This window comes from Vidua chalybeata, chromosome 1, assembly GCF_026979565.1.
Source record: "Vidua chalybeata isolate OUT-0048 chromosome 1, bVidCha1 merged haplotype, whole genome shotgun sequence".
NCBI classification, from domain to species: domain Eukaryota; kingdom Metazoa; phylum Chordata; class Aves; order Passeriformes; family Viduidae; genus Vidua; species Vidua chalybeata.
This window is the reverse complement of record NC_071530.1, coordinates 48,166,752-48,310,930: the sequence shown is the minus strand read 5'-3', so window position 1 is coordinate 48,310,930 and position 144,179 is coordinate 48,166,752. Positions and strand designations below refer to the sequence as shown.

General features: G+C 39.1%; 1 protein-coding gene across 2 annotated transcripts; it reads left to right on the top strand.

The window, feature by feature from the left end:
- The first annotated feature begins 48,943 nt into the window (after nt 1-48,943).
- STAC (SH3 and cysteine rich domain) lies at nt 48,944-117,982 on the top strand. 2 transcript variants are annotated; one of them, XM_053955931.1, is made up of 11 exons: nt 48,944-49,060; nt 72,400-72,676; nt 92,377-92,477; nt 94,603-94,684; nt 96,125-96,240; nt 100,542-100,623; nt 104,811-104,875; nt 105,780-105,868; nt 109,451-109,502; nt 109,628-109,765; nt 117,884-117,982. In XM_053955931.1, exons 1-11 carry the CDS (start codon nt 48,944-48,946, stop codon nt 117,980-117,982), a joined length of 1,218 nt encoding a protein of 405 aa, XP_053811906.1. The 2 variants fall into 2 exon arrangements, with proteins under 2 accessions (XP_053811906.1, XP_053811914.1); XM_053955939.1 differs by lacking the exons at nt 92,377-92,477; nt 94,603-94,684.
- Nucleotides 117,983-144,179: the final 26,197 nt, after the last annotated feature.

The window sequence follows — 144,179 nt, the reverse complement described above, 5'->3', positions numbered from 1 at the left end:
CTAAAGGTAGACTGAGTTAAAACACTGAAGATGAAAACAGAACTGTTCTAATCAAACCAGAGGAAACTTAATACACTTTTTCTGTTCTTTCATTCATCATTCTTGTTAATTCAAATTGAGTGTAGCCCAAATATCCTAAACCTTTAATGTAAATAAATTAATTAATTGATAAAAGGCTCTACTTTACATTGGCCTTTGAGTTTCAAGAGAGAAGATAAAACACATACTCCAGGTTTTTCACTATGTAGAAACCCCTTTTGTTCTAAGAGCCAAGCTTTTTGCAAACTAAGTATATCTGCAAGCTGGACCACTGAAGATGATTTGGAAATAAAGGATCTTGCCAACCATTTTGTTGCAGAGCAGAAGAGGGAAAGGGTGTTAATGAACATTTTCCTTCTCTGATATGGATTAAATATCTGTAGACATATTGAAGATGAGCAGTTGAAGTTGCAGTACAATACCCATTAGGAATTTTCAAAATTAATTTGCATCTTTAAGTAGCTAAATGCCTTTCTAAAAAGTGTAAGTTCTCCATTTCTTATATTATTTTGATTGCTCTACAATAAGACAGTCTTTCTTCAGAGCTGAAGCAAGAAGCTTAGAGTGCCATAACACCAGTTTTCATTAGGTACTAGAATGACCAGCGCCTGACCCTGTGGAACATGGCACTTTGTCAGTGGAACTTCAGCCTATCATTAAAGTTGTTCTCCCTTGCAATTCAGCAGGACAGATAACTGTTCTCTCAGAGACTTGTGCCATGGAAGCCACTGTTAATGCCTGTTTAGCCTACTCTCCTGAAGGACATTCCAGTAGAAGCATGCAGCCATTTTGTGCCCTTGGCTCTTGGAAACTGTAGGTACCTTCACCAAGGACAAAGTTCATTTCTATTTAAACCAGAGACCAGAAATATCAGCATGGATTTCTTTTGCTCTCTTTTTAACTCTACCCTCTATGGGATTTACTGAATGATTTCAGCGGGTCACTGGAATGTGGCCTTTTCTCCTAAGGCATCTGTGACATCCATAGTAAATGCTGGCTTAGAAGCTTTGTAGTTTCCCTCATTTCCACCATTCCACAGACTGGATACAGCATAGCAAATTATTCCCAGGTGGAGATAAGCATAAAACTTTAGGAAGACCAAGGAATTTACATAAATATATTCTGTGACTCTGTAGTGTAGCACCCAGTTTGCATTAGCTTTGCAGTTGTCCTACATTACCAATAAGTAAGGCTTTCTAAAAGAGAGGCCTTGTAAAATCATGTCTCAGGCCTATTGCTCCAGCTAAGTAAGAAAAGGACTATGAGAAAGAGACTCAGCTGAGTTAGGGGTAGAAAAACATGTTACACAACCATTGTGTGTTCACATTGTGGTGGATGATGGTTGGTTGAATTCTGTTTGTTAGGATTTAAAAGTATGTAACTGATAACCAGCTAATGGCTTAAAAAGGACAGGTTTTTTGAATAAAGGGGCTCTCCTTTGCACTCACTTAGGGACCCTGTGTCACTTCGGACCCTCACCTCACAGTCCTGTAGTGCTCCAGTACTCTAAAATGTCATCAGTAATCAGTAAGTGGCATTCAGGCTTCTACACAATTGTAAAGCTGCAATACAAAGCATATTTCTTGGAAAAGGAGGGCCAAATATGCCTTTACAGTCACACTGTTGATCAGTCTCTTCTTTCCTGTCAGAGTGCATTTTCCTAGAATATGTCTAGGAAAACAGTCCCTGAAGCAAAGATTCAGCTAGATCTTTGGCAATGCTCAGAAGCTGATCCTTAGGGAGGTATGGTTGATGAGCAGAAACATATCATGCTGTTTCTCTCAAAGATTCTCTAAGCTTTCAAATAATCTGGGGCTCTGCCACAAAGCTGTTTGCTTTTTTAGTGAAGATGGTATCTTTTTAATTGCTTCAAATTGGTTCCAGTTTCATAAATCTGCTCAATCAAGCCTTGAGACTGTGCCAGCTTTCATTCAGTACCTACAATATGATGCAGCAAGAAATGTCATTTATGTGATATGAGGAAATAATTTTTTTTTTGTCTTCTGCCTGATGCCTGTTAGTATTACTCAGTGTCTCTGCTTCTGAGAACACTTGATGGTCATTCACATTTTCTCTTCCAGTCCATCTCATTTGGCCAGAAGAGCTTTGTGGCAGTCTCTTCCTTCCCTACCTCTGCCCACGTCCCTGCAGTGATCTCTCAGGTTGAATGTTCATCATAAATGTACACAGCTTCAGAAAAATAGTAATGTTTAGTCCTGTAAGTAAAATACTCACTCTGACACAATACTTTTTTATCAGGCAGAATGTTCATCATAAATGTATACAGAGTGTAGACGTTTAAGAGCGTTAATTAGGAAAGGTGGCTTGAGACCCCTAATTCATCATCACTTTCTTAAATTTTCACATCTTCCGTTCTGTGTTTGTCATCTAATGTCACATATGTGTGACAGAGTGTCACTTTGCGTGATCATCACTGTACAAAACAAGCCTCTATCCTTCACTGTTCATATTTCATAAACTGAATCATATGTCTCCCAAGGTTTTCTCCATAGTCTTACTCTTTGGACTGTTTTGGTAATGAAGTTGGGTCATAGCATTTTATCAGAGTGACTGGTGTTGTATGGTTTATGACTGGAAGGAGGGAAATACACCAAAATAAAGAGAGAATTCAGACAAAATACCTCGAGCAGGGGGAGGAGGGCATGTTGATTCCTTGTCCATTTATAGATGAGCTCTGTCTCCCATGCAGGAGCTGTGGAATAGTTCCTTTATCAAAAGGAGAGCAACATCCATTATCATTGCATTAGGGGAGAGATAGGGTACCTTTCTGACTGTCCCCTATGGTTTATGGTCCTGCTGAGTTTGAGTGTACAGAGAAACTCCTCAGGTAATGAATTTTGCAATTAGCCAATTGTTGTCATTCTAGAGACCTCCTGTTCCTTTACAAATCTTACTTTTAAGGGAAATAATTTGGCAGCAAAGAAGAGGGGGAAGAGAGTGAGAAGGGACAAAGAGTCACATTATTGCATGGCCAAACAAAGACTGAATAACTTGTTAGTTGTAGATATTTTCTTTTTCCAGTTAATTTTCTTTCTGACACTATTCTGCCAGAACATTTTCATTTATATTGCAGTATACCTAACAGAGAGATCTCATGGACAGGGAGCGTGCTGCTAGGACCAGAGAGCTGATACACTGCTAATAGGTAGTATGTCAAGAAGAGGATCTCAGTAGTATTGTGTTAAAATCATTACAGGTTTGTGGGAGGGAAAGGCAGGAGTGAGAAAGAGATTAAGCAAAAGATATCACCACCACATGGATCCCTGCAATGTCTTGCTAGTCCTTCTTCATCCTGGTCTTCTTATTGTTGGGGGTGCCAGAGTTGTTATTCTGGAGGTATAAATTTTATACAGTCTAAGTCCCAGGTATCTACTTCCATATTTTTTTTGTTAGAGTTCCTTTGCAATGCCACATTCTTTCTCCAAATTCCCTTCAGCATGGAGTGTAGAAGCTTTAAGGAAGACAGACATATTTCATAAGGTTTTGCATTCTTTAATTGGCTGGATCGCCACTATGCAATCAGTAGTATCTTTCTTCCTGAGATAAAGACTGAGATAAAAGGCAAGAAAAGCTCTTGCTCTGATATCTCAATAAAGAGTTCCTAAAATATAGAGAAATACCCTCAGCAGTAGAATTCCATTCCTTCCTTCATTTTATGTTTCCCACTTTTAATTAATAAGTCTCTGTGCAACCCAATGTCACTTTGACATTGACCAAGACTGTACAGTGGGTTTGAACCAGATTACCTCCAAAGGTTCCTTTCAATATAAATAATTCTGGTATTCTAAAAACAACAAAAATATTCTATTATTCTAAAAACAAATAAACAAAACTCAACCCAAATGGCCTAGTCTTAATCCTGTGTAGTAGAGTAAAGCAGATACTTATTCCTCTTTTTGCTTTATGTTACTATGAAAAATTAATGCTAAGCCTAAAATTCTGCATAACTAGAGTGTTTCCAAGGACTGAGAACCAGATGTGAATCACAGAATCATAGAATAATCTGAGTTGGCAGTGACTCATAAGGATTATTGAGTCTGATGCCTGGCCCTGCACAGGACACCCCAAGAGTCTGCCCACAAGCATGTGCCCAGGAACATTGTCCAAATGGTTCTTGGACTCTGTCAGTCTTGGTGCTGTGACCACTTCCCTGGGAAGCTTGTTCCAGTGCCCAACCACCCTTTGGTGAAGAACCTTTTTCTAATATCCAACCCAAACAACCCCTGACACAACTTCAGGCCATTCCCTCTGGTCCTGTTGCTGTTTACCACGGAGCAGAGATCAGCACCCTCCCCTCCTCTTCCCCTCACAAGGAAGTTGCAGACTGCAATGAGGTGTCTCTTCAGTCTCCTCTTCTCCAGGCTCAACAGATCAAGTGACCTCAGTCACTCCTCATACGGCTTCCCCTCCAGACTCTTCACCACCTCTGTTGCCCCACTCTGGGAGCTCTATGATAGTTTAATATCTTTCTTGTATTATGGTGCCAAAAACTGCACTCAATATTCAAGGTAAGGCTGCACCAGTGACTCTACAAAACAACCTAAATCCGGAGGTTAGGGTCTCTTGAAATCTGGTATTGTCATGTTGTATCTCATCAAGGACAAGATTCTAGGAATAATAGATTGTTTATAACATATAAAATCTGTTTATCCTAGCTCCTCATGAGATTCCCATATTGTGCAAAGGGTTGGCAAGCAAACAGGCAACTTGAATTGCAAGTCTGCTATGTCTTCTCAATGACCCTTTTTGTGAGCTGATATGAGTGTCAGAGGAAGAGGTAAATCTATATCTGTATCTTTCAGTGTGGGGGGCCTGAATCACAAGCAGACTTTTGAGTACATTTCTCTAGAGTGTACTATTAGTTTATCTGACAGATGGAGAGCTGCTAGATTAAAACCCTGGGGATGTTCCAGTGGATATAATTAGATTTAATGGGCCGTGATAAAGACAAAGGAAATATGGGGAAAATACTGGGAAAGACTTATTCTTTATTTAGTACTTTGTGGCCTCCTAGAGAACTTCAAACTTACTTTGGTACTTGAAGAAACTACAAGACAGAGAGGTGAGGACTGAAGCAGAATGACAGCAAATCATTGAGAAATATCCAAGTTAGGAAGGTGGGTGCAAAGTACACATAATGAATTACAACTGTCTTGGTTGAGTCACTCTTTTATTGGCTACTAGGAAGAAGTGGGACTTTAGAGGTGTTCAAAATCATGCTCAGAAGTATTTGAAGTCAGTCCTCCAAATGACTCCAGGGTATCATCTGCCTAACACTTCCCAGATTACTTAATCATACTTCTGCATCAGCCTCTTACCTGAAATGAGTAATGCAGCAACAGAGGAACAGCATTAAAAATTAAAGTGATTCTTAACCAGACTGTAGTTTGAAGCACATGAAAATGCAAGTGTTCATCAAGCTTTTTAATGGCTGTCTTCATTACCAATTTGACCACTGTGTCTTCTGCTTGCTTCTCAGCAGAATAGGTGCATCATCACTATGCACCCTATGTACTTTTTTATAATAATCCTAGAAATTCCTGGTATGTTTTCCTTACTTTTGTTTCCTGCAGAGATTAGGCAGCACAGTGTACTTCTGGTGTCTACTCTATTGCTTTGAAATCAATTTTTGAAAATATTTTAAAAACTAAACATCTGGAGTAAGTAGCAGAAGAAAAGAGAGGAATGGGGAGAAGCAGAACTTAAATGTGTTTCTGACACCATAAATTACTTACCTACAATTCTCCATTGCTAGGACCTGCTGCCCTCATTTCAGAAGGCAAATGTAAGAATGCACTCTGCAAGAACAATAGTACTTAAATCCACTTTGCAGAAAGGTGACTGAATGTGTGAGATGAAGCTAAATATAGCCAGAGCCTCTGCATGTACAGTTTTTTCTTTTTACCTTACCACAGAAAATCTAATCTGGGAGTGAATAGACCAGTGCTTTTTGTTTCTAATTCCTTACTTTACTTTCCTGTAATGTATACTTATTCTTCTGAAAGTTTGTCTGAACTTCTCTTCTGCTTGTGATACTCATGGTGATGGATGATGACAAAACCATATAAAATATTGCCCAAACTTTTTAATACATAGTACATCAACTATCATCTAGGGTTTATATGTTCTAAAGTCATTGTTCTTTATTTAAACATAATGTGAAATCATAGCTTTTTGAAAGCTACAAAATACTACCCACGCCTTTTTCAATATCGAAGATGTAGTATGAGTCACTGTTTCATTAATTCAGCCAGTGACAGCTGCATTCATGCAGCCTTAAAGCAGGCAGAGCAATGTTATGCAGCCCTAGAAAAAAGCACATTGTGAGAAGAATGACAAAGCCTCTACAGAGTGACCAGTCAGCTGCCTTGGAGGGCTTTGTTTAGGAAGACAAGTATCATTGAAGGAGAGGACTTGCTCAGCTTTGCTATTGCAGCCAGTTGATTTGGTGGAGTAATCAGAGTCTGAAAAAGAATTACAAAAATGAAGGTGTAGGGATATGCTCTGTTTAAATCCACTTTGCCTTGAAAGTTGTTGTAGCACAACACTTTCCCAGAACCATTTGTCTTTCATTTCAGTCATTGCTACTGATAAGAGTGGACATGGCTACACTACAAAGACATCTGGAAAATAAGGAAAAGCAGGTACTGCTTTTTGTTCCTTTGTAATTTGATGAGCCAGTCCTGCTGACAAGCAGGTAGTGCTTGAGCATGTTGTTCTGTCTCACACTCTCCTCCTGCGGTAACCAAGATGCTTAAAAATATTAACTTTAGACTCAGAGAAATTAATTCATCGCATGTGAAAACTCTGGGACTAAGATTGATGAGACTGAGGAAGAAGAGATCAAGTGTATCTCTATACATGGGACTCTGAGGCAGCTGCAGATATATCCCAAATGTGTAGTCTTGAGCAAGTGTGAGGGCTTCAGTCTACTTAAAGTCTCAGCACACAAGAACAGTGAAAATATCCTGTGTTACTGACCAGGCCCCCAAAAGGGAGAATTGAAGAGCAGGGATGCAGATGTAACCTTTGCCAGCAGGCCAGGGGAACAGGCTGCTCAAAGCCCACCATGACTCTCTGTGCTGACTCTCTGTAGGGGTGGTCAGGAAACACAGGATTAAACCTGAATTACCTTCAGCAAATGCAGCTGTCACAAACCTTTCACCAATGCAGGACATGGGAAGCCACAACTGTGGCTATCCTGGACCATGCCACACATCCATTTCTCTAAACAACCCTTCTAGAAAATGAGGGTCACCTGGGAAAGACTTTTCCTGGGGAAGAGGTACCAGCAAGTGTTTGAGAGAGGGAAACTTTGGATAGCACAGGGAACCAGCTGTACAACAATTTATTTTCTTGTTTAATTTTTATTTTTTTAATTTGTTTAATTAAGGAAGGGGGTGAAGGGAAGGTATGTGTTGTGACCCATCAGTATGGGCCATGATGTTTGTTGTAAATTCTTATCAGTCTGAGCAAAGACTCCAGACCACAGGTCAGGAAATTCCTGTGCCTTATTGTACAGTTGCCTTAACTGTGGCAACCAGCCCACTATTTAGACTCAAAAGGTATTGGCTAACAAGCCCTCAAGTTCGTACAATAGACCTCCACAAGTGGTTGGTAACAAGTCCTTAATTCTGTAAAGTACCTTTCAATAAGCTCTCAGCTCCTCACAATAAATTTCTCAAAGATGCTGGCTCAGAAGCAGAAACACTCTTCCACAAGCTTCCTAGTTCCACAATAAACTTTAGTACAGAGTATGGAGTAGAATATGAGAGCTGTGCTTTGCCCAGACAAAGCAATGGAGGAGAAAAATAAACATGGAGAAGAGAGAGAGAACAGAGAATATAGTCTATAGTCCATAGATCCCATGTTGCTCCTGCTGAGTTAATAATGGCTAAAATTCCCTGGAATGTGCATGTGTTATTTATACCCAAGATTTTTTAAACCCCACAAACTGACATATTTGGCTTCTTTAAGGATGATTCTGCTGAAAACACAGATTGTGCGATACAAAGATTTGCCTGATTGAATTTATGAATATCAAGTGTAGGAAAATCTGCTTTGCTCAGAATTTTTTAATAAATCAGCATATGTTATTTTGTCACAGACTTTCATTTGAGAAAAGGAAATTGCTCTTAAACTGTTAGCATGGAGGGCATATATATATGGATATCTGTTTGAGAGGGATTTTCTCTTCTTGTATGAATTTTCTTTTGGCAATATCTAGGCTTATCTCTTTGGGGTTTCTATTTCTACTACAGAGAATTCAGAGAGAATATAATTCTATTATAGCTGACTGTATTATACCTTTCTTGTCAACTTTTTTTTTAGTGAAACAAATGGCTGTAGTTAAGCTTGTTTCATTTTATTCTTTTTTTAAAAGAATATGAATGTCAGCTGCTCTTATACTAAGTATTCACCTACTGGTTTTAAGATTGTGTGGCCAACCAACATTAAGAAGTACTCCAGATGAACTTTCCCAAATGTCCTAACATAGATTAACTCTGATGTCTAAGATTTTTTTTTTTCCACCAAGGAATTTGTGCTAATTGTTTGCATCTCTTTTGCTGGCTAAACCCATATCTGTCAGTTGTATACCTCAGAGACCTGCTGCCTGAGCTCTCCATGTAGCTGCTTTTTGGTCTCTTCCAAATCTAAGTTCTTACAGGCCTGCTGACTCTGTCATGTATTCTGATGAGGATATATATATCTGAAAAGGATATATTTGCAAAGTCCTATGACACAAGAATTATATTACAGAATTATATTGATGATATGTGGCACACAGCATTGCTTGTATAGACTGGCAGACTCTCACAAAGCTGCATATGGACCAGGCCTGGATTAAATGTGTTTTCTTCTTCCAGCAGTTTTTGCAGAGCTTTTCTATAAATCTTTCCTCCTCTTTTCTCACCCCCCAAAAGTTCTGAATTTTTTCACTCCACAAATATTCCTTTCCATCTCCACTTTCCTCCCCTCCCCAACTCCCAGTGCTGTGGATGGCGCTGAAATTATCTCTGCTATTTTTACTTGATAACTTGAATCTGCAGTACATAGCACCTTATTTGACAAAACATCACATTTGTGCACAAGTATCCAGTGACACCAACAGGGATCTGCAAACGGTGTTTGCTTACTAATGTTTCTATTAATTGCTAAAATCTTTCCCATTACTTTCTCCCAACACCCATGGGTGTTCTCCCAACACCCATGGTATTTGTTGAGAAAAAAATCTTCTAAAGTCTGAAACTCGGAAGTAATCCCCTAATAATTTTACTGCTGGCTTTTTGTGCCAGTTTTAAATGGAGGACAAAGGAAAAAAATAGAGAAGACTTGCAGGTCAAGGTAGCAGCCTAACTTTAGACCTCAGTCACTTTATTTTCCTCTTTTTAGTTAGGTGTAGAAAGTTCTGAGTTTTGGCTCATGTGCAATTTGATGGGTCCTTTTTATGATGCAGCTTTGTCATTCAGAAGGTCTTGCACCCCCTACTCTTCTCAGCTTTAACTTAGGTACTGCTGAATTAAACCAGCAGCCCAGGAAGAGGTTGCATTGCTCCATTCCTGGCTCAGAGAAGAGGTGTAAGAGAGAGAAATTTTAGAAAGATATGTCATGGCCAGTCCTGGCTCCCAGAGGATTCAAAGCTGCTCCTTGTTTGTATTAATTCATGCTGTAGAGACACAGACTCAACTGATCTTCGTGCAGTCACAGATGTGATGAAATCCTCTGCAACACTGAGCCTGATGCAGGTCCCAGTGAGAGGAGCAGAGGGAGTCTCTGATACAGGTTTCCTTTGCTCCTAGTGTTTTCCCTGCAAGCTGTTTCTTCAATGCGTACTGATCTCTTCTGAAAATGTATTCTACCTCAGCAACACGCTTTGAATCCAGAACAAAAACTGGAATATTTTTTGCATTTTGATTGAATGATAAGAAATTGAGAACTAGGTCCAAATAGCCCTGATTTTTTAGGGGCTTGTCTACAGAAGCTGAGCCATGTGCAATGGCTTTAATGTCAAAAGTCTTTTCAATTTCCAGACTTCCCTGCAGCCTGTTGATTAATTCATGGGGAAATAAATGAAAGTAAAAACACAATAAACCTGTTGAGTTTTTAATAAGTATTCAAATGAGAAAGGCAGAGCATCCAAAATCTTGTGCTTGGCATTCCAACAATCCATCTCCTGACTCACAATGACAAAATCCAGCCCTAATAAAGTACTGCCAAACAATTAGAGTAATCTCATGAAGATTAAACTGTTCTTCCCCCTGAAAAACACTGCATTTATCCATTTATCTCATCAAGGATTCTTACCACTTTAAAAGTTAAAAGGCAAAAGCTTCACCTCTCTCACTGGTGGAAAATAACATTGAAAGCAACATATGCAGTTGTGTTGCCAAAGGCTCACCTGCATTCACTGCATTGCTAGTTGCACTGAGCTGGACACAAGGAATTATGTCAGTGTGGCTTCCAACAGAGAATTTTAAATATTGTGGAAGGACTGAAATGACAGCAACTATAACAAAAAGAGTTTGTTCTTTTCTAGCAAGAGTTTTAATTCAGAAATATATTTTGTGGCCATTTTATCTAAAACACTCCCTGTCTTCTTTTCACAACATTTTAACTTGCTTTGTGGTGAAAAACATTATTTTTTAAAAGGTAGAACATGAGCACTAAAATGCTTCAGTAACTTTCAGGAGTGAATATGAACTCTGAGAGTATGTCCCTTTACTCAGCCAACTGCTGATACTTCTCCCTTTTCTTTCTTGGATGCTGTAACACAAAGTCTGCACTTATGGGGATTTCACCACTGGTTTTTGCTGCACTTTGGTAGTAAGTTGCAGCAAAATGCTGGACTTGATCTCTGCTACTGAATCTACAGATAGTTGGAGCGAGACATCAAATCTTGTCTTCAGCTTATTTGCTTATGAAAGGAAGAAAATCAACCCAAATACTGTTCAGAGTGGTGAAGAACCACTTTTGATCTGGTAGCAGCTGTTCCAAAACAAGAGCTTGTTCATGCTAGATGCAGAAAGATGCCTCAGCTGAGGATATGTTGTGGTGCAATATGTGGTGTAAACCCCAGGAAGTAAGGAGAAAAGTCTAGAATTGAAAATCCATGTGGTTTACATAGGCTGCTCTGATCTAGAACTCTTTAATGCAATTGACATGTAAATGAGAATTCAGCTGTACACTGCAAAGCTTTTGAATTATTTAAAATAAAAAGGTAGCCTTAAAATTAACATTAGTGTTTCTGTGTCTCATAGTATTGGATTTTTACAAGAGGCTTACCCTATTGTTCAAATGCTCTTAAAAATTTAGTAAAGAGCACATGAATCACACGGCAGATAATATTGTACTAAAATTCTTATTAACTTTTATTTAATTCTTTGAACCTATACATTGAACAACAGTCAAGTGTTTGAACATTTGTCAGCTGGGAGAAAGGCCTAGGTGCAAACAGAGGGATAAAATTTCTATTTTTTTAATATGATTTCAAGTATGTATAGTTCCCTCCTTATCCCATTTGGCCTATCATGCTGGTCCTTTCTTGGTTTGTTACTAAAACTTGAATTAGCCCATAGGGACAATTTCTTGAAGTTTTCAAAATGGAAATGAATGATGCACACAGGGCAATGTTGTCCCTAGATGCCCTGGTAGATATGTATCTTCTTTCTGGAGATGAGATGTGAAATGTTGCTTGACACAATGAGTGTGTGTATGTGTTTGTGTCTGTGTACACTGTAAAGAAGGAGAAATTATCATCCATCTTCCATAAGGAAATTTGAGATTTTTGAACAGGCTTTAGTTATAATAGTTGCAAAAGGAACCCAAACAAACAAACAAATGAACAAATAAACAAACACATTCCCTGAATTGGTGATTTGTTATGGTTCTTAATACTGATTTTTTAATTTTAATAAATACAAAGAATTTTACAGAAAAAGACTGAAATGTCCTATGAGAAAGATATTCATTAGAAAAATTAATGACATGACAAATACTTGAAACAAACATGTTTATGTTTGCAACCATTCATTGTTTGTCAATTCAGATGCATCCTTTTCTTAGATGGTCTCATTTCCTTACAGTACTCAAGGTATACAAACAATTAGCATTTTGCAAAGGCTTTTAGACCTTTTGGTTACATACTGAGTTAGAGGCTGGTTTGTTTTCAGGGCTACTATGCTGCTATCTTTACATGAAGAAATATGGTTATTTTTAAGTCAGAAGTGGGACCCTCTAAGGAAAATAGTTCAATATTTTTCACCATATGCATAGTTAAAACGTGCTCTAGCCTTTGATTTTCAAGATGTAGCAATGCTAATTCTCAAGTACCAAGTCTGTGGAAGAGCCATGGCTGATAATCAACATGGTTTTGCATAATGCCGAGGAACTATAAGATCAGCTATCTTGGGTATTCCTCTGGGCTGAGCTACCCTGAAATCTCTTTCCCTCAGTTTTATTCCAGGTATGAGAGAGGTGGTCCTTTCTCTTACATGTCATCTTCTCTGACCTTTCTGCAAGTTTGGCTCCCACAAGAAACTTTAATGAGAAAACTCTTACTGTAGCTGTGGTGAAAACATCAAGTGTTTCACTGTTGTTATACTTGTCTGTGAAGATGGATGTCCATAAAAGCTGACCCTTTAATTGCTCTTATGCTTCCCTTAAGCTAAGTAAAGTTAATAAATGAAGGATGTTGACAATTTTCCTTCCAAATTTGCTCTCCATAGAAGCAGAAATTTTTAGAAGTTCCTATTTCTGGGTTCACTATTTCAGTGCATTCTTACAGCAGCTTCAAGAAGAAGCTCATAAAAATAGAGTTTTATGATTTTAAAGTTTGCACCTCCTTCTTTTTTTAATCTTAACCACTTCTGCTAATTGCTGGAAGTAATTATTTTAAAGAGAACTCATGTCTTGTGTTCGATCCTTTAATGATGATGTAATAATGTTGTAACATCATTATGGATGACAATGACAATTTAGAAAGAACAGTTTTTATGTCTCCTCTGTGTATTTGGTACTTTTTTCAATATTCTGCTACTCTTATACTCATTCTTTATCAGTCTGCGCTAGCTGCAGCAACCCTGCACCAGAGCCTCAGTGTTTGAGAACTTGTGAATTCACCCATCTTAAATATAAACTGTTTTAAAATGTTCACAGTAAGATTTTCAAAAGAACTTTTTATTCACCTCTATAAATAAGGGCTATGCTTCTAGGCTGATTCAGTATCTACCATGATGAGTTCTTCTGAAAAGCTTGCCATCTTTTCTGGCATCTAAATGAACACTAAAACGTTGAAGACATTCATCTCCAGTTATATCTGCTAAAATCTGTCCAATTTAGGTAATCAATTTAGCAAAGTATCATAAATAATTAGTCAAATCTACATGTGTTTCACTTCAGTATTGAAATGAAAACAGGAAAACTTTTTAACTGAGAGAAGATTCATGGCTGACTTCTGTTCAAAAAGAGTATCTCCCAGAGGCAGATGTTAATGAGTTAATGTGGGACCTAGCTGAAGGAGTTAACAGCAAGTTGTCACCAACAATCTCCTATGGTATAATCTCATACTTCTTCATCATTGTTGCTATAAGAGGTATACTTATTAGCTTTTGTCTTTTGCCATTTTTAATTATATAGGATGCTGTTGAATAGCTGTGAAATATGTGGAAAGCTCAGATTTCAAATGCTTTAAGCACTGTGTAAAAGAGGTTGTTGCAGTTGTTATTTTAGGTGTAGGAAGAGATTTCATAATCAAAAGGCATTACTTATATTTCAGGTGGCTGGAATCTCAAGGTATGGTTTAGGCTCACCTTATTTTGTATGTTATATAAATAGTTAGAAAGATTTTTTTTTTTCCCCTGGACTTAGGATAAAAATGGAAGTCAGATGAAGGCAATTTTAGAGATGCAAAGAAATACTTGGATGATGATGAGTGCATTTAACATATCTGTGGTCTAATAGTCAAGAATAGTTGTGAATATGTAGGAAACAGGAGAGGAATAGACACTAATAGATGCCTTTTTGTAACCTTTGAAGTAAGAGTTTTAGGGAAATCAGTGGATGTGGATAAGAATGTAATATTGCAGTTGTTAATAGGTTGCTCTTCCCCAACCCTCAGATGTACAATAGCTGAAAGCACACAGTAAGATCATTTTCATATTTACCAGGGGAGCTGTGAAAAACAGCAATGCAGGCTAAGTTAAATCTTTTCTTTTGTATAAAATTTAAGATAAAGGCTTGTGCAGGCATAAGCTGGGAAAGAGCTGACTGAAAATAGGAGGACTGGAACTATATATTTCCAGTTGTCACAAGACAAACCATAAGGGAGTATCACAAAGACAGAGAAGATGACAAAGTAAAATAAATGAGCTAGGAAAAAAAATAAAGGCATTATTTGGGGATTCTCATTAGGAACATATCAAGATTGTGCTCCTCTGGGCAAATGATAAGGGTATTTGAACTGCGAGCTTAACTGATCATGATTTTGGGGCTTTGTTCTGGCAGCAAGAGTTTTATTTCCTAACAGTCTATTACTCCAAGTAGAGTTAATTTGAAGTAGAATAAAGGTGTATCTGTACCCTATAATAAAACTTTGCTTTTAGTTTATTATTTTCTAAAAATAAGCTCTCTTGCTTACACACAAAATTTTCAGTTCAGCCCACTTAGAAAAAATGTCATGGAAACTAGGTAGCTGCTAGGTCATCTTGATAATAAACCTCATATCTCAGTAGACTTGAAACTTCAGCAAAATCTCATTAGCATGCATTTATATTCCACATTTTGTCAGAAAACAATGATTTCCAGTATACAGATGCCCATTCAAAGCTCATTTGTTATAGTTTCTCCAGTGCATATATTGTTATTAACATGCAAGAACAAACTGCAGTGTTTAACAGTGGCACTTACTGTGAGCAGTAAGAGTTTGAGAGACAATTAAAGTAGTTACATAAGGTACTATGTGTGACCCTAGGGAAGAGTATCTCAGGATAAGGTTTGGGGATATATCAGCTACATCAGGACAATTACTTAAAAAAAATCGTCTTCTCCTTGACTGCTATGGTTTATTCTAAATTGATGGCATAAGCCTGAATTATTTTTGTTTTTCTATTATTTTACACCATTATTTAAGTAAGCTGTGCAGTCTGATTTTTATTTCAGTTTTACCATTAAAGTATCTGATGCATAATAGATTTTTAATCTGTAAACTATTTTAAATAATGAAATCAGTCTCCAGGTACATTCTTCCCTCTTTCTTTAGTTTCCCACCACAACTTCTCCTCTCCAGTTGTTTGGTGGTTTGGGTTTTTTGTTTTTTGTTTGTTCTTTAATGACATGAGCCAGTTTCTCTGGCATGACCCAAATATCCTCTGTCAACAAATACAAAAGCAACAGAGGAGTTGCTGACAGCTCTGTGATTCTCTTCCTGGCTAGAGACTGACCTTGCCAGAGCATAGAACAACTTCAAGATTTTTTGTCCAAAATTTGCATAAAAAAATTTGACAGAGATGCAGGGATGGGTAGGGTGTTCCTCTTATATCCATCTGCCCATGCTCAACATATTCAAAGTCCAGACACATAGTAAATCAGTCCCAAAGGACCTATACAATCAAACCACCAAACCCTGGGAAAATCAGGAGAAATATTCTTATAATGTCTTTTTCAGTCACTGCCTTATGGACACTTTATGTTTTGTGGATTTCTTTAACATTTTTGGCAACATTTCTTTGGGTTTTTTAAGTCTCTAAGCTACATTGTAAATGACTAGCGAAATGGCTGTCTTTGGGATGTGTCTTGGTTTAGTCATTAAGAGAAATGGCATTTCTTAATAGTTTATTCAATAATCAATTAATTATATCTTCCTGCAAGTGCTAGAATTCATTCCTTCTACCCTTTATCATTTAAATATATTAATTTCTGGTAACTTTTTGAGCCACTTATTTAGTGAGACACCACAACTTGATGACAAGCATTGAATGGTGGTTTTTCATGTATTGAGGCTATCAGGAGGTGCAGTCCAATGGCTAAAGGGATAGTACAGAAATTAAACACAAATTCCACTTTCCAGAAACTCTCTTTGAGATTTTGAACAAGTCTTCTCACCGTTTTCTCACCCACACCCAAGGTAAAAAAAAAAAAAAAAAAAAATGGGGGATTTAATTGCTCTCTTCTTTCAATTTATGTCAAGTGCAATTTTGATGTATGGTTATTTATAAAGAGTGAGATTTTTGTTGACTTGGGTATCTAGCTGTAGACCATCGAGAGCAGTAGGTTTTAGAAAAGCTGAATGTCCAAGCTTTTTACAAAGTGTTGCAAATTAAGTGTGAAAAATGGCTCATTTCTTATTTTTTTCCAAGTCTGAGCTGGTTCTGTGAAGTCTATTAAAGAGTAATTGCAAAGTATCATTATTTACATACTCAGACTGGCTTTGTACAGACTATTTGTATTATATCCATATATCCATGAGCCAGGCTCATGTCTGGCTTATATTACCTTTAATAGAAAGACATAGGTCCTCAGGATGTAGAAATGGAAACCCCTACATTATGCTTAATACATGTATTTTAGAGTCATTATGTTATACAATGAAATTGCATAGCATATAAGACCTCAAGCAGCGAAGTGATTTCTCAGGAGTATTGTTAGAAAATGGCACTGGTTTAATGTCGGGTATAGAGGAGATATGGTGCTTCACAGAACCTCCCAGTTCAGTGTTTTGCTAACAGTCCCCCAGCAACCCTAGCTTTGGGATTCTGTCTCCTAAATGCCCTATCTTAATTGGATTGTGCTTTGGGTAATTAGTTTTCCTAATGCAATATAGTCAGTTCTCTCTGAAATTTTCTTTTGATGCCTAGGGACACATCATGTCAAAACCTGATGAGTTTTCTAAGCTTATGTATGTAAAAGATGATTTATAGTCAAGCTTACTCCTCCTCTATACCAACATAGTGAAGAAAGGAAGGACTAGAACTATAATCCTTTCGACATCCTCAGCAGAAATCTAAACTTATTCCTCTGCCATTATACGATTAATGTCTTGCAATAGTATGAACCAGGGACAATTATCCAGCTTCACTGAATATGGCAAGTGTTTTCCATTTCTATCTTTCATTTTTGCTGGCGAATCATCAACATGTGTACTTGGGATTGGATGTATCAGCCATGTGCACTGATGGCCAAATAGTAGCAGGAGTAGAAAAGGAGAAAAAAAAACTAAATTAGTTTACACCCCAAAAAATTTGTACTTTTGACTTGACCAAATTCATTTTTCAAACCTGTTTATTTTGCTGAGCTGCTAAGAAAAGCAAAATGAGATTTAAATCTTTTGTTTGATGCTTCTTGGAGTGACATTTTCCAAACTGATAACACCTCACATTAAATATATTTTGTTGTGACTAACATTTTGAAAACAATTAACTTTGATGAAATTTGAGATTATTTTTTAATGTCTTTGCTTGCTGTAGATCTTTCTATACCCCCTAAAAGGTTGGAAAGGTCTAATAAATTAAAACAGAACTGAAGCGTTGAGTCCAACCCTTGAATATGTTAAATTGCTTTAGATTATTTCAGTTGCAGCTTATTTTATTATACTCCTTGAGTATTTATCTAACTTTAAAAAAATACACAAAGGTTAATAAGGTATTTCTCTACATGACATCTGATGATATTCAAATAAACACTCAAAGGTTTCCTATCTCAGAAAAGTATACAATATTTTGTCAGTTGGTGAAAGTGGTAAAATCAGAATAGTTTTGAGGTAGAAATTCTCAAAAGTCATTCAATTTAGGAATGTTTCAGCTGTTCCAATTAAAATTCTCAAAGGATGATTCCTTTGAAATCACATAATACTTTGGGGTAACTTATCACAGTACATTTTCCTCATCAGTGTGAATTTAAAAAAAAGGAAAAAAACCCTTTGAATTTCTGGTCTTTCAGCATCTCCCTCCAAACAGATCATTCTTCCCATGGCATGCATCTCCTACAATCCCATCCCATACTTTGTTTTCATGGATCAGAAGCTAGATGGATGCCTGCAGGGGCCATTGCACAAGAATAGCCTGAAGGTGTGCTGCACTTAGGACTAATGCCAGACTGAGATGCTCCATTCCTCACTTTCTCTTCCTACACATATGTGTTTGTGAAGATTTTGGGGGCCACAATGTAAACCAGATTAAAAACAAGGCTCCACTACAAAGTCTTAGCTAGCCCAATGACTCAGGTTAGAGTGCAACCTCCAAGTGGAGGTGGAGGACAGAAACAGGCAGATGTGGAATATCGTCTATCATTTTTGCTATAGAAGAGAAAGTACAGTATAACCTTACCCTGAAAGAATTACACTTCTAGGAAAAGCAGCACCAAATGGAAAAAAAAATCAGACCTTGCACTCATTTTTCTCAAGTCTATGCTGTAGTATGAGGAACAGCATAATGTTGTATCAAACATGATAGGTGCTTAATACTTCTTGATGAACTGGATAAACTGAAATATTCTTAGTTGAACAGGCACAAACCTCAATAGTTTATTTTCTGAATGTAAAACAAGGTTTTTTCATATCAGAAAATCTTTGGTTACCCTCCTTCTAAAATTCCTGTCAATAATTTATTCAAGTCAAAATTTCCCCACTGGTTCTTATTAAATAATATAAATGCAAAATATAATAGATACATTAAATGAAGGATTTAATGTTTGTGTTGTCTTTGCCAGATGCAGAGAATGTACTCCATTTTAAGAGCAGAGATGGTGCTACAACTCATAATACCCCTAAAATGGGAATGAACTAAAATGAACTCATTTCAGCATTGTTTGTAGCAGGCAGAAAATAACAAGCCTCAAGTCAGTCAAAATGTTTATTTTTCTCAATGTTTTCTTTCTCATGTCACATTGAGGAAAAGGCTGACAAAGAAGAAAAGATCAGTTGTTTCTTCACTTGTGCACAACATATAACATTGAGTCTGAAAAGCAAAAACCCAAGCAGCACGTTTCCTGAAACTGGGAAAATGAGACCTCTGTATTTAAAAGAGCCCATGAAAAGGGAATATTAAAACATTTTCTCATTTGATTTGCATACCACATTGCTGCAGCTGTAGCTCAGCTATATCAGGCAGAGTCTGGGGTGAATGTGATGCAGAAAAGGAAGGCTTAGCAGTTAGGCTGTGGCTATTTGACTAGTGAGGGACTGGTGCTCTGGCTGTGACCCACATGCCCAGCTCACATTTCTGTGGAAAGCACAGCAAAGGGATGGAAGACAAGAAAAATATCTTCTTATCTGAAGTTAAAATGCCACCAGGTTGAGTTCTCAGCTTTGGGAAGTGACTCACACAGTTTATCTGCAAGTTTCTACCCTCAGCTTGCATTCTACACAGAAGCAGGGCAAACCCTTGGCACCCTCTTCATGCAGTATGTGGAGGTATGCTGGGGATTTTAAGGCAATCTTCCTTATCTTCATAGCACACAACAAGGTTTCCCAGCTCTATGTGGGTACTTTAAGTTGGCATTTTTGTCGTGGGTGGTGTTCTCCCACATATTTTGCATTCATTGGCTCTCCTACTTATCGATATTTTCTCATGCAGATTTCAAAGGTGAGGCAGCCTGGGAATGGGACAATTAGTCTGAGAGGCTGATGAGATGTTTTGTTTAACTTGTTTCATTCAAGTAGCCAATACAGTTCTTGACACATTTGTACAGCATTAAAAGATTGTTACACAGCAAGCAAGAAACCCATTATAATTTTCACCTTCATTCTGTAGGAAAAAATATGGGTTTGGAACATAGGTCTAACTGATCCTTTGTACCCTGTGTAGTGGTAAAGAAGGGGTGACCATTTTGCTTTGCAAAAATCTTCTGTCTTTATTGAGGGCCAAAGTTCAATATCAAAGCTCTCTCCCTGGGTACAAAAAGGGAGAGATCTCCCCAGGCAGCTTTTCAATTCTTAAGCAACAAATAAATTGCCAGATTTTGGTCAGAGCTAAAAGAACCAAAGTCAAGTTTGACACCAAAGATGAAGCACATAAAGAGTGCACTTAAACCCTTGGCTGGAAATATTACTGGTTATTATAACTCGTATTAATAACAATTAACTGAATTAATTAAAACGTTGGCATTTACAGCATTTTAGGCTTAGGGGAAAGAAAGAGCTTTTCTTCTTATTTCCTAGCACTTAAAGATTTGCTCAAAAAACTTGGAAAAAACTATGAACACCTTAACGTCCTAAATTAATAAGGGCTCTGAGAGGATTACACTTACATTTACACTTTGGTGTAAACCCATTCAGCCCTCTCACTACCAGCACTGTGACCTTTTTAATTACAGGCACAGTATGTTTTATAAATATTAGTTTACAGCCTCCTGCATGACAGCAAGGGGAAAATATTGAAAGAAATGTTAATAATTACAGTTCAATGATCTGCATTTTAATTGAGATTTTTACCAAATAATTTCATAGGAAGACAGGAATGTTCCAATAAAACTGATTCATGGTTAGGCATTTAGGGTTTAAATTGTCCTACCTTGTTATATTTGGACCTATAAGGACATGGAGACAGGGACATCAAAATATTTCTAAGTGTTAGGGATTTTTTTCCTCACTTCTATTTGCAATATTCTAGAAAAACACATCTTATTTTCTTATGTCTGCCTACTTCTGAACAGTCAAAGCGCATACAGTGTTTTGAAGAAGCACTTTAATTAAAGTTGATAGTGGGGTCTCAAACATACTTGCAAAACACTTGACTCTGCTGCTGTTATTCTCTGAGATGCCATCTCTGTAATTCCATTTTGCTGAAAAACCACACTTTCTTTATTTTGCATTTGCCTACTTATCCAGTTTCTGCCCTATTTTCTCAGCAAATGCTTACTTGACAGATATTGTTACTTACGAAACAGAGAGTTAACAATGAGATAGTAGAGCTGACAGAACTTCTTCCAAGATAATTTCTGCTGGTAGAAGAGCTCCCGTGTTTGCTAAGCAAGCAGAATTGGACCAAGATGTCTAATGGGCTGTGATACTACTACTGAATCCTTATTTGGAGCTGTAGCAAACTCCTCTCTGCTGTCCCTGTAGTCCAATGGATAAACACAGTCCCAGTAATGCTAAACTTAATGCTTAACTCCAATAAATTGTGTTGGAGGACAATTTCTCAGAGCTTTTTTTTTTGCTGTATTTCCTAGGCCAACAAAGTGTTGACAGAAAGATTCTGGCTACCAATCCTCTGCTTCTCTTATCTCTAGTATCTGAGGTACCATTAGCCAATCTTAACCAAACCTGCCAGAAACATAGAACTTCTTTTCATGCCAACAAGCTGTGTGAGAGAGGAACGCTCAAGATTGTGTCACTCTGTTAGAGGTGGTGAGTTTGCTCTCTGTTACCACATTTAACTCACTTCAGATGCAGATTGGCTAGAAATCAGGTCTCAATAGGTGAGGTATGACAAAGCAATTACCAGTCCATTTTTTGCTTGCCTTTATTGCAACTTTTTTTTTGTGTGTGTTCATATTTCAGATTAAACTCAGAGTAAAATACCAGATGAATGCAGCTCACTGCTTTCAAAGAAGTCGTCTAGTAATTCTTGTTTCCCTACTTCTGTGTTCAGAGTTCTCAGCTTAAATGTGTTTATTTTCTTTGTGATTTTTCCTTGCTGCCAACTGCTTAGGCACTTAACAATTCCTACAAACACATGTTTTGTGATTGTTCATTTGCTACAGGTATGGGACTTTTTTTTCTTAGTATAGACATAGTAAATCCAAATTTCTTGGCAAATGCACCAAATAAAAATGCAGTTCTACCTTCATGTATAAAACCATTCAAATACATCTTCCTGGGTATGGTCCTTTTCCAGATGTGCAAAGGGATTGCTACCCTTTTGGATTGAAAAGATCACAACTGGGACCAGACACACTGAGAATGCATTGGAAATTGTGCTTCAGTCTGGTTCTTGTAGAGATAAGGTTGTAATGTTGCAACTTTTTATGTTCTACTTTCACTTTTCCCAGAAACCTTTTTAATCTCTCGCCTTCAATATCCAGCCTTGCCTTTTCTCTTGTGAGCTCTCATCCATTTAAATTAGTAATCTTGGTCTACAGAGGCGTAAACAGAAAACCAGAGTATTGTCCTTTCTGGACATGGAGATCTGCAATTTGTGAATATTCGCTGATTTCTGCCAAGCCTTCCTTATAGAAGACTCTTTATTTGAGTGCAAACTTGAGTTTCCAGCATGTATTCTTCCAATGAAATGTTAGATTTGGAAGAACCACCTGAGTCACATGAAGTACATGATGAGCAGAAATATCATGTTCATTTTACTTCAGGTATTTTTCCAGCTGTGTGCATGTGTAAAAATAGGTTATGTACATACACTATGCATAAAAGTCATCCATAAATAACCTTCTCATTTGGTTAAGAAAGAACCCTCATATAACACATCTCTCTCTTTTGCACATAGCTTTTGTAATCCATGCCTTGGATATTATCCTATATCCGATTTGAATGAGTATACTTCAAGTTAAATATCTCTTTGCCTAGATCACCTTCCTCTTTTTTTGTAAGAAAAGTTTTCTCTTCCAGGCATGATGTATAGCTGTCTCAAGTTATATTGTAGCTGAGAGTCTCTGGCTTTCACTTCCTGTGATTACCTTTTTATACTTGTGTTCAGAGAGCATATTCCATGCTTTGTTGTATGCTAAGCAGCCAGTCTGGTCAAAAACATGAAATCATCAAACAAACTGGTACTTAAAACCAGGAAAATAAATGTTGCACTTAATTATCTGTACTCTCATTTAACCCTAGGTGATACTCTCTTAGGTTCTGATTGATACTTCCAGCAAGTGTGTATGCACCCCAGGAAACAATTAGTGGAGAGTAATACTGCACTCTTCTCCAGAATGAAAACACAGTCTCATCACTGCAAAATAATACTACTTATTATTGGTGTTCCATCTTGGCTGATAATAGGAATGTTCAGTTGCATTAGATAAATATCAATATGTCATGAAGGTTCTAAAATTGAGTACCTTAGAAAGGCATTTTTCAAATGCCATAATAATAATTTTTTGTCTTTCTTTACATCAAATTACTGATCAATAGTGGGAAAAAAGATAATGGCATAAAGTTAATATCACTGTGGTATCCTAAAGATAATTCGTGTTTGATCAAATTTATATGTCACAAGTTGAACTGTTCTTCCTGTACTAAAATCAGCAGCAGAATTTCCAGTGGGACTGGGGCAAAGCAGCTGAGTCACTTACTGAAATCTGTAATTTTTAGGAAAAAAAAAGAGAACTCAGACTGTGATACTGTCCCATGACTAAATATAGGGGAAAACTAAGCCTTTCTGTCTTTTTTGTATGATTACAGCATGGTGAAATTCTCAGAGGATGAAAAGACAGATCTGAATGTGATATTTCCTGAGAGAAGGATATTAGTTTTATTAATCTAAATATAGAGAGTGGACAGACTGCATGAGAGTCACAAACTCGTAAACTCAGTGTGAGAGAATTATAATCACCAGAAGTATAAAACTGCTATTTGTGTAACATCAAAAGAGTCCTGACCCATGCCTGAAAGAAAGAAGACAGAAAGAAAGAAACCAGAAAGAATCAATTTTCAGAAAGTCACATTATTCACTGACAGGAGCTCCTAATGTAGGCAGAAGGATGTGCCCTGCAATGTGAGAATGGATTTCCTGCACAGAAAGTAGATATGTATAAAAAATGAGATTATGAGAAAATGCAACTTTTTGAGAATCCAAGATTCAAAAGATTAGCTGCAGAAACTGAATCTAAACAAAAACCACTCCGCTCCAAAACTGATTTTATACAGAGAGCCAGATTGTATTCCAGAGCCTTTCAAACTTCTTTTCTCACTTGACATGTTTGCTTATTACCAGGAAACATAGAGCAAATTCATCTTATTTTATTTTTCTTCCTCTTCAGGGCAAGAATTAGTCTTCATGAAGTTTTGTTTTTTTATGCTGATTCCTGCATCTCCTTAGCTGGTATTGGCTCACACTCAGAGTTATAGTAAAGCTCAGGTAGGTTATTTGAGAAGAGTTTTGTAGGGAGGCATTGTCCTTTTGATTGCAAAGCGGCCTGTAAAGAAAATACTGTAACTTTACACAGCTTCTTCCCAGGGGTAAAAAAACTTATCAAGAAGGCCCTAAAATCAAGTTATGAGGGTGAGAAACTCCCTTTCAGTCTAGAGAGAGGGTGCTTACTTCACAAGCTGGTGCTCTTCCCTTTTCTGCTACCAATAGCTGCCAATAGAAGAGAAATCTTCTATTGACAAGACAGAGAGACCAGGACTACTCCTACACTTACTGCTGTCCCCATTCATTTTTTCATACTGTGGGGAATTGGGTAAGAAGCTTGTCCCTTTTGTTAAATGCAGAATTTGTCTGCCTGAGGCTGAGTGGAGTGATGTTGCATTGAACATACTCCACTGCACTGATCCATTGCGCCCAGGGAGGGCTGTTGAGTTGTACCCCTTTGAAATAAAAGGTTTGTTCCCTCTCTACTGACAGGGCTTTTTCCATCTCTACTGACAGGGCTTTTTTTCCAAGTCCAACAGCATGGATCATTAGTGGGTTTTGTGTGAGCTGCTAGTTAGGGAACAGCTAAAGGGAATTATTTGCCTTGAGGAAAACACAATTAAAAATCCTTTCCAATCAAAAAGCCATATCTCTTTTCTAACACTCTTTATTTTTTTAAAACTTCAGTCACAAAACAAAAAAAAAAGTTGAAAATATAATGGGTAAATAATGGGGAGGGTGAAGAAAGTTATTCGGTGGCCTTAATGAGTCATATCACTGCTTTGTTTACCACCTTTTTCAGTTTATTATTGGCAGACAAATGGACACAGGAGAATTGCCTCACACTGGCTTGTAGCAGAGCTCTAGGTTCAGCTGCTTATGATCCCTCAGCCAGTCATCTCCTCTGCCTTTGGATAACTGACTCCTCAGGATGCTATTGCAATGCTTGGATATTTGACCATTTCCAAAAATAATTCCTTGTGAATGTCCCCGAGTTTGTAAATGAATCATTTCAAACTATGAATCACTGAGATGTCCTACAAAGGGAAAACAATAGCCCCAGTCATAGTTAAATTTATGGCTTAAAAGCTATAAACCCAAGGCTTGTAGAAACAGAATTCTAATTTGGCTAAATACTCCAAACCCAAGATGGAGAATGAGGCAAAAGCTGCCTCTGAGCAGCTTCTCTTCAAGCAGCTGAATCTGAGGCTGTGGTTTGGGGTGCTGAGCTGCAAAGCTCTCCTGTGCTGTTCCCAGGAAATGCAAGCCTTCAGCCTTCTCTGCCACTCAGGGTTTAGCAGAACAAAGATGGGACACTCAATTCTCCTGGGAAGCATTCAGATCTTCTTTAATTCCCAGCAGATGCAATCAGCACTGCCACTGATGACCATGACCGGGGTGTGTATTTCAGGCATGGTCTCATGTGGTATCTTCTGCTTGGATTGTCTGCTATATCTGCAGCATGCAAGTTGCCATAATTAGGGAAAATGAGAAATTGCCTCTCCAAAACAATATTCTTTTGCACTGCCTCCATGAGTTGGTAATATCAACCACAATCTAGTCAGTTTTAATGAGATTGTTTTCACCTTTAGACAGACAAATAAAATAAAATAGCTCTCCTGGCTACAGAAACTACTATGATTTACATCAAAAAAGCTCAATAGGCCCCAAGACTGTGGTAGAACATTTGAATTTCTGCTACACACCATTGTTCTTCATCTTCATCTGTGAGTTTTCAGGTAAAGTAAAATGTCATCCTATTTAATTATCTGTTTATATGTATACGTGTTTTTCTCAGGAGAAACACATTATAGTGTACCTGCCATAGAGCTCAGAGCCAGGACATAAAGTTTTATAATCCTTTTATCCTCTCTTCTTTAAATCCCCCAAAAAATATTCTTACAAATTACTTCTCTATGTGTGTTTTCCTAATTGTTTTTCCTCCTCTCCCAGCCATAGTTGGACTATCTACCATGTTCCTAATTTTTTCATTAACCAGCTCCATTTTTCTACATTGTTTTTCAATAGGTTGTTTTTCAATCTTTTCCAGCAGTGCACTTTTGTAAATGTAAATATTTATTCTTCTTAAAATGTCCCTAACTGACATCACCACATGTTTAAAGTGCACAGAATGCTAAGTGTGGGCATTTGTCTGTAAACATATTTTATAAATACATTACTGTGTGTGGAGAAATGGGATTTCTCTTCCGTGATTACACATTTTTCATATATGCTATGATATGATTACATTTAGAGGGACCCCGAGGGTCCAGTGTGTTAATTCCTAGGGGGTGCTAGTGAATGTGCAATCAGAAAAGACCAAACCTTTTATTATACTTCATAAAAATGGTTATTGAAAAACATATTATTTAGTTGTCTGTGCAATTACTACTTGATTGAATGGCAGATATGATTTTATCTATCTTTAAGTAAATATTAGGGGATCTAGAAAGTAACCTATGAAATGAGGTTGGGACTGCTGAACTGTTTGAGATAAAACTGGATGGAATATTAGATTAAAGCAAAACTTTTCAGTCACATTGTTCACTACCTGGAAAATCAATTTTTGCATGACCTAAACAATCTCCCAGTGGGGAACTAAGTTCAGGAAAAAATAATTCCTTCAGGAAAAATGAGGCTCTTATAATATTATTTTTCATATTTCTTGCAGCATTTTCAAAGTGAAAACATTTTCTTTTCAAATCCTCATTTTAGATAATGGTAAACAAAATTAAAATTTAAGAAAGAGATACCAGCACTAATAGAAAAGTGCAGCTTTCAGTTCTAAAACAAAAATGGTTATGCTTTTTTTTTTAATCTAGTGATGAGTTGGAGGAAGAAAGCACCTTATGCAAACTACATTTTATTTGCTGCTGGCTAATTTATGGTTTCAGTCACTAGCCCAAAATAATCAATTATTTCTGAAGTTTCATCTTTCCAAGAGCTATGATGAAAAATAGCTCAACATATTTAAGACTTACATTAATTATTCCTACAACTATGGACTTCTGTGTTCAGTGTTCATAGAGAATTTGGAAAATAGCAAGAAGAAAGTTTAATGTCTTACTTTTAAGTATGGAATTAGAAGAATGTGTCTAAGAAACTTGTGAAATGACCTATTTTTACTAGACACAGAGAACTTGTCAAAATTTTCCAAAATTAAAAAAAAAAAGAAACAAAAAAACGAAACCCTCCCCTGCAAAAAAACAAAACAAAAAAAAAAAACCCGCACCCATCCCAAACCCAAAATATTGCAAGACCTTCAGAGAAATATTCAAAAGGCCTCATCCTGCTACAACTGATTCCTAAGTTTCCCAACTATCAAGATTCTTCCACCTTGGATGAACTTGTTACATTTAAGCAAAAACAATCTCCTCCTGTCTACCTCTTCCAAGAAAAATCAGCTGTAGGGAAAAATATAAAGTGGTAGGTTGTTTTATGTTGGGGTTTTTTGGCAGGAAGTTCAGGTTAATTATTCTATGTGTTTTATCTCATTCCTCAGGAAAAGAGAAGCCATTTTAGAAAATGTTCTTGATTCTTGGTTCTGAAGTGATAAAATAATGCTATAATAGGAAGTCTGTTTCTTTAATCTTCTTTTCATGTTTTTCTCTAAATATATTGTTTTGGCTACTGAAGAGAGAGAAAAAAATCAATAACAGGAGTTCATCATATAATTTCCTTGTCAACCTATTCAGAAATCAGCTGTCAGATTAAAAACAAAAGAAACTAACCAAACAAAACCAAAGAAAGCAACAACAAAAACACAAACAAACAAACTCCAACCAACCAACATTAAAAAATCCATATGCTGTTATATGCTGGCACCAGGAAAAAAAAAAAAAAGGAACATGCAAAGAGTTTTTCTGGGACTTGGCTGTTTATAATCTTGTGGCTGTGAATCTGTACAAGTGAAAATTGCTTTGACATTTCATGGTAGTGATGATGTCTACATAGCCCTGTGAAGACATCCCCAGCAGCAAGTTCAAGGTCAAAGGCCCCACCTATCTGCCTGCTGTGAAATTCTGGGAATGTCATGCAAGCACATCACCTGGCATGCTGGGAGTCCACAGAGAGCATTTTTGGTGCACCTGCCCCTGTTGTGCTGGCAATAGAAGCCAGTGAGACCAGCATGGCTGAAGACAGATGTGAAAGTCCCCTTCCCATTCTTGTGGGTCCCTTCCAACACAGATTATTCCATGATTTATGATACTCCTCCCTCCTAGGGCCGTGCGCTCCTAGAGCACAGCCATGAGGCACCGACCATGTCCCTTGACCATCCTTTGCCTTACTGGGCAACCCTGAGGCTGTGGCAACACCAGCCTTTCTGCTAGAGCTGTGCCTTTTGCAGGCACCTTTCCTACTGCCTTCACGTCAGAAGGAACATGTCACATCCACATGGGATGCCTGAACCTTGCCTTTCTCATCTCATAGGCAGACACCAAACCACAGAGCTGTAATAGTTTCAAACAGTTTTACTTCTGGCAAAGAACTACAGAAACGTTTAATCATTATGGTCTTCCCTGATATGCAAGCAGCCTCTCTTTGCATAAACTGTTTTTGGGTTTTTTTATCCTTTTATTGGTTTAATGACAGATTAATTAGTTTTTAAAGTGCTTGTATCTCTTGCCTGCTTTAGTGGTTCTTTAGATGTTTGTGAATCTAATCTGAGCACAAGTTAGGTGGTCCTCATATTCCAGGCCAGATTCTGCAAATTAGTTTAATTCACAGTAAGTATTTAGGCACCAGGCTAAGAGGCCGGATTTTTAAAAGACCTCATGAAGCTGGACTGTGTAGATGCTTAAAAATCCACCATGAATGTAGAGCAGTAGGATGTTGAAAGTTCTCTAGTTTTCAAAACAGCATACAGAAAAAAAGTCATTTGTCTTGGAAGAAAAAATCATCCTATATTTGCAGACACTAATTCCTGGAAATGGCACTGCAAATACTCCTGGATTGATTGTTCAATATATTGGGTGAAAACCCAATTCTTCCTATCACTAATAGAGAATTGCAAGTCTTGTGTATTCTGCCAGGAGAGAAAATTCATCTACCTTTGTTATCAAGTTTTCTAGATTTTACTTTTCAGAATTTGAGTAAAACTTGTTTTTTCAATCCAGAACAATATTCAGGCAAGTGCATTTTCACTTCTTGTTTAATTGGAGGCCAGCATGTCTGATTGGATCTGTTTGACGGCTTTTTCAATTCCTTGACGTTACAGTGATTAGTGATGTCTTTTATTTGTAAGTAAAGGCACAGCCAGCTTTTTTCCAGGCCTTGTTATTCTATTATAAAGCTACATCATGGAGTAAGTTCCTATTGGTAATGAGCAGCAATCAATACTGTTGTGTAACCAAGTCACCCCTCTCGGCTTCCTGTGTTTTCATTTAGTCTTCAAAGTCCCCTTTTCTCTGCAAATATTCTGCTTTGTGCTAAGTAGTTGCTGGTGCTCAGTGGATACAGAAACAGTGAGGCTGGCCTACAAGGTGGTGTGGATCTCTAACTCATCCTTGTAAGGGCAGGGCTTTAGCATAAGCCATGCCCAAGGTACTGGATTAAGTTTGTACTTGGGATCATAGGCCAAAAGGGTCCCAGAAGTAGGCTACATGGGCAAGGAAAACTGTGCAAGTACTGATGCTGTCTGGAGATAATGACTCACTTCTTTCCAAGCATGATGCATCACAGTCTAATGTGGTTTGCAGCACTTCCTGAGAGACCCGTGTGTATTATGCCAGCCTTAAGATAAAAAGTGAGAGAGTGGTTCCTGGTTCAATTCCACTTACAGAGGGGAAGGTTTCAGTTGTGTATTGAGGAAATGTATTATTTCCACAAAGTGGTAGCATTTAGAAAAGGTCTCCACCAAACATCTAAAATGTCCTGTATGCAGCTGGGAAAGAATGAGGACTGGAGAAATGGAGATGAAATGTAGAAAATTGAATTATCAGATTTAAGAACAGAACTGAGCACCATTTTTTCCCCCTTTTCAGCAAATTAAAGAGATAATTTTGAAATCCCTAATTCCTTTCCATCTTTCTGCTTCTACTTGTAAGAATCATTTTGTATTACGTGCCCTGTTAGAAACTCTGTTCTGTTTCTTTGTAGTCTCTGGCACATTCAGGACCCCTGCCATTCATTCTTATAGGTGACATTAACAGTTTGTCAGGAATGCCTCTGTAGTGACATCCTCACGGAGACACTGTAAGAAGTCTGCTACTCAGGAGACAATTATCAAGCAGTGCGAACAGCACAGAAGGCAAGCATTTCAAATAGGAGTCAAAGCTGTAGTGAAGCATTTGCATCAAGCTAAAATAGGCCAGGTAGACTAGAGCTGAAACAATAGCATGGTGCAGATACATGCTGAGTAGATGTAGCATTGTTATTTTATCATAATATCTTCCACACTTCATAGAGTAGTCTAAAAAAAAAAAGCATGAGCTACTCAACACTACCATTCTCTACTATCTCATGGCAGATTGACACCCTGCACCGGCTCAGGGCTCCCCAGGTATCATCCAGGTCCACATAATAGAAAGCCACTCAGAATGAGCATTCTATATGCTCACATTCTATATACTCACTATCTTTCTGACTTCAATAAGGTGTTTGGTTTTTTTCAAAATTGATTTTAAAGTTACACTGTTTTCTTTCTGTCTCCTTTTTGTTTTTAACCCAAACTATTAGCTATAGGATTTTTGTCCAGAGTACCCAGCAAGTTAGCAGAGGTAAAACATGCCGTGCTTCAGCTGAAATTAATAAGAGGACTTTTCATAACTACAGGCATCCTGGCATGCACTTGGGAGCCTGTGAACTGGGTGGTGGCTTTTAAGCCAGAGCCCTGGTGTCTAATTCCTCACAGGCAGTGGGAGAGCAAGCTTTTAATCTCCATCAGAAACACTCTCCTTGTCCTGTGTGTGGACCTGTTGTGTGGGTGGTGAAAGGGGAAGAAAGCCCTGTCACTTCTCCAGACTTCTTGTAAGATTTCTTCTTTCCCTTCATGATGGTAACAGTGAAAGAATAATGAAAGAATGACCTAAAATATAGGGATTTCTCTTGTCTTACCTCCCTAACTGGCTGGTTGCAGGAAGGAAAACTGTGCAATTAGAGATGTCAGAAAGGTAGATGAGGTGTTTTTTCTTCTTTTAGTTGTTAGTATAGAGGCATAATAGCACTTGAGCTGTTATCTTTCTGACTGATATTAGCCCTGGGGAGAAAGACTTGTACAGTCTTACTGTAATGTGTGTATACGTTGTTTTGATTGTGTGGCAAAGGAAGAAAAAAAAAATATATACCTACATTTACCACCTTTAACCCTACTGACCATATATAAGGAGATCCTAGCATTTGAGAGCAATTGAACTTTCCTGGTCATACTCTAAATATATGAGAGTAGTAGTTGCTTCTAAGATTCCCATTCTTAAATGTTCCAGCAGTACCTGAAATTACTCAAAGTTCAGTGTAAATGTTATGTGCTGTCTGCTCTATGTTGATATTAAGGTGGCATGTTTCCCAGTAGCAAAGTAAATAATTAGTACATGAGAAATAGTTATTTCTGTTAATAAACAGCCTACTGTGCCAGTTTGCCCAGCATAAATATATTTGATCTGTATGCCTAGGCAGTACAAATAGTCCAAGGGATGATGGCCTCAAAAATTCTAATAATACAGATAGGGTAAGGGTGGTTGCTAAGTGGCTGGAAATCTGGAACCTTGGAGGAAGAGATAATTCTGTAGTTGTGCTTCTACCTCAAATTCACCAATGATCAATTAGCTGTAGGGGATTCTCTCCCTCTGGACATACTGCCAGATCAATAACACTCAAAGGCTCTGAAGAGCAGCAGGCAGGGCATGGTCTCATATGCCCTGCCATGAGAGTGGAGTTTCCTATCCATTCTAGTAAGGATGACTGCAGTAATGTCTGTCTCAAGTTCTTCTTCCAGCCAGACAACATAATCCAGTGAACCCATCTGTGTAAACTGGTACAGACCAGCTTGTCACATAGCAAAAGGTAATCTAGTTTGGCAGAGGAGGTTATGCAGCCCACTTAGAAAAAGTTTCCAAGTAAAACCTGTACTACAGCTCAGTTTGGCTGAACAGTTCTTTTCTAACCCTCTTTCAACCTCCTCGAGAAGAGATGAGGGTCTGGCTTTTCATACAGGTGTCACTGAGAGGAGGGGATGGGAGACTGAAGCCTGCCTGCCTGACAGGCCACCAATCAGGCCACTCACTCCATGGGAGTGCAAGGAGGGAGAGCTGACTGTCAAGAGTAGGATGATGATCCCTTTTAAATTAATTTACAGTGGTCCAGATAGGATTAACAAAGCTGTTTCAGCCCCTGAACTACTTGCTACGTAATGATGAAAGGAACAAAAGCACCAGAAAATTTAAAGATCACCCAGAGTCCGAAGAGGCATCCTCACTAAGCTGGCATGTGCCCAAATATGACATGAGGAGGGAGGAAGAGTATTATGGGATAGCAGTGATGTTCAAAAGAAATACATTAATTAAGATGACTCCTTTCCTAATAAGAATAATAGGGGAGAATTTCCTTTTACTTGAAGATGCAGCTTTCCAGATTCTGTAACACACTCTTAATGGTTGCACTAGATGATCTTAGAGGTCTTTTCCAAGCTAGAAAATTCTGTTATTCTTAGACTCTTTCCATCCATCTGTCATATGGTTATCAAATGAAATGGTAGCTGGTTTGAGCTTGAAAGTGAAGACTTCTTTACCTTAGAAGTACTATTTCTCACTCCTCTTTGTCATTATTTGAATCACTGCAACATGTGAAATTGCTAACCTTAGCTCTCCTCCTCCTAATTAGGCAACAGCATTAAAACTCTTTATTAATGGCACCCCTCCTGGGTGGCTGCAGATATATATACTTTCACGGAGTAATTGCTATCTGGCCCTCATTTTAATTGGAGTCCGTGGAGGGCCTGTGGAATTCCGCTGCCTTCATCTCCCACTGGCTCATTGTGCCTGTGACACAAATTTAGAAACGGGAACTACTTTCCAGATATGGATCTGAAAGAAAATGTAAGTGAGGGGCAAAAACTAACAATAGTTAGTAGATAAGATGTAAGAGGAATTAGATTGGAGGAAAACAAAGTCTTTCACTTTGGTTCCTTCTTTTACTGGGAGAAAAAAATTTGTGAAAAAATTTCTGGCATTTCTGTTTTCTGTCTTTTGTCTAACATGGTGCAGCTTGTAACTAGGTTAACTGATCCTGAAGGAACTTAAAGACCATTTAAAACAAAGCTTAAATAAAACCTATTTTGCAAATATGACCCACAGCTTTCTAGGTCCTTGGAGCTCAGGCAAGGAATGTAACCCAAATATGAAAGGAGCTGCCTCTTCCAATACAGACTTTGTCAACTTTAGTTCCAGAAAAAATGTTTCAGCTTTATTGAAAGTTCATATTTTGTTGGAAATGGACCCTTTTAAAGGCACTGAAAGAAACTATTTGGCTGAATAAAACATTTCTGTCAGAGGAACTCCAAAAAAACAACAGGTTGGAAGAAAAACGCGTGTTCATGCTTGATTACACAGACTATAGTCAGGAGGGTTTTATGCATAGAGACAATGCTTGGTTTTATGATTTGAGTTTTTGAGATATGTGCTTTAGCTAAGTATTTCAAATTAAATGAATCGTAGTAAAATGGTAATTGTATTGTTCTTATATGTCTTCAGAGTTAATATGTTCTAAGATGAGCTAATATGTATCCACCAAGGTATTGTTTCAGGCAGTAACTGCAGACACTTCTACTCTGTATAGGGTTCCAATTAATGTTTTCTAAATTATAGTCATAATCATAAGGACTGGAAACTATAATTTTTCAAAAAAATGTGCAGATACAATGGCATGAAAAGAAATTCTGTCTCATTTCAACATTTTAAAATTAAGTTTTGTTAAATTCTTTTTGTATCAACACAGAAATAACTTCATAAAACTGCAGGTATATAATTACCTCTTTTGGAGGTTTCTTTTTTTTTTCAACATCTCACAGTTTTGACAGTTTTCAATTAATTCCACTAGAACTCAATATACATCCTTCATTCTTCTTAATCTTTTTTATCTGTAAGTGTAGGTACTGGAGCAGAGCTTTACCACAATTTAAAAATGCCCCAGTGCCACACACACAGAAATAGACAGGGCTCTGCGCCTGAATGTCGGTCCATAGTAATTGTGGTGCTAGTGTTTTGTTTCTTGTCTCTGACAAAAGGCTGATTACTGTTGCCATCTCTGTGCACAGTTGGGTCTTTCTAGAGAGGTCTGTAGCTCCTCATCACAACTATCCAATTAGGCTGATTGGTTTACAGTGCTGAGCCAGGTGTGCTTGGCTTAGTGTCCTTATTTCTAACTGCTTTTTTGTGTGTTAAATGAACCTTTGCTCAGGCCCTTTGTGAGCCACTCTGCCAGCTTGAAGCAAAAAATGCATGACCAGTGTAATGCTGAAGAAATAAAAGCTATCCTGCTTACATGCTGTGGGTGAACTATGCCACAAATACACTGAGATCTTAGTTTTTAAGTTGTGGCTACATTGAGAGAAAAAAATAGCCATGGAGTTCAAAGACTAAGGATTTGGACAGACATTCACAAAACAGGGATCTAAACACAGAGATTAGTGCACGCTGATTAAACTCATTTTCCACTTAAAGGTAGTTTGGTGATCCCAGATTGCTTTAAATTTGTTTTGTATAAGGTATAAGCAAAAAGCCCACTGTACTTGTTTCAGGGGCTATGAGCCTACAGCTGATATAGTTTCAGGCTGCAATTCTTGCAATCCTTTCATAACTCAGTGATCCCATTCAACTCTCCTCCAGGGCCTCAGAAACTCAGCTTCCAGTGTTACATAAGAAATAGATTTTTCTAGTAGAAGTATCATGAAAACATATGAGGAGGTTGATGATGGGTTATACTGGAGCAAGAAGAAGGATGAGACAAGGCTGTGCCTGGAGCGAGCTGCCTGACTTCTGTGTTGCAAGACCAAGAGAGAAAGAGAGAGGCTGCATGGTGTGAAGCAGAGTTCAGGCACTGGTTCATCTTTTACATCCAAAACTTAGAGATGTTTAGATTAATAAGATTTATTCAATCCATAGTGGTGACCCAGGAGCTAATTCTCTGTTGGCTGTAATTTTTGTTATCAAAATAATTATTTCAGCACACCATGCCTAGAAAAGCATTTGCAGTGCATATATATATACATATATATATATATATATACATATATATATATACATATGTATGTATCAAATTGGATTTTGAACTCTCCTAAATGTGCAACTGCTCTATTCTCAGAGCAACCAACGCTCTTGCATTATAGCCTTCAAGTTATCCATTGACTTTGACAAGCAGTCACAGGAATGCTGTGCTATTTAATATGGGCAAATGTTCCTTTTTGTTGAACCTTGTAATGAAAATGTCTCTAAATATCTCTAAACCTAAAACTATCAAGTGCTCTACTGGGTTCAAGTTCTGCAACAGTTAAGTAACAGTTAATGTCAAGTGCATCAAAATTTGCAGAAATCATTCCTCTAAAGCAGATGAACCACCTGACAGATTTACATCAAAATCAGAGACACTTTTTGCAGTTTCATTTGATTGCGTGTGAGAGTGTTTCATAATCTGATGTTCTGCTGTGCAAATTTAGAGTGCTGCCATTAGCTTTGAAAGCACTGCTGTAAATCCACCATCCATGTATCTGACTCAGCAAAACTAAACCCCACATTCCTTTTCAGAAACTGAGTTCTTATTATCCTGCTCTTTTACCTTTGTTTCCTTTGTTTGTTCCTAAGAGATCAAAAAAAAAAAAAATCAATTTTTGTCATTTTGGAGGAGAAGGAAGATGTTACAGCTGCAGCGCTGTGCAACATTTGATCCATTTTCCATTTCAAATATACATTGGTATGTACATCTGACATCCACAAAGAATTTTGCATTCAGAATTAAAAGCTCATTTGCACACAGTATACATAATACATTACCTCCTTTTACAGAAAGACCACTGCTCATGAGTAGTTGTCTAGAAAAGGTCTTACTTCAGACACATGACAGATAAGAAATCAAAGTGTTTCCTCAAGCACACTCCTTCCTCTTTTCATGCACCCACATGGCTTGGACCAAGCTGTAGTAAGTCACAGGTTTGAAAGGCTTTGTCCATGTCATAAATGTTAAACACTGGAAAGATTTGTCTGAAGAGATGAGATAAATTGTGCACAAGTATTGCAGTCAAAGGCCAAGGTAGAGTGTGGGTGGGAGAGGGCAGTTTGCACTGGTGTAAGAGTGAGAGAGTTAGGAGCTATGTTTGGTGTCTCAGTAAGTGTTATAGGTATTAGTCTTCATGCCTGCATGGCTTAAGGCATTACAGCTGAAAAGCTGGGTTTAGAGAAGGCTCAACAGTCTTTGATAGGATACTTTACACTGTTGAATTAGAATATCAAGGAATAAAAGACCACCTCTTTCTTTTCAGTTTGAATAACAGACCTTCATGCTGGCTTAAAGCTGAAACAGCCAATGAGCCTATGGTGCATAGGTGTTCACTTTTAATGAATAGGAAGCAGTTTTTCCTCTCACCTCCATCAGCTAATCACTGACCAAACCCAAGCTTTCTCCTAAACACATTTTGAAATCTGCCTGCAGTCTGTTCCTGAGTCCACATGGTGTGAACACAGGCACACAGGTTCTATCAAACACATTGATAGACAAATGACTCTGTAACTCCATGCTTTCCTTCCTCACCTGGGGAAAATACTCAAGCAGCAGTTCAGATGGATATGCTCACATGCCTTTAGAAAATGTCCCCCAAGAAGGCTTACAGCTCATGGATTTCTTCCAGATCTCCAGTGAGTCATTAACAAAGGCCAGGACACTGGCCATGCTCTTGCTGAGCAGCAATTTACCTCCTCCACACTGAAAAAACTTATCCAGCTAGTTACAATGCTACCTAAACTGGCAACCATACTTCTTCACATTGGCCAATTCCAATAGGGATTATAGTGTTGTAGTGTAATCTGAGTGAAAAAATAGTCGGTTAAATTTTTTTGAGAGATCTGGCAAACCATTTGTTAAATAAGGCCCCCAGTAGCAAAGCTACAGTTGTGGGGAATATATAAAACATTTACACGTCCAGGACAGATAGTGGAATATGAGCTGATAACTAAGGTGACTAATTAAAGCACAAAACCTTTGCTTCCTGAATTAACATATAACATTTGAATGGAATTAATAGGAACCCCTGAGGCTGAAATAGGGACATGGCTTTTAAACTGTGCTGAAATGCATTGAAATAGTTACACTTCTTTGTAAAATAGACTGTACAGGAAAATACAGAAAATAGGAATGTGTGTGCTAAAAACAGAGGCTGTCCTTTCTCCATTGGAATGTCTGACAGCTAAAACAAATTGGTTTGGCTTTGTCATTTAAAACAGTGACTGATATTTTGTCAAGTTGTTCCCTTGTGGATAGATTAATACTAAATGAGAGCAATGATTCCATTAATTTGTGTCTCATCTGTGGTCCCAGGTGATGTAGTTAATATAGTTTCCATAATGTCAAGTTAATACTTGTTCCTCCTTTTGGTGAATTCTTTTACAAACTTGCCCTCAGCTTGTATTATACCCTCTGCTAGTAGAGGAGTTGAACGCGGGAACAGACACTTTAGGCTTGAGCTAAAAAAATTTATAGGATCTAAAGAAATAAAACTTCCACATAGGTCTTCAAAAGCAAGTTGGATTATGGCTCTCCTCTTTCCAGTGGAGGGCCAACCCAATGCCTGGATATTTCACAGAGTTTTACCTCTTCTTCTATTATTTTTTTTTTTCCATTTTCTGTGTGAAAAGCACAGTCCCACATCTTCACTAAATAGGAGGACGAGGTATTTCAGCTGGAGACAGTGGGACAAAGTTGCCAAATGTAAACGTGCTGTTGACATGGACAGTGCTTCCCAAGAGGCCTGGTGCTCGGCTCAGGAAGCCTCTAGGAGGAAGATGGGAAGAAGTAATACTCATCATCAGAATATCTAATTCATTTCATGAAACAAGCTGGATGTCTATTCAGAGAAATAAGTGCTTTCAGGAATTTCACCTAAACTTTAATTTCTGTTTTAAATATTAATCACAATTTATGACCTTTACTATTCAACAGAGCAGTTATTTGCATTCTTCTACCCCTTTGAGAATTTTTGAGTGATCTTCTCAGAGATAAAATGAACACTGATGTAAAACTGTTACATAAAATAAATTTGTATGTTTCAGGAAATGCTTCTCTCACAATGATGGAAAGCAAAAAGTATTCAGCATAATTTGGTACAATCAGATGGTACAAAAAGCACTGGAAAGAAGTAAGCACTTGAAAGTGATAAATCCAAGGATTTTTTTTTCTGTTTTTTCATTCCACTTGAAAAAAACCCACAACATAATTAAAGCATTATCAGAATTTATGTTGATTTCTCTGGCTAACATTTCAATGAGTTAAAACTTCAGGGATGTTTGGCTGTATTCCAGGTTTTTTTTTTCAGTTCTGTGCTCTTTTAGGAATTTTAATTTTTCTTGGATAATTAGATCTCTGACATTAGACGCATATAATTAACAGGGAAAATGGCTTGCATGCTGGCTATAATAGCACTGTCTGATCTGTTTGCCAGATAACTGTTATGACCTGGTTTTTTGGAATAATTTTATTCCCACATATAGCAGCAGACATGCCTAACTGGAACCAATTCAATTTGTTTGAAAGGATGAAATCCTGGGACCTTTTACTGATTTCAATGGTCCCAGGCTTTCACATGCATACTCAACATTTACCTTTAAGATAATACTTTTTCAACTTTTTTTTTTTTTTTTGATAGTTGAATCTGAATTACTCCCCCATATCAATAGAATAATAGGACTGAAACTTCATATGCAAAGCTGTATTGCTCAGAGACGTTGCTTAGAATTGTCACAGAAGCTTTTACTGTAATTTTCAAAATGTGCCTCTCTGGGTGGGAGGGAGATGTGTTCTCTTTAAACTAAAATATTAGCTTTATCTGTCTGTTGTTAACCAAAGTTCAGGACTTGAGTGTCATTCATGTCTTTTGCAAAATTGTCCCCAAGACTTTTTTAATAGCCTATTTACCAACTGCTAAATAAACACCACCTGACAATAAAGGACTGGAAAAAAATTATTTCAGTTGCTTGTTACCATCTCTTTTATGCTACTTCCAACATACTTTTTGTATTTGGTTTTGGTTCACTAAAATAAAACTTTCACTGCTCATGTTTTAAGGAGTAAAAAATATGGCTGTGAGGTGAGTGGAGCCAGCACCATATTACTTTTTATTTTTGCTTCTGAGCATGGGTCCAGGCAGAATTTTTAGGTGACTACTACTACTACTACTACTACTACTACTACTACTACTACTACTAATAATAATAATAATAATAATAAAATAATAACAGCCTGAAAAATAGGTTGAAAGTGTTTTGGACCAAAGTGGTGTTAGGATTTTCAGCTGAGTGCTTGATTATGGTCCTGCTTTTTGGTCAAGGCCACAGGAAGCAGGTTTCACATCTGTGGCATAAGAGAAAGGTCCATTAAGCATTTTTGAAAAATCCCAGGATGATTTGAGAACAGTGTATTACAGTTCATGGAGAAATGGCTGTTAAGACATCTTCCAAGCATCCTTACAATTCCACTGGGTGCACTAGATTAAAAAATAGATCATAGAGAATTCAAGACCTTTACCAACTCTGCAGTTAAAGCATATAATTCACATTACCATATATACTTTGCTTTCCTGTGTGGAAGATAAAAACAGATTCCTACACAAAGCTCACATTAGAGGGTCAACAAATACAGAGCAGAATTTTTTTTCTAAATCAGATAATCCTCTACACTACTTTTGATGTATGGAGTTCCTAGTGCAGTGATTTTTTTCCCTATCTCTCCTGAGCATAATTCCTTATCTTTCAATATGTCTACAATACATGAAACCACTACTGTGCTAAGTATGCAGCATGTGAACATATGTTGAAGTGTGTGTATATATAGTTACTGTTTAAATTCCACTTTTTTATTTCAATGTCTTTGCTTAAGCTATCATGTTTGAAACAACACTGTGCTTTTTCTAGAAAGAAAAATGGTTTTATATTTCTTCCTCCAATTTCTAGTAGTCAGTGCAGAACAGCAATCTGTTTATCATAACAAACTGAGAGGAGGGGAGCAGCAAAGGGAAATTTTTTGGTGATATAATTTTTGAACGCAATCATTTTATTGCACAAGTTAGATTTACTGTGCCACTGGGATTGAATAGACACATATCTGGTTTTTAAAATATCTATTTTTTCTGCAATATTTAAGATCAGACAGAATTCCCAACTATCTGCTAGTTTCTGTACAAGCTCAAATTAGAACAATACCTAGCTTGAAGAGCTCACAATTTACATACAAATTTTCTATGTTTGCAGAAGTTCATATTGGAGGACTGATCATATCCCTTTGTGAAGACGCCCTCCTCTCTATCCCAGTTTGATTGCTAGAACTTTACTTTTTATATTTTCCTGTGAATCAAAGTCTTTTTCTGACAGAAGTTATCTTTTCCTAATGTCTCATCTCTTGAATGTTGAAGGTGGACTTCAGAGTCAGCTGGATTTCCTTGTATCTGGCATTCCAGGGGAATGCCCTAGTTTGAAACAATCCCTTACATTAGGAGATGATGGGTATCTCTTCTGCTATAAACTTCTGCTTTCTTTAATTTTTGGTCTACTGTGTTTACATATGTCAAACCACCAGCACTCAGTTCTGTTTGTTCTGCTTTTGGCTAAATTACAACCACGCTGATGCTCATTGCTCAGTATCCTTTTCTTTCCTCATGGTCCAGGTAAAGAGGCTAATAAGACACAAAAGTGTTATGGACTACAAAATGAAAATAGAATTTTGAAATTATAGAGATGTATTACCTAAATCATTATTCATGTAACTTTAGCTGTCTCAGTTATCTTAACAAAATCATTTTGACCAATTATATGGCTAAATCTCCAACATACTTCAGTACCCAGCTTATTCAGACTTATTCAAAGTCTGAAATCATAGACTTCAGTGATTAGGCATGTGAATTTGAGATACCCCTTTCCATGGAAACAGCAGGAAAGATCCAGCTCCTACTGTGTCCGGTGTGCAGTCCCATTCTGCCTGAAGAATACAGACAGATTCTGAGACATCAGAATGACAATTACTGAGTGGTTTTACAGCAGGTGATATGACTAACAAACATAAGGAAACCTTGAGTGATTCTTTCTTGATTCCAATAAAAAAATTAGTTATGAATGAGGAAGGTAAAGGCACTCATACTTTGGACAATTTCCCCCTCATTTTTCTTTTATTTCTCCTCTTTTATGACATTTGCACTCCTAAAATCTTTAATATCTTTGCTAGTAAAATCATTTGCTCTTGTAGCTGAGCTTGACCCCTTTGAATAATAAGAGGCTGTGATCTGTAACTCTCAAAAGCAGTAAGTCCAGGATGCTCTGTGTTGAGATTTCAAATGGACGTCAGTCATCACAGATAAAACAACTGTATGAAATGAAGCACAATAAAAGTAGGTGTTACTTCTATGAAGAAACCAGGTTTTAAAGGCTCTCAACTACAATGTTAGTGGTTTAAATACTGCTTGTATTCTTAATAGTAAGATCTGATTTTTTTCTATGTAAATTGACCTGAATACTATAAAATGGTATATTTCATAGGCTCATAGGATTATAATAATCTTGTTTTTATTAAGAAGACAAACTTACCTTACAATTATCATTTTTCTCTGAGCTCTAAGACTTTTTATTGTTTCAAAACAATACAAAGCATTATAGATAACCGCTTGCAGTGTTTTTAAAGTTTACTTTTTGTTCAATTAAAATTTTATTTTCATTTCTATTTTGAATAGGTAAATATGTGGAGAGCTAACAACCCAGCTACCATCAATATCTTTTAAATTTTACATCTTATCAAGGAATAAACCAAATATATTTCGTCTTCAAGATATTCACTTTTTCATCCAATTTATAAAGGGCTGAACAATTACTTTCTTGATTCTTGTTTGAGAGCTGTGATAGATCTTTATACTAAATTACATAATTGTAGGCAACCCTCATCATACACACTTCTATTCCAGTTGACACATGCACTAATCTGATAGAGTGAAATATAAATCTTGATAATAATTTCTTCTATTTCTACAAAGCTTTTAATTCTTTAATGTCCAAAGGCATTTAAAAGATTTGCTGTGCACTTCTGAGTTCTACAAACGCTGTAGAAAAGCCCCCTTTCCTGAACAAAGTCATTAGAACAATGAGAAATCTTTTTTTTCTTCCAAAGCAAAATACATTAGTATAGCAGTTGCAGGTTTGCAGTCAACAGTGAGGTTCATTTTGCATTCAGCATGCATGTTTGAGCCTAAATATTACAGTGACAATCATGCTGTAACTACCTAAGGCAGGAAATACTGTGCATGCACAGCCTATTAAAAATTGGTGCATACCCATAAGATATCTTAAAAAAAAAAGCAAACCATATATATGGAACACATCCTTGTGTTCACCACTGGTTATGCTGGGAATGTTTGCCAGATCTTATTTTGGATTCTATTTACAGTCTAAGCAAAACATTGCTCTCAATGCATTTTCACTGACATTAGTTAAGAAATAGCTCATGATGACGGTATTCAATACCAGAGTAAATGGAAAGAACAGGAACCTGAAACAAATCCAGTAAAGCTCTGCAAGCTGTAATACCCAGCTCATGCCTGGAAAAGCTAACAACCAGACAAAGGAATTTAAGGAGCAATTTGGGTCAAGAAAGGTCGAGGAAAGAAAGAAGTGATTGAAGCCCCCTTCTATCAAAAATCTTTCTAAAAAAAAAAGACTGATATCCAGCACGGTTACCCTGTTGGTCCTTTCTCCCACCATATCCTGGAAAATGCTGAGGATAAAAGGGACACAGACCTGGCTGAGATGATATGATTATGTCAGGCCATTCTAACTGCTACTGAGAGTCACCAGGAAGAGTCTTAATGACTATCCAAGGAAGTAGAAGTGAAGCAGAGTCTCAAAAGAGAAGAGATTATGTTATTTATCATAATTCTATTATCTCTTAATTTTTTTTTTTTTTTTTTTTTTTTGTGGCATGGATACCCTAAAAGGATCTAGTACATGGCTAAATCAGCACTTCAGCAACCTATTGAACTGTTTCAGGTCATTCCTGTTACAGTCATATTGGACCAAATCAGTAAATGGCTATTAAAAGGCAGGAATTTCTAGGAGCATCTGTGAGTTGCAGGAAATGTTGCTACTGATTCTTCTTTTTATATCGCATTCCTATAAAAAGCAAGAAGGAATCTTATTGCCAGCAGAGATGTAAAATCAGGTCGGGACTGTCACTGGTTATTTAAAGGTATTGCCATGCTTTTTGTAAGACTGAACATATTACATGCTGTATCTTGGCTAAATTCCATCTTTTATAATTACATCCTCTTCTCCCCTTCTCAAACATTTCTCGCTGTCACAAGAGGATGCAGCACTCTTTTTCCTGGTCTAGATACCTGTGTAGCAGTGTTTCAATCTCATCATGACTTCCCTAAAAGATATATTCAAGTTGCCCAAGATGCAGTGTGATCTCTCCATCACTCCCTGTGGCATTGTTGTGGATGGAGAGAAAGAAGGTTTTGAAATTAATACTCAGGCAGAGGTTCCAGGAGTTTTTTCCCGCTTGAGTATAAGCACAAATCTGTTGGTTTGGCTTCTTTCACAGTTACTCATTTGCTACACTCCCTGGAGCAGTGGGAGGCTTAATACTTTACCTCTAAAAAATACTTTGAGATTATTTAGTCAAAATGCAGGACACCAGTGTTCCATTAGTACCAGGAATGCTTTCAGAACATTGACCAGCTTTTGCTTCCAGCTTGATGAGTTGATGGTTGTAGCCCTCAGATGGCATTTAGATAAGCAGAATCCACAGGGATTTGTTAGTATGTTAGCTGCTCAATGAACAATGCCAAGATTGTATAGTAAGCAAACAAGGGGCCGGTGATTATTGTTAAAAATGGGACCACACTCCCGGTACTAAAAGTGATTTCAGTATTTATTATAATAAAAAGAAAGGCCTCAGCAAGGGGACTTGTGAGCCAAGCAGGTGCATTCCCATCGAGGATGCTGCAGTGCCAGCGCTGGGTCTTCCTGAGCAGGGATGTCCCCAATGTTCCAGGTGGAGCAGCACAAATTCACTGGGTCAGATGCCCTTTTTATCCTGTGTTCGGTCTCTATGGATTGGTTTCTTTTTGGATCCTTTCATTTGCATGAAGGTTTAAAGTGCTTGATTGGCCCATTACAGTTCTGTTCAGCCTGGGGGGTGATACACTTTTACTTAGGTGTAATACGGTACGTTGAGTACCGTATTTCTTATAAATACTCTTTTAACCCCTTTACAATAGAATAACTAAGCCAACAGAACATACTTAACAATTATCGACTATTTTACAACAGTTTCTAACCTATTTTTAACAATTATAAACAAAACCCCCAGCCACATGATACTATTTTAATCTTGTTTTCTCTGTGGGTACAATGTCTGCTGCAGAGAAGCCTGTGACTTGGAAACACAGAAAGATACTCTGAGCAATGGTCCTTGCAGTCTAGTAGCCAGCTGTGGGTGAAGAAGATGTTTGAGAGAAGAGTCCAGTGAAGATATCAACCAGCATATCTGGCCAAAAACACCATGCAAAAAGTAAAATTCTCATCACAGATGGCACAAGGTATTCTGTTGTCAGTTTCCTCAATGACATCTATTTGACATAGAAACAGAACTATTTCTCACCTGGAATGCTCACAAATTGGCCTGAGGGACTTAGGGTGAGGCTGGTCAAGTTTCACTAGAAGTGCTACTACGTCAACATTTTTTTTTTTGTGTCTGATAGTTTCTGTGGCTCTCCGTCTGCATCCTCTTGGAAGTTGGACTCCATGGACTTGATTCTGCTTTAGAACAATCCAGACTGCAGTAACCAGACTGATTCCTCACTGCTTTGTAAACTTCTAGAGAGTGGTACATAGTAATTTAAATCATGCCATCTACAAGTAATATAATCTCTATGAGCTCTCTTAGATCCTCTTTGTTCAGAAGCATGGGATGGTTCATACACCAAGTTCTGAATACTGACAATTATATCTCCCTCTTTCCTTTTTCCTTGTTATTTTTTCTCTACTAACATGGGAGTCTAAACAAAAATAAAAGATTTGGTAAGTATTGATTTCTTATCACTCCTTTAGTGAAATACAGCACTGTGCATGTATATCATTGGCAGACAGGTGCTCAAATATTTCATAGGAATGTCTGTACCAAAAAGAAAAAAAAGGGAGAAAAAAACCATGTCATGGGCCAGATCCCACCAGCTTAATCTTGCCACTGTGGAGGTCTCCAGCAGGTAAGACTTGGCAGCACAGCAAGTGTGTATTTATATTTTCCAGGAGTCAGGAGCCTCGGGGATGCTCTTATCAGCTGGCTTCAGCCAGAGCTTAGGAAGAACTACTGCCCAGTGCGGAGGGCTGTGCCACACCACATCCTGTCACCTTTGTGTATGGGACCAGAGAGTGGGAGTGAAGGAGGGCAGACAAGACATGGCACCCATGCAGCCAACATCAGACTGCGGCACCCATGCAGCCAGCATCAGACCACCAGCAGAAGAATGCTTGGCAGGGACTCCAGGCAATACACAACAGCCTTTGCACAGCCAAACAACTTCAGCTGGGAGGGTGAGAATTGGTGCTCATGTTTTATTCATCCAAATTGCTTTTCCCCACTCCAGAAATCTACACTCCTCTCTACACTACAGAAGCTGTTCAATTTCCTCTTGTTTAGCACTGTGCTGCAGTGCTCCCATTTCCTCTGAGCACCTTCACGTAGAGTCTGATCAGCAGTAATCACAAGTCCATCTTCTCAGGAGTGAAGCATGAGTGAGAGATGTAAGTTCCTCTAGCTTGATCAGTCTGTTTTGCTATACTATATATTAGATCTTCAATAGCCAGCTCCCATGGAAGGAAATAAAAATGTAACAAATCCAGTTACTTTTCCTTTTTGCTTTTTTGGTAAAATTTTATGTTTGACTCATCTTTCCCAAGCTAATTGTCAAGAAACTGACAAATCCATCGTGGTTGACAAGTAAGTAATTGGGGGAAGAGAAGGAGTGTAGCAGGTGTTAGTACTAATTTGGTAAAACAATTAAAGGGTGGTATGATAGTCACTTAGTCATGACGTTACAAGCTCTTCATACAAAATGTGTGCAAGATTTTACAACACTTCAAGAATTAACTATTAACCAGCCACTCCACATCCATTTCAAAGGTAACTTCCAAGTTCACCATAAGAGGTTTTTGAACCTCTTAAGAGGAAAGAGACAATCACAACACTTGTGGGGAACCAGGCAGAATTTAGTTTTATGATTCTCACCTGTCAGGTTGCTGGGCACACAGAAGAGTCCTTGCAGTGGGCAGACCCCATGTGCTGGCTATGGTTTGGCTGTTCTAGGCTGGATCGTCAGAGAAGGATGCTACTGCCAGAGCTGGAGCATTCAATTGCTGTTGTCCTGCCAAGATCTCTGTTGCCCACAGCTGCCCTAATTCTCCAAAACTGTGGCTCTAATGAGTCACTGCTCATTGCTAAGAGGATGATTTTACAGCAAAGCCCAATTCTTACTTGCTGAGTGAAGAAATTACCTTTGCACCTGGAGAATTTCTCCACCACTGAAGGGAATGGTCTAAGACACTGCTGCATTTCAGAAAGCAAGCCCTTGGAAATAAATTCTTCTGCTTACCTGCCAAATCTGGGCCTCTGAGCTCTGTATTTCCTTGCTTAAATCTCAGTTGTTACTGCCACTGCCTCAAGAGCAAACAGTGTTCTCGTTTTGATCCCTGTAATTGTGTTAGTGTCTACAGGCCAAATAATAGGTTCTACTGGCAGACCCTTAAGACACACTTTTGCTCTGAAGTAGCTCTGAAATAGCATTGCAGCATTTCATCTTTATTGTCTGCTAAGGACAATATTTTATATGCTCTGTTTCAAAAACATAAATATCTTTTCCCCATCTAAGTTCTATTCCTGATGATTCACTGGGGATTCAAAGAGAGGCTGAATTATTTCCTGGCTTCTGCATAGTTATTAAGAATACAGAGGCTGCAGGGCAATTTCTGCTCTGGCTTTCATCTGTATAACCCATACTATCTTGTAAACTTGCTTTCACTTTCATACACTGATTATTTGAGGTGAAGGGGGCCTGCAAGGCATCTCCAAGTAGCAATTGTGTTTCTAAGAGATGGGGCCAGAGGGAAGTCTGGTGTCCTCTCCCAGAGCTAAAAGGTACTAAAGATCATCTCTGACTTAGATCTGATCAAATCACCTCCAAACACCTGTATAGATCCACTAAACAACTATTCTTTTTCTTCTTACTTTCCAGGATGTAGCTATTGCTATTAGAAACATATTTGGGTTGCTTTTTTCTGTTTTCTTTAAATGAAAGAAATCATCTCTACCAGCCATATGGAGTGGCACCCGCTCAGCAAGGCATATCTGGTGGGAAGCACATCCATTCAGCCTTTCTCAATAGAGACCTCAATGCAGCAGGGAAGAGAGCTGACAAGCACCTTTGCAGCAGATTTAAATCAGAGGCAAAACCTCAAGCATTATAAAGCAATCTGAGGCAGACAGCAAAGTCACACTGACCTTCTGCCAGCAGTACAGCAGACCCAAGTGTGACTTCAGGGGTTGCATCCTCAGGAATGACGGCACTGGGGAAGCCAACAGGCTCTTCCCAATGGCTGCCTCTGCTCTGCTGCTGACTGATGGAGTGTTATCACTATGACAACCTACAGGTATAGTATGTGCATAACAGTGGGAGCTCCAGATGACCCAGATTGCGTGTGCATGGCTCAGAGCTAGGCTTCCCTGTCTGGGAGCGGAGCAAGGAACACGTGGATCCACAGGTAACGCTCCCCTGACTCTGTCTTGTCATTTGCTAGCAAGTTTGGGATGTGGGCAAGGTGGAATCCTTAGAGACACTGAGTAGCTAGAATTTTAAATAATCTTCTCTGAGACAAGGAAAAAGAGTCTTTTTCTAGAGCCTTTTTCCAGGCTTCCTTTTCTTCAGTAAAAGACATGAAAGAATATAAGGGTATCCTTCAACTCTGTCTTTGCCAGTCTGTTAAAAGGTAAAATGCTTCCAAATGTCATATTCACTGCCTGCCTTTTTTTTTTTTTTTTGTGTGTGTGTGTGTGTGTGTGTGTGTGAATGCACACGTTACTTTCTTTCACTACTATGACAGCACATGCTCCTCCAGAGCTATTCACAGCATTAGAAATACAACTCCTCCCTCCAGCACCGTGTGTGTGTGTGTGTGTGTGTTTGTATGTGTGTGTGTGTGTGTCTCTGTATGTGTGTGTCTGTGTCTGTGTCTTTGTGTGTGTGCTTGTGTGCGTGGCTTGGGCTTGCTGCTTCAGCTCACTCCCCTCTGATTGTGGGGCTGACGGTCACGACGCTGTTCCACACCTCCAGGCTTCATATGGAGGGGAGGAGTATCGTGGAAAAGCAGGCACACAACTGACCTACAGAACCATCGATAACTTACTCCCTCGCAGCACAATCGCACAGCAAAGGGGAGGGAGGAAGGAGGGGAAGGAGGAGGAGAAGGGGGAAAAAAAGAAAATCCAGAGAATTCTAGTCTGGCAAATATAGTGAAACCAAGCGGTCGGAGTTCACTTGCTCTAGAAGAGCAGAGAAGAAAGAGGACGTTAAATGAAAAAAAGCAAGAACGATCTGTAGCTTTTTTTTCCCCTGATAGTAGCAGTGTTTTAGAGGTAAAATGATTCCTCCGAGCAGCACGGCTGAAGTCAGCGTGGACAGTGTGGAGAAAGAGAATGAAGTGGAGAGCACAGAGCAGCCCCCATCTCCAGCATCAACTACCAGCCAGGAATCAAAGGTACTCAGAGAATGAGATTTTTTTTTTCCTCTTTCTTTGTTTTGAAAAGAAATGTATTGCTTTGATTTTCATTTGGAGCCCTGTGCCAGGATCAGCGGCAGAGTGCAATGAGCCACCTCTGACTGCGGTGCCTGCTCCGACACTCCTGCTTATGAATTCTCTCTGTCACCTCAGGAGCCTGAGCTGGGGAAATACCTGCCTTCTGAGATGTTTGGGTTTGTGGATTTTTGCCTGTGTTTTCTTCTCCTTGTTATAGTAACAGCCTGGAGTAGTGACAGGGCTCAGGGAGGGGATCGCTGTCAGTGGACATTGTTAGCTATTTTCACACCAAGTATCAGATCACTTAAAGGGTTTTTGTTGGAAAAAATTGTTTTCCTCAAAGGTTCAGAGAAAATAATTTTGTCTGGGGGCTTGGGGTATTTCACCCGGCTTTACTTCTCTGGCAGACTCACCAGTGAACTTTCACTGTTTAATGAGTCTGTTAAAACGAGGATAAGTCACAGCTTTACCACAACAAACCTTATGTACACCACACAGAAAAGGATTTTTGTTTTCACAGCCTTTTTTCTGTTTGTGAGTTTTTCAGTGTGGTTCAACTTATGTTACTGAAAATCAACTTTCAGCTCAAATGGCATGACCTCTGAATTTTTAATTGACTTGCATGTGAAAAGTTTTTCTGACTGCCAGGGTGTTACTTGGAAGACAGAGAGGTAAAAGGTAAAGTAGTAACCTTACACAATGAAAGTTCCTTACAGCTGACTTGGATAATATGCTTTTATTGATCCTCTGTTACTTATGACTGATACCATGATAGCACCTGACAGATCTTTCTGTGAACTTCATAGTGATGCTGTGTAAACATGTAAAAATAGGGAGGTTCTTGTCACTAGGAGCTTACAGGTGGGTAAAGCCTCAGGAGGTGTAAGCAAAACAGCTGCTTATCAGGGAAGGTCTTGTGCTGGCCTGAGTTTAAAGGCAGTGGCTGCCTGAGTCTAATATAGAAAGACTGCTACATTATTCTGCAGTTACAGCTTTCCACTTTCTGGAGAGTGAGCTCAAATTATCTGTCTGTGTGGGTAGAGTTTTGATGCGGGCTTTGGGCTTCTTTATTTATGTATTTATTTAGAAGCTATACTCCAAGGAGGAGAGCTGAGGTATTCCCTGTGTAATACAACCTGTTTAAAAGAGAAGAGCTTTTCCAGTAATAATAGCATACAATATTCACTACACACATTTAGCTCTACTGAAGTCTCCCTGGTTCATGGAAAATGAAAAGTAAATGGATTATTGGTATAAGCCCAGGCTCTAAAAAGACATGGTACCTACATCCCACCCCCCTGAGTCCACTTCTCTGGAATTACTGAAGTGTTATATGGGCAGTGGAAAGCTTTGCCCATAGTGAGGTCCCAAAAGTACCTGCAGCCTTCACCGCACTGCCAGCACCAGCTGCTCAAGAGTTCTGGGCTGTGCATGGGGCCTGGTGGGCTTTGTGCTCCCCATGATCCCAGCTGTGATCCTCACCCTGTGCCAGAATGGCCAAGGAGCTCCATGTGCCACTTGATAACAATGGTGCTTGAGGGACTTTCCCACTGGGTCATGGAATGCTGTTCCCAAAAGAGACTGGCATGGATCCAAAACTCAGAGAAAGTGAAGAGCTGCTCAGAGGGTTCCCTTTTGCTGTTTGTGCACCCATGTGCTTCCAAGGATGACATCAGGAATTAGGCACATCTGGCCAGAGAACAAATAGGCTGCAAACTAGTTTATAATCAAACATTATCTTCATCAATTTTTTTCAGTCTTTTGAGCATTTGAAGCAATACACTGGAATAGACAAAAGCTATGACCATGCAGCTGATGCCATTACTTGGATAGAGATATTCTTAGTAAACAAATAATCTGTGTATTCACATTTTAGAGCTGCAAATATAATCAGATAGCATGATGTATTGTCATTTCAATAGATAGAGTCAAAAGAGACTTCTGATCACTGGGGTAATAAGCTTTCTTTTTCTGGTCCAAGGAAGCAGTAGGATGGAAAAAATTCTGTGATTTCATAAAAATATTGTTTATGGAGGCTTTTTTATTTTCTAAGATTATTTCTAAGGTACTTCAGAAACTAGAGTCTGACAGAAGCATAGGTCAGTGCTTTTATCCTATGGTGTCCCATGCTGAGGGAGCTAGCCTGTCATTCACAGAAAACTAAACTTTCTTCAGGTACTCTCTGCTGCCCACATTAACAAGTTCATGTGTGCTGCATTTACTGCAAAACTCTTTGTGCAGTATCTAATTAGCCCACAACTTTTTTCTGTGTCAAAACACTTCAAACTTGACAATTTTTTTTCTGTGGCAAAACACTCCATTTATTATGACTCCAAATATGCAAACAGAACCAACATGGATAATAACAACCTTCAAAATGCCTATGAAAACACTTCAGCAGAAAAGCAATTTTGAAAAGAATAATGCAGAACTAATAGCTGCAAACTTCCTTCCTGTCCACTGTAATCAGACATTGGTGACACATAATCCCTGCTCATATTAAAGTCCAGAAATTAGTTTTATCTCGCACCCTCCAGAGCATACTTAGAAGATGACAGGGAGCAGGTACTGCAACTTCTGAGTAGCATTGAGTTTGAGAGGCAGAACTTCAGGCTGCTACCAAGTAGCTGAAATTTGGAAGGATGACTCTCATGTGTTAGTCACACACCTCTGTTGCAGGAAAGCAGCTCACTCTTAAACACATGCTAAAGCCTCCCACCACCTTTTCCTGTGGATTAGAAGCATAGTTGCAGGTGAGCACACCCTGGCTGTTGAAAGAGCCATACTGTGGTACTATAGGTATATAATACTGTGCTAAAAACACTAAAGTCTGAGTGACTAAGAATCTTGCAAAAATAATAATTAATTTATTAAACTAATTTATTGGCTCTTGAAAACATTTACTTCACACCTCAGTATGACTTGAGCGGATACTTTAAAGTTTACCAGGAGAATGACTTTAGGAGGGTAGCACACAAATACATGCAACTGCTAAATTTCTTACATTCATGTAGTTGTAGTTATGGCTCCCACCTGTTCGGGACATTTACATCAGGTTTCCAAGAGGGCAAATTACTAGTTTGCCAAAGTCTTTTGTAAATTTACAACTCAGCAAGGGAGGGAGTCATTAGTTAATGAATCCTGAGGGAAAATTTATTCTGGGTGGTAGCAATTAAAGACACACTGCACATTTATTTAACCACTAACTTAGCAATATAAGCAGAAATCTAGTGGCAGTAGGGATCATATTTCTGATGTCTTTTATCTAAATGTACCTTGGAATTTAGTAAAGAAAACTAAAAATTGAATGAATATGTGTCCAAAGAAAGGAATCCTACACATGGCATGAGTTCTTTATATTTTGGTGTAGCTAGCATATCATTCTGCTAACTTTATTCTTGTTTTATCTTACTGACTTTTGTATATGAAGAGGAAAGAGCCCATTTCTGCTCATTTCTTTAGTTATGAATCAAATTGTTATCACTCTTCTGTGAGCAATGGCTGAGCTATTCCTAGGCAATGGGGTCATCTTTGAAAATTGCTTTAGCATTTTTAAGTTTTAGGGGACACCTGAGCATCTACAATGTTTGAGCTAGTGCCACTTGGGTAGATTAACACTGCTGATCTTCAAGCTATTAGAGTTCTGTGTCAATATGTTAAAAGTCTTTCAGGCTTTCTCATATACCTCAGAAGGGGTATCAAGTCCTGCCCGTACCATTGCAGGCAATCTGTCATGTGAAAGTTACTTATTTGAAAATATTGATGGATTTATGTGAAGACCAATTTTTTCCCCCATAGTTTTCCCATTTCCATCTACTTTATTTGATAAAATACAGCTATAATTGTGTTGTACTGTAACCACACCTCTTTGGAAGGATTCAAAATTATCCACTGAACCACAAATTCATGGGTCAAAGAAATTGCTCGCACTCAGGTCAGCTCGGTAATTTGAGCAGCTAAAAAAATTGAAGAAAAAATGATAAATTAGATCTCCAAATACATATGGTATCTGGACTATGTATTGCAAAAAATGAATGAGTCAGTGTAAGTGTGACACTTTCACACATTGACTACCTTAGAGGACAATATTCAGGGAAATGCAGACCATTATCTTCAAATTCAAGTATGGCAATTCAGGAGATGCAACAGTTGCTCCAACATAAGCTAACCTGATAAGTAGTACATAAAATGGAATTTGAAAAGAGTAGGAAGCAAATAAAAGGATTAAGCATTGAAGTTCAAGATGTGAACTTCATTTATGAATAACCCCACATTGATCATGAAGTCTGAACTTACACACCTGTCCTGCTGGATCAATAGAGCAATATTGTTTACTTGAAGTTCAAAACCAGGTGTTAATGTTGGATTTTGAACTAACATGAATAGCTTGAAACTCTTTGGGTTGTGTGGGATTTAAATCACATAGAACTTGTGCTATGCTGTTAAGCAGAGATCTTCCCCACTTAAAGAGTTAATACTTTATGAGGCTCCATAGATGGTTACTCATCAATATTTTAAAAGGGCAGGGAGTATGGTGTGCAGTTAGTATTTCACCCCCCACACCAGTGATAAATATCCAGCATGTAAACTACTGCTGTAGTCTTCAAAGGAATACCAAACAGCTTAAAAACATCCCACAAAAGGGGAAGAAAGAACAGTTTTCTTTCTCAGTGTTACTTCCATGCCTCTGTATCAAATGGTGAGTACATGCTGTGAAGGTAAGACTAAGGGAAAGAAATAAGTTTTTTTACATGTTTTGCAACAAATTATGTAAAGGAAAGTTTAATTAAAGCAGGAAAGAAATATTCTAACCTACCAATGTTTCCTCAGCAGACTAATTCTTTTGTTTGCACTTATTTTGACATTTCTTTCTTACTCTTGTTCTGATTGAAACTCTCTGGTATTGTTTTTACTGTGATATATATGTCAGATAAGTTTCTAGGCACTTTGAGATATCTAAGACAAAATAGAAATGTGATCAGTTCATTCTCTTCTATTCACACTTTCAATGGTGCCAAAATGGAGAAGACATCTATTACATTTCTACAACTAAAAATGACTCGACTCGTGTGGTAAAAAAAAAGAAAAAAAATTTTTAAATAGTGCAAATTTTCACTGAAACAAAACAAATCATTTACACAGCTGGAAGAGAGTTCAGTCCACTGTCTCAGTCTCTTCCACTGTATTCTTCTTCATAAATGAATTCTGTTGAATTCAGCTTTTACCACTACTTTTAAAAAGCTCTGCCAACACCTGTATGGTCTAATAATGGCTAAGGGATGTCCTCTATGCTTCATCCTCTTCTAATTCCAGTATCCATTTTTTTTTCCAGCTTTTGTGGCAGTGTAATTTTAATAATATTGCTTTAGCTTAAACATCTCCTTTCCATTCTTGGTGCAGGTTTCCGTCACATAATAGACTTTCATATCTCTTACCAGCCTTTAATTTTTTTATACTAAATAATCTGGACTGGCAGAAAATAAACTCTCCATTCTTCATCTCATTCTGGTAGCAGAGCAGTGCCCCCATTTCAGTATTGACTAATCTTTCTTGAAAAAGAGTGACTGAGTTTGTGAATGGTATTCTCTATGAGAGTACAGTACCATTAATTCCCAGAAACCTTGCTTCTAACATTTATGTCTCTTAGACACCCCTTGGTGGAACAGAGGTCTCCATTCTATTTTTCTGGAATTTCCAGGGGATCCAGCCAGGATACATTTATCTGTCCTCATCTGCAGGGGTTTGAATCAGGTCGCAGGCACAGAAGTTTGCATTTCCAGAGCTGAACTTCATCACATTTCCCTGACTCTATCCCTCAAGATCCAGGCCTCCTCATATGTGACAATGCCTCCCATCTCATTTTAAAGAAACTTCCCCACCTGACTATCCAGGAGCCACTCTGGCAAGTCCCTCTCAGACCACCCAAGCTGGGACCAAGGCCGCTTCCCAGCTTCACATCCCACACTCACACAGTCACACCAGGCTTCCTTACTCACTTGACCCCAGATTTCCTATAGCACAGTCTCAGATGTTTCGATCCTTAAAACAATTTAATCACGGTGCAATAGCAAAATAACAGCTTGAGGCAGTTGCCTCCCAGGAAGGCCTGGGGGTTTACACCTGTACAGGTAAGTGTGGGAAAGTCTGGAGTCCTCGGCTCTTGCTGTGTGTCCGAGTGTCTGGTCACCAGGCTATGCCACAGGTCCCCATACCCTTTGTTATGCAAAGGATCATCAGTTCACAGTCTTGCCTGGGGTCCTGCCACCCAGAGCTCGGTCTGCAGCTGCACACAGAGCTGTCTGTGCTAAATGTATTCCTCAGCAATGCCAGAGGGAAATGGCCTTATGACCTGCGTAATCTTTGCAAAAAATCCAGTCATAAAACTAGAGAGAGCAATACTGACCTTAAAACTATGTCAGTGTTGTTCTTTGAAGAACTCCACCAATGACCAATCCTCAACCTCTCCTTTCAACAGTATTCATCTCCCACTGAACTTTCCATAAAACTTATTCACAACTTTCCTTCTTTTCTATCTTTGCTAATAGATTCCCTTTCAGCAGTGTATTCAATAATTTAAATGAAATCCAAGTAGACACAGTCTACCTTTGACCTAATACATTTTCTAGAAAATTGTCTAGAAAATTGTTCATTTTATTCATAACAACTAATCTAGGAGGATTTCTCTTTTTTATTGTTTCATTTTGATTCGGTTTTGTCGAATTCTGTTGAGTTCAGATCTACAAATCTTTATTTGCTGGGATCACATTTTCTGCCTCTCAACAGAGACCTCCGTTTCACTTTACATCATTTCTGTCTTGATAAAGCTTGTTAAGGAAACTTGCTTCTAGACTTTCAAAGTAAAATTTTATAACAGAGTTTAACTAGTTTCTTTTCTCCCTTTCACCTCAACAGACACATTAAACTGCTGTTTTAATGTCATGCCATAAATTTCTGTGATCTCTTTCCCATTGTTCCAGTTGTTTTTCCTCAGGATCATGGTTCTGGGAAGAATGTAAGCTGAAGTGTTTGCTGAAGGTCCAAACCAGCCTTTTATCCTGTCCTTACTGTACCACAGCCTTTTTCTTTCCCCAGCCCAAATCTGTCCATTGACATCTCCTAAAATATATTTTCAAAGGACTCACCCAATTAATATCCTTTGACCTAAGGAACTGTGCTTAAAATGTCCAGTTTTACTTCCACAGCATTTGTTTTACTTTTTTCCTTTCTCTTGTTCCCCTCCCCACCTTCTTTGTAAACTCTTTTCTTAGTCCAAATTTCCTTTTTGAGGTAACTATTTTCATGCAGTTTTCCAAGAGCACACATTCACACAGTCTTTTTATTTATCTTCATTTCATAGCATTAGTATTAGTATTAACAGCTTTGGAGAAATTATGAGTCTCTTACACATCCAAGCACATTCAAGATAGCTCTGCTGCTTTCCAGATGACTGCTGAGACATTTAAACTTTCCTACAGTTACTAGTTAGGGTCCTTCTGTGTCACACTCCAAAGAGTGATACGATCTAAAATATGCCTCTAAGTGTCTGAGAGTGCTGAAGGCCTGGAATTTCTTCAGGGTAATGGAGCACATCAATTTTGGATTTTTGAAATCCAAAACATGGCTTAGAGGTTCATTTTTCCTGTGCACTTTATTTAATTTCAATTCAAGTAAGTCATAACCACTTGATAGAAAACTGTAATTCTTTGTATGACAAGGATTTCTCCTACTGCCTAGGAGCCATTGCTGCATACTCCTGATGGGTATAAGATTGCATATTTGATACATTTATACTCATGTTTGTCAAGCAGAGGACTAGGCTTTCAGATGTGAGCGTGAGTTGAATATTCTTAACACGGTACTCAGTCCTGCACAACTTCCAGTTGCATAGGCAAGCAGTCATTCAGTGTTAAATAAGCACTTCCCAGGAAAGTGCTGAAGCATAAGCAAACTTTGCATGTCCATTAGCAAAGAGGACCAGCTGTGAAAATGACAAATCTATGTGTGAGTGACTTTAAAAATTTGAGTTTGTTTTCCTTTGACATATGCCTCTGTTGGAGGAAACTCCCTTTGATTCAGTAGACCAATTGAGAGAGTAAATGCTCCTTGTCAGGGAATTTAACTCAGGAACTCTGTAAAATAGATTTACAATGGATGTCTAAAGAACAAATTTCTTGTGTCTCTGACATCAGCAGTTAAATGTGACAAATGCCTTGCCCATCTTGTTATTTATTAAAATAAAATGAGTTTCATGTCTGTAGTCTCACATTACTAGAGGTTCATGGAATTTTTCTCCCTGACAGGTCAGCATGTCTTAGCTGATCTGTTTTTAAGTGATGAGAGTAGTTTGCTAAGTACTGTCAAATGAAAGTGTTTCTGTTTAGGGGCTGCAGTGGTGTTAAAAATACCATAGCATGAATAATTGTGAGACAGAGGTATTTCCCAGCCACAGGAGGCTGCAAGTTCAATATGGGATTGCAGTCCTTTAGGTGAGTAACAGCAACAACTTTAATGCTTTTCTTTTTTTGTAGACATAATGTGCTCCATCTCTGAGTGCCATTTAAAAGCTTTATTAAAATGCCACACATGCACTGCTTTATTAATAAAGATCATTTTAGCAGTCTAGTATTCTGAATAGAAAAGGAAAATGAAGTTGACCTACAGTAACTGATGATGAGGCTTAACTAAGAAAGGAGAAAAATTACTATAAACTGGTGTTCACAGAGCTATTAAAATCTGCATTTAGAATATTTTTTCACTTTTTCATCAGAGTAAGACAAAGAAATGTATGCTTTGGAGGCACAGCTACAGGCAAGAGAGCAAAGTCAACCTGACAGACTTATAGCAAATACTGTTAAATATGATCTTACAGACAAATGGCCATTACCTCAGTATTCAACTTTTTTTTTCTTTTTTTTTTTTTTCTTTTCAAAAATTGCTCATTCATAGCTCATTCATCATGTTTTGTCAAACAAGGGTCAGACTTCTGGTGTGATGCAAACAAGTCACCTTCTAAAATGTCATTTATATAGGTATACTATTCATATTTGATTTGCCAGTGTTTTCTGGCAGTGCTGGTTTAATTGCTGTGGTTCCCAGAATCAAAATATCTTAAGATTGAAATGAGAGTCTAAAAGCCCTGACCCAGCCACTCTTGCCTTTGTGCATACAGTGAGAAATGGCCTTGGACTGGGCATCTCTATGCTCACAAGTAAACAAAACATTAAGCATGGTAAACTTATCAGTGTCCCTGACTGCTGTGCAGTTAAATTGAGAATTGTTGTATCTCATAGTGTACTTATTTATATTATTTATAAGTGATATTAGATAATTTCTCACTTATGTTCACACATTATCTTTTAATTTAAATTATTTAATTAAGGAATAATTTACAAGTAAACATAAGGTGACTTGTAATGATTTGCCAAATATTTCTGATAATGAGCATTCCAGTGAAATGCATGCTTAAAAAAAAACAAAAAAAACAAAAAACAAAAAAAAAAAAAAAAAAAAAAAAAAAAAAAAAACAAAAAAAAAAAAAAAAAACCACTGCTTATTTTTCAATGTCAAAACATCTGGTCCTGAGGATTTGTTCAGTTTCTTAATTGTGTAAACTTTTGCTAAGGAGCTTTCCCTGATTGCAATCGAAATTTCCAGACAAAAAAGGAGGGAAAAAAAGCATCCTAGGTTACATTGTACAGCTTCACCTGTAATTAGAGACCAACTATAGGCAGGTAAGTTAGTAGTTCAGTCCCCCTCTGTTATAAGTGGAACGCAGACCAAAATTGTTTTATCAAACATGACTTAGAGGAAAAGCATGCTTTGTGTGATCTAAATTAGCCCCTCTGAGCAGAAATCTTTTTTCCATTGACCAGAGGAGGCAGCTACAGCTGAGTTAAAAGCTCAAATTTAAGTAAGGTGAACACCACTGAGATTCTGTCAGAGTGAGGTCTTGAACCTTGCCTACAAAGACTGGTCAGCTGTCTGTTCCCCTGCATGGCTAGTCTGTCTGACTTTCTTCTCTCCTGCCCACAGGTCTCTCAAAGACATGCTGAAAAGCTGCAGTTGTTTTTGTTTTAGGGGTTTTTTTTTTTGTTTGTTTGGTTGGTTTTTTTATGTCAACAAAATAATTTTTGTCTTTATGCCAACGAAATCATTTTTTTTTATGTGGAGCAAAATCATTCAAACTTTGAAAATTTTTGCTAAGCAAAACTGTTGTTTGCAGACAGTCCTATAATGGAAAGTTATACACCGATGAGAAAAAGTGAGAAAAGTGTGAGTCTATCCAGGCTTCAGAATGTGAGGTGCTGCTGTTAAGCTGTAGTCCCAAGATGAATCATGTACCTGTTTCACAAAGTATAGGCACGCATGAGTCTTTGGCAGGTTCACAGCAGTTAGATCTACCTAGATCTGTAGCTGGTTATAATGACAAATGGATTTCATCCTCCTGACCATTGAAGTTCCAGGGAAACAGTTAACTTTTGTGCTACCTCACCCACTCACACTCTGCCTTTCAAGGTTTCTCTGTTCCTCTTCTCACACTAATGCTTTAAACAATGACCAGGCTCTCTGATACAATGAGTCTTTACAGGAAAGGCTTCCATGTTTCCAGGCTTAGCCAAGTTTAGAGATTTCTGTTAAGAAAATGGGCGGTGGTTCTTCTGTTAGGGAAAATGACCTTTCATAAACACTGTGTGGCTGCTGACACTCATGACATAGGTACGCTTGGAAAAAAAGCAAACCCCACAGTTTGTACTTTCCCTTTCACTTATACTCAAGCTGTACTTGTATTATTCACAGAGGAGTGCCTTCAGCTGCATTTAATTTCCTCATTTTACGGTTTTACATGGCCTGTTCCTCATGTGTGGATACCTATTTATCCCTTGATGTAACCTCATCATGTCTTTGTATGTCCATGCAGGAAACTATACACAAATTTAAAACCTGAACAAAGAAATAATACAAATCATTCCTTATGGAGAAGAAATAAAGCCCTTTTCCTTGTTTTCCCATCTTGTCCCCTCCTTTTGGGGTAGGTAGCTGAGGACCAGGGCTACTCAAAACAGCCCTTTTCAAATGCACTGCTGCTGAAGGTCTTTTGAGCTCCTGCCTTCCCCAGAAGCTTAATTCCCACAGACTTCCTCAGGCTGAAATTCTGCCCTTCAACAGCACTGGCTTTTTTAGCAGTACCTGCCTGGCATCCAAGAAAAATGCTGTGGACATCTTCCTTAGAGATTATGAATGCCAACAGCTGTAATAGACCTACCCAAATCCTGCTAGAATGTAGACAAATTAAAAACATTTTGTAAAGGTCCAAAAAAAATGACAGTCAAACATTAAATGAAAAATCTTAACAGAGTGATTTTCCTCAGAGGAGAATGCAACTATGACAAGATGCTGGCCATAAGAAGTAGCCACTCAGTCTGGTCAAAAAAGCATCAGTTCTTTTTTAAACAAGATGAGAAAGGTCACCTATTTTTTTTCTGGCATTGTAGGGAACACACTGTAATAAATACAATATTCCTGAAGTAGCAATAGAGGTAATGTCATTTTATCTTTACTACCAGCTGCTGAATTCTAGAAAGAAAAAAATCTCCTTTCCATGAGTTAATATCTCTCCAGTACAGTCCTACACATAGACTCTGCTGCATATAAAAAAAAAGCAATTGATGGGAGAAAATTGATATAAATTTTCAGAATTTAGCACTGCACTTGCTCTTTAGTTCAGCAGTAGACATTAACTGTATTTCTGCTGTAATATTTCATATGCCTTATAAGTCAGCGTTACTCAGCTAATATCAAGAATTCAGGAATTGCACCTACTCTAACAGTAGAATAGATGAGAAAAAAGGAAAGCACTTAATGGAAAAACCCCGCACTTTCATAGGACTCATATTCACATTCTTTAAAACTCTTTCTATTATCTTGACTTTCCTTTCTTCTTCCTTCTGTGTCCCTGCTTTCCTGCCTGCCTGAGTCCCTCATGCAGCCCCATGCAATATGCTGTTCCTTTTGAAGTTACAGATATTATTTTTGTCAGACAAGGCTTTACAGTTTTACTGGTTCAAGATCCCTGACTTTCCTATCAAAGCAGTAACTCTTATTAAATTAAATAATTGGTAACTTATGTCAATGACAACAGCTCTTTTCTCTTACAACAGCAAAATTAGGAAGCTTCATTTATTAGGTGAGCACAACATTGTGTGTTCACCTAACAAAGTATTACAAGCTTTTTTTTCCAAAACATTATTACAATTATTAGAAGTTCATGTGCAAGATTTCATTAGCAACAGTTTAACTTTAGAGAGTTTTGAGGAACTTTAAAAAAAGTCTTAATAGAAAAAAAAAAATGCAGTTCTTTGGAAAGATTTATAGTCTTTAATTCTCTACCTTTCTACATATTATATCCTGTATGTAACTATCTTTTTACATGAAGCCCTCTATCTCAGTATGAAACCACATTTTTACAGTTCAGTCATTATAATCTTGAAATTTTGACAGAGGTAATTTGAGAAGGAAAACTGTGCAGCTGGTGAGGATAAAAATAAAATGGTTTTGTTTTGCAGGGTTGATCTTGAAACAGTAGCTGGCTGAAGATATGTTCAGCAGCTTGGAGGTTTAGGAAAAAAAATATAAAAGAAATGGATTAGCCTGAGCAAAAGGAGTCAAAGATAGATCATAAATCTCATACTTAACAACTCCTGCTAATTAACATCTCCAAATATACGTGTTTACATTGTCAACTTTTTGAAGCAGTGTTTAGGCCTTCAAATGTCTCCATGAAGTGCCAAGTAACTGTGTGTCATCTGTATGACAGTATCATCACCAAGTTAAACAGATTTTCCATGTGGAGGATTGGCCTATTCTTTATGTAGGACATTGAATGCAGTTTTTGCTTGGCATGACTAAAAAATCATAACAAAAAGACAAAAGACAGAGTTAGATGGAAATTTTCTGTCACAGTAACAGATTCATTGGAAACTGGTACTACAAGCATAATTTTCCCAAATTTTTTTTAAATGCTTTTTGAAAATTAGAGATCTACTAGAGTAGATTTGTTTAAAGGGATAATAAATGCATACTTTATTGCACTTTGAGAAGAATTTTAATGGAAAATGTTCCAGATCTGCACTGGATCTGAAAATAAGCATATCTTTGTCATGGTGGACAGTAAGATAACTGGATACAGAACAAATGACAAGGAAAATGTTATCAAGGTAGAAAAAGTTTAGTTGACACAGCATTTGTTATGTATGTGGTAGCTGCTATAGGACTTAAGAACTGAAAATACGAGACAAAGGACACCCTGTGGGTACCCAGGTAAAGCATGAAGAAGCCCAGAGGATTAATTAGCTTTGCTCCTCAAGTGCTATCAGCTCTGCCCCCAGATCCAGGACTTCATGCCAGAGTGGTTTCAGGGCAGCAGTGTGCACCAGGATGGTGTGACCATATGGATCCTGTTAGACTTGTGGAGTCTGAACTCGCACTGCCGGGATGGCCAAATGCCCTGGCTTCCTGAGGGGCTGGCAAGAAGCAGTGTTCACATGATGAGACATTGTTAGTCTTCAGGAGGGGCAAAGGGAAGATAGAAGGCAGCAAATTTGCTACCAGATTGCAAAACTATGCTTAAGAAGAGGAAGGGAACCATGAAAAAGAAAAATTGGAAGGAAACCAACAAACACTGCTAATATTCTGTAAGGTGTAAGTTTCTATGCCATCTCTCACTGAGAAGGGTTTGAAATGGAAACATGAAAACAAGTTGTAAAATTTGGATCTGAATCCCTATTTGTGAACAGGCAGCAAAGAAAGGAGTGAAGAAACCTGTGGGATTGTATAAGACAAAATATTGTCCTGTGGGCTTCTATTAAGCCAATAGATATTGGGTGAAATACAGCACCCAAATTCTGGCATTGTGTTCTAGCTCTTTCTTTAACTGAAAACCAAAGTAATATAATCTCAAAGTTAAAGCACAGAAGCTAGGCAAGAATTGGACAGAATATATTCACACAAAGTATGAATTGATACAAGTGTCTAGGAAGGACAGAAGAAGCAGAAGCATAATGTCACCTGGATCTATCTGTATTTGGTTGTGGAGCAGCACAGTTTAGAAAAGCAGTTTAAGAAAAAGAGGAGGGAGTTGAAAAGTTAGATAAAGTCAGCCAGGTAGCAGAATGTCAAATGTGGCCAGGTGGTTTTTCATGCTGCATGCAGAAATCCTTTAGTTTTAATGCACAGTATAAAACAATTAAAAAAAAGTATTATTTCAAAACATACAAACAACAAAAAAAACCCTCCAATAACCCATCCAAACCCCGAGCCTTTACTCAGGGTACATGCTCACTGAAGTCAGTGGGAGTTAGTGGTAAGCAAAGACCTTTAAGATTTGGCCCAATGACAATTATTTTGTTGTAGAGCTGAGCACTTACATGTTTTCATTGCAAAGCAATTTTAACAGTGTAAGTTTTGAGCCCCAGAAGTAAGAGTGGAAACACTGACAGAGTATTAACTATAACAACTCCCAGCAGATCTCAGACTTCTTTTTGTTTTAAGATGACACAAATGTGATAATTCAGTATGTGGGTTGTGGTGTTCATGCTAATTTGCCCTCAGTTAGTATCAGCCTCTCTGCAAGTTGTATTTCCATATTTGCTTCACGGGATAAACTACCATTTAAAGTATTATAAAACAGCTCTGTTAATGAAAAATAAAAGAAAAAAAAGGAAATAAAATGGATAAAACATAGTAGTGGAAAATATTGCTGTACGTAGCCCAGCATTTTTTAGCAGAACACTGTTGTGCTTTCGGTTTTTTTTTTTTTTTGAGGTCCAAGGGTGTCATACTGAGGCATAAGATCAACAGGGGAAATGCACATTTCATAAGGTACAGACATGACATACAGTCAAGGATGATTAATCTTACATTCACAATCACATTTGCTCCAGATTATTCATGAGAAGGAAAAGAAACAAAACTCAGGTCCTATTACTATCAACCTGCACGACTCTCAGCAGGTAGTCACCAGCGTAGCTTCATTCACCTCAGCGGGGCTGCCTGGATTTACATCTCTCTGAAACCCAGCCTTTTAATCTCAAAATTTCATTGTGCCACATCCACCACAGCAAAGATTAATAAATGACTGAATTAGGAGTTACCAAAGGGGAATCAGTGTTCCATTTAAGAGCTGAAATGGAAAAGAGCTGTCCAAAAAGAGATGCAAAATATGGGATTCCCAGGAGGGACCTCAGAGATAACAGTCCAAATGCCTTCTACATCCAGAGGCAAGAGATAACAACATCCTGATAGAGAAAAAGTATGGAGATGACTGGCTGCTTAGCAACCAGGTGCCTGAGGTGGACCCCAAAGTAAAAAACAAGACGTTGTAAACATCTACCTGTCTTGAAATTGAAAGTACAGGCTGATTTTTTTTTTTTTAATGGAAGGACTATTCCTAACCATCTCTTGCTTTCTTTATGAACTTTTATTTTGGTTTCAGGAGGGAAAATCTGAGACATTTCTATTGTCAGACTATGAAAGGGAGCTACATAAAGGTCTGCACCAGACACCTTTCTTACCTGAATTATAAAAGATGTCCTGCAGCTGATGCCACCCATGTGGAAACAGTTATTTAGCAGCCGGGAGAATAGAATCCTGGATACAGATACAGGATTTGTAGTCTTTGCTCCTGAGAGAAGCAGCCTGTCTTTTGTTAGATGAGGCAGCAGGGGAGATCAAAGAGACAAAATATTTAGCAACCCTGATATTTGATAATGACTGAAGGGCTCTTCAGTCTGATTTGCAAAATGTTTTGTTTTATGCACATGTTGACAAAGGAGAGATAACTGATGATCAGTGAGCTCAACACGGTGAACTCAGTAGATCTTTTTTTGGGACTGTTAATCTGATTTTTGTCAATTGGATTACAAACTTTGGAAAGCTACAGTACAGATTCTCTGAAAGATACTGTGACTTGCTACCTTGAAATACTGCAAATTTGAGAAAGATTCTCTGCTAGAAGCAGGCTGAATGCAAACTATGGTTTAGGGTTATTACAAGCATTTTCCCCACGAAAAATAAACTTGAATCAAACCTGTTACGAAATTTGAAGAAATACTTATAGACACTAGACCTCATTAAGATAATGTAATATGTACTCTTTTCTTTCTAGATTACTCTTTCTAATATGGCTTGGTTAAAAGAAATCAAAGGAATACATCAAAATAGAGCTGTTCAAAAACATGAAAGCAAAAATTATGTTAGATATAAAATATGAGAGCCTTGCATTTTTCTTCACTTTCATTCATACAAGTATTTATTTTGCATATGCTTCCTCCTTTTTATAAACTATTTTAAACTTTTAAAATGGCTGTGAATCTTTTGAAGTTACAATAAAAATATAATTTAGCAGGGAAGGTAACGTGAGCTCAGGGTATGTCACAATTATAGAAAATCTAATAGAGTGTCTACCCTTTTTATGCCTTAGGACTAACTAGACAGTTCTGAACATACTAGAGAGAGAAAAGGATTTCCCTGAGAATTGATGTCAATTGATGCACTTAATAAATTGTGTTTCCTCAAATCTATCCCTCACTGGACTGCATTACTTTATTCTGTCATATGTGATGCTGAATTTTGAAGATATATAAAGGAATTCAGATCACATAGGAGACTTTTCATATTTTCAGGCCTTAAAACTTCATGTACTTTATTCACGTTTACCTCACATATTTGCCAGTCCTGGTTCCTTGAAGAATTAGGTGGTGACACACATTGAAATGTAGGATAAGTTCAAATCAAGTGTAGGAGCAATTGTTGAGCACCGGGTGAATATTTAGCTTGGTTTAAACCAAACCAGAGTCATAGAGAATGAACAGCTCTGCTAAGCAAACTGCCTGTTTGGCTTCATGTGCAGGCTGACCTCTTGGTAATTCTGAGGTCTGCTAACTAGAGATGCAAATGCACAGCTGGCAAGGATGTAGTACATCAGGAGAGGGCTGAGGACATGGGATTCACAGAGACGTTTGTGGGGATAGTGACACCTGGGCATCCCTTCAAATTTCATGCTTTCAAACTCTGAGGCTCTTTCAAGGATTTTTGCTGCTACGCTCTGTCATGTCAATCAGAGCATTTCATTGTAATTTAGGATTCTATGTGTGAAACAAAATCACAGAAAGAACCCTGCCTAGAAAGGTTTGTATTCTAAAGAGGTCTGAGAATCCATGAGTGGATTTAAAAAATAATATAAGATGGGGAGGAGAATCTGAGGACAATGATCAGAGCTGAGAGAGCCAGAGTAGCTGAAGGTGCCTAATGAATCACTAATAATATTATTGGTAGGTATTATGGAAAATGTCTCCTCTCTGACTATTTCAGGACAATATTCAAGCAGAAAGTTTGACTTATTTACTTTTTACATCACTAACATGTTTGTTCTAACAACAGCTAAGCAATCTGTTTGGGAAAATACACAAATATAATACGTAGCAGTTTCTGCAATAATGAACACTCCCTCTTTGTCTGTAGTGGATTAAAAGGATACAGCTTCCAAGAGAGCTGGCTAGAGCAAACACATCTGCATGACAGGGCCAGATTCTCAGACTGTATAAATCATCTACAATTGAAATCAGTTTACCTAATTGTACTAGCAGAGTATTTTGACTATTTATTTTTTAGAAAGATGGTAGAAAAGAAATCAGTTTGCTTACAAGTTTTATCATAGGTGCTTTGCCAATAAACAATACAACCCCTTAAGTATTAGAAATATCCTTTTATCTTGTTAATGTTATAAGACATGGTACTCCTCTCATCAGCAGGCAAACACACATATTGTTTATGAAATTGCATACTGCCTTTAGGCATGTTATAATCTTATTTTTGCTCATTAAAATGTCAAGGCAGAGCATTTTCAATTCAAAATCTGTAAAAAATCCACTCTTGTCTGTCCTTAAAAATCACTTGCTTTTGTATCTCTCAGTTTTAAGAAAATCATTAGCCTTCGTGCTCACAAAAAGTAAGCACTAACCATCCTGTTTGAGCTGGTTCCCTGTTGGCTCTAGATCAGCACAGCTAGCTGGAGCCCAGAAATGCCGCCAGGGTAGCTTACACCCTGGTAACATCCAGTCCTTCAACAATGCAAGTAAACAACTGAAGTATGTTCTGAGAGTTGCTAATACAAATTGAATGTTCCTTGACCCAGAAAATGGACTGTACTCAGTAGAGGAGATGCCATTCATCAAGGCTTTGTTCTCTCCCTTATTTGAACTACTTCTGCTCTGAGTCCCTTTGGTAATAGCCCCTGTACCTGACATTCTTTCTAGCAAATTTACACAACATCATCTGAGCCATGTGTGTTAAAGTCATTCTTTTATAACAATGTGAGAGTCAAATAATTTGGAAATTTACTTGAAGAAGCTGCAAGGAAGAAAAAATGGTTCCTTACAGAAGGTGGATGTTTATCTCACAGCAGAGTGAAATCTGTTGACAGAGCATTTTTAGTCTGCATACTAAACAAAATAGCTACATTTTATAAGGCTTGCAGGATTCAAACTGGCTTGATGGCTCATTCCAGCTCTGTTTATACCCTGAATTACTTGCAATGAATCTAATGATACTCTTACACCAGTGTAAAGAAAGGGATAGAGAACAGCAAGCAATTTTTTTTTTTTTTTTTTTCTTATTGCTAGTCCAGTAGCAATATAGCAAACAGCTGATGTCTGAAAATAAGGGCTTGGTTATATGGTGAGTCAGTGAATTAGGGTTGATAAGTGGGACTTATTTATTCATTTCTCCTGGAAAATAGTTGAGTGGAAATGTACAAAACAATCTCGCCATTGGCCCCACACTCCCCAGGAGCCTCTGCTGCTGGCAGGGATGGCTAGCAGTGACCTAGAGGGCAACAAGACCAAGGCTGTTGGGAAATCACCTGAAGTGTTCACGCTGGGCACTCAGCAGCCCCTGCTTCATTCTTCCCATCCACTTCTACTGAGCTGACTGCTAATGTAGGCAAGCTGGAGAATCAAGGGGAAAATTGTTCCTAGATATCAGGGAGCACTTAGGAGCCTGAATAAAGTACTCTGAAGGGTGGATGCATATCTTTGTAATTGCAAAGCTAGGGATTATGAAACAGCTCAAATCACATCTTTCTGATTTTCGTGGGAACTTCTTAAATGAAAATTGTAGAAAAGCATTGGGTGGTTCCAACAATTACATCAAATAAAGTCCTAGTGAGGGCAGGTGCAATTCCCATTCACAGCAAAAGCAGTGACACGTAGCTAACACTAGCAATGAATTTGAATAGCTGTTCTTCTGCTACCTTCTGTTTTCTGCTTACAGCAGCTAAAGAGTTGTAGTATAGGGGAATTAGGAATGGAGGAGTGCTGGTAACAGAGCTTCCTGATCCCTCGAAGCTTGAACATTCAGTAACTTGGAGGAAAATTGAGATTGTGCTGCAAGATACAGAAAAAAAGATTAATCAAGCTCTGAGGTTGAGCTATTACACTTATCTCTGCCTTGCCTGTGGGGTTAGTATGTGCAGTCACTGAGAATCTGTGTGACTGATAAACAGCTTTTAACTAGAAACAAAGATTTTTCCCTTACTCTAGTTTCAAATCACAGGAACATCCTGGCTTTAATATCAAGGGCTCATGTTTCTGAAGTGTCAACATTGTGAAGTCTCATGATGCTACCACAAGTCTAGAAAACCTCCTGTGCTATTGGGAATGTTATTTTTATTTAAATGAAAGCTAAATTGTAGCCTTGCTCACAACGGAGAAAATATGAAAGTCTTAGGAGATTTATTTCAAAAATGTTTCTTAAAGCCTTCTTGTACTTGGTTTAGGGGTTGTTTCAGTCTCAATACATGATTTTTCACTGAAGAGTTGAATTATTGAGTGTAGAACAACCCTAGCTGCAGGGTTTTTTCACAAAGTTCTGTAATGTTTCTTTGTAAGGTTTAACTTTGGACTCATTCACTCTGCAGAAATAAAGTGTAAATAATAAAATTTGCATACGTTCCTCTCTATTGAAATATTTGATTTCCACCTCAGGCGAATGTTTTAGCATCTGTGGCATCCCAAGTGCTTTAATTCAGTTTACAGCACACCAAAATCAGACGTATATTACATTACATATTACCTGTATTTAATTACATTTGAAATCTGGCAGTAAAAGAATGAGGATAATCCACAGCAAATTTCAAAATGAGGAGATGGTGATATTTAAGTAAGGGAAGTAATGCTTACTCGACTGCAGTCTAATAATTACTTAAGCTTTTATGGTTTTATAGTTTATACAATATGTACAACAACCAGCCCTTGCCCTTCCTTGGGCCAGCTTTTCCTGAGTAAACAATCACATACCATTGCCCCATTTCAAATTCTCTCATGAGCCTAATATGAGAAAGGAAAGTTGGATCTGATCTTAAAACCTGATGCCAATCTTCTATGGCCCTATATATTCTCTCTTACGCATGAAGGGCATAAAACCTGCTGATCTGAGAGGTATTTTTAACAGTAGAACTCTGTAATTAGCTGTACAAAATGCTAAATTTTGCCAATATTCTTCATTTTCTCCAAGTCACTTCTCTACACATATAACCTATTTGGGATGTAATAGTCCCAGATTCCCACTGGTGTTTTAGGTATGCAACGGAAGCCAAACATGTAGGTGTCTTCCAGTCTGAATGTAAATGGGCATGAAATCTGTATTTTGGCTAATGAAAAGAATGCCCATCTTGTCTGGGAGTTATTTAACTACATGAACCCAGGATGGTTCTCAGTGAATTTCAGAAAGGGCTATCAGCTTGTGCAGAGGTGCCTCCCAAATATGTGAAGGGAACTTTCTCAACTCGTTCCTGGGTATGTGTCCTCTGAACATTCTGGGAGGAAACACGCAGAATATACACAGTTTCATGCCCTTTAGTGTTTTTCCATAAGTTTGGGCAAGTGTAGCCTAAATGCTGGACTATTCTTTTTTTGAAAACTTGACTTTTCTGCTTGGGGGAGGAAAAGCTGCTGGTAGATGCCTCGACCAGTAAATGGCTGTGCACAAGAGAATGGGATAAGGATAGTAAATGCAAAGCTTCTTAAAATGTACTGCATACATTATCCAAACTAGCAGGACTGTTGTTTCATGATAAAACAAATACTGTATTGCACAGCTTAGGTTTCCTTCTCTGGCAGGAACAGTGCTTTGAAATTTAATTAGCTTCACGTGGCACTGTAGAAATGGATGGCAAATCTATAATGGATGCCATTTCAGTCACCTTGTGGTGTTGTAATTCTCTGTGTTTTGCTACACTAATTAGGTCTGACTTCAGTGAGAAATGTTTCAGGAGCAAGGAGGTGAATTATTGCAGAGTTCCTGGCTGTCACTGGGGAGATGAAGTAATCTCAGAACTGACTAACCTCAATGACTTCAAGAGCCTGTAACTTAACATCCAAGAGGAAGAGGGAAGATCTCACATTCTGATGGTGCAGTTTACAGTGAGTTTTAGGCTCAATCAGTCCGTGGCTTAGGCTTCAGCTGAAAGAGCATCAGAAACCATAAACTGCACTTACCTTATAGTTGGCATTTAATTACTTAATTGCTCTTATCTTCACATTCCCCTAGAGACTGAAAGTTTTTTGCAAATAGATCTTTCCTTCCTTTGTAGGCTCATCCACTGAACCCAGAGTGAGTTATGGGTGGAGAGAGGTGCATGTGGGATGGGCCCCAGGTTCTGATGCCTCCCTACTCCCAAAGCCATTGTGAAGGAGCAGATCAGGAAGTAGAATGCAGTTTGCTTCCATGTAGCAAACCCAAACACTGTTAACTGGAGCCAACAGCAGCTCCTTGTCCATTTATTTGACTCTGGGATTTTAGTGTGAAACACTGGGTAGAGAGCTGGTGTCTCCCTCTCCAGGAACAAGCTGCTTGCTTCTGAAGGTGGAAGAGAGGCTTTCTCCAGATTTTCTTGACTCTCCTCTCCAAGTGTGCTGTCAGCAACATCATAAAGAAAATGGATGGATAAAGAACAGAATCTAGGGAGAGCAAGTATTCTGAGGCCGCTAAGTCAGTGTGACGTACCAGTTCTATGCTTTTTTTGGGAAAGCATGTAAACTCCCTCCCTTTATATTAGTGTGAATTATGATTCCAAATAATCATTGCTTCTAACATAAACAGTTTCTAATATAAACTATTCCTTCTGGTTACAACAGACAGCCTGAGCGGCATGGAAAATTTCAGTTGTTACATCATGGTCACCCAGAGAATAGCAGTGGTGATTGAAATTATTTTGCAGTGGTTTGAATAATGCTGAGTGAAAGGTGATACAGAATTATTGCACTTCACAGAGAGCAAACACAAAGTAGACTCAGAGCTAGCTTTCCTTTTACCTGGCCTCTCCTTGTGGGATCTTGGAGCAGACAAACCCACAAATTCATGTGGCTAATTTCTTAATAATTTCAGTGACTCATCCAGAACCCTTCTCAGCGTTATACAAAATTGGGGAAGAGAATGAAAAATGAGAGGATGGCTGATATAGCACAAGAGCATTTACAGATAAATAGTTTGAGTTAACAACTCTAATTTAGTAATGCCTTATTGTGGTGCTTGATAGTCTGACAATCAACACACAATACAACATACAATAACTTATATGAATGTGTGTTAACTAGTATTAAATTAAAGCATTAACTATCAATTGGCCAGCTAATTACACTCTTGCTGCTGTTAAGATTTCTGTCCTTAAAAAAATTAATAAAAGTAGAATTTCTTAGTCAAAGCTAATCAAATGCATATAATCTAAAATATATATCATATAAAATGCATATAATCTTTGTTTCTGCCAAAGTCAAGACATTTAAGTATGTCAAATATATTTACTGAATTCACTGTTCTGTACCACCATTTAACAGCTATTCCTGTAATAGCTTTACATACTGATTAAATACTCTTAGGGGATGAATAATGCTCTAAGTTCCCTCGTACTTGAATACAAAGGGTGTATTCTCCCATGCCTACAATTTTCAGCAATACTTCTTTGCTGTTGTACCTGCAAATAAAGACCAAAAGAAGCATTCATTAGGACTATCAAGTTTATTGTCCATCAGAAAACATATGTAGGGTAGGTTGTTTTCTGATTGGGGTCTGTTTTCTTTGCTCAGAAATTACTGGTTAAATTTTAAAGTCAGTTTTATTGTTCAGGTGGTTTAAGGTCTGACAGTAGCTCCCAGGTTCGTTTGGCAACAACACACCCCAAAACCAGGAGCCTTGAATTGCTTTTAGAGTAGGAAAAATAGTAATTATAACTGTTTTATTTTTTGCAGCTGCAGAAACTGAAACGATCCCTCTCCTTCAAGACTAAAAGCTTGCGGAGTAAAAGTGCAGACAATTTCTTCCAGAGGACTAATAGTGATGTGAAACTGCAAGTAGATTTGATGCCTGAGGTGAGCACAAGCACTGGGCAGCTCCCCAACTCAGAGAGCCAGGCATCTTCACCTACCAGAGCCCAACAGCTGCCAGAAAACAGCAAGACTCACATCTTCCAGGAACACGTCTTCAAAAAACCAACCTTCTGTGATGTCTGCAACCATATGATTGTTGGTAAGAAACATTTTATTTAAAATCTCATCGTGTGTCCATGCTAGAACTTGCAGGATGACCTTTCTCTAACTTCTGTGATCCCAGATGTCTCCTTGAGAATATTCATGTGGAGAGGTTCTGGATTTATGTCATATCTGCTGCAGGCTAACAGAAGTTCTACATTTGTTGATAGATGTCTTGCCTTGTAGACACATACTGTTATCACAAATTACAGGTGAGGGATTCAGTTGGAATCAAATTCTTCTGTCATTCAGGTTATACTAAGCACCAAGTTGTATGCTACACTAGAAGCAACAGAAATCCATATTGTAAATGTGTCCACTATTCTCACTCTTTTCCACAGCAGTAATTTTAACTTTTTTCCTCCTTTCAGTCTATTACCTCAGACCCTGCATCGCCCCCAGTTCTCTTTCACTGTGGTGACCATACCTACCTCCCCCAGCTGCCCCACATGTCACTTAAGGGACAAGAAGTAGCATCTGCTGGGTGGTAGGCTCTTAACTGCTTGTGTGGGTGTGGGTGTTGGCTGTCTAGGATGAATATTTTGGGAGACCAGGTCAAAAAACAGATATAGCAGCCAAATTTACACTGCAGACTTTCTTGGGATTCTTCTAATGGATCCCTCCTATGCACAAAACCTCACACTGTATTTATACCTTTGAAAGTTTGGCCTGTCTACTTTCTGGACCTGTCTTTGAGTATGTAAGTTCTGGCCAGGGACTGACTGACAGACAGGAGATAATTTTGTTATTGTCTCTAGAGTGCATAAAAAACCTCCCTGCCGAGCCCTGCTTGTAAGGTAATTTTCAGTGCAGTGTGAAGACCTAAAAAGCCAGCCTTCATGCAGGTCATCCATGGGGCTGTGCAAGGAAAGGTCAAGAGAGAAGTGCAAGTGCCTGGAGCTGTAGAACCTGCATGGCCACCACAGTGGGAAGCTGCAAGAGTTGCTATTCAGAAATCTGATCCTGGAAATTCACATCCTTGTGACTAGTGTTGTGTACATGATTTGGTTTTCCTGCTTACTTGCCATCTACTTGTCCCAGCACAGTAGAGCAGGAGTAAATTCAGTGGCAATTTACCTATGTGAAAGTGAGTGACACAATTTCCAAGCTTTTAGGCAGGACAAGGAACTAAACATGCTAATGATTTAGCTTCATGTAGAAGTCTTTGAGTACAGGTACAGGTCTTTGAGTACAAAATATTGTCTGCAATTTGTATAACTTACTGTCAGAAACTTATGTCCCTTGGCATGGAAGTCACTGCCTTTTAGGTAACAGTATGGTAAAGTTCTTGAAAGATGCTGATAGGACTGATCAACATTTTTCAAATGAGGGTGCTCAGTGTTCCCCACTTCTGTGAGGAATTTGTAGTCTTTGGAAAAGGCAGCTGTCTACAGAACATTAAAATTGATGCAAGACAATCTTGCTTCCATAAATTAACTTATATTCTCACTTCACCACAGCTGTACTGAATCCAAGGAAACTAAGGAATTTTAATCACTTTTTTTTTTGTGTCACTTTCCAGTCTTTTAAGATTTTTTTCTACTTCAAGTGATAAAATAAATGGAAGAGAGAAGCAGTATCAGGGAATATAAGCAATATCAGTATCAGGGAAGTTCAGAATTTGACAGGAAGTCTGGAAAAGTAGTTAATTGAAGTAACTTTATATATGGGAAAAGGCCCAGAATTTGTCTCCTTCAGTAATGTGGATGGATGTTCTATCAAAGCTTATTTTCACAAATATATACTGCAAATATAAGTTCCTTGAATTTCTGGCAGCTTCTTGTGAAGTTGTATGGAGATAAATATCATCACAAATCTGCATGACTCAGCAGTAGTGTTTCAAAATACTGCTGCTCATGACAGATTATTGCTGGCAGCAAACTTTGCAGAGAGTAAATCCAGTTCATAAACACTCCTGCCCTTCTCCTTTGCTGGGCAATCTGTGTCCGCCTGGAATAGGAAAGTCCTGAAGCACAGCTCTAAGCTTCAAAACATCAGCTTTAACCTCCTGTGCTCTCTGAATTTTTTTCTGTTCTCTCTGCTGAGGGCTTTGTTTTTCTGTTTTGTATCTTAGCCACTTCATTAGCTAAAGAAGCCTTTTATAATTGCTGAAGAAGCTAATGTGACCTATTTTGTTTGGTAGCAGTCTGAGTCAGGTGAATTGCTCTGACCTCCTCCAGCTCATCTTTGCTTGGAGGTAAGGCAGAGAAGATGTTGAGAGTTTTATCTTAAGATGCCTTAGAGTATTGATGCCCTGATTTTCATAGAAAAACATCTTCTCTATTCCTGCCATCTTCTCTCTTTGTTCCTTACTGCAGTCATGCCTGGTTTTATATTGTATTTTAAGCAGTGTGGTAGATCTCAATGTTAACTGTTTGCCGTTCAATTAATCCATATAGGTTGTGCAACTGTGGGTTATAGGAATTGAGAAGCAAAACAGGCAGCTTTCAGGAAACCCTGTCAAGCCTGCTCCCAAAGACAGACTGAAAAAGCCTCATTTATGTTCAGGGACTCTGACTACTTGAAACATGGAGCCGATTTGTTCTCTCTGTTTGCATTTTTTCACAGGCAGTGACATTTAAGAGTAATGAGTCTATGACTTTAAATTCCTCATTGATGAGAATAAAGGCAAAGACAGATACATGTTTTGAAGGCTGGAGGAAAGATTCCAGGAAAATTGTGTCTTGACTTTAGATGGTTTCAATTTTGCCACCAAGAATGATTCCAGGTTCACCTTAAATGGCACTCTGATCTATGAACTAAGCAGCTCTGGTACATGGCAGCGTAATGAACAGTGCACAGCATAAATGTGCAGTGACTGCTTCAGTTTCACTCATGTGGCAGAATCCATCTGTAGCTTCAGAGTGAGCAGGACACATGAAGCAGAGGCAGCAAGTTCCCTGTGCTGCTCTTTTCACAGCAAAATTAAAGAACTTGAAACATCACCTTACTAGAAAAAAATATGTGCATCATCTCTCTTTGATCCCTTGGCACTACAAGCCAAATATTGCCTTTGAGATGCAATGTAATCAGTATATATATATATCAGTAAATTTACTCTTTCAAATGTTTTTTCATGCATCCCAGAGAACAATGCAACATATTCAAAAGAAAATCTATTTATTGATGTGATTTCAAAAAAGAAAATAAGTATTAATAGTGTGCTTCATAACGCACTTTAAAGGCAGGAGTTGGAGTGTTCCTATTAATTGTGCTAGACTGGGACTCAAGCTCCACCTCAGTAAACAGAAGAAAAATTTGATACAGAAGCAGTAATTTTCTGTCAAATGAAATAATGGAGGAAATTTCACATTTGAGGGAGCTTTGAAGAGTGCATGCAGAATCCATTTTACATTAATGGGGCCTTCTTACAGCATCTAATTCTCCAATAAAACCATCATTTCTAATAATGAATTCCACAGTAATAATTCACATAATTTCAGAGCAAATCAATAGTGTGTTGGAGCAGACTCTGCACTCCTTTCTCCCACTCACTGTTTTATCGCTGTGAGTGCCTGGCATTAGTTGGTTTAGGACGGGGTTTCAGCTCCACAGAGGGCTACATATTTTCCTAAACATATCCACCTTTGAACATCCTCTCACAGTATGTCTCTTAGAAAACCATTAATTTGCGAGTTTTAGTAGTAGTATTTATTACTATTTTAATATCTAACCCCTGCAAGGGAAAATTTTGAAAATCAAAGTGTCTTGTGGAATGTATTACTAGATCATCATTTAGGAGACACTGGTTTTATGGGGTTTTTATTTTACGTCACAGTGAAAACAAAACCAAGTCAGATACCTCCAAGTTTGCATTGTGTTATCTACCATTGACTGTGATTAGCAAGAATGTGGTAAGCTTTGGCAATGGCAGATTAAGGGAGGCAAAACTGTTGCACCAGCAAAAATAGATACTGTTAAATTAATGTTGCATCAGATTATGGTCTTAAACTGTACTGATCAGAATCAAGTTCTTGCTTTTCTTTAATCTCTGGTGTGTCATCAGTCATCTCTATGACAATTCACTCTTGAAAAAAACATGATGTCAGTACTCTATAGTTGTAAAACATTGTGTATTTTTTAAGAAAAACCTTCATCTGTAGAATTCTCAACATTTTATTCATTTGCAGATCATTTCCTGTCCTGATTCACATGGAAAAAAATGTTTTTTCCACATATTCCAAGCATATCACATGCAATAAATGCATTCTAATCTAAGTAAAATATAAGTAATGCAGCAAAAAAAAAAAAAGGCACTTTGCTCTTAAAAATATATTACTTTAAAGTCAATCTTTCAAAGCTGTGTTTTAAAGAAATATATCCTTGTTTATATTGTATATTTCTTTGTGTTTTCTAAGTGTATGTAACTGTTTCACTCCATTCTTCTTAACTATGGCACAGATTTTTAATCACACACCTGGGGGTTTTTTTGGCATACCTGTTAAAGCATGTTTGCCTGGAACAGACTTGCAGGAAGACCAGAAAAAATTGTGGTCTGCAAGGTCCAGTAATAGTCAAAACCAGGTCCTTCTGGGTCATGCCACCCCTGGTAGCTGACATATATGCATTTAGAGGTGTTCTCAGGGCAACTGGGTTTCTGGTTTGGATGCAGATTCTCTGGACCTTTGGAGCTCTGGAAGTAAATAACTCAGTACCTGTCTTCTCAGGGAACTAACCAGACTGCAGTTAGAAAAACCTGTGGAAAACATATAAAGAAGTAAAAAAGATACTGCCAAAATATGGCAGTAGCATAGCTTCCTTTCAGTCTATTAATCAATAGTGCTTAAGCAGTGAAATTGTGTTATCCCTTCAGAATTGACTCACTCCTACCACCGTCTGTTCTGGTTTAGCCAGTCATTCTGCAGTTTCAGACAGCCAAAAAAGTACCATGAATAATTCTTTCTCACTTCATCTTTTAAAAGAAGCCTGTATTTCTTTATTTCACTGTGCAGTTGTGGCCGCTAGAACTTTCAACCACTTTTATCCCCAAAGTTGTATTGTAAAATCCTCCAGAAAGTTAGGGTCAAAGTCAATAAATTGGCCAAGCTTTTCAAATACAGAAATAAGGGGAAGAAAGAGGTCTAAATTGAAGCTATGGTTCCCTTTTTCTGTTAGATCCTGCATTTGAACTCCTCCTCTTAGACTATCAGTAACTGGGACTAATAAGTACTGGAAAAACTCCATGGTGAGAGGAAGTGTTTATATAACTGTAATTTATGTGGATGTTTATTAAATATAGAAAAATTTCACAGGAACTATGACAAAGTGCTTTCTGCCTCCAGTCTGATCAGCTCTCTCCTAAAAAATATGCTTGACTTTTTTTAAGCTTGCTGCCTCATTTCATGAAGTAGGCATTCTGGTTTGGTCCAAACCTGCCTATATCCAGTGTTATCCAGGTAGACAAGGTACAGTTAATGGTCACAGATTGATCACCACTTTTTGGCAGCAAGACAAAGTAGAAGTACTCCTGGAAGCATGACTGTAACTGGCTTTTTCCAAGGCTATGGTAGTTTGGAAGACCCTTTGGACAGAGATCTTGGAAAAACAAAACCAAAACAAGGTATTTTTATTTATCTTGCAGGATGAAGGAAAAATTAGTGTTATTAATTCAGTCCTGCCCTCCGCTCTTCCTAGTCTCTCTAGCATCTCCCAACACAGATGACCTTGAGGGAAGAGATTTGCGTTGCCATTTCATCAGAACAGAGTTGTCCCCTGTAGAGAAGGGTAAAGAGCTTCCAGCAAGGGGGACATACCCCTGGAGCAGGGGTTGTGTAGTCACAGCCAAGCCTTTCCACATCTATTCTCCAAAGACACTATTACTACTACAGTATAAATTTGTTTTGTTTATTATTAAGAGTTTCCCTATTGAAAGAAACTTTCAAAAGCAGCTGAATCCTTTTTTTTTTTTTTTTTCATTTGTGAGGAAAAATCATAAAATCATGCCTGACCAATCTGATAACCTTCTATGATGGCATGACTGGCTGGGTAGATGAGGGGAGAGTGATGGATATTGACTACCTTGACTTCAGCAAGGCTTTTGACACTGTCTCACATAACGTCCTTGTAGGCAAAGTCAGGAAGTGTTGGATGAGTAGACGTTAATATGATTTGAGAACGGGTTGAATGGTGGAGACAGAGAGTCCAGTTGGAAGTTCATTGCTAGTGATGTTCCCCAGGGGTTGGGACCACGTCCAGGTCTTGTGCAACACATTCATCCATGACCTGGATGAAGAGAGAGATGCATCCTCAGCAAATACACTGACATTACAAAACCGGGAGGAGTGGCCAATACCCCAGAGTCCTGTGCTGGCATCCACTAAGATCTGAGCAGCCTAGAGAGTTGTATGGAGGGGAAGTTCCAGAAATTCAACTGAGGCAAATGAAGGGTCCTTCACCTGGGGAGGAATAATCCCAGGCACCAATGCAGGCTGGGAGCTGACCTGCTGGAAAACAGTTCTGCGGGTCCCACTGGACAACAAGCTGTCCAAGAGCCAGCAGTGTCCTTTGACCAAGAAGGCCAATGATATCCTGGAGTGCATTAAGAAGAACTTTGCCAGCAAGCTGAGGGAGGTGATCCTGCCCTTCTACTCAGCCCTGGTGAGGCTTCATCTGGAGTGCTGTGTCCAGTTTTGGGCTCCCTGGGCAGGTCCAGTGGACAGCTGCAAAGATGATTGGGGGCCTAGAGCACCTCACTTAGAGGACAGGATAAGGTCAGCCTAGAGTAAAGACAAGTGAGAGAGGATCTCACCAATATCTGTAAGTACCTGAAGTGGGGGTTGCAAGAGGATGAAGCCAGGCTCAGCAGTGCCCTGGGAGAGGACAAGGGACAACAGGCACAAACTGAAACAGGAAGATCCATCTGAAAATGAGGAAGAACTTATTTACTGTGAGAGTTATAGAGCACTGGACCAGGCTGTCCAGAGAAGATGTGGGGTTTCATGTTACAGAGATATTCAAGGCCCACCTGGCCATTATCCTGTGCAACCTGCTCTAATAGAACCTGATTCAGCAGGGCATTGGACTAGAGGATCTCCAAATGTCATTTCCAAGCCCAGTCACTCTGTGATTCATTGAAAAAGGGCCATTGTGTAACCTTTTCAATAACTGGTACCAGGTGCCATCCCATATATTACTAAATGATCTACAATCCCTCTCTCTACCTCCTCCTTCCCTCCACTAAATTTACTCCTGGATTTAGGACACTTCATTTCAGTTGACAACAATGAATGGTTCTGGGCACCCAAATCTTCTGGCACTTTTGAGAGACAATGTGAGTGAGAATTGCTTAAATCATCTCTCTCTGCTGTGCTAAGGTTTGGGGCAAACAAAAGCATTGTATTTTTTTAACACACATCTACTAAAAATTGGTGTAAAATAATCATTTTACCCTAATAGATTGAAATTGAACCTGACTTATCCTACAATCTCTTTCTTGAGTTAATAAGCCTCCGTAAGCATAGACCTTCCCACTTCTGAGTGGAGCCCTGTAAGAAGGGCCAAACAAAAGCCCTCTGGAAATATGAAACACTAATTTACCCAAACTGTTCAGTATGCATTTAACTGTTAGTTATAGTCCAGTCAGGTATAGGTAATATCATCTGGACTCTCCAAAATTTCCCAACAGTGGATATTTTGTCAGTTAAAATAAATAAAGTGGGAATAAACAGAAGTAAAGATGTAGGAACACATATAGTATGTGCAGTATAGATGTGGTCCATCTACTTCTACTCCTATTTTTTTATAAACATGGCAAAAATATCCAATTCATGCAGTCCCATATTTGTAGAAAAGCTACAGGGAGCCACACGTTATCTCTGCATCAAATCATTACTTTTCTTTGTTAACAGAGAGTTAAACATGCTTTGAAGCAAATATTGAAAAGAAAATATTTAGTTTGTTTATCCTCTGGGAGGGCTTCGTCCTCTGAGATGAGACAAGAATGTTATCAGTAAATTGGATAATCAGGAACTGCTTAGCTGAGAAAAGAGGGGGGAAATAGATTTTAAATTCTAATTTGTCCTTGAACAGCATCAGACATGTTTCACATTTGTTAGTAGATAATTTTCAAGCTCACTTTAATTTGGGGGAAATTGCTATTAATATGAAACTGCAGTTAATCCTCAGTCAAAAGAGACTTCAAAAAATGTTGACCAACATTTGCTGTTTAATTAGATGGAAAACAATAAGCATTTCTAGAATGTCTACAATTAATATTTTAATATTATGTTAGCCATGGTGATTTTTAACCACAAAATACATTAAAACCACCAAAGACCCTATTCAGTAGTGAGTAGGCTCCTGGTACCATTGCTCCTGATATCAGCTCTAGTGAAGAATATAATGGGAAGCTCAAGGTTTTTTAAAGGCCAAGAGATGAAGCAGAATGCAAGTGGGGGTTTTATGTCCTGCAATGTACTTTTCCAGAGCTCACATGGGATATTGGGTGTTTACAGATAAGCAAATTAAGTGCATCTTCTTTCAAGCTGACCTTCTTGTAAAAACATTATTTTTCTCTTTAGAGTCCTTATCTACCAGAGTGTGACTGTTATGTGGATAATTACAATGCTGAATAGCTGACAAAAGCATTATCCAGAAGCAAAATTATTAGCAGCTTTACCTTACTCTGAGTTGCAGAAATCTTGAAATGAGGCACTTAACAGAAATGCTTCTGCAAGAAATAGCACACTGCCATCATGTAGAGTAAAATGCCTACCCACATTTGCTTGTTGCTGTCCTTAATATAGAAGGATGTCTCAGAGAGCAGTGATCCTTGCTGGTCACATGGATCATTGCATGTCTTTCTGCTTTGGTAATAGCAATGCAAGTTACCACAACTTCACCAATGCTCTTCTCTGAACTGCTGAAATTTTATTTTTCCAGGTATACACAATACAGAGCTGTTTTCCCCTTTGACAAAAGTTTATCTTGAACACTGAAGGATGCTTTTAATTCTGAAGACATGCTCAGTTAAAAATGGCGGGTAGTTGAAAATTGTGATTTCATTGTAATTTCCTTTATAACACGCAGGGGGTTATCTGTGTCCATCATTTGACAGAAGTTTTTCTTACTCATTTAATAGTAATTGGTGCTACATGGAAGTGTAGCTGTAGGTGTGCTTTAGGCCAGTACTGCTATGTGCCAAGTAATGAATTCTCGAAGTTATAACATCTTCTTTACAGAGGCGAGATGTTGTCTGTCTTGCAGTGTTTATTACACTGTAAAAAATTCCAAGGTGGAGAGCATCTGGGTATCAGGTTTTATTGAAGAAACAATGACATTACAGATTTTACTCTATTTTTTCTTACACTAATTTCCTCCCTCCCCACCAGCCTTTCATCCCCAAGTCTCCTCTTCCCTGCATGAAGGGGTCACTACTAGTGACATTAAGACAGAAAGTCATTTTTTATTCCTGCTGTGATGCTGCCTGCATCTGTGCATCTGTGCTGCTTGCAACTGTACCATCTCAGGCACAGTTCTTGGGCATCCCCTGGCATTGATGTCCATCACTGAATGTCCATCGCTGATGTACAACTTTGATGTCCAGGGCTTCATCTTCAGGATCTTCCTGCATTTCCCAGATCCCTTCCCAGGCCAGGATCTTCACCTTTGGCTGTGGTAGGTACATTCTGTTCTTTTTCAGGATTTTTCATAGAGGAGCACAGAGGAAAGAAAGAGAAAATTTCTATTTCTGCTCCTTGTTTTTTCCATGTGGAATGTGTTTGGAGAATTGTTTACCTGGGGAGATTGCTTGGTTGGATTCTAGTGAGGATTGTTTGAGCCTGATGGCCAATCCAATCCACCTGTGTCTGGACTCGAGCAAGACAGTCACAAGTTGGGAGTTAGTTAGATATGGTAGTTAGAAACAATAGGTATGTAGTTTTAGTATCTCCTTTAAATAGTATATTAATGTATTATAGTTATAGTTATAATAAAGAAATCATTCAATCTTCTGAACTGGAGTCAGACATCATCATTTCTTCCCACCAGGTTCACCTGCATTTACAATATCTGGCCCCCTTCTTATTTCTGAGAGCACTTCTTTCTTTCAGGAACTCATCTCTTGGCACCAAATCTTCTTTCTGGATACTAAGCTCACAGTTCCTCCAGTCTAAATAATGTATGTGCATAAGAGCAGCACACGATCAGCCTTTTAACTAGTGCTCTGGTCTCCTGTCTCTTTATTAATTGGAGGATTTGGGATACACTGCTTTTGTTTAATCAGAGTGTTATCAACATTTACAGCAGCTAATAGTGGTTGCAGCTTGCCAGTAGCAGCCTCTTGTCTGAGAGTTCAGGGGTTCAGTTTCATACATTCACCCATGCACTTACACAGCAGTTACCTGCTGCCTGTTCCTGTTCACTATTTCAGCTGTTTCTTGCCTGTGACAGCTCCTAAATCTTAATGTCTGTATAGACATTCAGCTCTGTGCCAGTACCTTCTTACACATTGATCTGCCATTTGCTGGACTTTTGTTAGATGTTATAGCTTCGTACACTGTACAGCTCTACAACAGACAGATAGTACCTTCCAAGCCTCTTAATGCTCTTGTGGGTTTCCCTACCCCTGATAGTGGTAGCACAGTTATGGTCAATGTTAATTAAGGTTTTTTTTGGACAACAAACCACGTAGCCATGCTGGTCCAAACCATGTGTCTAGATGAGAAAATCTATGGCTTGTGTTGACTTGGCTTGTTCCTACTGGAATCCAGGGTGAATTCAGGTAATGCAAATACTGTCTAAATATGGGCAGTTTATAAGTAATGCATTGAATTATTCATGTTGATTGACAAAATTTTAAAAAGCAGATTTTTGATTATTTTGATTAATGATTTAAATATTTAGAAATAGAGTGAAATTTCAGCTTAATGTTCCCATTTTTTTCACTGTCCAGATTGACCCTTGGGTAGGTAATGTTCCCTTTGCTTTGCTGAGCTATGTAAACTTCTGTACAATCACTTGACAACAGTTTTTCTTATTCATTTAATTAGTAATTGGTGCCATATGGAAGTGTATCTGTAGGTGTGTTTTAGGCAAGTACTGCTATGTGTCAAGTAATGAATTCTTTCAGGTAATAACAGTGAAGGCTGAGATTGCCTCTTTGACAGCTGTAAATGAAGCGTTTTTACTGCCCAACCTGTGTGATTTCACTGAAATCAGCAACTATTTCTGAAAAAAATTACAACACTCCACCCCCCCTCACTCCCCCGCAACCTGCACTTGGTGTGAAAGGTTTCATTTGAATGTTTTTCCATTGCTTGGAAATCAGGAAGAATTCACAGAAAACAAGAACAGATATTGGAAGGGGCTGCTCAGGCAAGTGGTGGAGTCACTGCTCCTGGAAGTGTTTAAGGAAACACTGGATGTAGCTTTCAGTGCCATGGTCTGATTGATGTGGTGGTGTTAGGTCATAGGTTGGATCTATGATCTCAGAGATCTTTCCCAAACTAGTTGATTCTGTGATTGTACATTTCCCACATGGAAAAGAAACTGAAACACATTTTGCTATAAAATGTGGTTGTAAAATTCTGGAAGGTAGACTAAATGTAGAAATAACTAAATATAGAAATCCGTCTAAATGTAGAAATAACTTCCCTGAAAACTGATCCCACCAAAGTGGTGTAACTACCCAGTTACTTATGGGGGTGCCCTGAATTCCCTTTAGTCCAAGCAAATCATGCTGTCAATTACACCTGTAGCTTCTCTTGAGATTCTCCTTATCTATGTGTGATCCAAGGGAAGAAATAGCTTTGGAAGAGAAATCTGTGTGTGCAGCCAAATCCTGACTAAGCACTAGATTTTAGCCACATATAGTTATCTTCTGCTGCTCCATTTCCCATCTCCATCACTAGCTACTGTAAAATGGAAAAAGGAGGGAGGAAGAGGAATTGTTGTCCTGGTAAGTCACACTTCAGCACTTTGCATGCAAGACCCATTGCTGCAGGCACTGACAGTCAGTTTGTGCTAACAGAGATGTTTTCCAGCTCCTCTGTAATAGTACAAGGCCCTTGGAAGATAAAGATTTTGGAACATGTGAGCAGCCTTACAAAATTCAACTGCTTTTTCAATGTATTTCAAAACACAGGAAAAAAAGGGGCTGCAACTGATGACTTTTCATTTCAAAACATGTAAGAACACAGGTGCAAATAACCTGAGCCTGTCAAAATGGAGATCTTGTTTGAAATCTGACTTTCATTATCTTCACCTTAGGAAGAGTTACTTAAGATGCTATGTTTACTAATACTACTGAGACCAAGATCAGCCATTCATCTCTGCTTGTCCTCATTTGAAACAACACATTAAGCTTAATTTCTCCATGTTCCCTTGTCCTGTTTATTTCTGTCACCATCACCTCACACAGTCAAGTTTATGCCTATCCTCTCGGAAATGTTTTCCTTTTCAAGGACCTATAAGCACAAGTTCATCAATCTTGAAAATTATCTGGAAAAGTAGGTATCAATAAATCAGTGCCAGTTTGTTCAGAGCACAGAACGTTAGACATGATTTAGCATGTTTAGTGTTTAGGGGATGGGGACTTTTTCTTTCCATAATAGCTGTTGTTTTATTTACCATGGTGTTCCAGCATCCTAATTAACATTTAGATGATCAAAAACCTGAGATGATATTTTAAGAAGTGCGGAGGAGGATATTTCCTTTCAGGGATAGACTTTTATAGCAAAGCTGCTGAATATGTGAAAAGCGCATTTTGCAAAAAATTCTTACGGCCAAATTTTTAAAAGGCTTTATTTTAGCAGGGATATTTTTCATCTCTATAACCGTCTTACAGAAAAACCTGCCTATTACTGCCTCATTTTTTTCTCAGCATGTCATTTCTAAAGAAAACTATGTCACTAGGAAGTCAATTCTAATTTTATGCACTGTTTTGTAGCCTGCCTACATGCAAGGCAACTTTCCTTGCTATTTAAACATTGGATATTGTTATGGAGAAACTGGGGTAGGCACTCAAATGGACCCACACCTCTCAGTGACATATAATCTAAAATTCATTCATTTGAAAGGATAGGTACCATGATTGGATATCAAGTCCTACTCTACCGAACATAAATATACAAGCTCCAGCTTCTCTCCACACCCTGTTTGGTTTAGAGTGGCACAAGAAAAACTCAGGACACTTCAGGCAATCAAGGCATCAGATCAAGACCTAGCAGCTTTCTCCTAGGTTTTCCTCCTCTCATGTGGCTGGACATCCCTGTACAATGTGCCTCGTCCCAAGAAATTATAAATTTAACACACCCAAAGCTCTGTACGTTTTGAACTGGCAGATTTAACTGTAAAAAAATCCAACCCACAACTTAATAAAGAAAAAAATGTCATTACTAAAGAGTAACTGTGTCCATCAATTTGAATTTTCCATCAGGTAACAGGCAGCAACGAGATCCAGTGTTCAGCCCTCTAGGGTGGCTGGGGAAATCTGTGTTCAGGCTTTGATCTGTGGCTCACCTGATGAACAGCTGAGAATCTACACCTCTGTACTCTTCAAAATATCAGCTGAGGAAAGTGATGGGGCAGCATCAGTTAAAAAAAATAATCAGAAGGATGCCAGGCATTAGGACATTCCCAAGGTGGCAGGAGGCACTCGGGGAGGCTGGAGGCTTGAGGAAGCATGAGAAAAGGACTTCCCAGCTCATTCTTACAAGCCAACCTAGTGGTTTGGATGAATTAGGCTCAAGGTTTTTAACTTTAAAGATATGGATGTCTCATGTAGAAAATGCTATTTGCTGATCGCCTCTCTATCTCTTGATTGAGATACAGCAGGAGAAGGAGAAGCGCTTGTCCAACAGCAGCCAGCCACAGGGGCAGGAAGCAGCTACAGAGGAATTTTTAAAAATAGTCTTCTCTTTCAGCATCAGAGCTTTTATGCAAAACCAATTAATTAAAAACTAAGAAGGAGGCATGAGAGTGCACAAAGGCTTAGTGATAACTGCAGAGGCACCAGTCCCATTTTGGGGATTTCCTCTTTTTTTATGGTGACATCCTAAACCCTTCACTGCTGCAATGGCTGCATGGCCCAGCTTGCTTAAAATTCTCCATTTCCCATAAACTTTGGCATGGATGAGGCTTTCTGGTGACAACTGTAAATGCATTTAATGAGAAAGGGGCAAGACACTCATTATTGTTATCAGCCTTCCACAGCAGAAGTTGGAGTTCTATGGAAATTATGTAATTTGAAATATATATTTATTTTTGAAAGTTTTAAATCAAAACAATTTCTGACTGGTATGTTCCTCTTATCTGGAATAATAAAAAATAGTGGTTGGGTCATAGCTAGATTAGCTGGAGGTGACAGTCTCTCTGTGTCTCTTTCCTTTCCTCTTTCTCTCTTTTATACACCCGAACATTTTTATCCTCTACTTTCTGTTTTTCCCCACTTTGGCATAAGTGCCTAATATAGTTATGTTTATACAGTCAGTATAACATCATGTTGTTACCAGCATCTGCAGTTTTCTTTGAAATTTCTCCAGGCTGTAGGGCTCGTTCTCCCTCTCCAGTTATTAATCTTATGTTGAGACTTGGAACAACAGGCAGAAAGCACCAGCCAGCAGTGCTGTGGCCATAGCTGTGCTGGCCAAGAGGATGATACAGGTTCCTTTTGTGTGTGTGTAACAATCAGATTCTCATTTGCATTCCTTAGGAAAAATTACTTTCCTGAAATGCACAGTAGTTACTTAACTGCTTTTGTAGGAAACACGGACAAAAAGAGTTGGAATTAAATTCTGCCCTGTTCCCTCTGTCTTTCTCTGCCTCCAAATATTTCCAATCATCTATATTGAGGTGTTCTCTTTCCATTTAGGCTTCTTCCAAAAAATATTTAAATTTACAAAAGTGATGCAGTGTGTCCTTTTAGTGGTATTTAAGGTCATATTATCAGAACAGTTTAAGATTCAATTTTCCATGACTGTTCTGGAAAACCTAGCCACTGGTTTAGATATTCAAATGGGAGCTGACCCAGTCACGGAGTATTTCTAGTGAGGTGTTATTAAACATGACCTGCTTCTCAAAACAATGCATCCTTCTAGACCTAGGTGCCTGGATACATTAGCTGATATCTGAAGAAAATTGCTGGGCAGAACCTCATTTGTAAGTTTATTTAAGACCTACTCAGTATCCTGGCCTGAAATTTCCTCCTTTTTTTTTTTTCCAGTGAAATACTGTTTCTTTTGTCAATTTTACCTTTTTTATTGTTTGTAAAAGGAATACCAACCTGTACAGACTTGGAGATAGTTGATACATTAATGAATAGGACACAGAGGACATTTGTTCTAATGTTTGCGTGTTTTTTTCTCTGTATGAATTTCATAACTACATAGACACTACTTCATTCACCGAAGAGGATATGTTAAGTGTTCATGGACACTATAAGTCAGATAAACATGTCTAGTAATTTCCATTCTAAACTCCCATTTAGAGTTTGCAATTTTTGTAACTTAAACACCAGCATCTGGGCCAAAATAATATAAGTGCAACCTCTGACAGTTTTACCCCTTATTCCCCTAAATGAGAGTCATCTCATACAAGTTTTGGCAAGAAACAAAGACAGTGAGCCCATAAGCAAACTCATGAGGCCATTAATCACTTTGTATTTGGAATAAGGCTAACATGGGACTCAAGAGATGATGCTTAAAGACCCACACTGACTGAGGAAAGTAAAAAATAAATGTTGAATAGAACTGCCCATTCATCAAACACTGTCTGCTCTGTTTGGTGAATGATGTAGTGTGCCTTGAATAAAAATACTGAAAATCACATCCCCAGGCAGCTACCAAAAAGCAACTGAGCAGAATTTTATTCTGTCCTGCTCAGTATTTACCAACCAGCTTAAGTAAGGGTTTTTGGAGAAGAAGGTAGGAGGGATGATTACCTTTCGAAGGTAAAGCAAGGCTATCAAAGCTGTTAGTTTACTCCCCTTTTGAATGAAAACCAGAGAAAAAAACAGTTAGGTAAGCTCCAAGTGGAGCTTAATTGTTAAGCCTTTAGTTCATCAATTTCTGATCCACCACTGACTGAAATTATTCCAGGTGGGCTAAGATATAGCAGTGACTACTGTATGTGAGTATCAGTAGCTTCCAGCTTTGTTTTAAGGTTGGTATAGGGGAATATCTGCTGGTGAGAATAAACTGTAGGTTGCAATCAAGCCATCAGCTATTAAGGGGGACAGGAATCAACCTAGACAGCGATCGTCAGGCTTACAGGTCATCAGTGTGTGTTCAGCAGATGTCCCTGAGGAGACTGTGTTAGTGTCTGAGGCTTCACTAATTGGAACACTGCAACTTCCAGACAGTGCTGTAACCAGCTCAAATGTGAACTCTCTCCTTACCCTTCCCCTGCCCTCTGCTTCAATCCACAGAAAGATTAACCCAGTGGGAATAAGCATGCCACAGAGAGGATTTCAACTTCAAATAAGGCCTGGTACTCTATGGCAACAAAGGAAAATTATCCTCAAATAATCTGCCCTATTGTGTTGTTGTAGCAATTGCTATTATTGTAACTATTTTTGTCATTGTCAATTTTTTTTTTACTTTTATGAATCATTAATACCACTTATTTTCTATTATTTAATGTATGTTCAGACCAAATTCCTAACTTTCTTATTATTTCCAGGGGAATTTATTGGAAAATAATGTTTCAACACATTGCTATATCCTATGCCACTACCTTAGTTATAATGACATAACTCTCTTACACTGGTGCATGACTGTAGAACTCTCACTGTACTAACTCAGCTTTAAATAACATCCTTGCAAGATCTGTGTTCTGCCTGCTTTTTCACTATTTTAAACTACCAGATGTCACCTAAAACTTACCCATTCAGGCATCTGCAAGGTCAATAAGTGTGCATAAATGGGAGGCCAGAAATTGATGCAATGAGTCAAACCCTGGTCTCATTTACACCTGTACTGAATGTAATCTCTTATTTGTATTGTGAGCTGTGACTGTGCCTCATTTCTGAGTCTCAGAAACTTTTGGGTCAGGTACATTGCCAGTATGTAGATATCTGATTCCTGGTGTGCACTAGTTTTGAAACAGCTTAGCCATAGTTCTCTGAGTGATTTAATGTAATGGGGAAGAGAAACTGAAGAAAGAATTATTCTTTGGGAAAAAAAGATATTTCTTTGTAGAAATGCCATTTTCAGAGCTTGAGATATGGTGGTTAAGCATAAAAACAGCATAAATTATTCTTCTCCAAGCTCCATAGTTATTCCTCAGTGGGAGGCAGGGAGACACAGGGAAATTTTTTCCAAGCTAGCCCCGCCATAAACCAAGTAGCTAGAACTGAAAATGGATTGAAGATTGGAGATCTTGGTAGTTACAGGGATTTCATTTTGATTTACAAAGACTTCTCATAGACTCAAGTGTGTGACAAATATACTTTTCTTCTCTTTGAAGCCACTGCTTAGCTACTCAGATATAAAAATATGGCACTCAGCAATGGAAATACAGTATTGTTCTTTTGTAATTGTCTTACTCATTTTCACATGACCACAGACTTCTGTTCTGAAAGAGCTGGGGTTTGATTTTTGAAAGCAACTCAGATGCTTCACATTCATTTTGCACATCATTTGGGTGCACAATTGTTTTGACAAATGTGTATCTTCTGTGATCACATGGTTATAACACGTAAGGACAACATCCACCTTGCAAAGTTAGCATTAAAATGGCTAGAAGAGCATAACATAGCCAGCAGGAAGTACTGTGAGACTGTCTGCCTCTTCACAGCTAAATCTTAGGAGTAACTTGGTACAGACCAGCATGAGAGGAGAATTAGACCCAGTGTAAGCACTGATGTGTTGCATAGGCCAACTGTGATGTCATTTTCCTTTTCTCATTCTGCCCTATAAATATAATGAAAAACTGTGAGGGAACCACTCTTTTCTCAGTGCCAATTGTTGATCACCAGGAAGGGTGATTCAGCATTTCATCATCAGTAATAAAAGCACAGAGCCACAGAAGTCAATATTGGTTTGGGCATGTGTAATTGAAAAGAAACTATAACTGAAAAAATCCTCACAGCACACTAATCCAAGTGCAACCATGCAGGAAAAATAAACCAACAAATGGGCATGTGTTCTTCTAAGAAATCCTGTGTTTGTTAGGAAAAAAGACCCCAGAAAAAGGATAGAAAGAATGTCTACACACACTGAAAGGTGGCTAAAAGGGGCAACAAGTGGGGAGCAGGCACTCACCCCACTCCCTTGAAGTCCCTGGGGCACACCGTACATTTAACCCCATTCAGTCCCTATCACTCCAGCAGTCTCTATAGGAAGGTGGGGAGGATCTTGGTTCCCTGTCCTAAAGGAAGTACACAGGTGAAACACCTTAGCCCAGCTCACTGCAACAAACCATGGCTACCTCAGCCTGCCTTACCTGGCTTGCAAGTGGCCCCTTCAGACATCTCTTCCTCTGAAAGTGGAACACAAGGCTTGGGTATTGGCACCAACTTGATGAAACCTTCCCTGAAGTGCTTCTTTCTGAGGTAGCACTTCAGTGAATGAAACTGGCAGCATGTACATAACCAATGAGCTAAATGAGTACTTTCAGATGCAGGATCCTTCTGACTAATATTTATCATGTCTGACTAATGAGGGCTGGTTAAAATGTCAAGAGTTTTTAGGGTTTTTTATTACCTCGTTTCATACTCACTCTCACGGTAGATATAACGAACAGATCTGTTGTTTACTCGTTCCGTTTACACAGTCCTGTAGGGGATAAAAGAGTTGCTGCAGCATCACTGCTTCTGCATAGTTTAAGAAGTGTTGTGGTTGTATGAATTAAAGTGACTGTTCCTGCCTGGAAGCAAGCATACTTAGGTCTGTCACTGAAGGGTAGGTCCTCACTGAAGCTAATGCAGAACTAGGTTTGGCCTACTGGGAGAATTCTGTTTCTTTAAAGCAAAATTTCTGCTGTAGCTCCCCTACCTGTGACACATAACTTTTCCACTGACAAGGGAGGAGGGCATGGTCAAACTCGTGGCACCCTCACTGCACCACTCAGGGACGTGCAAGGAGCCCTTCCTGTACCCTCTGAGCACTGGCCCAGGATGGTGAGAGCAGCAGTCCCTGGGAGCAATTGTCAGTATTGTTTTGAGCATGTGTAATTGAAAAGAAACTATAACTGAAGAAATCCTCACAGCACACTAATCCAGTGTAACCACGCAGGAAAAAGAAACCACACAAACAGGGATGTGTTTGCCTGTGGGTGGATATGGCAAGAGAGCTGGGTTAACCCTCTTACACCTGCCTGGAGCTACCTCTCACCCACAAAACCTGGGCCTCTGCTGATGGCCCAGCTCCCCAGAGCTGCTTCAGAGCCTGGGTGCTCCTTCAGTGGCTCCCTCAGCCATGCACAGCAATGCCAAGACCTTTCAAAATAACAAAGGGGTTTTGCTTGGTGTTCATGGGGCAGAGACACTGTTGGTCAGATTATCATATAGCATAGCATAATCCAATATAAATCTACAGGCAGCAACAGCCTGGGAAAGAGCCTGGGGGACAAATGCCTAAAATGGAGAGGCTGTAAAGAAAATGGGTGCATGAATGTGGATTTTTAAAAGCAGGTAAGGCAAAGAATGCTGTCAATAGTTTCTCTACTGCAACTGACCCCATCAATTCTTTCAGGTCACTTGTTTAAATGGATGGAAACTATTGATTTTGTCTAATTCAATCTCTGCCGTGCATTTCACAGGGACAAACGCTAAGCATGGACTGCGCTGTAAGGCGTGCAAGATGAGCATCCACCACAAGTGTGCAGACAGTATCGGACAGCAGCGTTGCATGGGCAAGCTGGTAAGTGAGCAGCCCAGCACAGCTTGTGCTGGAGCCACTTCTTTGTGTGCCTGAACTCCAGGTGTGCATTTAGCTGCTGCACTAACAGAACCCACACCAGATCACTTTACTGAGGCAGGAAAAGTGAAGACAGGTGGTGCCCTGTTGTCAATTTGTGCAATTGCTGCTGAACAAGAATGCAAACAAAACCAAAGCACAAATGTGGTCTGCTTTGTGGATGTGAAAATACAGTTACAGAATACAAATTTAGCTAGCTAACAAAATTACCTTGATTTCAACTGTGCTTGCCGTAGTGTAAACCTCTCAAAGAATGCTATAAATTAATCATAGTATTTCTGTAGGGTTTAACAAATGAAAAATCCTTCAAATTATGTTTTATTGTTTTCTCCACTGTTTGGGCTTGAATAAAAAAAGCATAATTCACCTTAAAAAGAAAACCAAGGGATATTTCACAGTAAGACACTACAGAGTTTGAAGCAAACTCTCAGCAGAAGAGTCTGGGAGGAGCCTGCCTCTGTATGGACACAGCACATTAGGGCCTGGGTTGTCTTCTGAGTGGCAAAATCTCATGATTGGCAATGACAGTACACTGTGTCTGGGACAGATCTAACTTTGTTGACTGTTACAGGACTATGGTTCCTTCTGGTTACTTTTGGAAAAAGAAAAATACCAATTGGAATATGAAAAGTGCATATATAGATTCGTGTTTCAGATGTTCTCAGATTTGTTGCAACTTGAAGGCACTTGAGACAACTATAAACTAAAACCAAAGAGTTCTACTGTGTTAAGTGATGGGAAAATGCAAGCACTGACTTCAAAAGTGCTACAAACCCCACCTTTCACTGGTCTTTTCTGTCCAAGAGTGTTCACTGAAAGCTGTTGTTTATATCCCTAAGGCAGGTCTTCATGCATCTAAACCATAATCATTGTTCTAGTATGAGGTATTCTGGTATAGGAAATTGGTCTGTGAAGAGCTGAATGACAAGCCCTGGACAAGTCAAATATTATCCCATGTTAATTGATTCATGCATTTCTTCATTCCAGCCTCAGCTCTTGTGGTTGCTAGTTTACAAAAACAAAAAAAGAGAGACCAAATTTACATCAAGAAGTTGCCAGCAAAGTCACAGGAGTTTTGTGAACTCATGCTGATGCTCTGTCTGAATCTAGCTTGGGGGCAAACAAAGGCTGAAGAATACGGAATTTATTCCTCTAAGACTCCAAGATTATCAGTCCCCTCTTTTTCAGTCTTTTTTACAGCTCATTACCTAAAGAACTAGTTGCCTATCAGGTTTTGATATACACTGAACAGAGGATATGGAAAATATGCACATCCCTTCAAATCTTCCTCAGTTTTCACTGTGACTAGAAGTTCTCACAGCCTGCAGACATTAGAAATTGGAGAGACCATTTGTGAAATTCCAATGTCTTGAAGGCATTAATTTTGAGTACTAAGAATTTGCCTGAATTGAGGTACATTTTTTAGAGTGGTATAGGCACCATTATTTGCCATATTATGGTACTCTTCAATGATATAGCTTGAGTTGTTATGGTCCATTTTTCTACAAGTGGACACTGTGGGAAGATCTGGTAACAGCTTGGAGAGTTTTAGACCTTACAAGAAAAAAAAAAAAAAAAAAGGCAGTGGAAGCAGCAGTAAAACTTAGAAAAACCTATAGAAAGGTCCTAAATCCCTTGGGTTTCACATTTGCATATGTGGGAACATGAGTATTTGGAGTTAGGGTGGGGAAGGATGTTTAACAAATATGTTAAACATATGTTTAACAAATACAACACAATGCAAATTCACATTCTATAGGAAGATAGGGAGAGGGAAACTTCCCAGAACCTCTAATGATTCAGCACTTCTGCTCCAGTAAGACAAAGGGAAAAGGAGAGCTGAAAATTAGCCTTTCCTTCCACATGAATATAGGAAATTGTTTTTTTTTTCTAGGCAAAAAATCAAATAAACATCTGTTCTCTAAACCTTACAGTGACTGAACAACAGGAGGCAAATTTCCAGCCTCACCACAATGTTCCACCATTAACCAAAGAGCTGAGGCTATTTCTACTTCATCAATCAAGGCAAGCAATGCACTTCACTTGTTTTTGCTTTTTCTCCCTCCAGCCAAAGGGATTTCGACGGTACTACAGCTCACCACTACTCATTCATGAACAGTTTGGCTGCATCAAAGAAGTGATGCCTATTGGTAGGTTTTGACTGCTTTTCCATTCAGTCTTCCCTTGGCAATGCTCTGCAACAGCAGCAGCAGATTCCAGCCATGGTCTTTACCCTCAGCAGCCGTCCAGCTCCTTTCGGTGACTGGAGGCCCTTCTGCTATCTCAGGAAAGGACCACTTCAAAGATACAAAGCTGGAAGAGGAGAGGGTGTGTTCATTGTGTGCTTCACTCAAAACCCTGTATGCATACCTCCTAGCAATTACCCTGCTTATAATAACAACTACTTGAGATCAAGGTAGGAACTTAGGAGTGAAGAAACACTGAAATATTGAGATGAGGATCTGAGCTAGGAAAAAACAGATAAAAGACATGGAGATAGAAATAGCAGGGGGCATTCAAATCACTAGTCTGGCTTTTGAAGGATGCTGCTAGGTTCCTGTCCTTTTTCATCCATATTTTTTACTTTCCTCATATTTTTCCTTATTGATCACGTCTACACATTGTCTGAGTACTTGAAAGACCACTTTTTCCTCACTGTAATACCAAATTTCTGAAAAGAAACATTTTGAAATGGAGAAGTTAAGTTTATTCTGAAAAATATTTTTCCCCACCAGTACTCTAACCAGGCACACCTGGAAATGCAAAAAATCAAAGCTAAAACTATGCAGCCAGTTTAAAACTACTTGTCTGATGACATTTGCATTGTTACTGTCAGCAGTTTTAAAAAACATTAATTATAAGGATTTCATCTAACTTTCTCTTTCTCAAAAATACTCATTATTTTTATCAGAAGTAACAGAAACATTTTGAATAAATTCTGGCTAAAAAATGAGGTGTGCTTTTGCTCTAATCAAAATCTAAAATTTGTTGTATTTTCTCAGTACTTTGGCTAAAATTTCCCTCCTTCTACATAGTGCTACAAATGTACCATTTTCTACATGCCCACAGCTTTGTGTCAAAGGAAGTTGAGGTCGAAGAATGCAGTGTGTAGAGGAGAATTTGAACTGAATTTGCTTGTTCCCAATGAAGGCATGCATTTCTCTTCCATGAGAGATTATTTTTGTGGCTAGCTATGAGGGAAAGCTACTGTTGAGAGGAATCCAAGTCACTGGTAGGGACAAAATGGATTAGAACCTCCTGGTACTTCATCTTCTTTACCACCACATAGGTATCACCAGTGATGATCAGGGAAGAAGAATGGCAGGTGAAGAGAGACAAGGCAATGGGTGAGAATGGAAGAGTCAAGATGAGAGGAGGATGATCTTTATGGGAGTAGAGAGGCAGCAGAAAATTGATAGCAATTCCATTAAGTTCAACACTCTCTTTTTATCAGGATAATCTCTCAAATTGTTTCTAAGCATACAGCTCGACCTCTTGGTAGAGGTATGTGTTGCTCCAAGTTAAGCAGGAACATGACCAGGAATATCCTCAAGGTATTGATGATGCATGTTTTGATCCTTCTGTTGCAGCCTGTGGAAATAAGGTTGACCCTGTCTATGAAACTCTCCGCTTTGGGACTTCCTTAGCCCAGAAAACCAAAAAGGGAAGTTCTGGAAGTGGATCTGACTCTCCCAACAGAAACTCTGTAAGTATCCCACATCTTTCTTCCATTTTCTTTCTGGTGGAGCAACATAGTCATTCACAAAACATGTATTTCAAAGTGTAAAAAAACGCTAAAATCTTACTCTCAGCTTCCATATTGAGACCAGAAAACTTGCTACTTGTTGCAAATTCAAGTTTTATGTATCTTTTAGTGGGCTCTTGAGAAAAATAGAAAAATACTAATTAAATTAGTAAACTTTTTATCAGAATGGAAAAGGAAATATTAATCTTTTTATTTTGCATATCCACATAGAAGTGTAGCAGAGATATTGAACTGTCAGGCTGGAGCAGATGCATAGTGCCTGTTGTTGATGGTGGCCATTTGCCCTTCATACAAGTGATAAAGATGAGTTGGAGTCCTCAGAACATATATTTAAAAGTACATGATCTCAGTACAAGCCAGACAATATTGAGATACTGCTACTGCAACAAAGCAAGAGATGGGACTTCCATCCCTTTCCAGTGCAGAATTGTGAGGGAGGCATTACAGACTGGGGCTTCTCTCCAAACCCCAAATACAGACAGGTGTGATTATGTTGCTGAATCCAGACAGGGAGGTTTTAGCCTTAATGTTTGTCATTCACTCTCTCCAATCACAAAAGTCACTGTCTTAAGGACCATGGCAGAAGAGGTAGAGAACAAGGGAAGTGATAGTTCCCATGGACATGCCTTTGCTATATCCATACCTTGTTCAACAGTAGCAATTGCCAATTTCTTCCTTACAGAAGAGGTTATTTATCCTAGTATTGGGATCCACGAGATCAGGAGCTCCTTCATGGTGTTGAAAGAACATTTCCTCCCTTCTCAGCCTCTCATAAGCAGGCACTTAAACCTATGTTTGAGGTTCTCTTCCCAAGAGATCCTCCCTATGCCGCCCCTCTCCCCCTCAAGAAAAATAATAACAAAAAAAAAAAAAAAAAAAATCACACCTGAATCCACTGGAGGCTAAAGCTGATTGCCATCTCTAAAAATCAAACCCACATTATCTGACAGCCTCTTCTGTGCACACCTCATAAGACAAATCACTGGGCACAGAGGCATGATGAGAGTTGGTCTCCAGGTCTCAAAGGAAATACTTATGTGCTTAATATCAAGTCATGCTAATATCTGTATATGTTTGTTACATTTCTCTGGCATTTAAATGCATGCTCAGTCACACGGCTGACCTGCAATCTCAGGTGGTATAGGTGGACTCTAAACAGGCATCAATTCATATCAGACAGCAAAGAAGACAAACTAATTTAAGCAAGAACTAAGTGAAGTCTGCAAGGAATTTATTAAGGGACATGCCCTCTATCCACCCCCATTTGTGCCTTAAAAGGAATTTGCTAATTCCCTTTTTTTTTTTAAACCCAAAGTGACTCTACCTTCTGTCGCATTATTACATTTCTTTCTTTCAATTATTTAATTTCCTTTGAAACAAAATTTCCACAAATGTAATTATTGCTTTCTAAATCAATAAAGTTTATGTTGAATTATAAATGAAAACTCAAGCATAGAAATCACTAATGCTGTGTCAGCTTACTCTAGGGAGCTGATCATAACTAGGTGGAGTGTGGGTGTAGAATTAGGAATGTAAGTTCATTACAGGAATTTCTCCAGGGTATTGAAGCTGAGAGAAAATGTAACATGTGTCAGCATACAGGAAATAGAGAACATTAGAGAATTGAATAAACAGACCTGAGAAACCATAAATTCTGCCAGCACAAGCTTGTGGATTGAAACAAGGATAAAAAAACAAGGTAGACACAATCGTAAATGAAATTATGGAGCTGAGGACCTTTAAAACTGATGTGTGACCTGGGAGAAAGTACTGACCAGTGACTGCAACAGGGATGTGGCACAGAGCCCTTAGAAGCACATGTAGTTAGTAACTCAGAGGGACTATGACTTTTCCCCAGTGATCCTCACTTCTGGGCTGCTCTGCTCCTCTCCAAGCAGAAGCAGCAATGCAGCTCTGAGGCTGTGCTGAGTCCCAGCCCTGTGAGATGGAATGTGCTTCAAGGTTCTGCCATGTCACCAAACCAGGGACACCAGGGATATGGGGACACCTGGGATACTACTTCACCTTGCAGATGGTGTCCAAGCTGTCCAAGGCCTCGCTCTGGGTCAGCACAGCAGAGCTGCTCCTGCTGAAGGTGATAAAAAGCAAAGGTGACTGGCTTAGGAGCTGTACCTTGCCCCTACATAAAGCTTCCATACTGTATGCAGTTCATGTAGACAACCTCTACTCTCTGCAGAGACATCCACCTTCCTCTAAACTAGCCAAAGTATTTTTAACATGACTGAGCTATGTGGACTTACTCACTGATTTTTCCGCCCGGATTCTGCATTTCCCATAAAAGAAAGTGGCCATATGCTCCAGATTTACTACCTACTGCTTGCTTCAAAACTGTGTTTCTGCAACCCACATTTATACAAAAAGGCACTTGAGGTGATGTAAATGTGAATCCAGTTCTTGTTAGTTTTTTTGTGGGTCAGGTCCTCTCAAAAGCAGCTTTGTACCTATATAATTTCTATTAGGCCATTTGTCATGTAGTCATTCAGTGAAAAATCATTAAAGGTAAATGAGGTTGCCTCAGAAGGTTTTGGATGAGGTAAACACTGAAGAGACAGTCACTACACATCCCATATGCACTAGAACTTAATAAAATAATATTAATTGCTAATCAGCAATAATGAAGCTAGTCTGTGAAAACTGAGGAACACGGAACACGTTGTAGCAATGAGCTGAAAAATAGCCGGGACTTAGTCTTTCAACAAAGCCAGTCTTTCTCTTCTCCACCCAGCAGCCAGAATCCATAGATATGCTCTACACTGGACCTGTGTAAATTTTGATATTGCAGTGCCTTCTCATCCTTGGGTGACCTATTTGGGCAAGATGCAAGACAAACATGACCTGCTGCAGAAGTCTAAAAACAAGGAGCAACAGAGCAGCAAAGTAAAGTATATATTCTTAAAATAGCAAGGGAAACAAGATAGCCACAAGACACCTGTGGCACAAATCTACTTTCAACACCATTTTTCATTGTTTTCCTTCATGGAGAAATAGCTAGGAAAGTACTAGATAGGAGAAATAAAATTGTGAAAGCACTTTCTAAAAAAAGCTTTGCTGTCAACACTAGTAAAAGGGAAAAAAACCAACATGTAAAATCTATAAAGCAAGTCAGATTCTGTTCCCTAAACAAAAACAGAAATGTTCCTGTGATGCAGGCACAGGACTGCAAAGCAATAGAGCAAGCTGCGTGTACAGTACAATAGTAAAGTGGCATACAATAACATTAAATCCTTCTTGTGACTTAAAATTTGTGAGCTAGAAAAAAATAAATGTTAGAAACAATGCAATTATATTTATTCAGATTAGAGAAAGCACCTGACTTCAGTTCAGTCTTTGGGTTTTTTTTTTTTTTTTTGGTTATCAAAGGTGTAGTGAGTGCAACAACTGAAGTTTTGTTAAGGTCAGACTTGCACAGAGTTGTTTGGAGCAGCTCCTCATTCCTGTTGGGCTATACAAGGAGAAGCTGACTACGCAGCCAAGGAATCTGGTGCCGTATGCAGAGTATACTTCTGAGGCTTGAGATTATGTCATCCCATGTTTTCCTATACTCTGGAACACTGGGTCCCTAATCATGACTGACATTAATATGGTACAAAAAAGAAATTATAGTAATTCTAAAAGCAACACTTAGGTTTCAATTTCCCTAACCATACTGGCCAGATGACTGTTTAAAAAGAAAGTGAGGGCAAATATTTAAAGACTGATTTCATTGCACTCTAGCTCTTTCTTTTACAGCATTTTAACAGAATGAAAATGACCCTTACATTACAGTTATTTTACTGAATAATGTATTCAGGACTGATACATTAAAATTCAGTAGTTTCAACTAATGTTCAGTCTCCCTGGATGATAGCTATTTAGTATACCTGCAGAATCTGCAAATTCCCTCATGCCCTTTCTGTTTTGCTCAGAGAAACACATTGCTCAACATAATCCTTTGTTCCTTAACTTTCACTTTATTTTATACTGCAGAAATCTTTTGTGCTCCAGACTCCAAACTTGGTCTGGAATTTTTTTTTCTGAGCTTCCACTGCTCCCTGTGCTGTAGGTATGCATTGCGCATCATCAGATCCAATGTTTCCTTCCGTCCTGCTAGGCTGACTCTGCTCTGCTCTGACTCCCCTCAAGTACTGCTTTTCCCAAAGGTCCTTGCTGTGGTTTTATTTCACTTAGTCAATCCCTTTTTCTGGCTTATCCTGTCTCATTTGCTGTTTCTGTCCCTGCAGACAGCTGACTTGGTAGAAGTTCCAGAGGAAGGCAATAGCTCTGCAGGCACCCTTGACATAAGCAGAAAACGCAGCAACAGCGGTGAGTGCTCCCAAGCCAGGACAGCCCCCTCAGGTGAAAAGGCCCATGTACAGCCTGTTTCAGAAGGGGGGTATGGTATGTCCGTGTTTGAGCAGTGTTCTGGTTTCCAAAGCAGGAGGTGAATTGGCGCAAGGCTTTGGAGAATGCTTTTTACCATTCAGATGAAATTGAAGCCACCACTTTCTTTAATGTGGTGTGTCCAAAAATGCAACTGGACAAGGTTCAGGTCCATTCCCTATCTCCTATCTTTACATAAAAACATACTTTCTTTTCCATATGTTTGATTTTTCCACTTGATTTTGTATATCATAACCTCTTTGGGACAGAAAACAAATCATAAAAGATTTTTGTGTCTGTAAAATACACAATACAGTAAATTTTGGTTATAATTGCATCTTCTCAGTGCAACTGTAGTATGTGCCCAGTAATATTAATAGCCCAATTCCTTTGTTTGATTTGCAGTGCAAAAGAAATGTTTTTTACAGCATTGGTTTGATGAGATTTGAAAACCATAACAGCATCAAGAGTTTAGTAATGAAATCTCAGCCACCAAGACTTGGTGTTTGTGATCCTGTTCTTGAACTCAGTCATAGCAGTGGAAGTCAAAAAGAATTATTGCTTAGCACAACCTCAGGCCCAAACCATCAGGGCAATTTCTGTAGCAGCACCTGAAATCTGCTTTGCTGAATCTCACAAGATGAACAAAAACAAATCACACTGAGCATAACTTTTTTCCTTCATGGTACCCCCAGTGCTCCTTACATACTGCTACCAATTCACATGGGTGAAAGGCCAGCTTCAGCTGTCAGTTTCTATATTATGCCACCTCCTTATTCTTTTCCTCCCCTCTTGGTCCTATCACCTCTCCTCACTGTGTTCAGTCATTTCCTTCCTCTCATTTTCTGAAAATCTCTTCCATATTATCTGATTTCTCCTGAAAATTTTGTTAAGTTTTCTGTCCTGCAAGTGCAAGATGACCTAATCTGGTTAGAGAATTCAGTCTGCACCACATTGTTTAATCCTGCCCACCTGAGATTGAATCAACCCTGTTTTAATGTTCAGATTAACTTTTTATTTTTTTGTATTTCTTTGCAAGTCAGTAGTTTCAGTTCTGAAACCCAAAAAATTTTTTTTTTGGTCTGAGATCTGTATTCACTGAATGTACAGAAAAGCATTCAGAGATCTTACTTAAAGAGATTAGTTTAAAAACTCAGCATGTGTCAAACCTCCAAATAACTTCCGCAGCACATTAACAATTCCTTTGATCAGCACTGGCTTTTTTACAATCCATCCTTTAGGGGCTCAGGGTATAAATTATGCATCAGTCACTCCAAAAATTTCTTCTTGGAAGATTTTTAATAAACTGCCTGCACTGTTTGCACAAGCTATGGAAATGGTAAAATCTTTTTCAGAATGTAAAAATCCCTGGGTTTTTCCTTCTTTTTTTTTTTTCTTTTTTTTTTTTTCTGTCTGCTGCTACTAGGGCAAACAAGTATGAAAATAGATGGATTTCTGTTGTGTGGAGATATGAACAACATACCTCTATTGCTTTCAGATTCAAGTGCCCCCTGTTCTCCTATTAACATCCAGAGACCACGAACTAAACATAAATTAAAAATATAAGTACATTCAAAATGTTTTTACAAAGTGACTCATGACTCCTTTTTCCTCAGTTGTTCACTGCCTCTTTATCAGGAAGTTCCACATTAATGCCTGGATGACTCAGGTCCATTCTGGTTGAGTTTGTGTTGTTGTTCTTCTTTTTTTTTTTTTTTTCTATTAAAATACTGTTCTACAAATAAGTATTTAGGAAAATGTACATTTGATGCTCTTTGGTAAAGGGAAACAGCAGAAAAGACAGCTTCCAGAAGGGTAAAAGGACCCAGCACATGCATGGCCATGTAATTTTCCCTGTAGAACTCCTACGACAACAACTTCAAGGGGAAATTCTTTCATTCAGGCCCTGGCATAAATCCCATGAAGCAAAGCTTCCCAGTTTGCGTCTGTGAGATGGCATACCTAATTTCCAGCCCTTCAGCCTCCTCTAAGCCAGTTATACTTTTTCACTGCTGTGACCTACTGTCTGTCCCAATAGCCAAAATGTACTTTAGGTGACATCTATGAGCCTGTTATCAACAGTGATTTGAGCACTTTCCCCTTGAATCAAATATGGGATGTCGTCCCTGCAAACCCAGATTTGGTGAGCACTTCTCAGCCAACACAGGGACACAGTTTAGCCACCTCCCCATGTGCTGGGTCAGCTCCACAGTTCACAAGGCTGTACATTAGTAACTTGCTTTATTTTCTGTCACCAAACAGGAATTACTCCAGATTTGATGCTGAAATACTTTTATTCATCTGGTGAATGACTTTTTGCAAGTCCAAAAGGCTCCTGGTTACCCAATTCAGTACTCACCAGAACACCTTCAGTTTGCCTCCTAACTCCTGCTCCTCTGAACATGAAAAGCAAAACACAGTGATTTGAGTCGGACTTTAATGCTGCCAAACTGTAATAGCAGCACTTTAAACCCCTTCATACAGATGCCAGACATATATGTACCCCTATATTAATGATACAGGAAATTAGGTTTATTTCTAAGGCTTTCCTTCTCATACCTGTGATAGCCTGCAAGGTCAGAGTCCCTTTGCAACAGGACTTGGTGAGGAGCATATTGAGGCCTCAGGTCCACTGCAGTCAGGACAGCCAGACACAACTTGCGCTGACATTTTCACATTAAGTGTGGCAGGTATCAGCTCACATGCTCCCTTCACATTCACAGATTGAACTTTATGACTACAACATTGTCTTACATTTTGTCAGAGGAGATGTGTGTGCTCATGAACGCCTGTCACTTTGGACAAAATCTTTCTCGTGCATGTTGTGGCTGCCGTTTCGCTTGACAAGACACATGACTTTCGCTTTCACATGACAAGAACACTGTCACGTTTTTCAATATCCAAGTACAACTCTCTACTATCAAAGAACCTTACTATTTCCCTCATAAACTTCTGCACAGATTCTGTTAAGCTGTCAACTACCATGTAGACTAGTCCCAGAAATATGTGTTAATGAATGTAAGGACAAGAAAGTGAAAAAACAGAGGAGAAAAATTCAGTGGATTAGTGTTCCCTGGACCTTTTTTCTCCTGAATGCATGTAACTGTATGGCAGAGAAACAAAAAGAACATGGCCCCAAGTCACCTGATACTACCACTTTGGAGATTGCTAAATTGTTAGAGGCTACAAAGTCCAGCTTCTGCTCAAAACACCTACAGAGGTAAATGGTAGCAAAAGACATTGATGGTTCTAGCTGCTCAAAGACTCCATCTATTAAAAAAAATCATATTCAGACTTTATCCAGAAGCAAGAAACACTGGGGAATTGTTAAAATGTGAAGAGAGAATTCAGTTAAAAGGATAAAGCCAATGTGTTTTTTCTAGGGAGATAACTGAGGATAAGTATCAGTCAGCTCGTGATCAGTTACAATAGAGGGTAACTGATATTACTTATCAGGTATGTTAGGTGCTGTGACTGTTGTCTTATTCTATGAGTTTCTGATTTAGTAACTTAGAAGGAAATTTTTACATCTACAGGTCTATGTCTGAGTTTACCTACCATGATTCAAAAGCAATTCAGATACCTCCTAAATTCAGAGAGAGAAGCAGTGTATCCAGTGCACCTCAGGCATGAACTAGTGGAGAGAGAGGGACCAAAGAAGGCTATCAAATACGTAGAGGTAGAGGTCAAAAATGGAAAGGAAGAGGTTTTGCATACAAACTTTCCCAATATTGCTAATATATGATCATCAGCTTTTGCAGGTGCTTTAAAATGGAAATACTGCTTATCCTAAACATGACAATCCAGTCCTGAATGTGAGAAAAAGCCTGCTGGGCTTTAAATAGTAGCGCACTTACAGCACCTAGGTTCTGTTCGTAGAGCTGTACTTGTTTTATTCATCTGATCAAAATGGTTCATTTGTTACACTTGTAAATTCTAGAGAACAGAGATTGTGTCATGTGCCAATGGCATCTGTGGTTTTGTTGGGAGTGTAAAAGGGTTCAGAGGAGACCACAAGGAATCAAAGAAAATAAGGGAGAAAGGGAAGAGATCAACAAAATCCAGGTGATCCTGTTAAGGTGAAGAGTCTAAAACTACTCCTAAAATGTCATGTGTTTTCTTTATTTCAGTGTTTACATACTCTGAAAATGGCACAGAACACTTTGGAGAAGAACCAAAAAGTATACATTCCCCGGTATGAGCATAAATTTTGTGATGATGCAATGGTAATGGGAAGTCATGTAAAACTCTTGTTTTTATGGCTGTCTGAGGACCTTGACTAGGTCTGATGGGTCACTGATATCTGACTGTCATGTTCTTACACCATTTCTGGGCCACTGGCCATGGCTGGAAGCAATATATATTACTGGACGGCTTTTTGGTTTATCCTTTGTCATCACTTTATGTTTTTCTGCTTATTGCAAATTGATTTGGGAATGCAAAAGATCCAGTGTGCAGACCATGTAATTATAATAAAACTGCCATAATGTAAAAATGACAGATTTGATTTTGAAAATTATTTAGTGTTTGCTTTAGCTTTTTCTTTTTTTCCCCCAGATTAATAGTGGAAAAAGCAAGAAGAGAGAGTAGCCAGTCTTCTCTGTTGAAAACCCAACACAAAAAGCTTTCACACATTAAAATCACTTTAAGAAAGTGATTTTCCTGCTCTGAATTTGGACCTATGCATTGTACAATTCTAGCTCCATCCATAATAAGAACTGTAGACTAGACACCTTATATAATGCCAGTAATACACTACTGGTCTCATAAGAGCTGTCATATATACTACTGAGAGAAAAAAAGCACACTCATTTTTATGATCTTGTCCCAAAGTCCATCCAGTGCAAATTTCTGCTTATGTTCTTTGGAAGCCTGGAATTTGATCTTCAATTTCAAATAATCTTCTTTCTAAATTAAGATAGTTACTGCCTTAATGGCTTGCAGTGTACCTGGGCCATAGTCCTCCAAGCTGTGAGAGCAGAGATTCTGGCTAATTTATTGTAAGATCAGGTTCTCGTTCCTCTGTCTCTAACAAAGCGAACCAAATTCCCTTACAGAGCAGATATTTAAATTTTCTCTTTCTCTCTTGTTTTTTAAAGGGACCATTTTATAAAAGCACGTTACAAATGAACACCTATGTTGCCTTGTACAAATTTGTACCACAAGAAAATGAAGACTTGGAGATGAGGTAAACTCCAAAATATTTTTTAGTTGATTTGACACATTTGCACTGATGGTCATATATGACTTTGGGGAAGGGAGGGTTTCTTCTGACATTTTCAATACACATTTTTATAGACTTAACCATCAAGATACATAGATGTTCTCACAGTTAAAAAGAACAGGTGACCAATTCTTTTGGCAAGGATACAATAGATTAAAAGTTTCAAAAGCACTTATATCACTTTAGAAGCAAAATGTCTTTCAGCTATAAAATATTCTCAGTTGCTTTGTGTTTCAATCAGAAATTTTCAGCTAGGAATTCTCCAGCAGTTCTCATACTAATGCTAAAAATTTTACCTGTCGTGGTTGATCCTCCCTCTTATTCAGTTGTGTCTGAAAAAAAGAGAATGGTGTCCAGCTGCTGGATTAGCAGTATTTTAGTGAGAACTTTGCAAAATAACCTTGTTAATTACTATTTTAGCACTTCCTCAGTTCTGCATCAGTTGCTTGCATTACAAAGTCTAATCCAAGCCAAATGAAGGAAAAGGACAGCTTTTCTTTCACTGAAATTATTTTGTTCATGCTACTCACATTTTGCATGGTCTTGCTAGAGTTTTACTGTGAAACATGTCACCTGTCTTCACGGCATTCCTATATCAAAATAACCATGCATGTGCCACAGAATTTAGGAAATTGACAGAGGAATGCCCCTCTCCTCAACATCTCCAACACTGAAAACGTTTTTCCTGTTCCCAGCTGTGCCTTCTCACTGCTCTTGAACTAAAAGGGGGGATGTAACGCAGAAGTTACAAGTTTTCCTATCATTCTGCTTTAATGGCATTTCCTGATCATTATTTTAGGAATGCCAGCTCTTTGGGAAATAACCACAGTATATGGCAATCTTTAGTGCAACTTGCCAGCTATTCTGCTTGAAAGATTCTACTTTGCATCCTGCTCTTTAGGAGTGTATTCCATCTTGTACATTTCTTCCATGACATAGAACATCCTCAGACAACCCTGCACTGGACTACCATCCTCATCCAGACACAGAAATCCAGAAAATGCATAAATCTTCAAAATCCTCCCATTCCACATTTTAGGGGAAAAAGTAGCCTGTGGTCTGAAACGTTGTCTTTCAGGGGACACCAGTCTCTTTCCAGGGATACCAGCTAGGATTTAGACTAGTGGTACTCAACCACAGCAGTGCTGTTTTTCCCCTTGGTCAGAAATTCAGTAATACATGTGTTAACATTGTTCCATAAGGCTTGCCCAATACCTGCTAATGTTGTTTTGTTACTGCAGAGCCAGGTACGATCCAACTCAGTTACATGAATTCCCATTTAGCATAGTTGAGGTGCTGGAGGTGGGTTCAGTAGAACACTATTGTCAAGCACTGTCCTGGAAACCTGAGTTGGGAACCAGCTTATCAGCCCTGATCAGCTCCATCATAACAAAGGGAAGTAGCAGGGGAAGGACCTGAAAGGAAGAGTTAGGGCAGACTTCTGGAGTTCCCAGCTCATCTCTGAGAGGATACAGTGAGTGGCAGATTACTGCAGTGAAGATGTGTAGCCCTGATTTCAGCTGAAATTAGAATTTAACACAGCCTGGATTTCTTCCCTAACAGCAGGAGCAGTCAGTCGGACTTTCCAGTGCTCTGGCATAAGTAAACTAGGACATTGCAGTAATACACTTATTCTAAGAGATGGCCTTACATTACAAGAGAGAATCCTAAAGAAAAGCTACACCATGTTTCAGACACTGCAGTGAGTAGAACAGAACAGAACAGAACAGAATAGAATAGAGTAGTTGGAAGGGACCTACAGCAGTCTCTGTAGGGACTAGCCACCTTGCCACCTCCTGAAACCCAGATCACTGAGGTAGAGCAGACAATTTATCCAAGGTTGTGATTTACAGATGAGATCTGGCTGATTTCAACCAGTAGTAAGAACCAAGTGGATTACCCCCTATCGGGGATTAGCAGCCTAAATCTAGGGTGCAAGAATAACAGGTCCAGGTGGGATTTCTATTTTGAATCCTTTTTGGAGATTAAAGACATTTATGTTAGCTCTCTTCTAGGAAAAAAAAAATCAACAAAATCAACAGACCTTCAACCTAAAATTCTCTGTGCTCAGGCAAGTGAGAGATTTTAGGTTCAATTGCCATTTTTCTCTGGCAGACAAATTTATATTTTCTGAGTTATTTTTCTAACAACAAGGCTGAAGAATATGGGTTGGACAAGGCTCTCTGAATCCTTCTTATTGAAACTGTTTTTTCTTTCAGTGTAAGACTCCAATGTTGGCCCCAGTCTATTCACTTTGAAGTTATGGGTTCCCTCGAAAGCTATTTGAGTGCTTCATATTAAATATTAACTGTAGTAAAGGATTCACATATTCTTTCCCATTGTAAAAAAATCTTTTACCATTGGGATACCAAGTTGTCCGTTTTCTCTAGCTTCCCTCCTCACCTCAGTAACATTTAATTATTCCAAACACATTGAAACAGGTTCTTGAGGAAGGCTTAAAGAAAATCCTGTTTCAGATTGCACAGTGTTAGAAGACTAAATGCCTGTTTCTCCAGTTGTCAGCACCAATGATAACTGCTTGGAAAGTGGACTAAAGAGGCCCACCAGTGACCACACCTGCAGCTGCATCCTGGATAGATCCACATTCTCTATGCATGCTCTGAAAAAGCCTGTTAAATTTGACCTGTTATCCATCATAACAGATGCTTCAGATGTGTTTGCAGGCTCTTGTGCTCATATCTCAACAATACAGCGAGCCTAACAGGGAAACCTGAATAATTAGGAGTCAACAATTAATTTTATTAAGATCAAGAAATGTCTCTTATCCAGCAAACAGAGCTTTCTGAAGTTAATCCTTTTGGAAATGGTCTCCCACTTACTTTCTACAATATACCACTATTATAAGTACATAGGAATGTTGATGAAATGTCACCAGTGGGGGGGGAAAGGTCAAATAACTGTTCAACTACCTGCACAAAATCAGCTTAGCAAATTCTGCTATTAGTGTTTCCAGCCAAATTATTCTCCTATCTCTGCTGTGGAACTAGTCAGCTGGATGCTGATACTTAGCAATTACAACTCAGCACCGCACATTATAAAGGTAAATATGTCCCATTCAAATAAAAAAAGACATTCTTGGGCAGAATTATATCCCTGCTGACTAATTGCCTTTGTCGATAAAATAGAACTATTTTCCTGCCACCTTCCTTCTGCAATCTCAGCTTGAAAACACAGATGATGAAGTAGTGTGTCCCAACAGTGTGAAATGTCTTAAAGTAAAGCAATAATGCCTTTAACAAAGAGGGTCTGTATTTTAAACAGTTCCTTAATAAACAGGAAGCAAAACTTCCAGTTCACAGATGTTGTCTAAAAATAAAGAACTAGCCCCAAGAAACAGATACTGCCTTTCTACATTAACATGTGTGACTGAAGAAAATCTTGTCACCTTATTGTGTCTACCTTCAGTGAATGCTCAGACAAAATAACCACCTAAGGACTACTTCCCTATTAAAAGGGAATTGTGAAAGCTGATTCAACATGATAATTAAGAGTCATCTTACATACTATTCGTCTTTCTAATTACAGGCCAGGGGATATGATCACACTTCTGGAAGACTCTAATGAAGACTGGTGGAAGGTATGTGCTAGTCAGTTTATATCTGTTTTCTTTCCAAAAGGAAAAATATCTTGTTTTCAATACTGAAATTGTATCAAAGCTTCTACTGTTAACAATCTTCTACTATCAATATGTTTCCTTCATAGGGGAGAATTGATGACAGAACTGGATATTTTCCTGCTAACTTTGTTCAGAGAGTGCAACAAAATGAGAAGATTTACAGGTGTATCAGGACATTCATTGGCTGCAAGGAGCAGGGACAGATAACTCTGAAAGAGAACCAGGTAAGATCTTCTGTGCTGGACCCTCACTGGACTCAGCAGAGCATCCAGCAGTCTTACCAATGACTGAAGGGAAAATTGTGCAAGATGAGGACAGGCAGATTTTTTTACTGCAATTTTACAAGATCAATTATTTGTATGGTAACAGTGGCAGCCAGTTAAGAGCACTGTTTGCCTTGTGCAAACATGTATTCAATGCCAAACATAGCCTGAATTTTCAGTCTCACAGACATTCATAGTGATACTTCACATATTTCTCACTCTCTTACTGACTTCAGAGGGATGAACACAGAGTCTTAGCAGTAGACCTTGTGTCCCTGAAAAATGATGTGGTTTTCTCCTCACTATTAGAGCTAATCTCATAAAAGATAGTGCCTCCCTCCCCAGATCTTAACTTACCTAAAGACCTAAACACAGCCCATTGTCTTTGCTTCAACAGGAAGAGAGTTAAGACAGCATGACACAAAGCCGTAAATTCTAAATGTGACACTTGTTCACCAGTTGCAAGGTATATTTAATCCTTTTTTTGTGTGTGTGTGTCACCACTTAAATACCCTCTCTACAGGCTGTAATATACTTTAAGCTTTAAGTGCTCCTGTGAGCCTAAGTACACTATGTACAGTGAGGACTTGCAGGGTCCATTCACCCTGGTGTATTTTCAGCAGCTCCTTTGATTTTGTGTCCTTCAGATGGGTTCACTAGGCGCAAGCCATGACCCAAAACCTGAATTAAGGGACAGGTTTGTGGCATAAGCTCATCTAAATAGGATGATGACATACTAAAGGTACACATAGCTTGAGTTCTCTGAAATCTGGATGCAATAGAAGGGTAGATTTTTTTCTCGCACCTTGCAAAGCCCAATGCTTATCTGCCTCATTGAGTCTTTCCTTTCCTGTGGCAACTGTGTCACATCACCAGAAATGGTTTGCCTTATAGCTTGAACAACACCGGTTTTAAAAAAGTAGAGAAGAAGTCAGAACCAGTGTGGACTTGAGGGCTGTAGATTTTTCCATACAGAACTTCTTTCACAGTGCTTCACTGCACTGGTGGATAAGATTAATTTACAGCTTGGTTGCTGCTGATTTGTGGCATAGCAAAACATAAAAATGCTAACAATCCTTGGGTGCACACAGCTTTTTAAGGAAGGCACAGAAATACAGTGACCAGAATATATTTTAACTGCCCCTGTACACACAGTACATTGGGCAGCTCTGCAGTTTCTAGAAGGAAAGTTCTTACATTCTTTTTACCCAACATCTCTTTTATTTTTTTTTCTGTCTGTGCACACAGAAAAAAAGAAATATTTCCAGAGCAGAACGAGAGCTTTTGGAGGCTTTATGTTCTAAAATAAGCAATACACAAGGGCAAAGGTAGGAGATGGTAGTGTTGGAACATGGCATGCCAGCATGAGGGAATGGTCAAGATCTATTCATTTCTCATTAATGGGTGTACCAGATCATCTCTGTCAGCGTGGCTACTGCTGCAAGCAGTGAGAGCCCAGTTACTTGCCTCAGTTCTCACAAAACCACAGTTTCCAGGTGGGCAGCTCTGGCAGCTTCATCTAAACACAAGGGCCTTCCTATTGTCCCTATTTCATAATAGCATCACAAAGGGAGCTCAGAGTCAGGGTGCCTCATCTGCTCTGGCAAGGCATGAGGTAAAGAAAGGGATGAATCGATCCTGTCCCCCTACTACCTCCTTTTTTAAAAAACTTTTTCAGCTCTATCTCAAGCCCACACAAATGCTGAGGCTGAATATGAATGCTGTCTGGTGCTTGCTCCATGTGGGAGAGGCTTCAGAGGAAGAAAGAAAGAAATATTTATTGTGAAACAGGGGGCAGAGATCAGAGGTCAGACTGCAAGAACACATGAATGCAGAGACATGAGAGGAAAGGAGCGTAGCAAACAGATCCTGCTCCACTCTCACACCAGTTATGCAAAAGGGGGACATTTAAGCAGCTTGAAGGCCATTTTGAGTAATTTCCAAGTGGGACAGCCACAGTGAAGCCATGGACTCATGTATCTGTATCTGCTTCCTGCTGTCCCTCCACACAAGGCACAATTTTTTATATTTTTTTATTAAAAAGACAACTCTGCCTTCACTGTGGAAAAACTCTTCTTGAGGAAGATATTTTAATTGTTATTGAGAATTTTTTACTTTAAAAATTTGTTTTATATTTCCAAAGTCAAATTTCCTTTCTTCTTTCTTCAGCCATTTCTGTTATTTTCTGTCTTTTATTTCTCCATTGTTTTCTATGTGAAACAGAGAAAGAAGTGCAATAGGGGAAGGCATGGATAAAACAAAGTCATCTGAATGGGACTTCTGGGAAAACTTAGGCAGAATTTTTTTTTATTTGTCTTTTGGTCTGTTGGGAATTTCTGTGGAATGTCAACAGCCATGTTACCTGTCTCTGGGCACAGTGTTCAGAGTGCTGTGACTGCAAAACATGTACTATGCACAGACTTCTTCCAGATTAGCAAGCAGGGGAGATTATTCATCACTACTTATTCCTGTCAAGTCTCACTTTAGCTAGAAAAACTCATTAACTGGTCTAATAAATTCCTGTGACTATAGGATGGCAAAATTACTTCACTGAGTCACTTTCCATGTGGTCTAACAAGAGCACAGAACCATTCTGACAATGAAAGCAAGGATGATATACTAACAGAAAAACTTATCCAGTGACAATTATATGAATTTTCTTTATATTTCTGGATACCTTCCATGGTTTATCCTTCAGGTTTCTGTCCTCTCACGCCCTATATGAACTTTTCTGGGTGGAGAGTCTACTCTTGTAAGACAAAAGGCAATAAATTAACATCAACAAAGCCACATGACTACCCTAAGAAAAGCCATTTTAGTCAAGCAGAGATACTTTCAAAGTTTGAGGCACAGCCTCAACCTGAGGCACAGGGAGTGATATTTTTTCTGGAATCATTTGGCAGTTTCATGCCTTAGAAATAACATTTGGAGTTTCAGCTTCATGTGAACCTTTCTGGCAAAGCCAATATTCAGGGAGAGGGCTGAAGAATAACCAGTTTGTTCACCCATCATGACCAATATGCACAAGCTAGTCTTCACAAAGGATCCCTTGAAAATTTTACGATGCAATATGAAACCCAGGCTGGAGGAGAAAAAGTGTACTGCTTCAGAGATGCCAACATCTTGATGTTTAGGGTTCACTGACAGATTTTTGAGTCTTAAAACCTGTTCAGAAGATGAATGGGCACCATGAGGCTCAATCAGGGATCTGTGGGAGGTAGGCAGGCATAGCCCCTGACATCAGTAAAGCAAGATTATCAATAAGAAAACCAAAGCTGACCAATTTCAGTGGCTTTCCACACTTTTAAGCTGTTCTCACAAACAATATGAATTGCATAATTTCCAACTCTGATAGACTGTATCATCACTTGTATATATATAAGATTTTCTCCAGCCTGTAACTTCTGCCCTAGACTACCCAAATTCATGACCAAACATTATACAAATACTTCTTTGCATGACAACAGGCTCTTATTTGACCTCTGTTCACAAAAGAAAAAAATTGCAATATCTAATATATCATCAATATTTGGAAAAGCATCTCTTAAAATGTCTTTAAAGTTTTGATCATCCTTATTTTTAAAAAAGTCAAAATAATCTGCTGTTTGAATGTCCATTTTTACTTTGAAAAAGATCCTACTCACACCTTTGCCTGGCTGCCTCTGACATCTATAGTCACACTAACACAATTACTTTAGAGCTGGGCTTTTTGTATTTAAATAACACAATTGATTTTAAATTGTACAAGTGATGTTGGGCAACAGAAATTATCCCAAATGGTGACATTTGTAACAAAGTGGTAATCAGAAGCTCTTTGCCTCATCCAGAGTGCACTGTGAGTTTATACAGAAGTCAGTGCAACAGACCCATTTTGTGATGGGTGTTTTACAAATGTCTCTCATCCACAAGGCTAGGCTTAATAAAGCAGGATTGGAGGACAAGTCTACAGACCCGGGAAATCCACCTCTCTCAGGTCTTCTGATTAGCCTGGAAGCTTTGGTGCTACCTGGCTTTTCACCTCATTTCCTAGGAGTTATTTTATGTCCCCATATTTTTGGAATGCTGTAAAAGAAGCTGAGCGTCTAAGAGCATGACTCAGCTGCCTTTGAAAATTTGTTTCATCACAGTGACATATGCATTCAAATTAAATCACTTAAAAGGCAAACTCATCACTGACAGTGATGTTGCAGTTCTTCATGTGCTCCCCAGCTCTTAAGTCCTGCACCTCACAGCTAGGCTGAAAGGGTCGTTTTCCAGCTCTCTCTGAATTCCACTGACATCAGTCTTGCTGAGGAGGGATGGGTGTCCCCATTCATTCAGGGATGCTGAGTGGCACAAAAGATTTGCAAGAGTCCAAAACAAGGGAATAGATCATTATGCATCCAGTCTAGTCCAGATCTTCTTTAAAATTTTAAGTGATATAGGTAAAATGAGACAGTGTTCTTGGTCCAAAAGTTAGTGAAACAACTGATATAAAACCCTTCATCATCATTTGCACTATGACTCTATGGTTATGGAAACTGAACAGCTCAGCATTTCCATCACAAGGCTCACATAGGCAAGGACCTCAGTGCACTGGCAGCAGCAGATATAGAAGCTCACAGTGCTTCTCTTGCAAACAGAAGACTTGAACTTGCAGAGCTCTTGACCTGACACTGTCTCTGGGCTCCAAGATAGCTCCGGAAACTGTACTGCCCTCATAACCAAAGTCCTACTTCATCAGAACCAGTCTGTGGCTGTCAGATGGGTTAATTATGTGGAAGAAAAAAAGAGCTGCAAAAAGTAATAGCAATGTCAAAATTACTCCCAAAGAGAACTGGCCATTTAAGCTCAAATTCAAAGCACAGAATTTAGAAGAACAGGTATGACCACGCAGGTCAAAGGACAATTTCCTAATTGCTCATCTCCCCCACCTGCTCAGGGCTGACTGACAGATAAAAAATCCTCAGGGCAGCTGTTGACAAGTTCAGACAACAGTCACAATCTGAACATTTGGGGGGGTTTTGACTATTTTTTTTAAAGACAGATGAAAGAATGGGGAAGTAATTTTATAATAATAGATCCCACTTTCAGATAATTCTGAAGATAACTTGTTGAGTGAGAAATAGCCTGAGAGGTGGTTTCTTACCCTGTGGCTTACTCCACTACTAATCTCTTGAGCCAGAGTACAGGGAGAAAATCTCAACCATCCCCCTTTGTGTTCCTACCAAATTCACTGGAGAGTGGTTTCTCTGGCTCACTTTTCTAGTCAGGCCAGCAGCCTGCCACCCAAAACACGTCAGCCTGAGTAGCTGCCATTTTAAGCAGTTTCCAGCTTTATTCAGAAAACCATGACCACCTGTCGGTACCTGTGGCACCTCGTGCCTTCACAACCATCATCTTTGCCATCTCTCATCAGCGCTAATCCTCAACAACAGCTGATTCGTCAGGTGAAATCCAAAACTCTGGATGCTACCATGTCCTCATCTGGGATTACTCTGAATTTACACCCATGTAAGAAAATCAAGAGCCAAATCTCCAGGCTACAACTTGTGAGTGGAATCCTTGGCGGCATACATAAAAGGGGATGAGAGCAAAAGTGGCCATAGATGGTATTTTATTCCATCTTCTCTGAAAACTGCAGAATTTGGAGCAGCTCCAGGGCTTTGCAAAGTTCCAGCAGCTGTCACAGACCCAAGAGACCTCCTGAGTTGCACAGGACTATGAAAGTGTGACATACTGTGGCCAAGCTTATTCTGCCCCTGACCCCTAATCTTCCTTGGAAAGTACTAAGAAAAAACTCTGCCATCTGGGGTCTAGCACATGTAAGGCTTAGTGTCTTAGAAGGAGAGAAATTCAGCTGGAATTTGGGAGAATTCAGATCTGTGTATTGGTATGTAGAGTGAGAGTTCTCACATAAAGGCTTTGTACACCACATGCCCAGTGAAGATCTAAAGTTACCACTGTAGCAGAGGACACTCACCGATATCAAGGAGCACTCAAACAAGTAAAAAAAAAAAAAAAAAAAAAAAAAAAAAAACACCAAAACAAAAAAACAAAAAACACACTCCCCTGAAAAAAGAAGAAATCTGCCATATTTTTCGCTCCAAAAACAAAGAAAAACAGTGTTCAGAAAACTCAGTATAACAGGGGAAACTACTCTGTTCTTGCAATATGTTCTGCACAGCACCAGAAAGGTTAAGCAAAAAAATGCACCAGGCTTAGTGACCAATGTAGACCTGCTGGAGATGTGGTAATTTTGGGGATCCTATCAAAAAGCTAGAAGTCTTGCAGATATCTTTGGAGAAAAACACAATGATGTAGTGAATCACTCCATTTAACCAGCCAGCTTTAGTTATGGAGAAGCTGCACAGGCTCATGGCAGTAGGGATCAACTGAAAAGGGGAACTTTTCAGCTAATGCTCCTTCCCACACTTGGATAGTCTTACATACTTGGCCATCCTTACTCTTGTGCTTCTTTGCAGGCTTTTTCTCTCATCATTTCTTTCTCAGAGACAGAGACCAACATATAGCAGTAGATAGAAACACCTTTCTCTGTCCACGTGCTTTGCACCTCTCTATTTTGAATGGTGATATGACTGCCGAGGAAGCAGATGCTGTGCTGGGGATTCATGACATAAATGAGCTTGGCTGTTTTGCAACAGAACCTAAACTAGACAGCATCAATTCTAGACTTCTCCCACGCTTTCCATGTGATTTAGCCCAAACAACAATACATTATGCTTTCTAATTGCATGTCAGCCCTGTTAGTGTGCTAAGTCATTTTGCCCCAGGGATCCAATTCCATTAGTGTTGAGTAGGCAGGATAAGTAAGAAAATTAATGAGTCCATTTATTTTCCAAAACTTTGTTTGCAGGTACAGAGATCCACCTACCTATTTCCAAATACTAGAGGTGGTAAATATGAAGCAGTTTCACCACCTTCTTATAACTTTTCATTTCCTTCTGGCAGCATCAGTGCTGCTAGCAAATTTTACGCAACAACAGGACAAGCTGGCCTAGAATTCAGACATGGTATTTAGGTGTCACCCATAATAGTCATGCTGAAATGGATTTATCCAGGAGCACTTTAGAGCTATTTTTGTTCATTTCATATCCTCTGAATTATTGTAAATAAACATTGTAAATACTTATCAGACAGAGATGAGTGTTAGTCCAGATAGAGGGCTGGCACTGACATCATGAGAAACCAGTGTGTGGAGTCGTCTCAATAGGACCGTCAGTTTTCCAGCTATATTTTAACCTTGTTTGACTAGTAGGAAATATATAGTTCTTTGGCACAGACATTTGAAAACAAGTCTTTATTTGGTGTGGTGCTGTGCCCAGTCTAATGTGCCTGTGCCACTAGGCTTTCAAATGGCTCAGCCACTACCAGATGTTTCAAGAAGGGCCTTAAAGTGGAAATGCCTGAGATGAGAAAGGTCAGAAGGAGATGAAAGCCTTTACCACAATGTAATATTTGTGCTATTATAAAGACCATGTGATTTCACAACTTCTTCCCTGTGGAGTAGGTATTATGGAAACACTCTCACAGAGCTGGATTCGGGTCACACATTTTGGTATCCAAAACAGGCATCTGCAGGTGTGAGGGCTGAGTAAATACCGTAATCCATGGCTTTTCTCAGAAGAACCAAGACTCCTTTAACATGCAAAAGAGAATATGCTTGCAATCAGGTCAGCTGCTGCAAGTGACCCAGAATTACTTTTTACCATCAGGTGTTGAGGGAGTCAGCTTGTGATCTGAAATACCCATTTTTCTCATACACAAACAAGAGCAGCATGATCATTACAGTAGGCTGAAGTCAACATTCAAGTTCCAAAATCTTTTATCCACCACAAAGTTCTTAACAATTTTGATGTCTCTCATGCTTATGTGGTACTTCAGGGAGATAGGGGAAAGGTAAGTCTCTAAATATGTGAGTTTGAGGTTCTTATCAAAGCAGTGAGAGTCCAACAGGGTTTGTTCTACTTATAGAAGTAACTAGCAGGATGTCTAACTTGCCTGATATATACCCTGGAATAATTTGTCTCTTTGATCATGGCAAAGAGCTTAACATTTTCATACCTTTTTTGTATTCAGATTTGTGTGACTTCTGAAAAGGAACACGATGGCTTTATCAAGGTATACAGCGGGAAGAAGAAAGGCTTTGTCCCCATGGACATCTTAGAAAACATCTGACTCCAACAGCCCACTCCCTGCAGTGGGAGCCCTTTGTTGGCAATGCCTGTCTGCCTCATCTCACACTGTGTCAACCCAGATGGGCTGTCTTGCAGATGTTCAGGGAAATAGTGAGAAAACTGCAACATGAAGAAAAAGACATTTAGACTGCCACAGCAACACTAAAAATATGAAAAGTTGAATGTTTGAAAGAAAATGTACTCAGAAATCACCAGGGAAATGAGAGGCCCTTGGATTCTAACAGGAATAAGGTAAGGGAGGAAGAAAAACAAAGCCTGGGCTGATTTCTGATGCAGGATGGCTGCTACAGCCCTGATGGAGACAGACAGCTTGTTCTGAAGGACTAAATTAGCATCCTGTTCTTGTGTCTTAGAAAACTGTTGGACTGCTTTCTTGTTTGAAGCGTGTATTTTGGGGGAGGGGGGAAAATACCGTTCAAACTGTCCTCATACTACAGTCCAATGCTTGTAGTAGAGTGTGGCTGTGGTTCTACAGTTTTGTCCCCAGTACCAACCAAGTTTAAGCGTTTAGTCCTGGTGTTTAGTTTCATAACAAATCAGTTTGGAGACACCGTGTGAATGTCAGTTCGAGAAATGCACTGTGCCCTGGAAGCAGGCAACTTTCTCTTTCTGTGCAATCTTCCTGTAGGAAAGAGTAGCGAATTTGTGTGTCCTTTGTTTTCTCTGTATATGAACAAAAGCTCTCAGCGTATGTTGGGTGTGTGTTGGCTGCTCTCATAGGTCACAAAAACAGCTGATCCTTGGATTCACAAGCCTGCTTGGAAGCATCGCTCTGTGTTTCCTTCACCCTTATCTGTTGATACAGAAAATGGGTAAAATGCTGGGAGACAGCCACAGGCTTGAAACATTTTCTATTTTTCTGTGTTTATTGCACTTAAAACATTTTATATATTAATCCTATTTATAAAAAATAAAACAGTTGTATAACCCACTGGAAGGCTGAAAATGTTAGGAAAGGACAGGCTGCATACAAGACTGAAGTCTGTAATTATCAAAATGCAGAACTTGTGACAGAAAGGCACTGAGTGTCTCGGTGGTGTGCTCACACACCAAAGCTCTCTTCTCCATTTGCTAAATAGAAATTTTGCAGATTCAGCAGTAAATACACCAATATAAATTTTTCCGTGGCATAAACCACCGTGATCATCCCTGGAGTCTTTTCCATTCTAGTGAGACTGTGTAGACATCCCTGTTTTGTCCATATAAGCCTCCATCTTCAAATGTGTTCTGGGCACAGGAACCTTTCAGGGAGTGGTCTGGGGGACCTGTGAGTCTTGACTAAATTACACAAGTCAGTCAGTGCCAATTCTGTTGTAGAGCAGGGGCCTATGATATTTGAAGACAGGGAACCTAATTTCCAAGTATTTAATTGGATATAATTGCACCAAATACACTTAAACAGCTTAGCATGTATTATGACATAGAGATTAAGCCCTATCCTAAAGCTCCCTGCTGAATTCATGCCTTCTTTGACTAGCTTGAAACGAAATGCCTGTCTTTTCTGTGACTAACCACAAATTGGTGTCCTAATTCCTGCTACTGCATGCCAGGCTAGTATAGGCCTTTGCGAAGTTGATGCTCTTTCTAATAAAAGCAGTTACTGATCCTGTTCCCATGTATTGAGTCAGGTGTGTGATCTGTGTTGCATAGCCCAGGTCTCAGTAGCTGAGTTGCCCTATTTGAATTGCTGATCTTGCTCAAAGCCTTACAAAATCCAGGTGAACTCTACGCTTGACCAGTAGTTCTCAGAGCAGATTGTTCTTCAGTCTCTTAGAGACATATTTTGCTGCTCTTGTGCATCCTTTAATTGTGGAGGAAGTTGCAGGGCTGCCAGCTGCTGAAACATGGCCCTTTGTAATGCAACCGGTCCATACTGATTATTAACAGACTCCTGGCTGATCAAAAGTGTCTGATTTCATACCTTCTGTGGGAATATCAGCAGGGATTTTTTTTTCCACTTCAAACAACATTTGCTCAGCTCATTTTCTTAAACGACCAATAAACTCAGTGAGAGAGGATTCTGATAATCCTTAAGGATCAAGAGGAAAAGCAGTAGAGACATATTAATCCAGTCTGCTTTATAAGATTATTTTTTATATATATATTCACCCATTCAAAGGAAAAACTCAAATGTTTGTTACAACTGAAATATTTGCTACTTTTGATCAGGCCTGTCAAGTGGAGAAAAGGAAATCCTTATTAATCTAGACATGTGCTATTGTTTACATGATTGCATCATACTGTGATTTCCCCCTTTTTTCAGTCTTCTATGACTTTGATTTATCCCTACAATGTGCATCATACTATTCAAAGAATTATATGAATATTACCTACAAATCACAATGGCCTTTAATCAATGTCAGTTTTATTCCTTTTGATACTGAGCAATAAATAATAAAGTGACTGAGTAAAAACAAAAAAGGCCTTATGTGGACTGCATTACATCTGAGAAACTATTGCTTCTGAACCAAAGTTTTCATGTTTATCGTTTCTTTGTGGTTTTGGTTTGTTGCTTGCTTGCTTTTGTCTTTTTACTGGGCTTTTGCCGCCATTCAATATGTAGATGTAATTTATGCCTAATTTAGCAAGAAGCACATATCATACATGAGTCTTACTTTAAGCATGTGATTCATTGGCTATTTCCATGCTTAAAGCTGAAGTACTTTGCTAAATTAAGGTAATTTGACTCAAATTTATTTTGGTTGCCTTACTCTTAATCCAGACAAGTATCTCATCACTTTTTTACTACCACATGCAGTTTGCAATAGGTGCTGTGTTAGCAAGCAGTTAAAAATCAGACAGAAGATGGAATTAATTTTATCTGACATATGTTAAGAAAAATTGAATTTTAGGAGATAAATGCTGCTCAGATTTAATTTAATATTCTGCTTAATAAAGACTATGTGATGGTTGGAAGGAGACTAGAAGTGTATGTGTCTTGGCTTTTTTGCATCAGACTATGGAATTTTCAGTTACCTAACTTGAAGCACAGTCACTAAACCCATCAGCAACAGATGTTACTGAGCATTTCCATCTAAAATTTACAGCACTTGCCATATTTAGCAAACCATTTTTAACGTATTTCTGCAATGTACGTAACGTGTGGACTTGGAAATTTTGTGGGAGGGCCACCCTGAACACTTGTTTCTGGCATATCAGAAAGTAGTTTTAGCCATTCAATGTCTCATCACAGTATAAAACTGCCTATAGAATATTTTTCTATGTGCTAGGAACAGCTGACCAACATGAATTGAGTATGAGCTGCCCACATCATGATTCTCTCCCTTCAGTAAATAAGACGGTATCACAGTTTACTATGACCTCTTCCTACACTTGGACTCAGTGACTCCATCTGGAGATGGATGCTGCAGCACAACACCATTCAGCTGTGGATTCATTGCCCCAGTGGAACTACCACACTTATGCCTACAAACGTTGGATATCTTAGAATTGCTTACAGCCCTTTTTTCTAATTATTTGTTGAGATTCGATTGATTAAATATAGCACTCGCTGCCATCAGACAAACATGCACAAGGTCGGCAGAAAGTGTCATGGGAGACTTGGAAGAGCTGCAACCTTCTAAAGAAGCCACTGGAGACCATATAGGTTTTCTAAAATGGAACTAGACAGATGTCTTTGTAAAATTAACCTGACTCATTTATTTTAAATATGTGCAGACAAGTCTGATTTATTAAGCATTTAAAAGACATCTTTCTTTCTGTAAAGGATGCTAAATAAATGCAGTATGCCATATCAATCTTATCCCATTTAAATCCAAAGTAAAATCCTTGAATGCCATAGGGACTAAAATTCATTATTTTGCAAAAGGCTCATCAGTGTTACTCTTCTCCCAAAAACCTATGATGTCATTTGTCTGATCTATTTATATCTGTACCAGACAACACCTGACTACCACATATCTTGTACTTTTTATCCTACCTTTGAAGGTACTGCTCATTGCGGGGAATGCTGGACTCCAGGACGGTTTGGGTGGGTGCTAACGAAGGATCTCTGAAGCCCGGTCTTTAGAGCATAGGGTTTATTATAAAGGATGAAGGGCCCTGCTTAGAGTTGCTAGCCGCAACTCGTGGCAGGCCCGGGGAGAGCGGGGGGGAGAGAGAGGGAGAGAGAGATGGTGCCAGGTGGGTGTCCCAGCAGGAAGGTCCGAGAGAGAGAGAGCGTCCGGTCCCTCGGCCACACCTTATCAGGGGGCTTCAAGGTGGGCTGGGACAGGACTTGGGCCAATGGGGTTACAGACATCGGATACTTCAGGGGAGGGTTACAGGTATGGGATGAACCATACATTGGGGGGTGAGACAGGACATTCCATTTGACCTTAGGATCTATCAGAAAGGGGGGATTGCATTATTGTTTTCGGGATGCTCAGTAATGAAGGTTTGGTATTTCAAACCTCGTTTTCATCTCGATATCTGTATTCTCTGATTCTTTTGCCAGGCCCTCATATTTATAGGGCCTTGCTATTTCATCTTCCCCAACATTCATGATTATTATTAGAAATGAGGAAAGAGATGCATTTTTCCCCTTTTTATAGAATTTATTTTGCTGGCTGGTGGATAAGGGTCGCTTCCTAAATAGAACACATAAAATATAAGGAGGGAGGAGTGTGAATGATATTCCCATGCATACTCCTTCTGTACTTTGCTTTACTACAAATAGGATCAGACCAACACAAGTGTTTCATTTCATATTTGAGGCATTTCATAATAAATGCACTCCCAAATTATCATCCAGAATTTGCACACTACATTTTGCAACGCAAGGAGAATAAATATTTTCCCCAGTGGGAATATATGTCATCACATTGTTGAGTTTTCCATAGCTGAAAAGAGCATCTGGATCTAAGAGGTACATGGGAGTTATTTTTAAAACATCCTTTATATAGAAAACTGCTATGTGCCTGGAGAATGAACACTTGGCAGGGTCGGTACAAAAGAGGCCCAGAAAAATTTTAGTAGGACTGCTGCAGGTCAGCATGTACATTCATCTCCTGAGTGCCCCAAGAAACTCTGCACAGCACTTGCCTACATTAACGTAATTTTTTCAATCAAATGAGCTTAAATTAATTTCTTATTTTATTCATGTACGTACAAGTAACACATACATAAATATGTATGTATATCTTATATACATTAGCATCAATCCAATTGCAAGAGTACATACCCTTAAAAATCTGTCATGACTGAATTTTTCCTTATCTTACTGTTCTCGGCACCGAATTACAGTAGTGGATGGTGTCCAGTAAGTACTGAGACAGGCAGCTAGATGGACAAAGTCGAGAAGTTTTATCTGTATTAGACAATGTGTGTAATATATAAAGCCAGAGTTGCAGCAGTTGAACTGGAAATAATGCAATACATCGAGCAGAGTCTAGATGCTCACTGCTCTGAAGTGCACATCGTTCATCAGGCAAAGGGACAGGACTGCATGCCATGTACAAATTGGCAGCCTGAAAACATTGTCAGAACATCATGTGGATCATAGTGCTTTGACCCAGCGACTCACAATAATGAGATATTGAAAATAAAGAATAACTTCTCCTGGGACACCTGAAGGAGAGGAAGCCAGGAAGCTTTAAAATGTGCTAATCAGTCACAGATGCACACCATGAGAAGCACACCTAAATCTACCTTCATTAGAATGAAATAAATCAATGTCTGGATAATTACTATGCTACCAGCAGTTTTCCAGCTGACAGGGTCAGAGGCTGACAACATAAAACTGAGAGACCGTAAGAGTTGTTTCAGCTTTGCATCACAAACAGGAAAAAATGAGACATAGCTGTGGGTGAAATTCAATGTTTAACAGAAGCAGTGCAGCAGTGGTACTGAAGCAAGCCTTTCAATTTGTGTCATCTGTTCCATGTAACCCTCTCTCCCTGACAGGCCCAGGCAGCAGATCCCACCCCTTGCTCTCTTCCAAGGGCAGTACTGCAGGAAATGGGCACAATTGCAAAGCAGACCTCTAGGCTGTTTCCAGACTGCCCACCCCATGCCAACAGAGCCAGCCACTCTTCATTTCAGCCACTGTCTTTCCAGCCATTCTTCATTTCAAGGGTCATACCAGTTCAGCTTCTGCCTACCAACTGCTTGCCCTTGTGTCTAGCATAACAATAATAATAATAATAATAATAATAATAATAATAATAATAATAATAATAATAATAAGGAAAACAGCAGCTAAACAAAGCAGCAGTCCCCAAAACCTTGAAGTGTGGCCTTCCTGCAAAAAATGGCAGTTCTTTGTGCCTCCCAGAGAGGTGCCACTCATCTCTTCTGCCCCCAGTCCTTCTATGTCTGGGCAGGTTGCAGCACCTTTCTCACAAGCTATCCTCATTTTACATCCACTGAGTCTCACTCTGTCCTGCCAGGAGAAACCTTTCAGGCCCATCCAATGCATCTGCTCTGCTAAATGTTGTCCCAAAAAAGGCAAGTCTGGCATTGGCCCTGGCTCAGCAGCCTTCCCACAAGGACATCTATGAACTGCTTGAAAAAGCCTCTTTCAAAGGAATATGGGTCTTCTGTGAGCCCAATCCCCACCAGCACAGGGGATGGGCAGTGTCCACTTCCATGTGATGAAGCATGGAAAGGGGAAAACTATCTTATTTTGAGCCTTTGGAGCAAATCTGTGTCTCCAAGCCCAAGTGTTACATGAGTCATACTGAACATGGAAGAGCAACTTCTGGTTTTAGCCTGTCCACATCCTTTATTACTCTGTATTGTCACATTTTGGCTCAAGAAATGCAAAGTGAATGTAAACCTTTCTTGCTTTCTCTTTCACTCACACCACATCCTAATCAGCTGTTGCCTTGTGTCTTTCAGCTCAGTCTTGCAAAGGTCTCCCCTCCCTGGCTTTTCTCTTCTTGCCACAGGAGATGCCTTCTGTGTATATTACCCAACATCATCCAGCCCCACTGCTGTACCCGCATCTCAGCCAGGGCTGAATACGGCCAGCACAGCCACCTGGTTTGCAATTCATCCTGCTGCAAGGCAGTATAGGGTCATGTGGGTTCTTTAAAATTCCATGATAGACCCTAGATCAGTACTGGGAAGCTGAATTATTTGACTTGTGAAATTGAATGTGATCAGACCCTTATTGGTGTTATTGGTATTTATATGGTTTGTAGCATTTTACCATGTAAATAAAATTGTAAATACACAAAAATAGTCCAAGACAAAATTAATAACTTACTCTTACCCCTCATCTTATACCTGCGGCTCTTTAACTTCCTGCTGCAGTTTTTCTGTAGAGATGCATACAGTCCTGTGGCTTCTGGAGGTTACTGTAATACACATTATTAGTACAACTGGCAGGCAAATCTGCTTTACTGACATCCTGAAACTAACTCACAGGTGCTTTATGGAAAAGACAGAAAATTTGTTTAATTCCTTTACATAAATCTTCATTGGATGCTAAGGCATTTCTTGCAGTTTTCCTTAGGAGTGCAAAAGCTCCCACATACCCAGACTGGAAGAGAGACGTTTCTTCCTGAAGACTACAGCACCAAAAGTAGTGCTATCCTCCACACCACTTGCAAGGGTCTGCTCTCTAAAGACCCCAGAGACACCACAAAGCACCTCTGCTGATCCTCCACCCAAGTACCAGGAGTGCAATGGGGTATGCAAGCCTACATGAAATGTTAACTGGGACAACTTCTGTATCCTGCACACTTACATGCATTTTGTTCAAATAAAAGGCAGCAGGCTGGGCACATCTGTATCTATGGAGCTTTTTTCTTAGGTTAGGTCTCAGCTGCCCTGCAGCAAGGCTGGAGTGCTGGGTTAATGTTAGCTGTGCAGGAAGAACCACTTCCCAGTCTGGGGTCAGGCAACATCTGCCCAGAGTTGTCCATATTCTATTCACAGGCCACAATGCTATAGCTTGATTTCTCAAAAATCCCTGTGGACTTTATGTTGGCTCATGTGACATAAGTAAAGTTTGTGAAAATACAGTCTGCTTCTCTGCATAATGCACTCCCCAACACACAAACCATAACACACAAGCTGAGAGATCAGATGCTGGAGCAGACACACCGTTCTTCATCTGACTGCACTGTACTCACCCCTCAGACTTCAGTTACATGAGGTCTGCTAATTGAGATGGAAGTGCCTTAATTTCTTGAGTTTTAAATGCTCTTTAAGAAGTCTTCCTGTTTCAGTGCTCCAATTAAGCCCCTCATAGAGTTAGCTCACTACTCACATTTAGTGTTAGCAATTAATGAAACAATCTGCAGCAGGCCAGAAGCATCAAAGGAGCCTCTTGCCTTCAGTGCTGTCTCTGTGGGTGAACTCCTCTGCCTGCCAGATCAGTGTAGCATTGGGTAGTAAAGGTAATAGGAATGGTCTCCTTTGCTCTCATTCTTTTATGGGGGTTCCAGGTTCCACCTCCAGACTAAGCCACATCCTCAGCCTCTGAAAGTCCTTTCTGAAGGCAGGCATCACCAGGTAGTGGTCTTTGCATGTTTTAACTTAAAGATCAGGATGATACCCTCTGTCCCCTCAGAGTAATACCATTTTCATTGCCAACCTTTAAAGATGTCACCCTTTTGTAAGTCAGATGTCGCCTTCTTTTAAGCAATATCACTGTTGCCTTGGTCTTAGACCATCCAGTCAAGCAAAGTCCTGGCAAGTAGATAGAGCAGCATCTAATGTAATGTTCTAACCTCTGAGTCTCTCCATGAAAAGATGAAGAGTCAACACCTGCTTAGTGGAAATCCAAACACAGGTGGGGTATGTGCCTTGCCTTCCCCCACCATCTTGGAAACCAAGGAAGGAAGAGCTGACAGTGCTAATGAGCTATGTAGCAGGTGATGTAATTATCATCTGAGAGCCTGAGTAGGATGTGACAGATGTTACTTTTAGGGTTCATTGCTTTATTAGTGACACCCGCTAACCAGCTTATGTGACCCACCCCTTGGCACACCAGATACAGACTAATATTAACTAAACTGGTTTGAGTAAAATCAAATAACTGGAGGTGATACCAAAGCCATACTCAAGACTTCCCTTAGATGGTGAGCGTCCCAGCAGGAACTGTAAACAGGGACATAAAATACTCTTAAATAAACTAAATATGCCATTCCTGCTTCCTGAGAATCCGTCTCAAATATATTATGTCACCACAAGTCCCTTATTCTCAAAACAGAGTCATCAGCTTTGCACAGAGCTGCTGAGGAATGGTGACTCTACTCAGCTGCAGCCTGAGAATAATCTAGTTAACCATGGGTTTGAGGTTATTGTAGGAAGGAGGGCCCAGCTGATGTTCATCTGGTCCGATTATGTGGCACTGAGGAATGGAGGCAGCTCTTACCATGGAGGGAACAGCTCAAGGAGCCTTCAGGTGTGTGAAAACCACAGGTGAATGTCAAATCACAGTCAAGCACTTGAAAAAATGCCCAACATGACAGATTATCACTCAAATAGGCAGGATGTGTTTGAGTGCTCAGTATTGCCCTAGAGAAGATGAAGGGAAGGAAGAAGACTTTATGGATCAATTTAATCCCCTGTTTCCTGCATGGAATATCACAACAACAGCTGTATTCTGTGTGAAATTTGGATCTCTGTTCATCCATGCCACTGAGGGATGAGAACAAGTGGACAAGGGTGATAAAAATCCATTAAACATGGGACAAGGTGAGTTTAGACTGTAAAGTACTCTGGGTCTTGTACCTCTTAAGTCCAAAGTGTTACCACAAAACAGACACTGGGCAGCAATTAGTGCTCTATAAATCACTGTAGATTGAATTAGATTGACTCTAAAGTTACACCCACAAAAAGCATTGCTCTTGTTCTTAGGCTTATCTAGATTTTAAGGACCAACATAAGAGCTTAAAGGAAGGTGGTGTTAACAGTGTCAACAGGCACAGAAGAAATCTATTTTGTGCTGCCACTCCAACTTGACAAGGGAAAACTTAATCTTTTTAAGTTGTGTTCCCTCATTTAAATATTTTTCAGGTAATTAACACTGGGCACCAACAGAGTTGATATTCCTTGAAGAAGAGTGAAACATTTATTACTCTTCTTGTCTTCCCTCCTGAAATGATTGAGGTGGAAGAAAGGTTAAAAGAGAGTCTTTTCTTGGTTGTCTTATTTCTCTTTTGTCTTTCACATTGGTTCCAGGAATGGAAAGTCATTAATCACCTGTCAAGACAGCATATAGCAGTTGCCTTGGGGTTAGAGAGGATTGGAGAAGCCAAAATTAAATTGTCATTTAAGCATGACAATTAATTGAAATTAGTAAGATTGGAACAGATTCTTCATTCAAAAGTAAGTAGCAGGTGATAGGCAACAGATTTGGACTGCTATTAAGAAAAATAGAGTGAAGAATCTCAGATGATGAAGATGGAAAGTAGAAAATCAGTTATAAGGTAAAAAGAAAAAAATAGTAAAAGAATGGAGAAAAAAGTTTATAGCGATAATCCCAGTTTATTTATTGTTTTACATTATTCAGATGGAAACCTCTGGCTCTGCCTTTCCTCCTTATTATGTTAGCTGTGTCAGTACTACACAGATGAAGCAGTGGGAGCCAAACAGCAGCACCTTTCAGGCTCCCAAAGAAGAACATTTCCGGTAGCAATTGCCTTATGCACATCTGCGACAAAGTTTTGTCTCCCAGTTAGACTATAGAGAAACTGCAGGTATATATCCTGGAATGTTGCAGCTGCTGAGTTGCATGATCTCTCATTATATCTTTTGCTGGTTTTATTTACCCTGTGATTTTGGCACAGCTGACAACAATTCCACCAGGCTTCTCTTCACGCAACATTTCCTCTGTGGAAAGGACTCTCTGGGATGCTCCTGCTGACCACTCACCTCTCCCAGATTTGCTGCAGACTCACAGTGAGGATTTTTACTGGGCATACAAAATGACTGCAACACCTCCTGCTTTTATGTCCTTTCTGAAGGAGGTGCCAAAAAACTGTTGCCTAATGGACTGCCTTGAAGAGCCAACACAACACAATACATCCTGCCCACAGTCTACAAATACCAACAAGATTCCTATGAGGCCTGTCCTCTGAAAAGTCTTATGTTAAGAACAACTGGGGATGAAAGGTTTTTTGCCATGTTCAGCAATAAAAAGCCTGCATTCAGAAAAGCCATTGGGAGATAAGACTTGACCAGCATACAGTAATTTTAACTGCAATCGATTTTCACATGGGTTACTTTCACCTCTTCATTAACTTCAATACTAAATAAATTACTAAATAAATTTGATGTATCATACCCATGCCCTGATGGCATATTCTAAGTTGGAAGCTCAAAAAATCCCAACTTCAGCTACTACAGATTGCCATTTCTATAAGAAAATGGCATTAGGAAAAAAATTAACATGACAATGGATACTGCTTCTTATGTACTTAGATGTTTAAAGACAATGTAGGGGCTACAGAGTTATGTGGTGTCAGTTTGCAGGGTCTGCTGTTCTTCCCTGTTGAGACTATTTGGGTTTTCAGCCAAGATCTGGTACATCACAGGGAAAACCAACTATGCTGTTGTCACAATCCAAATTTGCCTTTGGAGCAGCTGCCATAAAAACCCTTTGGTCTCAGAGGAAATTTGAGAAAGGGAAAAGTTTCAAGGAGGAAAAATTAATTATAAATTCATAAATATCATCAGCTGATTATTAATTGTTTCTATCTAGAAGAAAGGAGGAAACAGGACTAAGATTTGATTTCAGAGACAGTCATATTTTCAGAATTTCTCTCCATGCTATTACTGAATAACTCACAGTCTTTAAAATAGGGCAGAAGACTGTTTTCATCCCGAATGTCCATCTCTTAGTGAATTCTGGCATGCAAAGGTCAGGTCCTCTTGGAGCAGACTTTAGTCCTGGAATGCTGGTTTCCAGATAAATTAATAATTACTCTCCCATTCACGTTCATTAAAGAGCAAAAGAGGCAACTGAAAGAATCCCCTTTGAGTTGTAATGGGTGGCTTAATTAAAAGGCATCCACCCACCTCTTGGAGCTGACAAGAGATTCCTCTGCTACATTTGTGAAGAATCCAGCCATGACTTTTCATTTCCTGTTGAATAAAAGAGCAATTTTGATAAATCTTTAATGACTTCTATTCAAAGTTCAATATTTGGTGCAATAATCATTTTTTTGCATAAATATCCTGTTCAGCTCCTAGGCTAAAGCATGCAGAGCCAGGTTGATCTAGAGCATCAATCTTGAGGAAATTGGAGACATTCATAATAAACTCTCAGACATATTTGCAATGCAAAGATAAACACCATTTATGCATTACTTGGCTCATTCTAAGTCTTGAAAGACTGATAACACCCAAAGCAGCTGTGACTGAGGTTCACACACTGGGCTGTCATTTAGTGGACATTATACTAATTACAGTCCTGCTGGCTGCAGAGAGGAATTGTTCTGCAATGATCTGTGATGTTGTTTAAGGCTGCTGTAATCACATGTATCACATTTTCATTAACTGGAAATAAATCTAGGGGAAAAAAATTCAAGTAGCAGTTTCATCAAGACTGGGAACTTGAAACTAGCTCTGCTGCAATATGGCAGATTCCACTTTCCAAAAACATTTCTTCGGATGTGTTGGCTGGTACAATTCTCTTTGCATGCACTGTTACTGCTCAGTATATGGGTCATGACTCATGATACAGAATGATCGCTAGAGAAAATTGAGCTTCTGAAAAGTGAAATTAAAGTGGAAAAGCCAAAGGAATAAATAATTCAATAGACAGACAGGTCTGGAGCATACAAATGAGATGTCTCAGGATAAGTTTCAGCCTATCATCCAGCTCCTGGCAGTGGGCTGTGGACATACTTTATCTTTCTAGTATCCTAGGGGAAGAGTCAAATAACTCAACGTGCAGCATGAGGCCACCTGCTACCAAGTGCAGGTGTGCTGGTACTTGAGGATCAAACACTTGTATTTTTTCCCAGCATTCTCTTGCCTTTAGTCCTCGGATAAACAGTCCCAGACCACCAGCCAGACAGCCCTGCTGCATCCTGCAAGGACAAACACTCACAGCAACTCCCTGTGATTCAGGTCTCAGCACTGCAACCCATTCCCACACAGCAAACCTCCTGCTTGCTCTGGATGTAGTGGGTCCAAGCCTAGCCGCACACCTTCCCTTGGGAGGAAAGCTGCAGTCCAGCCTTGCCCCCACAGTAAAGACCTCTGTGGTACAAGTATCACCACAATTATTTTATGGTGTTTCTGATGGTTTGTTTGGGATATTTTATTGAATAATCTGACTTGAACATTTGTTTCAAAGTTCTTCCTATGAACTTTGTATTTGTCAGGTGGGGTCCCTTACGGCATTATGTGACTTCAAGCATTGTTTACAACTAAGAAATATTTGTGCAAACTTTGCCCATTTTTAAGGAGAATACTTTTTTTAACTTCCAGTATTTCATACTGAATGGGATACACATGCAGAGCACAGTACATGAGCTGAGCAGAGCATGACTTACCACCTCTGCTGCTTCCTTTGGGGAACAGAAGAGATGGCATGTTTGGCAATCAGAAGGCAAACAAAGAGAAGGAGCAGTCCTCTCAAATATCTTGCTGCTGTAGTGGCTCTGTAGATGTACACACAAAACTAAGTTAATTATCAGGCCTCTTTTTTTTTTTTCCCAAATGACTATCACTCTGTAGCAAGATGCAGAGGCTAACGTTATAAAAGGGTGGATGGTTTTAAATTAAATTAAAATAAAACAATAACTTCATAATGGCTTTTCCAGAACATAAGCATCCTTCTAGAAAAAGCATAATCAGATGTTATTGTAAAAGTTGATAAGCTTTCACGCCCAAATTGCCACAACATTTAACCCTAAATCCAGGCAACTCATGTATTGTTTGTTATCCTTAGCCTTTCACTGGGCATGCCACGTGCCCTTTTGTTCTGCCTTGTTTTCCATACTCAGAAATGAGCTGCTAAAACTCTTCTCAGAAATGCCAGGATATATGTGCCCAGGAAAGTCATCTTGTGTTGGCCTGCCCACTCACCCTCCCACTCGACAGACATCTTTTGTTAAATCAGTTCCACAGGAAAGCCAACAGAACAGGTTACATCTTTGAGCAAGTGCCTATAGCACTTGAGTTTTGATCACCCTTGAAACAACTGGGAGTAAAATAACACTGACAATGGCCTCTATTATCTTGAAGAAGAGTGGAATCCCAGAGGAATAAATGAAATACTTGTGCCCCATCCTTACTTTTAATATGATGGACTTCATCCCCATCGAGTTAAGTCCCAAAGGTGCCATTGGGGTTTTGTGTAGGCAAAAGTTTTAACTGTCAAAAGCTCATGGCTCTGACCAAACAGGTCCTAATCCTTCACTTGATGACTTGAGAGTCTTGAAAGACACTCACAGAACTGCTAATGTTGATGCTGAAGTTCCATTTTAGCACTAGGCAAATACAGCTCTAATCATTTTGGAAAGTCATAACAAGAGATACTACAGGGAGGTGAATCACCTGTAAACAGATCCATTCAAACATGCTGTGTTCTGACAGCCCACAGACACAAGATCTCTCCCAGACAGATCTTCAGAGATACCAAGATCTTCAGATCAGGACAGTCACATCCTGGAACTCACTGAAAAGAATATAAGTTCTACAGGTTTCCCACCCAGCACAAAAGAAGTTTCAGCAGGAAGCCCTAGGGATTTGATAAAAGATCCTAGAACACATTTTAAAAATAAATATGTGACCTGTTGTAAGGGAGATTGTGTTACCTATGCAGGCAACACAGAGAAGTTGAATACCAACTACAGAACTAGTTGCAATTTAGGTGCTGAAAAACCTCGTGCTGGAAAATACATAAAAATTATGTCAGACACATCAAAAATTACTTTTAGCAAGACAGTTACTTAGAGACTCATCAAAAAGATGGTTTCTGCGTAATTCTTTTCACTTGATGTTATTGCTTTCAGAGAGCAAGGCCAAGGCCAGTGACAAGTTCTTTCAGCCAAAGAAGACATAAAAAGCACCAAGACCTCAAAGATGAGAAAAATTCAGATTTTTCTGAAATGTTTTGAGGAGCAATGGTAACTGACTGATTGGACAAGATGCCAGAAGAATAATAGACAAAGAGAAGACTTAGAAAACCATCTTCATTCTGCACAGAAGCTTCTAGCCTCAAAAAAGGAGTAACACTGCAATACCAGGAGTAACACAGGAAATGTGAAACACAGTATAAGGGTCATGTCAGAACTTAACCTCAGAACTATCATTGAAAATCATTGTTATTAACCTGACATATAAAATGGTATTCAATCACTGAGAGTTGTTTCCCTGTAAGTATCCTTACTCCTATTGAGAGTATTCAAAGAAAAAAAAGACCAAGCAGTTTAAATTAAACACTAAAAATGGCACTTACTTTGTCAAGAAAAGATGCATAATTGTTTACAGCATTAACCAGAGTTTTCAATTCTCTAACCGCAGTTAATCTCAGCCTCAAAACCACTTAATAGTCAAGCAGTCACTGGGAGAGGAAGGGGAGGAGGGGAAGGGTTTGATGTCACATGGGTTATCAGAGCAAACCTAACAAAGCCTGAGAAATCACAATAATGTAAAGCACATTTAATATAAAACACACACATATTGCAAACCACACATATTCTAACTGTGGGCGTTGTGCCCATGCCAACGTGACTGGATCATGAGTCAGCAGCAGTGAGAAGCAGCCCTGGGTGCTGACAGACACCTGCTCAGCCAGTCCTGTAATATGCAAAGGACTTCCCACAAAAGCATTCTCTAGCCAGGGAGGCGCAGCAAGCACTTGCAAGACCGGCATTGAAGGGAAGTACCACAAACTAATCCAATAGCCACTTGTGCTCTCCTATACCCTGAGGCACTGGTTTTATGGAGGAAAAGATGGTGGGACCAGGCAGTTTCCCTTGGTGGCCAGGCCTGGCATGGAGTGATCAGCCATATGAGTTCATGTGTCACTGGTGGAAGCAGAAGACATGGGTGGCAGGTGTCTGCCAGAAATGACACAGAACATTCCTGATCAGTGCTTTGAAAGCAGCTTTTCTCCTCTTCTACATAACTATGCAATCTTTTAGCATGGTCCTGGGAATTATCCTTTTTCCAGTATCCTGTTTGACTTTGCTGTTGATGTCACGGAAAAAAAGTAGTCAGTTGTTTACCAGAGCATTCGATTTCTTATCAGCAGATCTGGCTATGAATAATTATATCGCTTAATAATACCATAGTAAGCCAGCTAATGGGCTACAGACTCCTAACAAATAACAGGATGAGAGAAGAAAGGGCAGATTGGCAGGAGGTTGTTTGCCTTTGTGAGGGTTGAATTATAGAACTGGCCAGGATTCAAAACTATGAATCATTAAGAACATGCACACAGCAGTTTTACATCAGTGAGCTCTATTGACTGTAGAGGAGCTAATATTGATCTACTAAACATATGGGAATGGGGAAGCAGGTCCCACATAGTTAAAAACGTGGTTTAATGTCTGTCCTTTGAATTGTGTTGGTTCCCTGAAACACACACACATTTCTGACATCATGACCAGACCTTTATCAAAACCTTTGAAAGGACAGGTCTCTTTTCAAGTTCACAGTGACAGAAATCTTTGAAACATGTCTGGAAACAAGATCATTGTGAGTTACCATGCTTATCTTGTCTTGTATCTCCCTTATCACATTAGCTCAGTTTGTAGTACCTACACTGATGTTTCTATTAACTGAGGTGTTTCTGAATATAAAATAAAAATAATTAAAACATTATCTTGCCTTTCCTTAGTAGCTGGAATGTATCTTCAGTTATGCAAATGAGACAAAAAACTTGCCTCGCTAGGCTGCAGACATAACTGTTGTGAACTCTGACATCACCAAGAAGCTGCTGTACAGTGCTTTGTTCTTCACTCCTGAAAGGGAGGAAGAGTGAATGTTGCATTCAGGGATGGGAAGTCAACTACGACTGCTTTTCTACCCATAAATACACTTCATTGTCCATTATAGGAGATAGAATAAATCAGCCTAATGCTATTAGAGGCTATTGTATGGGGCAACAGCAAAAAAAAATTAAACAGAAATTTTATTTAACCTGTTTTATTCATAGGACTTGGAGACCCTGGACTAACATCAATTAGACCAGGATCATATGGGCTTCTGCCAGCATGTTCTATCACAAGTTTGCATACAAATAGCAAATAAACATCTAGCACACTGGTATGTAGAAAGTAAACAGTGAATTTGGATCTTAATTATAACATGAATTTTCTTTATGTGCTCAGTTCATGCCATGGGTCATACATGCACCTTGAGCACATATTTGCATGTCTCCTCAAATCTTAACATTTGCTTGAATTTGTTCATAAGAGCCCTCACCAACATAGTCTCTCCCATTTCCAATGACTTTGTGCTGACATCCTCTTATTTTATTATTCCAAATATCTCAGTCGCATCCCTGTCACTCTGAGCCATAGTACAAGCCTAGATAAATGGGAGCTGGACATGGTCCTCTTCCTTCATTCTGACATGCAGGAGCACATCCACAAACACTTAACTGTCTCAGCAACCTTCAGCAATAATAATCAGCCCTGCTACTTGTTGAAATACAGACAAGAAACTCTCTGCTGGGTAAGGTTACTTGAAATACAAGACATTCTTCAATTCAAATGCTGATTTTCCATCTCTTCACTCTAAAGAAACAGGAGTGTGAGATATGCATCAGTTTCAAGGCAAAGTCTGTTTGCAACATGACCTCCAAACATTGTGGCCTGTGCACCAGTAAACAAACTAAGCCTGATGGAAATCTATCATTTCAGCTTTGGCTATTGAAAACCAAGGATACGTGTGATTTAATTTTCAGCTGTTTATGAAAAGGATGAACAAGGCACAAAGCTCTTTCATTTCTCCATTTAATCCAACCTGCCTCCTAGAGAAACTGAGCCATAGCCCTTTGCTGACCCTTTTCCTTTGCTTTATGTAAGAGAAAGAGAGGGAGACTAAAGGAAATTTTAAAAAAGCAAGGGAGATAAAGTGATGTCTCAAATGACCAAGGCATTGAAAAACATTCTAAACCACCAATTCACCTTAAGGTTTCCAAGTCTCCAGTTTCCCAAATCCTTTCAGAGAGCCAAACTTCATGCCTTGCTGTGGACTACAACATTATCAACATCTTCTACTGAGAAAGGACATAATTTTTTAGATGATGGGGAGCAAATGAATACTTGCTCTAAGACTAATCTTGGCATGAAAGGTCTCAGAGAAGGACTAATTTAGGGCTGATTGGTCTTGCATGGACATTTTGTATTGTAAAACTTGACCACTTAAAGTCACTCAGTCACAATAAAGCTGTACATCTAATTGCATCCCTGCTTTCCCTAAGATGCTTTTGGAAAAAAACTACACCCTGAAAATTTAAGTTAGTGCAGAATATATTTGATATTTACAATCCATGTGTAGAAATCAATCTATTTCACCATAGAGAGGAGAGTGTAAGCTAATGGAATCAAGGCATGACACAAGCTTTCTTTTACTATCAAGTGCATTTAATGCAACTATTATATAGTTCTGAATAAAATGCAGCCTTTCTGGCTGCAGTAAAACTGCACCTTCACAAATGAGAAGAAAATCTAGCTTACAAAGCAAGAGATAAAAAAATAAATGGGAACTGTTATTTCCCTGAAATAAGATGGGAATACTTCACTTAAGGAAACTGAGCAGCTTTCAAGAACTGAAAGCTATTTATCGTACTTTTACAATGATCAGATTCACACCTTTTGTTCTATAATACATTTTTAAACATAGTGAATCAAAAGCAGTTTGATTAAAAAGCAATCTTTGGTACAGGGTCAATTAATTTATTTTGCACAGGGTTTCTAGGATTTCTAATTATTCCTGCAATGCTCCTAACACCTATTTACTGTCCTCCCATTCAATTTAACATTCTTCATCTCAGACAAAATCCTGGTAAAATTTGCATACCAACTCTTTTCAGGAATTGTGATTGCTGGATTTAAACCACTGCACAGTGTTGAATATCCTCAGACTTTAACAGGTCTTAGACCTGCTGGACCTTGAGCAAACTCTTATAGAGGTTACCAAGCCAATCCAACAGAAAAAGGAAACTGCAAAGTTGCTGTGTCAGAAGCTTCTGCTAGAGTGCAGCCACTTGGCTTCTTGAAAGGGAAGAACTGACCAGGAATGGTGGGCAGAAACCAGAAGAGTTTAGATCCTCTCCATTTTGCAGCACAAGACAACGTAGCCCTTCAATTACTACAGGGGTGGGAGAAGACTCACTTTAAAAGGGATAACAGAGAGAAGAAACAAGAATTTGAGTGGTCACAAAGACATGAAAGAAAACAAGTGAAGATTCTTGCTCCATCTGAGTTCTGGATACCATAAGGTTACCCCATTTTCAGTCTTGTGTTTCTCACCATCAGTTTATTTGATGCTGTCTGAAGTAATACAGTCCAGTGAAATAAAATATCCCCATAGCTCCTTTTCACACTGATCCTGCACTCTGCTTAGAGCTTGGATTTCAAAGTTTCCCATTCATTCTCTGTACAGAGAGCTAATTACCTTGGCTAGATGACAGACCATGTTACTCACAGAGTTACACTGACAAACCTAGAAAATGAACTGAGGATCACACAGACTTCACAAATCCCATTTCAATGAGATTTTAAACCAAAGATTCTGAAGAGAGTTGCCATTCTCTGACTCTTCTCCACCTCTCAAAAGAATTCTGTCCAAGAAGGGAGCTGCAGAATGGAGATTGCTATCAAGAAAATCAAATTTACAAGAGAAAGGGCTATACTGCTGGGTTCTTAATGGGAGGCTTCAGTTACCTGCGCTGTTCATTTGCTTTTTTTAACATGGAATTGGAATATAGAGCTGATCATAGGAACTGTAAATAAAAAAAAATAAACTGAAAATAGGAACCTGTACAGTAAATATTCGTGTGGTATTATTCATAATAGAAGTGGAGATATGGCTGCTAGTGGAATTAATGACCATTAATGACCAAGAGAACTGAAACTGATTCCCCAAGGAAAAGGATTTACAATGCTGCCTCTCTCTGCCCTCATTTGAAGACTCAAACTGGTTCACACTCTTAATGGAATAAATATTCAGCATTTTTCTCTCCTCTACCATCTGCATCTCCTATTTTTACCTTGGCAGGCATCATTACCATAATATAGTCTCATTATGTTGTGCATTGGACCCAATTTTGAATGTTTAATAAGAAATCCTCCCTTGTCCATGTACTGCTGTTGAACCCGAAGGGACTATTTGTGGGGTGATTATTTACATAATTAAGGATTGTGCTACAAGATGTGGAATTGATTTAGCAACATGTTCTCTGTATTTAATAAGTTCTCTTAATATATTTATTAACCAAGTACATATGTTGAAGGATAATGTAGTCATTATTATTTGACTTTTTTTAAAACAAGTCAGGGAGGCAGAAGGGAGGGGCAGAGAATCCCACACTTACAATAACCATAAGGCAGGGCTCATAAAAATGGAAAGAAGGAAAGGAAGACACCAGGCAAACAGAATACTGAAGAGAGTTGATACAAAGGAATATTAAAAAAAATTGTACGAAATATAGCAAGTATGATATACAGTGATTTTGCAAAGCATCTAATACCGTGTCACAAAATCTCACTTTTAAAGACAGTTCAAATTGCTTTGGATGTGAACACTGTCACCTGGACAAAAACTTGATAAACCAGCTGTGAATTCTGGGTGATGACAGCAAACAGCAACGTGAATCTGAGAGTCACAGAGATGTAGAATCATTAAGGTTGCAAAAGACCTCTAAGATCATCGAGGCCAACCATTAACCCAACATTGCCAAGTCCACTACGAAACCATGCCCCTAAGTGCCACAGCTAGGCATTCACTAAACACTTTCAGGGACAGCAATTCTACCACTTTCCTGGGCAGCTTATTCCAATGTCTGAACACCCTCTCAGTGAAGAAATTTCTCCTAATATCCAATCTTAACCTGAAGCAACTCGAGCCATTTCCTCAAGCTGCTTGTCCTGTTGTGCTCTTGCTTGTTACTTGGGAGAAGAGACAGATCCTCATCTCACTACTGCCTCCTTTCAAGTATTTTCAGAGAGCAATAAGGTTGCCCTGAGTTTCCTTTTCTCCAGGCTAAACAATTCCAGCTCTCTCAGCCTCTCCTCATTAGTCTTCTCCAGACTCCCCCCGCAGCTCTCTTGCCCTTCTCTGGACATGCTCCAGCACTCCAGCATCTTCCTTGTAGTGATATCCCAGAACTAGATACAGGGTTCAAAGTGAGGCCTCACCAGTGCTGAGTGCAAGGGAATGATCACTGCCCTGGCTCTGCTGTTCTTTTCCATTGGACAGCTTTCCAGCCAGATTCTGCCCATATCTGAGATTTTGAAAGCAAGGACACTGTGGCAGTGTACCACACCAGTGAATTTATAAGTTTGATTGAAAAAAAAATCATTTGTATTCTCAGGTTTAGAAAAAAGGAAAAAAGGTCGATGAGGAAACAGAGCAAATAGTACTTAAGGAGAAATACACATATTGTTCAGAATGAAAGCACAGGGACTTAGATATGTTGCGGTCTACTTACCAGTTTACATTTTAGACAAATAACTTTGCAAGAGGTAAATACCCTGACTAGGAATGAAACAGGTTCCTTGACCAGGTTGTCTAGTTGCCTTTCCACAGACTCATGGGGGACCACCTCAGACTAGGAAGACGCACAGACACACCCTGGTGGCAGGGGCTTGTGTCTGCCTCCTGCCCTGAGTTTGTGCTCACAGGGGCACCTCTTTGTTCAGGTCAACATCACACCTTCCCGCCATGCCTCACTGACATGTTTCTTGCCACCTCTGCTTTGCCTTCCCTCTCCATCAACAGAGTTCATTCATCTATCAGGGTTAGGTCAGTGCAGGCAGGTTCACCCTCCTTTTTGCCCCAGGATGTGCAGCAGGATCTGTTGCTAAGGGCAGGAGTGCCCCTGTTCCAACTTGAGTTACTTCCCACCAAACTGGAAGAAATAGTTCTGGTGGTCCTCTCCACACCTCTCCACCGGAGGGGCAAGGAAAGGAAACAGAGAGAAGCAGAAATTAATTCCAGCTTGACTTCAGTGCACTTGTTAAGAGTGCTCCCTGCCTGCCAAATGAGAGCACCATGGAAACAGCAACAAGTAAATCAGTGAATTAGAAAACACTGATCTTTGCAAATTGTAGCTGTAGCCACAAAGCCCCATACAAGGAAAAAACATACAAATTCAGAGGCACGCGACACAGATCTAATACAACTGCAGAGCTCCCTTGCCTAGCCAGAGAAAGATGCCAAATCACAGCTAAATGCAGGGAGCTGAAGGATTGATTTCAGATGGGGGACTGGTGTTTTCTCCACTCTGATGTTGTGCTTTTGTTGCCAGCAGATTCTTGCCATGGGAGGCCTTTGAAGGAAGAATTGCATATAAGGTTCTTGTTTAAACAGCAATACTAGCAAATTCCAGAAAAAAAATCTGAGTAATTTGAGCCTCAGCTTAGGAAGGCAAGCACAAGTAATTTTAGTAATTCATGAGGTTCTTGACTTTTTTGTTGTTTGGTTGGTTTTTTGAGGGTTTTTTTGGTCTCCTAACAAAAGAGAGTTTTACTGGGAGATTCAACAAAATATTAAAGATCACTCTTCAGGATACTTAAGAAGTATCTTCTAAATGTGAAGATGGAAAGAACAAGCAGAAAACTGAAAATATTTGGAAAAATACAAGACATGGGCAATCTACCAAATAGCAGTGCTGCCCCAAAAGAGATTGTTGATAACAGCTAAGAGTTGTGATGAAGGATGAACAGCTGAGTTTTAGCTTTCTTGAACTGGAGCCTAGGGTGACACATCGTGAGGAAATGCCAGACAGACAGGCTGAAATTTCATTTGGACACAAGCAGATGGGTCTGGAACAGAGAGATTGATCTGAGGCTTGTCCATATAAAGACAGTAATTAACTTTGTACTTACAGATGAGTCAGGTTGGTGAGCAAAGAGAAGGAAACCACAGGCTGACTGTTCTACAAGGCTCGAAGTGTGAGCTAATATTTTCCTTCCCTGTTTTCATGCCCATGAAATAATGTGTGCACTTTCACATCACTTGCTTCAGTGGTTTCTTAAGCACAGAAATCAGATTTTCCATAGACCTGAGCCTTCAGAAGAATTCTACAATACTAAAATAGGTTACTGACAACAGCACACATTGTCAGAAAAACAAGATTAATTTCAGTTTTGGAACTCTAAAGGGTTACTGGCATATTTACAAACAGTGAGCTATGTATTAAATATTGCATGTGAGTGAGAAACATTTTATATGAATCTTTGAGAAAAGCAAAATAAGTCCCACTGGTGCTGAGAGACCGGGAGACTGAAACTACTGATCTTCCTTTTCACTGACCAGATGTGGACTTAATGTTCTTTCTAGAGCCTGTCAAGAGACAGGCTGGTTTAGATGACAGAGGGTAATTCCAACACAGGCCTTGTGAGGGGCATTAAGAGTTTCTTTGACTCCTGTGGACACCCAGAAAATGAGCATCCATCACAAGACAGGGTCTGAAGTGCTCTGTGATCAGCTCATCTTCACAGAAGCACAGCTTCTTCACTGAAATTCCCAATAGGACATGAAAGATGTGGGGTGACCCTTCATATTAACAGTAAGGCACTTTAACTTGAGCCAAAAAAAAAAAAAAAAAAAAAAAACAACTGATCTTGGATGTTTCAACACCCCTCACTTGCCTCACTCACTGGCCAAAATCAATCCTGCAAAACTCCTACTTGGACAACTTGAAGATAAGACTGTCTTGAGTCTGGTGCTTGGAAATGCAGCCCAGTTGCAATACCTCTAAAAATTTGTGTTCTATCAGGAACAGGCACATCCATGCTTGCTCTCATCATCTCTGTCAGCATCTGTCTGCCTCACGCTTTTGCCAATACCCACCTACACATAGCAGCCCTCAGCTGACTTTGGCAGCTGCAGTCCTCAGTGGCCACCAGCTGGTCAACACCAATGAATATTCTCATTGCTGTTGACTTCTACACATCCCCGTTGGAGCCTCTCCCCTTTGCAACATCTTCGGGTGAAGGCAACACAGGTGCCCAGACCCCCTGGAGATGTGCACTGCACATGTGCACTGGCTGTTCTCCACAGGCACCACAGCATCCATAATGTCCAAGGGAACACTAAGGTTGTGAGGTGGATACGGGTGTAGGTGTGCACCTGTACAGACAGCTAAGGAAGGGACATTCTGCTGCATGTGAATTCTTCAATGCAGGGATGCATCTTTGGAAGACATCAGTTTTAGTAGATCCAATTTAAGCATATACTGCTAATTTAGTTTGCCATTAAGCACATTTTGCAGCAGTCTTTATTAGATCTCTCTTGGCAAAATGTACTTTCACTCAAGTACCAGAATTTTCCTCAGCTTCTTTGTCTCCCGTTTTCTCTTCAGGTCATTTGATGATTGACAGCTCAATGTACTGCAGAACATTGGAGGGTAAGAGATAACTGTGTGCTGCAGTCAGAAGGTCCATGCTGCATAAAAATGTATTCTCTTCATTATTACCTATTTGACAGAGATTTAAGAGGGTTTTGCAGCTAAGGGCTACATATAAAAAGACTACAGATCATTTCCAAAAGACAAACTGCAAAAAGTCTGGCTAATCTACAGTGAGATATACTCACCTACTTTAAGGAGTAGATGAAAGCACATCTGCAGGGTGCACCTCCACATCATGGGAAGGAAATTGAAAATAGCAGACAGTGGTACAGCTGGTTACAAATTCTGGGAATTATATATGCTTCCACTGGAAAATGGTAAGTTGTTGAACCGAGAATCAGTAAAATCCTCAATGTTTGTTTGTTTCTCTGTTTTACAATTAGCAAAAGTAAAGGCACACATGGTATCTGCAGCCATGTGAAAAGGAAAATCTGCTGCTTTTGAGCTGCTGCTGAGCACTGCTGGAGTTGGAGTTCATTTCCCTATTGCTCCCAGTTTCCCTGTGGATCTTAGGCCCCAGCTCGATCAGACTTCCCTAGAGCCACATCTTCCTTCCCAGAGACACTGCTGAGCATCTCCCAGCAAGGCAAGGGAGAAAATGTGTCACTGGAGGCACAGCACATCTGCACGGGTGCCGGGAGTGAAACACAACCTTCTGTCCTGCTCTCCTCCACTGTCCTCACCTTCCTTCCCTGGTGTTGGGCCCAAATGCTTGCAATGTCACAGTGAACATGATCCCACATGGGACAGCCTGACAATCAGTGCTTGGCCAGAGAACAGTACAGCAGGGAGGGGGGTCAGGGAACTGGAGGTCCCATGAGGGTAGCTCAGGCAGATGGAAAAATTAATAACAGATCATAAAGCACAAAGCACTTAGAGAAAGCCAGTTTTACATTCTTGCATGTTGGTACAGATTATGGGAACCCCATTAATCTCCTATTTAATTCATGACTGCTCTGTAGCACCAGACATCAGGAGCCTCATGTGCTCCCTGGCTCATCTACATAATCCAAAGGTGCTGGTAGAGGTCTTTGATGAACTGAAAGGTCGAAGAGATACTAACCCGCAATGCAGTATAATATTATAAGTTAAAGAAAAATAAAATTTGTGAATGGTCAGATGACAGATGCAAGAGGGGGCTATCCACAAGCTTCTGAATTCAAGCTGATCACAGTGACACACATACCTTAGTCTGTGGGCTCCTTTGCAGAACTCCTGTATTTAGATAAAACACAGCCAACACTGCTTGAGTGCTCCATTAAACCAAGCTCACATTTGCAGGGAGCTGTGCAAGGCCTCTATTACTTTAGCCCGTGAGTGCTTTGCTTTTAGTGTTCATTTTCGAACAGCACTGAAAATATGTGCTTTCATCTTTGCCACTTTGCAATGCCAAAACAAAAATAACTACTATAAACAATATTATAAATAAATGCAGAAGAAAGTAGGCAAGTCATTAGGAAATTTCCCCTCTTGCCTAAATGGCAATAATTCCACTCTAGAAATAATGCCCATGAACAGTGTTTCCAGTGTGTCTTTACCTTTGTGACTCTCTGATGCCAGTGTAGCACAAGCCTCTCCTCTGCGAATGCACCACTCTCTTCCACAAGACACTTTCATAAGACTTGTAGGACACTGAGACAAATACACCTCTGTCAGATATGACTGATGCTGGCAA

Bases quoted from the DNA above. Each gene is read 5' to 3' on its own strand.
- STAC (XM_053955931.1), top strand. From the start codon at position 48,944: ATGATTCCTCCGAGCAGCACGGCTGAAGTCAGCGTGGACAGTGTGGAG. The intron at 72,677-92,376 runs GTAAGAAACATT...TGCATTTCACAG, and splicing joins CTGCAACCATATGATTGTTG to GGACAAACGCTAAGCATGGA. The intron at 100,624-104,810 runs GTGAGTGCTCCC...TCTTTATTTCAG, and splicing joins CAGAAAACGCAGCAACAGCG to TGTTTACATACTCTGAAAAT.